The 144,179-nt window shown below is 40.2% G+C and overlaps 3 protein-coding genes across 4 annotated transcripts; all 3 read right to left on the minus strand.

Annotated features, from left to right (window-relative positions):
* Positions 1 to 483: 483 nt before the first annotated feature.
* Positions 484 to 18,485, minus strand: FKTN (fukutin). Of its 2 annotated transcripts, XR_014270177.1 has the most exons (10): positions 18,360 to 18,485; positions 17,024 to 17,083; positions 14,086 to 14,289; positions 12,335 to 12,612; positions 10,759 to 10,891; positions 8,987 to 9,116; positions 7,726 to 7,859; positions 6,741 to 6,868; positions 2,701 to 3,059; positions 1,309 to 1,327 (listed from the first exon to the last, which is right to left on the minus strand). XR_014270177.1 is itself a non-coding variant. In XM_082497160.1 (9 exons), exons 1-9 carry the CDS (start codon positions 18,462 to 18,464, stop codon positions 2,846 to 2,848), a joined length of 1,386 nt encoding a protein of 461 aa, XP_082353286.1. In that variant the 5' UTR covers positions 18,465 to 18,485; the 3' UTR covers positions 484 to 2,845. The 2 variants fall into 2 exon arrangements, 1 of the variants encoding a protein (XP_082353286.1); XM_082497160.1 differs by having other exon boundaries at positions 484 to 3,059.
* A 421-nt stretch (positions 18,486 to 18,906) lies between these two features.
* Positions 18,907 to 50,768, minus strand: FSD1L (fibronectin type III and SPRY domain containing 1 like). Its single transcript, XM_082498076.1, has 15 exons — positions 50,686 to 50,768; positions 45,585 to 45,680; positions 44,506 to 44,637; positions 41,257 to 41,358; positions 38,484 to 38,506; positions 35,958 to 36,079; positions 32,225 to 32,434; positions 31,792 to 31,890; positions 29,977 to 30,103; positions 28,786 to 28,818; positions 24,747 to 24,844; positions 24,032 to 24,283; positions 23,617 to 23,705; positions 22,862 to 22,980; positions 18,907 to 20,453 (listed from the first exon to the last, which is right to left on the minus strand). Exons 1-15 carry the CDS (start codon positions 50,698 to 50,700, stop codon positions 20,345 to 20,347), a joined length of 1,626 nt encoding a protein of 541 aa, XP_082354202.1. The 5' UTR covers positions 50,701 to 50,768; the 3' UTR covers positions 18,907 to 20,344.
* Positions 50,769 to 59,312: 8,544 nt separating this feature from the next.
* On the minus strand, positions 59,313 to 118,573 carry SLC44A1 (solute carrier family 44 member 1; the record flags this gene model as incomplete). The annotated part of the gene is made up of 15 exons (XM_082498101.1): positions 59,313 to 59,444; positions 77,382 to 77,462; positions 79,006 to 79,242; positions 80,553 to 80,690; positions 81,739 to 81,822; positions 82,075 to 82,231; positions 85,377 to 85,542; positions 87,686 to 87,872; positions 88,781 to 88,908; positions 90,962 to 91,051; positions 92,927 to 93,096; positions 97,378 to 97,471; positions 108,734 to 108,870; positions 115,991 to 116,133; positions 118,571 to 118,573. The coding sequence occupies 15 exons, from the start codon at positions 118,571 to 118,573 to the stop codon at positions 59,313 to 59,315; spliced, it is 1,947 nt and encodes a 648-aa protein (XP_082354227.1).
* Positions 118,574 to 144,179: the final 25,606 nt, after the last annotated feature.

The raw sequence follows: 144,179 nt of genomic DNA on the forward strand, positions 1-144,179 counted from the left end.
TTTGCAGCTCATGGGCATTCCTTGAATATTTTCTTCCTTGAACTCCTTGCTACCTTTTAACAGTTACACATATGTAATGTGCTTTGTTTGCTATATGAAAGTCAAGGTATTTTGAATGTTGTCGCTTAAGACCTTAAACGCATGCCATTAAAAGAATTTAGAAGTTGCTCTCCTCTCAAGAGCACTTTCAAATTGAAGGGAGCTAGTAAGTTGGGAAGGTAACACAGAACTAAAATTAAGCATCCATTTCAGATGAGGCAATTCAGGATAATGTAACAGGAAACAAATGCATAAATCTGGGTGTTTCCATGGGGGACAGTCAGGCTTCAGCCGCACAGCATGCCTTCGAAGAGCACCCATTCTACCATGTTTACACTGCTCCTTGGGACACAATCCTACAAGCAGGAAATGTGTGGTCACGACAGCACACAAAACATGACAGGAAACATGCAGAAGTGAAATGCGCTTGTGCAATAGCAGGATCTTTTTTTCTACATGTGGGCACCTGCTTTATTCCAACTATCGTTGCTGTGTTCAAGTACCTTTATTAAACAATAAAAGCTCAAGACAGACAGTCAACAAGCAGCGTCTGAAACAGTTAAAAATTTTTCTCTTTGTAGTTCATCGTGGTAATTGCAATGAAGTATGTTAAATGTTGCCCAAGACGACAAAACAAAGGATGAAACATCTTAAGTTGCAAATTAGTCTCTCCTCCTTTTAATCAGTGTTAAATATACATTTGTATCTTCTGAAGAGAAAGTATTTTAACCTGAAGAATAACTTACAGGTATAATCAACTATTTAAGACATCCTCCCTTTCAGGGACATGCATGTTTTTCTATTAGTCTTTCCATCTACAAATACAAAGTCAAAAATTTGACAGGATTATAGTTTTCTGATAGTAACTTTTCTTTCACTCTTAAACATCTATCACATTTGAAAATTTTACAGGCCTGTTGTACGTTATTAAACAAAGTAGTTCACAACAACAAGAGTTCTGAACATGAAAACCACAAGGACGTTGGCTTTTTTCATTTTAAGGAAAAAATGCAAAAAATTCTACCTGAGAAATTATCCCTTATGATGTAGCGTTTTCTTTATCGAGTAAATGGCATTAGCAGGATTTTACATCTCTCTTGTCTTAATTAAGCAAAGCTAACAAAGTTACCATACCAATTGAAGACCCAGCATGACAAGTTGTTGCCAGAAGCTGAGTAATTTACTCCAGTCCTTCAGTGGCAGGAGACCACGGGAACTGAGAGGATTGGCAGGAAAAACCATGCAGCACACTCCAGGACAGAAACAGCAGGGAAGCCTCAGAGTGCACCTGGAATGATACAGTAGTAAAACCGCCGCATGGCAGTAGCTATTTCATCTCTCCAGAACTGTACACATTTGAATACAAAGCTGAAGACTGCACATCAACAGAACACAAACCACAGAATCAACCTACCTCTACCCAGTGAAAGAAGGAAAAGCCATGACCCGTAGACAGACTTTCTGCTTTAGCAAGGAAAGAATGTATACGGGTTTGTTGCAAGTAAACGCGAGCTCCATTCAGTACCTTGACACTGGTTCACAAGTACTCCTGGGTCTGTACCGTATACTATAGCCGTAACTCACTAGCAGCTCTAGGGTCCTTGTCCTCCCTGCACAGCAGGACTGGAACAAACTTGGGCACACACGCTCACGCGAAAGCTATTATCCCTCTCCAAAATACTGAAGATGAAATCTAACTTCATTGGCCAAAATCACAAGCAGAAGCAAGAGGGCTTCCACTCTCTTCCCATCCAAAGCCTAATGTTACACTAACACTTCACTTGCAATTATGCTACTGCAAATTTGATGGAACAGTTGATATTTGTACACACTTCTGCTAACACTTAGAGAAAAGAGCTGTGATTCTCTGAGATCTTTGTTCTGTGAGCCCATTAAATAGAAAACTATCAATATTCCCATTTCTATCTACTTGTAAGAAAGCAGGGATAGCTATAATCTTCTCAAGTCTGGTCAAAACTCTTACATGCAGAACACACTAATTGGGCCATCAAAACCAGATTATTTATTTTTTTTTCCACGGGAAAGACATCCCTGCAGCATACACCTTCATGTTCTTAAAAAAAAAAAAAAAGGAAAAAAAAAAAAGCAGATAACATTCCCTGTCATAATTGCATGCAGTGGTTAGCTCACAAAAAACCTGAACTGTTATTGGAAAATGTCTGATGTGGATAGTTTCTTCTTCCATTTATTTAGTATTACACCATTACCCAACGCCTCCTACACATAAAGCAGGTGGGTCACATGGGTTTTGAGTAACAAACATTCCACTCCCAAGAGCAACCTGTTGCATATCGTAGGGATATATGACTCTCAAATCAAACACATTTGAGGGACTCATAACTCTGGTGTTTAAAAGTTGAATATTCACAGGATCTCCTCTGAAAAAAGTGGAACTTCTCTGGGATTTTCCTATTCTACCTCTCTCTTAAGCTTGAGAAGCAAACAGTCCCAAGGTTTTGATGATCCCAGGATAGTCTAAGCCAGCTGGCCACTGTTAACATTTAAACAGTCAACTACCTATAAGTTTACTGCAACATTTCTTCTCTATTCCCTTTGTGCAGCTTTTCTTTCAGCTTCCGTTCTCTTCAGTTGCCTCTAATCTTTAACTATCTGGAAAATGCATGAAGGTGAAAACAGTACCTGTTGAGCAAAAAAAAAGTAAATGTCTCCTTAGGAAACAGATGAGAAGTTACAAAAGGAACAGATCTTGATGCCTTTGGGAAACAGGAAATCACAAACTGACAGTTTCAAAGATGGCAGGCATGCTCTATTAGCAGTCAGGTCGTCAGTAGATTTGAATGACATCATCCCATTCATCAACAGGCCAGACACCATTGTACTGCACGTTGGATGGTGAGCTTTTCCAGTCCCACGTCTTCACAGGAACCTTCCAGTCCGGGCCATAGTTGGCTTCAACATACTGAAGGGTTTCACAGGGCACATGTACCTTGAGTTCTACAAATTCAGTCCAACACAGAGTAAACTTTGGAAAGAGATACCTGTGTCATAACAAAAGAACATGGTCACTGGCAGAAGACTGAAATACACCTCTAAGTAAGTTCATGGAGAAAGCAAGCAACCGCAGCGAGTGGCCATGTTACATTTTTAATTATTTTTTTCTTATTTCGGAACTTCTTATCAATGAAATGTTATTTATATACTGGACAGAGGTGTTATTATCAACAGTGACTGGTTAACATTTGTCACATGTTGTTAAGAAAGAGCATTTCTAATTCTTTTGCTGCTTATTACCATATCGTTCTGCCACCTATAGGAAATCACTTAGTCCCTGTCTCTACTTTTCCACTTATAATCCGGATTTAACAGTTACCTTATTTAGAAGGGTGTCAAGAGGATGATACATGTTATTTGTAGGGAACATTTTGATAAAAGCAGCATTAAATATTTTAATTTGAGTCAGGCCTTTTTTAAAAACAAGTTTGTACCTTTCTTCAATCTTACCAAACAAAGCATGCAATTCCCCGTCAGTACCCATGTTTAAACACAGTGCCAGACTTAGAGCAGCTGCCACCCTGTACTTTCTGAAACTGTCTTGGCCCATTCAAATTTTAAAAACAATTTATTCTACCAAACTGACCTTGTTCTGTACCTGCTGTTTTCGGCAGAAGGGCCAACTTAAGCCCCACCTATAAGTGTGCCTACACCAATGAAGTTCCCAGGTAAATTTCACAGTTCAATCAGAATGACGTCCTATAGGAGCACAGTGTCAAATTTAATGCGTTAAACAAGTAAATACTAAAGCCTAGGTACTATTCCTGCAGAAGACCACTCCCACTTCTGAAGCTGTGAAGTCTTCCACAGGAAAAAAGTGATCTTGAAATTCCTTTCACACATTAAAATGAAACCATAAGCATTTAAACTTTTTGAAGAAGGTTAAAAGGTTTGCGCATTTGCATGAATTAGAAACCCCACATGATCCTCTAAGCATAAAGTTAATTTTATTTCTAAGCACTGAGCAAACAGTTTCAGAAAATAAAACAACGTTGCTATTATGCCATACATGAAGGGAGAGAAAAACAGCGATCAAGCAGTTTCTAATATATATCTAGAGACTACTGATTAGCTCTAAAGTAAACCAAACCCAACCAGCTACCAAGGGGAAAAACAAGGTAAACAAACTTTATTAGAGGATCTATAATCATCAAATAGCTATTTAGCTGTTATTAACCCAGGAAATCATTCATCTATCAGAACTGCAGTGGGCTTGCATACACAAAAGCTATCAGCAAACCACTGAAATAATATATCCTCCAGCGAGTGAACTCTGAATAATTCTAAGGAAAACAAATAGGTAATTTAAATAAACTAATCTGCAAATTAAAAAGTCATTTGGAAATTTCACCAAAATAATTATTTAACTATTATTAAAATCAAATGTTTACATTCACTGATGAAAAGTGTAGCTTTCAGTGATGCTTCACACTACTGGAATCCTTGCTCATCATTTGCTCATTCCAAGTAGCTGGGATAAGACTACATACTCTTGTCCTTATACACAGCTCATCGTTTTTTCTTCCAATTTCAGTCTCATCAATCTTTGGACATAAAAGTACGGAAAAGATTTTACGCTTACACAACACCCTCTATGTTAAGAGCCTACAGATTTAACTCATTTTAAGGCTTAAAGCATACAGTATCGATTTCATTTCCAGATTCAGTTTTTGTAAACTTTTATTCTCTGCTGAAGAATGCTACTGTCTAGCATTAATTTTTGAGAGCAACTAGGAGGCCTCAACTGCTGTAACTCCAAGACAAGATAAGGAGGACATACATGCTTGCTTGTGTCTGCCGTATTGAGGAAGTATTTGTGTACAAGAAAATGCAAACCATACAGCCAGACTTTTAAGGTTTAGTAAACAGCTCTCCAACAGAGACTAAACACAACTAATGAAAAATATTTCAGAGACTAAATGGGAAATACTTTCATTCTTCCTACTTTTATTCAGCAAGATGTATAGAAAGTATGCCTATGCAAATATTTAGCTTTCTGAACAAAATATCTTTTACCATTTAATTTTTAAAAACATAAATACCTTGGAATAGAACTCCCACCCTTATCTGTGATAACCTAGTAGCAACCAATATCTCTTCTGATATTGCATAAACAGCTGGTGAGATTCCTTTAAAATTGTTAAAGTGGATTTAGGATTCAATCTGACCAAAGAATTGCTTCTCTTTTCACTGACCTCCTCACTTTACCTTCCCCCGAAATTTTGAAAGGGCTGAAGACTAAGCAAAATTGAGGGTCATTCTAGTGTTGCAGGCTAAATGATCACATCTCACAGCTAAAAAGCTGTGATATTTTTTCTCTTTCTGAGAAGGTATTTGGAATAATACATGTCTGCAATTATTTGGCTAAGCATTCTGAACAGCCATCTTCTGTCAGGGCTTGGGGACTTTATAATGGTAAAAAAACAGTTTTCTTGTTCCTTTTCTGTATGGCTCAAGCACAGTAAGCTATGCCTAAGAAACACCAGTTCAGAATTAGAGGCTTCCTTACACTACTACGTCTAAGCAAACTAGTTCTTTTTGAAACAAAAAGCTGTGTTTGTAAACTTCAAAAAAAGTTACCTCCAAAAGTAAGTACTAGGCTACAAGAAAAGGAAAAGTGTTTTATAAAAGCTGGACTTCAAAAGAGCTGTAATTATCTTAGAATACAGGAGGTAAGCCATACCACAGGTTCACATTCTATTCTCATGCACGGGACCAGTCACATCAACATCATACCCCTTGATCTATTTGTAAGTGTGCCTTTTGACTTTAATCATCAAAGTAATTTCCCCAGTCTTTGTTTATCATTTCAAAACAAAGATAACTAAGAGAAGGACTCAGACATTATCACCATCTGGATGACAGTGTTCACTAAGTTCCCATTAGCTAAATAAAAGCAAATACAGTTCAGGCAAAATATGAAAGATAATGAAATCCTATAGAAGTCAACAAGGTTTTCAACTAGTTTGCAACTGTCTCTTTCTGAGCTAAGGTAGGTGACGGAAAGAAACAAATCTAATTATCAAAACCTATATTCAGTTTGCTGAGTAGATTAGGAAGTTGTTGTACTTATTTGCTCATTTAATACTGAAAGGTATGAAGCAAGGAATGTGGGATCCTATTTAAAATTCCATTTTCAGAACATGAACAACAAGGTCTGCAGCAGTCATCTGCGTAGCTGTCACATTACAGTCAATAAAGTATTCCAAATCATTACCACAAAATCAGAAACTATGGGGGTTACTTTGCAAAGACAGTTGAGGCTTTCTGCCATAACACTCTGTCATCAAGATAGATGCCTAAGGATTCATTTTTTACCACAAAATTAGTTTGTGCAACAAATGTAGTTTTAGAGACTTCTTTCTCAGCTGTTTGTTTAACTCAGAGCTTGTCACAGTTCAGCTTGATGCATGCCACCCCAGCATTGCTTTCAATTTCACAAGAGAAAATTGACATTTGACAAGCCCAGCACCTCTCTAGTAAAGCGCAGTACTGTTCTCTTTCTACTTCCCCAGTCTCAAAGTGCAAAACCTCCACTGACTGTCCTCTGATAACTGCCTTTCCCACAAAGCGCACAGACTTTGCCAGGCCACAACACACAAAATGCCAACCCTATACGCTAACTTGTTCAATTTCTTTCCTATTAGAGGTACAAATCCAGTTCGTACTTAAATTTCTTGCCCGATTTGGCCTGAGTTCCTCCATTCCATATGTGGTCATCCTCTTCATAGAAGAAAAAAATGTCAAGTTTCACATCACCTTCTCCCTGGAAAGAGAGTTCCAAACTGTCTTCTACCTGCAAGACAAAAATACATGCGGTATATACTCATAAAAATACAAAGCTACTTATGTCAGCGGGTTTGGTCAGGTACACAGAGTGATTCCTATCCTAACTGCAATTTTTTTTTTTGATTCTTTGAGAACATTGGAAATTTTCTGCACCTCAGTGGGACTACTTTCTCTGTCCTCCCTTTAGCCCCAAAAGCTTCAGCAGCATCCCCTTGTCCTCAACCACAAAAAAAATAATCTCAGTGAATAAACACGTTACTAGTAGGTGTCTTCATTTAAAACACTTCCTCTATGATAAAACACTTACCAGTAACAATATATACTTGAACTGTGGTTGAACCTTCATATTCCTGTAGTTTTGTTTTTCTCTACCATTCTGCAGCCTACGCTCTTGAAAAAGCTAAACAAAGATCCACATGAGCTAATAATGAACAAGCCCAGTGCCCACCTCAAGCCATCCTTCCCTTTCTGCTAGTTTTACACACAGGGCTACAGATAATCTCAGAGCTATCACCGATCCTCCCATATGATGAGGCCCTCCGATCTCAAAGTCTAAATTCTACCTTGATTCTGAAGTTTCCCTAGCACCCCTTTTAGACACCTTTAAAATGTATTAAAAACTTCTGAGGTGGAATTCAGTCTCCCCAAACAGGGCCGAAGCTATTAAGAAGGGTATGTTCTCACACACTGTCCAAGAGAACACACAAAAATCAACAAGATAATACGTTTAGGTAAAACCCTAATAAGTAAATGTCAGCCAAGGAGACTTTATATACCCACATCTACGTAAGTGATCTGCAGCTGTACTCAAACTTACGAACCTAAAGAAAGACACATGAGGCAAATTGTTCATTATCTATGTACCTTGCCAAATTTGTGCTTCAGTGGTAACCCTGCTTTCTGAAAGGCTGGAATGATATCTGCTTTGTAGTCCCTTATAAAGACTCCCAAATCCACATCTTTGCTGTGAGGAATGACATTGCACTGTCTATACCAGCCTGAGGAAAAAACAAAAAAAAAAGGAAAAAGCAAACTAGTTAATTCAGGAACATGAGAAATATATCAATAGAACAAAAGCAAGATAAAAATGAACTGCTATAAGATCACCAGGCAGAGATCTTTGAATGAGGCCACAAACAAGACTTCTGCTTTTTCTCTAGTATGAAAGGAACCACAAAGAAAACAAATATTACTGCACTTACAGCCAGCCCTTTCCTCCAGAAAGCCAAGAATGAGAAAACACTAACTCTTTCAAAGACAAACTATCCTCAGTTTTCTAACCTAAATGTATTTCAAGAAAAAATATTCTTTATCTGGGCCCAAATCTAATCAGCAATGAACAGTCACAGGGCTACAGTTGTGCTTTTAATTTGAAACTATTATTGTCAGTAGTATCTAAGATGTTAAACATCTTTCAGTTATCACTGCAAAACATAAGACAAGAATTGGGACGTCCTTTTGTCTGTTTCATTAAAGCAGCTTTTAGTAACTGTCCATTCAGAAAATTATATTCCCTAGGACTAAACAAATACAGGTAAAATGCACACACACTTGAGTTTTCACAACCTATTGCAATACTAAAAGAATCTTCACCAGTGATAAGATACTACTTCTGCCTTCAGCAGAACTGAAAACTTGCAGTACCTACTCTAATAGGCTGATATTTTATTAAAAGGATGTGTTTTTAAATAAATAAACAAATGTACACTGTATTCTAAAACTCACTGATAAGCACCAAACTGCATGGGAAGAAAAATCAGGAAAGAGTCTACATGGACACCAGAGGTATGTGCCCATCATGTTTTCCAACTAGCATTTCAGTCAATCCCAAGTCACACAAATTAGAGAACTGCTGACTACTTTCTAAGCAGTGATCAACACAACACAGGTAATTGCTAACAACATTAAATGCTTCGCTGGAAGTTTGCTCGGCATCTCCAAGGCTCAGGTTTCTAACGCAAAAGTTTTTTGTCAGGAGCAAAAAGGCCTATTTCAATATAGCTAATGCCCCATATTACCTTCCAACCTGGTACATTTAACCTCAGCTGACATCACGATCAATAGAGGATGAAATGTTTAAAACTTCAGATGAGTTTAAAAATGCAACGTAACACAGATGTTTTACCAAGGCATGTTCCACTGCTCAGCCAGAACTTTACTCCTAAGTTATTCAGTGTCAGGGCAGCCAGATGGAGCAAGGATTTTGCTTTTTTTCTGAACTCCACTGCATCAAGAGAGGCATCATCAGGATACAGCTGGAAGGCAGAGTAAGCAAGCTATTGTCAGAGAACAAACTTGTCCCTTCGTTTTTCAGTGCCCTAAGAAAAAGTGACCTTTAAACATTTACTTGACTAATATCTGGGCAGTATCTGTTTTCACATAGGCAGCCCGGTTTGAGAACATGCACTAGAATGACAAGTTAAAATTTAAACTCTGAAACATCAATCTTCAGTTTTTCCGAACTAGCAGAATGTAAAGTCACAATAAAACAGAATAAGAATATATGTATTAGACACTAATTCTCAGCACTTGGCAACACCACAGATGAACCCTAGTTCCGCACACGCTGAAGTCACTACCCAGAGTCCAGGGGGAAATCAGAGACAGAATCAGTTACTTCCAGCACATTATTTGGCGCCACCAAGTGTTGCAACTGGATGTTGACAACTTCTGCCACAGAGTAGAAACAATGTGAAGAGAAAATCATGCCTGTCTTCCAGCTTACAACCGTGGCAAGATCTTCTGTTAACGCAAAGCCAAAAACAACACGGCAGTCTGGGAAAACATGACTAAATCAAGCATAGAAACAACGCACCACTCACGCTTCACGACTGATTTCATTAAGCGCTCTTGGGCAACAAACAGCTGAAATGAGTACTTACTTTTCAAAACAGATGCCAGCTGCTTATTTCAATATTAAAGCTCAAAAAAAATTCAATGTACCTTCTGAGGCACATTTTCTCTGCCCGTGGCAATTACTGCCTCGAGGTTTTAGAGCTGCAGTGGAGCACGCTTATCATTTCTGTCCTTTACAGATGAAGTGCCAACACACAGGTACCCTTGAGTATAGTAACCCTCCTGTTATACGTATGGGGAGCTACAGCCTACTAGACTGAACAAGGATGGTCTTCCCTTCCCTGAGAGTCCATTCCCCAAGACCTCAAGTGTCTGAAGAATGGAACCTCTACTGTCATTTTTCCTTCCCATCCACGAAGTCAGAGGTGGCTCACACTCAGTGGCCTGATTCCGACTCCACAGTCTTAACTGTGGTAACTCTTCACCACTTCATATCTCAGTCCTTTTCAAGTTAGGACAAAATGCTCCCCGTACTGCAGAAGAAAGTTTTCTATCTATTAAATCAGGTAGCAATATACTAAAAATAATGCTTTAAATAGTGGCGAAAACATTAGCTTACATGGTCAAAAAGCAATGAAGTAAGTCATTTTGGAATGAAGATACCATTTCAAATGAACTTAACTAGGAAAATGGAACTGCAGCGCACAGTCAAAAGAATATAAAGTGAAGTATCACTCAGAACTTTGAGAATTGCCATGAGGAAAATTTTCAACCACAAAGATACACAAGATCTTAGTCTTATTTACATGAAATCTATTAAACAGTAACAATGTGTGAGAACTAGGGACATATTGGTTACCTCTTCTTCTCAAAGTTTTGGAAAATGAAAAAAAATGCGCTCACAAGTGTAAAAGACAGACCATAATTTTCAGCTAAAGTTTTAGTTTTATTACCACTTACTAAGTATGGATTGAGTCTCGGAGGCTGTGTTTAGCTTTATGTATGCAAACAGTCCCATCTGGGTAAAAAACAGTGAACTGTTCGTAGGTTTGGGTCAATCACTGAAAACATACATAACATCTCAGAGACACTACCACTAACCTGAAAGAAAGCCCGAGCTTCTCTGTACCTACATTCAAGAAATCTAGAGTGTGACATCTCCTCTAGAAAACTGGACGGATTTTTTGGAATTTGAACTTTTAAGTCATCAATGGAAACAAGCAGAAGTTCTGGCCTGCAGGGAAAGAAAGATAATACATTAACCCAATTCCTTTACAAATCACAAGCCACATTTTCCCTAGCTCAGGTTGAAATTTTAATGCATGCTACTGGCAGTGATTCCTCTGTCCAAATATACTCAAAACCAATTACCAAAAAGGAGCAACAAGAGCTCCAACAAATTCCCCATACACTTCAAAATTTTTTTTAAAAGAAACTCCAGGCCTATAAGCCCATAGTTAGTCAGATCACCGACTCCTTTACTGACTCACGAACTGCACTGAATTTGTTCAGAGTTGTTGTTCAGTGCATTTGAAAATTCAGGCTATTTATTTAGTTTTCTACGTGTGGGATATACTTAAGAACCAAATTTTACCCTGTACTCTGAGGCTATATGCATTTAAAATTCAAAAACTGTTCAGTCTTCACTATGAATGAAATGTGATATTTAGCAGCTTACGCAGCGACTTCAAATGTTTAGGCACATAACTGGTACAGATTCCATGTTTTAAAAGGAAGACAGAATGGTGACAGTTTTAAAGAAAAAGTTAAACAGATTTGTTTGGGCCTGTGAAACGTTTGGCTGTTTTCCTCTGACTTATGGCATATACACACATCCTACAGGTATTGGTATGTGCTCGTTTTTGAAAATAGTGACAAGATTTCCATGATCTGAATTTCCTGAAATACTGCTACTGAGGGCATTGTAAGAAAAGTCAGACATTTACAGTAACTTTACTAATGTAATGCAAAGTTTCAGCATAAGGCTACGGACAAATAACACCACCAATTCAAATGTTTATGCAAGAAAGGGATCCCCTCAGGACGTTAAGAGCATGAGTTAGATGCAACAGTTGGCACGTGTCTTTGTGGAACAAGCGTCACCTCTCTTTATTCATGTTCTTTAACACTGATTATTTGGACCGTTACTAAATGGATTTCTGTTGCTTCCCCTTTTCATTTCATGTTCCACACCTGTATTCCACTTTTGGATACATACTGTTATAGAAAGAACACCAAATATCTATCTGCTGGTACTACATCTCTTGCCACTTCTACTTTACCCGTGTTGATAGCACAGATGGCTATCAATATATTTCAGGCTCTTAAATATATTAATAGTAAATCACTGACTCTAGCAGAAGATCCTCTGGTACATTCAACCTCACTCATGACAACTTTGACTTCTCTCATCTTTCTGCCTGGTTCGACCTGGCTACACAGCAACTTCCTCTAAAATGTTGTGTGTTCTTTATAAATGGGGGAAGCCCTTGTTTTCAGGTAAACAGAACTGGATTTACCTTCATACTTAAATTTACCTACACTTTGAGGGCTGAACCACACATAAGCTAAATTTTACAACCTGACTTCAGGAAAGAGAGTCATTTTATACACAGGAGAAAGAAGTTATTTCAGAAGTGCCATTACAGCTTTTTTCCCTCCTCTGTTTTGAACTCACTTTTCATATGCTCCAGGGTAGCGACCAAAGTGGAGTTTCCGAAAAGGCACAAACTTTCTGTCCATATGTTGCTTGAGTCTCAGGGGGCCATGCCAGAGATAATTACCGCTCCTCTCATAGAAGACCACGAGGTGAATGGCATGAGATGCCAATTTAAATATGTAGTGCAAGGGAATTTCAATCCCAGATAGGTCATCCATCCCATCCAAGCGGGGGTCCTTGTTTATGATCTTTAACCACTGGAATCCCATTTTCTCTGCAGTCCTAAAAAGGCCCACCTAAAAAGGGGGGGGAGGGGGGGGAGAGAAGCTAGAGATTAGAAGAACCAAAATTGAATGCTAAATGCTTATTATTAACTGACATTACTCCCCATTTTCATTTCCTAATCAGACTTAAGCACAAACTACTCAAAAATTTCTAAGACCATAAAGATCAGCAACCACAAGCAATTCCCACCAGCACACTTCCTTGCATATAAATTTTGTCCCTCAGACGATTCAATAAAACAATAAATAAATGTTGTAAGCCATGCTTGGACTAGGTTTGCTCCTTGCCATAGCACCCTTCTCTGCATCCTCAAACTGTTTTCTGAAGTTATTCTTGTTCTGAAGTTGGTGTTCATAAGTCCTTGAATAATGACACCACTAATACAAGAAAAATTACTGCAAAATCTTCTTTTCTGACGTACATAAATATTTGCCTAGATCTCACCAAATACTGAACATTGTACTAGGTAATAGGCTTTCGTATTTTCACAGAAAAAGGCAATGAAATTCTGACTGATAAGAAAAGAATCAATCAGCATCTGAAAACTCTTTCAATTACCCCCCTTGAACTGTTTTATACAGGTGTATCAGCTTCTCCTCTGGATGCTACAGATATTATCAATGAGTGACAAAGAATGGGGAGACGGATTTATATTAGTGTGCTGCCACACAACCTTATTCTCCGTTTCTTTAATTCCTTTACAGCTATGGGTAAAACAACTGCCTGATCAGGTCCAGAGTGCCACCACTCTTCACTTGAGTAGGACTCCTTCAGTAAAATAGTCACAGAACATTTCTCATGCTTTTTCTTAAAAAAAAAAAAAAGCTGTTTGCTACTGGTATCTTTAGTCTGTATAAATTAATCTAATAATTATTTGCAGATGACATGTAGTTGATGAAATAATCTTGGATTCCTGTTTGTCCTTCATCACATGCTACCTCTATTTTTAACATTTCCATTTAAAAATCTCAGAACACCAAAGAAAAGCAGAGATACCAATTACACCGACAAAATAAAATGGTGTTAAGTACAAGGATGTACTAAAAGAAATGTAAAACGGGAGACTATGATAATCTTTCCAGCCTTGTGACATCAATACCTGCATTTTTTCCTTGATAGATCCCAAAACTCAAGATTTATTACAGCTGTATCTACATTACATGCTTAAGGGTTTCCTTCTTCCTTTCTCACAGACCACCTTGTTTTTTTCTTTTTGGCATGGCCTCTTATTACAAGTGTTTATGAATATTGCAGATAGCTTCTAAAAACTTTTAGTCATCTGTAAATGACTCTTAATGTATGCAGGCTAGTGCCTGGATACCTTTCCTTTTTTAAAAAAAGTCTCCTCTACCAATACCTTTACAAGATTTCCACACAATGAATTCAGAGGCCTTAATACAAACATGAAAGCATTATGTCATAAAATCATAGAACAGTTGAATGCATTACAATACACAAATGTGAACTGAAGAAAAGACACTTACTTCATGTTTCCATGTTTTGTCCAGTAGTGCAAAAGTAGTGAAGTCTCTCGGAGCACAAAAGTACTTGCATTCTGGACTGGGGCCATCAGGAGAACTTCTGATCTGTTCAATGTCTTTATCAACCAGTCCCAGAATCAAAGGATCAATCAAATACACTGGTATATTGTGACTGGATATTAAGCCTAGGAACTTCCTAACCACGTGCTGTTTGACAGAGGACAAAATTAGAAGTTAGAAACACCATCTTTTAGCGTACAAAGGTTAATGCATTAAAACTCTTTGACAGAAGGAAAAGAAAAAAACAACCTACTGACAGAAGGAAATCTTATCTCCCAATACATTTTCTCAGTGTGCACTTTACTTCCATGAACCATCGTGGAATTGCTTTCCAGGTCTCTTAAGACTAGGGTAAAAACCTTTCTGCTCCAATTAGAAGTTTTTACAAGTTAAAGCACTCTAACTCTAGAGAGCTAGACCTGAGAACAGACAATAGGCTAAACTCTAGATTCTTTCCAGCTCAAGTTGGAAAGCACTTAAATAAACCAAAGATTAATAGGATGAGATGTGGGTGTTGAGGGAGAAGGCTGATGGCCTTCAAGGCTGCTCTGCAACATCTTGAAAGATCATGGTGGTCAGGAGCTGTTCCTCCAGTCTGAGAAAAGGCAAATCTCATGCCATCTTCAAATAGGAAGATGAGGGAATTCTAGTCATCTTAATCTCAGTCCTCAAGAAGCTTCTGGAGCAAAAGCCCCTGGAAAATCACATCCAAGCACAGGAAGGACAATGATGTGCTTGGGAAAGCCAGCCAAAGGCAAACTGCACCTAATGATACCAAATGCCTTTGAAGAAGTCTGCGGGCAAGATGAGAACAATGAACACTCTTCATACGTTGACTTTGGCAAGGCTTTTGATCCACTCCCAAACAGTATCCCCAAACCTCAGGCATGATGCCTGCTGTACATGAAGGGTGATTCAGCGAGAAGGTAGGAAATGAGTGCTATCCAGTCTTTGGATACCAGTGTACCCAGGGCACTCAACCACGGCAACACTGCATAAAGGGTTAGAAGGTGTAGCAAGAGGGATTTATTAGCTTTACTCAGTGGAAAATTCTGATCAAGTACTTTTAAATGTCCATGGCACACAGGAGACTTACAGCAACCACAGTCACCCTGCTATTAAACACGTAGCTGATGTATTTAACCGTAACAATTAAATTTAATGACTTACTGTTCCAATCAGAATAAAATATTTGCTTAGAACAGCACTGTGAGGCTTTATGTCTGTTACATCTCAAGGTTTCTAGAAAAGGTGTAACAAGGGAAAACAATGGCCTGCTACCTAAGCTACCTGCCCAGTAAGCTGACCCTCGCTTTGTAACTGAAGCTCTAACCTTCCTCCTGTCCAGCTGCTGAGTCTGTTCAATCAGAGCCCACAGGCCAACCTCCAATTCTGGCACAGGGTTTTGGCTTCAGAGAGATGTATGACATAAAGACAGAATGTGGATCGGCAAACAGAATTTAGGCAGCAGCACTACATGTTCTGTACAGGCAGAAGCAAGGCTACCCTCTTAGTGATTTCAGCTATACGAAGCTGATAGGTAAGCGATGTGCTGGCATTATTTCTATAACTAAAACTAGCAGATCAGAGAGATGAACAGGAAGCAAATCTGTGCAAAAATATCTACTTTTTCTCCCCCATCACTTCTCCAGAGAAACAGATGCTTTTAGTCGAAACTTAAATAGTTAGTAGAAAGAGATGGCAATGATGTCAAGCAGCTAAGAAGAAGCCCATTCAAATAGAGTGTTTTGGACTCATTGTGCAGGGACTCTGAAGAAAGCCTGGAGTGCAACAGGGCCCTTGCAAGACTGTGGAGCATTCTGCTTTGTTACTAATGATCTTGTAAGATCAAGTTAAAGCTTAATGAGATCTCTGTCCACAGACTGGCAGGTTGGAAGCCCACTGTGACCATGTAACCTAACACCTAGTAGGTAGTTCCAAGGGGTGCCATCTCCAAGAATAGTGAGACATTCCTGGTGCAACCAAGCAGTCCAGAGGGTTGGTTTGGATTAGTCCCAAGAACAGCTCTTAATCAGAGTACCTTTCCTCTTGCTCAGCAGAAACAAGGCAGGTAAATGGCTATTTTGCTAACTAGCAACATCCAAAGCTAAAGGCAGCCACCTCCCAGCGCATCATTCTCTTTAACCATCTGTGCTATCTTTCTGCTGGGAGATCTGTTAAAAAAAAAAAAAAAGACTTCTGTAAAAGTGTTTCCAAACAAATGCTAACTACAAATATCATAACTGAGCTTCTGATTCCTGTGATGTTGTGGTTGCACTCAATCCTGCAAACCTTAACTAAGACACAACAAAAAATATCCTGTTTCAAGTACGTAGTGGCACTCCTAACACTGCTCCTGAACACTGGAATACAGCAACTCATGAATGCTGAAATGTAATGTTTTCCTGCTTGTGAAGAGCTCTATGGGCCAGCATAAGCAAGTAACAGAAAACACTGAGCAGCCGATTAAACAACTGGAGCAAGCTCTCTGTGACCTGAGACCTGCAGCCGATTCTTTTACCACACTACTGACTATCAAACAAGCTGCTTGACAAAATAAGCCAATCTTTTCAATACTCAGTCTGAAAGAACTGAAAGCCTGGAATAAAACTTCTATATCAGGAAAAATGAGTTTTGCTTCTTAAAACATTAGCAACGCTACTATGACTGGACAAGCAAAGGCTGCTAAGCTGTAACTATTTCTCAATTCGATTTTAAACTTATGTTTTGAAATACTTCATAGCTTTACCCATTGAAGAAGTCCTTCACACTACAAAATCCCCAGCGAAGAGGAAAGAGAACCGGATCCCGAGTTTGCAATTCCATGTCAGTTCTCTGAAACTTGCAGAAGCAGCGTATGAACCAGTGACATTGTACATACCCATCTAGTGCTGTCTTGGCCTGACTGGCTTCCTCTGACTTTGGAAAAAACTGCTCCATTCTATCAAAACAAAAGAAAGGGAGGGGGAGGGAGAAAAAAAAAAAAAAAAGAAAAAAAAGTAAGTTTCAGCTGAATCCCTGCATAGGATTTCTTAACAGGACATTCAGGGGCATTTATCCAGTTAGCACTTCATAATTATGGCTGTGGTTATGGCCTTCGGTCACTCAACTACAGTACTGAATGTGAAATCATAACCAACTGCTCCGGCTTAATGTATTTAGAAGGCCAACGCGAGCCTTGGGGACTTCCAGACATGCAAGGATTGCATGATCAGGCCTCAGGTTTCTAAGTTAATATGTCAGCAAATGCAAAATAGGAAGACGACAAACACTGTTAGGTAAATACCTCCGGGGGAAAGACAGCAGGACTACGTTTCAGTCTTTCCAGATGTAATCCTAGAGAATTACATTTGAAAGAGAGTATATTCATATGATAGAACCAAGGCAGTTACTGGCTCAGCTTTTAACTTTTCAAAAGCATGAAGGATTTTTCATTCAGTCTTGTCGTTTACAACCAGAAACTGTAAGAAATAAGTCAAAGGTTGCACTACCACCTAGCACTAAGGCTGCCTGAATTTATTAAGAATGTCCACACCAAAACAAAACAAACTCAGGAAACATGATACCTATGCAGTTCTTCTGTAAAAATAAAATTAGTTCCTTTGTTGAATCTGCATTGCAACTGTAAACTGCTACAGAAAATCACACTGGTGATACATTGCACTGGTGGTATAAAAGCAGGATTTAACATGTAACATCTAGAAAATGAGGAACGCTGAATCACAAAGCGCTAAGACAACTGCAGAAAAAGCCGGGTTTTCTTTTAAAAACATCACTGATGAAAAACCTGCAACCAATAAAGGCCACCTCGTTTGTTTCTTCAGAAAAGCCCTAAGACAGCGCTTGGTTTGACTTCACTTTCAATAAAAGTCACATAACAACACACGTAAGAAGGCTTGTGAAGATTAAAAGTCTTGGTGGTTCAGACCTGCAGCTGAGAACACCGAACAAACAGCAACCCATTTTAAAATTAATGGGATGCCTCTGGCTGACATAATGACTTGAATACCAGGCTGACAACCGAAAGCTGGCTGTACCCCTGCCACCAGAAACTTGCTCGGGCCACCTAGTCGCTTCATGTCGATGCTATAGGAATTGCGAGCCATGTGAGAGAAGTTTGGGGGTGGCATTAATGCTGCTGAAGGACTCTGAAGAGAGCAGGCATTATGCTGGGTTATTCCACAAATGCAAGCCTGCGCGGGAAAGCTCTCTCTTACCTTCTGCGACAGGTAGAATCTGTAATAGTACAACTGGAAGAGGAGGAACACCAGGCTGGTCAGAGAAAGGAGCGCCAGGACCACGTTCTTGTTGATTTTCTGCATTAGTCTTCGGGGCGCTCTCGATCACCGCCCGGAAGCAGCGCGGCGTCGCTCATCTTCTCCCGTTTCCCGGCCCGTCTCCCTGCGCGCCGGCCGAGGAACGCGGGGCGCAGCGGCAGGCCGCGCCGCCAGCACGCATCAGGCCCGAGGCGCCCGCCGGGGCGGCTCACGGCAGCCCTGCGGACCCGCGGCGAGCGCTCAGCTACGGGGCCCCCGGGGACCGTCACCCTCGCCGCCGCGCCTGGCCCGGCCCGGCCCTCCCCCCCCCCCGGCGGGCCACGGCGCCGGGGCCCTGCCGGCCAGCTCCCAGCTGCACAGCGCCGCCCTGCGCGCATGCGCGGGCCGAGCCCGGCCTCGGCAGCAGAGGGTGCCCCGGCCCCGCCCACCCGGAGAGCCGCCCCGCCCCGCCGAACCCCGCCCCGGAGGAACACCAAACTCAGGCACGTCAGGTTTCAGATTTCTGTATTAATACAAAAAGCTCGCACCACGCACACAAGTCAGAGACAACAAAAAAAACATCCCCGCGGGCTCCGAGGCGTCCCCACCGCTGGGCAAGGGCAGCGGCAGGCCTCCCTCCTGATGGAGACGGCAGAGGCAGGGGCAGCCCCGCTGCGGCACGGACGGGCGGTGCGGGACGATGCGCGGCGGCGGTGGGGGACCCGGCCACGGCGGACCACCCCTGCTCGGCTCTGTGCCGCGGTGGTGCGGGGGAACCACATCCCGGCTTCCCCTCGGACTATTCCGGTTCAAGTGAGGATGATGGGGCAGGGGCTGGAAGGATCAATATCCGTATTTGGTATTTGGAGAAGCACCTGGATGCTTTTAAATCATCCGTTTGCAATTAACATCCCTTGCTGCAGTTTGTACAGCTTTCCACATTAACAATGAAAGCTGCAGTTTTCTGATGTATCAACAACAAGGGAAACCTTCAGTTCCTCACAAGTTATTCTGAAGTTAACTCCGAAAGATTACCAGTAATCAGCATTGAAAAAGAAAAATTTAAAAAAAAAAAAAAATCTCATTTTGGTCATACAAAAGAAAACTCCTGTGTAGCCACCAAACAGCAACTCCAGAGCAGAGAAGCTCAGGGAGTACTAAAGTCACCAGGTGTATTATACTTCAGTGTTAACTACAGGGGCAAAACTACAGACCTTCAAAAGGTCTAATCCAACACCGAAGAACAACCCCTCCGATCCCTGAAGCAGATTCCCCTAGGAAAAAGTAACTTCACAGGCTGCAGGCATCCTTCTCTAGCTGCAGGTACAAACAGTGCACCAACTGCAAAAAATTATCACCAATATATTGGTACTGGACAGACACTAGCTCAGAAAGAAAGAGTCTAAAAAAAAAATCTAAAGTGCTTAAGGCAATTCTTCATATCCCCATTTACTAAAAACAATTGGACTAGCTGTTAGCAGCAAAAATTTGACATCTGTGCAAACTATTATATAACAAATTCATCCTTTAAGGGTAAAAAGTCACAAGTTAATCTAGGACATCAGTTAAAATAAAACTTGCAAGTCACAAGTCACAGTATGAAATACTTCAAGCTTTCTTCTAACTAAGTATTAAAGAAAAAAAATACATTTTTACATTGTGCATATCAAATTTATCTTGCAGGTTGCACTATGTCTTGCTAAAAACCTTCATAATTTAAATGCTCTTATGTAGGGCTGGAAATTACTCATGGTTCTTACTACGTATTAACTTACTGTAAACATTCCCTTTTTTTTTTTTTTTTTTCCAAAAAGGGAAATTTAAATAGGAACTGTAGCTGAACACCCAAGATCAAGCTGATGACTGGGTAGTGTGAACAGGTACTAGCCTATTTCGATGTCTGTTTACCTTCAGTGGAACAAGTCTTAAAACAACAAGCATCCATCTTAACCCTCCTCCCTCTGAACACCACCAGGGTGTGAGCGTGCAAGTATTACTCCCTCATGTACTGCATTCACAGCAGCCGAGCCCCTAGGACTCCTGGTCAGGTGTTCACTGCAAATAAAAAGGGAAGACGTGAGGAAGAAATAGTTAAGATTACGACACAGACTATTTGGATAATAACGACATCTGTAGATACTGTGTGAAACAGATTCAGACACTGTTCATTTAAGAACCATGTCACCTTCCGGTATCTTTGCTTCAAGATCCCAAACAGTAAACTGGCAGAGGAAGGTACAGTTAAACAGATGTTTTGGATTTTCCTCTGCAAAAGTGATTCCAGCTAACTTTGTTCACAATGCAAATACTTAGAGATGGTCAAGTTCCGGAAACAAAATGAATATTGAGAGCTCAACCATCCTGCCAACTTCATGATTTCTCAAGAGAAACAGAACTTTCTAGAGCAGGTGTTAAAATTAAGAAAATTTAAGTTTTCCACTGAACATCATGACCAGTTTATTACAAGTTGTTTCAAGGAATTTCTCCTCTTGAGAAATCTTGATGGACAAAAAAGACCCATTGATACTAAAAAGATTTAACATGATTAGATGATCATGTTTTTATGGACTAAAAAAATACACAGAAGAAAAAGTACTTGGGCCCTGTAGGAAAGGAGCCAATTCATTATGGACTCTATCAGCATGGATTTGAAACAGTTTTCAGGTAATACTAGGAAAAAATCTTCAATTAGGAAACAGTTGATTCAAGTGCATATCTGAAAATTATTTCTAGGCTCCTGGACTTGATTAGAAGAAACATTTAAACAGTCTATAATATACAAGTAGCTCTCATTGAAAAGTTGAGATTTTCCATGAAGAATATAACTTGATTATTTATTTTTTTTAGCTCTCCCACTATTATGAATCATTTGACATCACTACTAAACTTCCAACTATGAGTTCAGATGATGGAACATCCAGGCTCAACATTTCACTTGATTTTTGAATGAAAATGTATCACCCCAGATCCAGAAGCAGATCGTATGTTAGGTGGCAAAGCATTTGCTGACTTTCCACGTTTTCCTTGCCCTTAAAAAAGGGGAAGGCATTAAGTTGGAGGTATAAAGAGATCCTCTAGAATATGATCCTCTGAAAGCCAGTCTCATAGCCACATATGGTGGCATACGGTACAAGCCTGCAAGTTAAGAATAGGAAGCTATATATAAAGTAAGCTACATTTCTGCTGGATAAAGAAATCATGCAATATTTGGACTTCTCTGGTTATCCAGAGAGTTCAGGAATCCTCAATCACCCAGTCAAAACAGGTAGCAAAAATTCGTGCCTGGGCTCAGAGGGTACTGCCCTATCAGCAGGAATTTAGTGCTGCTCCGCTCAAAGCCAGCTTTGATATTGATACAGCTGTCAGAGAAGTCTTAGCCAGCCTTGAAGCTGGTTTGGGAAAAAACTGAAAGGTGTTTTAGCAATAGCCCCACATCCCCCATCTTCTGCGAGATACATTTAAGCTGAAGCTCTCACACCCTTGTTCCCAGTCTCGGCTGCATTGCAGCTTTGCTATTGGCAGCAAGATTCAATTTCTCATTCACATCTGATGAACAATGTGAATTGCTGATTATCAGAATCCAATTAGAATAATGCCACAAAACTGGAAAGCCAAAAGATGACCCAAAATGAAGAGCTTCTGAGAGAGAAGTACCATGCTGTAGTTTTTAAAAAGCTCTGGATATTCAGTTCTGAACCTCTTACCTGAAATACTTGCTAGCTCAATGGCCAAGGTATCATAGTGCATCTTCACTGAGGACATAAGAACATTTAATACCTTTAAATTTTTACATTTTCTGTAAAAATCCTTTCTGTGATAAATGAGAGACAAGCTCTAAATATATGATATTTATGAGTTACTCATGGGGAATAGGAGGATTTTGTATCAGAAAAAAAAAAAAAAAAAAAATCACAGACTTCTCTTTCTGTTTCTTCATATCAGGTCTACAACTTCTTATAGTATTCTTTTGAAATCATACTGCTGTGATATTTTGCCAGGCTCGGCTAGCAAATCAATATTCTTTTGAAATGCATGTTTGATATCACAAGTTCTAATGGTAAGCCCAGTAATAATAAAATATATAGTCAAGTAATTCATGTTAGGAGAGCTAAGAAAGTGATATCTGTTATATTCTTCATAGAAAAGTAATATTCATAAGAGAATTAATATTCAAGTCCCTAACAAAATGCTTTGATACAGCGTTAGAAAAGCACAGTTACATCTCTTGATTTCTCCACTTATTTTTCAGATAGGCAACAGTTCAGTTTTCTGTCTGACATTTATGTCTGGATTCACAGTAGGTTCGTAACACTTTAGCCCCAAACCTTTGCACTATCAGTACCCAGGCCTTAAACAGCAGTAGGTAGCAAACCTAGTTTAATCCAATGCTCACAAGCTCCTGTGAGTAGCAGCTGCGCAGAAAAAAAAACTATTCAGCAATAGAAGTGTTTGATAGACATCACTAGGCAATATTGTTTAGGCTGCTGGTTGAACCACTCAATCCATTTTCACTTTTCTGGAGCATTTTCACAGCACTTGGCACCTGCAATCCAGTACTCACTGTAAGCCCACCACACCAGATCTAAGGGACAAAAAAAAAAAAAAAAAAAAAAAAAAAGAAAAAAAAATCAGCATTATGAAGCATGTACGTGCCTCCCATCCCACAATGGAACTAACACAAAACTTATCCTGCAGCTGCGTTTGTCTTCTTTCTTGCTCTCTAATCACAGCACTCTGTAAAACATTCTAATCACACAGAAGCTAATTTTAAAGACCATGAAGTCTAAGATGCTTCACATACTATGCTTTATGATTTTAAATTTATACCCAAGTCTAAGATCTAATACTAAAAGACTGGCTCCTAATAGGAAAACTTCTTTCAATACAGATGTGCTAGCAGCAAGTACTGAGAATGACAATGAAAAGCCATATTCTCTCTATGCTCCAGTGTCTGAAAGCAGTGCTTAGTTTTAGTGTGACATGGCAGAATTGTGTCAATGTAAACATAGTACAAAAATTTAAGTTTTGAGAAGCTTCAGAGGTACAGGTGTCAGTGACCTCTAGTCTACAGCTGAGTTACACGAAAGCAGGTAAGCATTTATAAAAACTAGTAGTTAGCCAAGAACAGTGCTCCCAGATTCCTCCTTTATAAAACAACTAAGTCTTCAATAAACTGAATTCAGTGCTAGAAACTGAACAAAATTTTATAGATACTGACCATGAAGCCTGGTAATAATGGTTGGGTAAACTTTGTTCTGAAGGTGTGTAACAGCTGCTTTGAGTTTGCGTTATAAAATGCAAGCTGACCTACAAGAGGCAGAAAACAAGTTGAAATACATGTTTAAATGCTATTGCTGCGTAACTTTTTGTAAAATTGATTATTTTCGAGGGAAAGGGTTGCAGAATACACTACAGTCCACGTGACTGAAAAATTCTCAGTTAGTAGCTCTGTAACATAGATGAAATCTAGTCATTTGACATTACAAACGCTATTCCATGAACAGCTCTGGGCCTCATTTTCATAAGAGGCTGTATCAATCTGGAAGTAATGTACTACTTTAGCCTTGTACTGCTCAACATAACATGGATAGCTAACCAAGTTTTTAGCTAAATCTCATAAGATTCCAATTTACCTCCATCAAAGTCGCAGTATACTCCTATTCTGTCCGGAACAGGTATATCTAGAGTTTTGGCTTTATTATTATGCTTTGCTGAAATTGTGGTTTGCAGCCAGTTGTTGATATGGATGCACCAACTTGAATTAGTCTTTCCCAGCTGGTCAAATTTCCCCAGGTTTCTATATGTTACTCCCACACTGTAGGATTTGCAGTCCTTCTGGGCTCTCACCTCCCAGTAATGCTGTCCACTTTCAACAGCAGTGTCTCCTACCAAAAAAACATATAGTTGCTATAATTAAGCATATCTTACAATGCTTGCTTCCTTATATGCAGCAGTGATGTCTCCGTTTTATTTTAAGGTCACAACTTAGAAATAAAAAAATCTGAACCATAAGGAACAAAAAAATAATGTACAAGAAAATAGAATGTAAATATAAAATAGAATAAGACAGGTTTTACTTAAACTCATTGAGACAAGATACATTTAACATCAGTTCACATTTAATAGCATTGAAAGTCAGTCACCAAGAGCTTTGTAATAAAGAGCTTCCACAGACTTAAAGCCACTCACCGAGGCATGAAATTCAGGTGTTATATAGGCAAAACTACCTCTGTGCAGGACAGCATCAAGTACACAGCCATGAATAATCACAAGTTTTCCCTCAAATTCTTACCTAATATGCCTTTCCACAGCATTACACCTCTAACAGAAATAAAAAGTTCACCTTACCTAACACTGTGTATGATTCACCAGTAAAATGATCTCTGCTGCCCCTCGCTGAGGATCTTGTGTTACTAGAGGTCCTCTTTGGAGATGGTGCACCACTTCTGAGAAGAGATGAACCATTCAGGATTTGGATACAATTAGAAATGCACACTCAAGCAAGTTTTCCCAAGGCAATTAGGGCATGATAAACATACATAAGCTATTGAAATGACACATTAGTTCAGCCACTTAACACCTAACAGTACACATGCACAAGAACTAAAACAGAAGAAATGACAGCCATAAAAAACCCATAAAAAACACAAGACATATAAAACAAGTTCAGAGGCTGCTGAGAAAGGAAACGGGGGGGGGGGAGAAATGTGTAGCACATGCTCTGAATGAACGCCTGTATAAAAGTGTTCTGTCTGTGCAATGAAGAACCTTAGAGAAGCCATGTTTCTGTCTTTCCACATAAGATTCCTATTAAGTTTTGTAGATCAGCTACAACAATCAGATAAGTATGAATACACTGCTGATATTCAATGCCACAATGCCTAATTTTCACTGGAATTTAAGTATCAGTAATGGGAAAGTAACATTAGTTGTGTTAAAGGTAGTGTTTTCAGCACATGTATGACTTATATAAGCAATGACTGGAATTCCAGGATAAAGTATAACCCAGGGAAGAATGAAAAGAAAGAAAAAAATTGTTAATTTTAATTCAAAATACACACACTAAAAATGCTACAAAACCCAAGAGTGTCAAATCTATACACAATTTATATTAAAAAACAAGAAGTGAGACTTCCGGAGTTTAAGGCATAACAACTCTCCTCAGAAAAGAAAAACAAACACAAAAAGTATATTGAAGGGTGGGGATTTTATTTCATAATATTAACTCTATCAAAGACTAGAGAAAAGAAAATTGTGTGACAACACAATCTGTTGTTCTGAAAAGCACACAGCAACTCCTCAACAGTCATAAAATTTAAGAGTCTAATCCCAATCAAGAAAGGCTTAGATTTTCTAGTCATACTTTTCAAAAGCATTCTCAGGATGTAATCTCAAAACAAATGAAGACACCTTCCTCTGGAGAATATTCTGAGCAATCAGTTGCATAAAAGAATAATTTTAATCTAGTGAGGTTTTCAAACGTTTTATTTTGCCTCGGTTATACCCTCAAAAATAACTCCTAGCAATTTAACCATTAGACAAAATTAAGTCTATTTGCAAGTTGCAGTGAATATTAAACCCCAGTAGCCAGGGAATCACTTCTGATTATCTTTTTAAAAAAAGTCAGTAGCAAAGGATTTTTAACTTCTCAAAAATAGCTATGCAGTTTATAGTTTAATTTCCTTGACGAAAAATTTACAAAGTACAAAATAAGTCTCTGAAATACATGTGAGAAATAATTTTCAAATCCTCATCCTCTGTATTCTGTCATGCATTAGCCTTAGAAGAGTTACCACACACAAAAAAAAGTTCTCTTGAACTTCTCCTTCAGCCACAATTTGGTAATGCTAATTGCTACTTAAATGTCCACTAATACAGTGAAGTTTAGCTTGTTTCCTTTCTGACTGAATCTGCGCTGATCTCAAGTTTTCTAAAATTGTTCTCAAGTACTATTTCATAAAGGGTTAGAAAATGTTATCTTCATTAAAACAAAGTCACATGGGAATCAAAAGCTGAGTGGTATTAAGCTGTCATATGTAAGTACGCTAGAATGTCTGGTTCATCTTCATGACTAGGTTTGTTTTATTCCAGTTACAGAAGTCTACAAGAAATCACTGATGAAAAGGTTGTATACTTTAGCCTTACCGTTTAGCATATAAATTTTCAGTACTGATCAGAAGACAGCCAAGCTTCTTGCAAGAGTTATATGAAGGGGGTAAGTGTATGCTGTGCAGGTGCACCACATCAAATGCTTTTGAATTTTGTTAACATGGAGGAAGCTGTAGTTTACTTACCAAAGAAAAAAGTAACAAGTGACAGCATGAAAAAAAAGGCAAAGCCAAGAATTAAAGCATAATTTCAGGGGGAATCATCACTTTGTAGATTCCATCCTGCTTCAAGTGCATCCAAGATCATTCACTCACACTTCCAACAAAAGCTGCTGAATTATTTTTTTTTTTTATTAGATTCAGTATAAATGAGTTATGCAGAAAGCAACGTGGCCATTTAGAGAATTACCATAAGAAAAAGGCAGGCGCTTTGCTACTATTTTCTCAAAGTTAGGAAGTCATTAAAAGGTCCTCAATATCATTTATTTCTTTCAAGTCTTCTGTAAATGGCCAATGCACGTGCTTTGTTCACTCAAAATCTAACAGCCTTTAACAGTTCAGACAATGACATTAAATATTGGGCATAAAAGTTTGAAAAAGCAGTTGGGTCCCCCACCCTGCCTCCAGTGCTTAAGTCTCCCTTCCAATAGGGAAATGCAGGAAATTTTCTAACAGAAAGTCAGTTTGGTGTCCATTTTCCAATACAGCAGTCTTCATTAGCTAGTGCACAGTCTTCGTTAGCTAGTATAGTAACTGATGTATTTCTTCCACTATTCGGTGACCACATATTCTCATCGTATGGTTAGGATTATTGCTTATAGCACTGCAGTTAGTCTCAGTTCTTACCCATTTTAGCAAACAAAACATATTCCAAGCAACATGTATTCTCTTTTGGAGAAGAAAGGTCAAGGAGGAATATCAGAACTTATCCATGGAGGGATATCAGAAGTTACCCTGAGGCTTTTTTCTAGTCTAAAATGTTAGAGATCATTAAGCATTTTATTGCTATCATGTCTTTCCAACCCTTGAAAGCTGCACGTTTGATGTTTAAAACAATTACACTGCAACTTTTTCCACCAACTATGGAGCTAGCTGCAACTTTTCCCTCTAATGCAGAAAACATCACACAGATACTAGCAGGAGATTTAGATGAGCTTTGATTCTTGTAGGAGGCTTTTTCCCCTGTTAGAGTAAGGGTCAGCCTGAGCTGCAAAGAATGAACGTGCGACCATGTCCTTCTACCCAAGCAAACACCAGAACTATGAAAGTTCTTTACAGATAACTACGAAGAGACTAAGGTGTAAGCCTCCCAGAGTTTGAGCAAGCAGTAGTATTTTAAAACTTAGCTTAGCAGAAATTGATAAGCTTTGTGTAGTAGAACTATCAATGCTCCACAGCTTCAAGAGCTTGTTTCACCTACACAAGCTTTTCTTTACTGCTGAACTCAAGACAAAGATATATCCACCTGATGGATGAATACAGAGGATTAAAACCTACAAGAAATTAGGAACCTTGGCATTTGATTTGGTCCCACAACTTCTAAACCAGTGAAAAAGAGCAAGACAGCAAAAACAGGAGAAGTAATTTCTTAAACAGGAGTTTTATTAGAAAAATAATGAAAAAATATACACTAATAATACAACTGCACAAGGAATAGGAGAATATTTTAGTTGCCTTTACATATCAAAAGAGAGGCACTCTCATTTGAAAAACTGGTTCTGCAAGTAGAATTGCCATGAAGCCTTTTACAGATGCTATCAGGCTAAACTTTATCCTCTTTGAAAGTGTAAAAACACTTATTTCTATTCCTCTGATGTTTAGTAAAAGCTATAGCACAAGTTCAGAGGCAAGAAGGTTTTCAGATTCAAAAACAGGAACTAAAAAAATATTTTAAAGTTCTTAGAAAGGAACGCTTTACTGCATTTGTAAAAAAATTTAGTGTGCTATCATGTGCCAGAAGGTTAAGTAAGCATCAATATATCTGTAAGTAACAGGGATCTTTGTATCAACACTAGAATACATAATTCCCTTCCAACTACTGCAGATCACATCTCCCTCACACTAGGACGCACCGTTCCAGCAATACTGTTTTCCAGCCACTGGAAAACATATACATAATATGAATCCAAATTAAACTTCAAAATAATTTTTTAAAGCATGTGTACTGTTACTGATAAAGGCTATTAGATTTATTTCTCACTACATGAAGCAAACAAAAGTAGCATAGACTCCCAACAAAACTAGGTGCTAGAACCTAGGAATAAGAGGTATATTATCACCTTCTACTGCTCTTCAGCAAAGGATTCTGGCCACTGTCGACAGAAATAAGTAATCATTAAACAACTGTTCCATTAATACAGTAAGTTACCCCATTTCTAAGACACCACTAAAGCTTATTCTCCCATGCTTCTGGCAGTATATGCCTATAGGGAAGGTATTCGTTCATAAATTATCTCAAGCAGTGCTCTTTATACTGAAAAGCACATGCTGAAAGTCAATTAATTGTCTTTGAGGAAGAAGTAGCCAAGTCCTCTGGACAAGGCAAGAGCAAAGGACACTGTTCACACCTTGACTTTAGCAGAGCTTTTGACCCATTCCCACACAGTATCCCCAAACTAAGGTCAGATACAGATTGGGTATTGGGCCATAAGCTGTGTACAGAACCAGTTGAACACCAGGCTCACAACTATGAATAGTGTTCACCAGATAAGAGAACCCCACACAAAAGAACAGGTGGACAACACACAGCACTGTGCCTTTGTGACAGAGGTGGCCAACCACATCCTGGACTGTAGTGGTAAGACAGCAACCAGAAAGTTAAGGCAAGCAAATGCTCCTCTTGATTTGGCACTTGTCAGACTGAGCCTGAAGTCCTGTGTTCAGGTCTGGGCTCCTCAGGACTACTCACTCACATACTAGAGCAAGTCCAGTGGAGGGTCAACAACACAATTAAGGGACTAGAGCACAGTAAGACAATTGGGTTTGCTCAGCCTCAGGAAGACAAAGCTAATTGCTCTCTTTAACGACATAACAGGAAGGTACAGAGAAGATCAGGCCAGGTTTTTCTCACAGGGGTGCACACTGATAGCTAAGAAGCATGTGGTACTCATTGCACCACCAGAAATTCCAGTCAGGTATCAAGATATTCCTCCCCTCCCATGAAGGCAGCCTGGAATAGAAGCCCAGTGAGTAAACACATTCTTCATCCTTGGATATATTCAAGGCTTAGAGTAGACTAATCTAGTGATGTTCTTTCAACTGCATTTATTCAGCGATTATGAATTATAGGTTGGCTACATTTGAAAGGGACTTTAAAGATCATCTAGTTCCAACTCCCCTGCCATGGGCAGGGACACATCCCACTAGACTAGTTTGCTCAAAGCGCCATCCAATCTTCCCCGTGGCCCTCTTCCCTTAATTGCCAGATAAGATATCCCAGACAACGTGAACATTTACAAAACAGTTCTTACCTGCTTTTATTTTCCTTCCCTTTTACTTTTTCTTGGCCTTTGCCTCCAGTAGGATCCCATTCAACATAAGTATCTTCAACTTTCAAGTTCAGATGAGACGAAGTACTGTCCAAACTGAACACAAATGCTGGTCAAGACAAAATGCAAAACAGTGAAATGGTATAATGCTCTCCCAACAGTGGCTATTCATAGCAAATTATAGAAGCAGGAGTAAAATTGTGGCAGAGCACTATTCAACTTAACAGAAACATCAGCTTTTTAGTCTGATGCTTGTAACCATGGTAAGGAGCCCTTTAAATAAAGCCTAGCTATCTACCTTCAGTGCACAGGTTACAGAGTTTTTTCATCTTTATAACACTGCAGTATCAGCAATTAAATTCAGGTAGTGCTTTCTGCTAGTTACAACCCTAGATTCTTAAAATCATGAATGATTTAAAAAGGCATGCTTATTTTTCACGCTCTGAAGCACTGATTCTCCAACAAGTTGTTTATGATTATAAGGATAACAAATTTGGAGAATACTAAATTGACAGGGTAGCACATGAAGGCAGAGTTGAACTGTGAAGTCAACTGCAGATACAAAAACAGTATTGGTGTTTGCTGCAGCAAAGTCCTTCAACCAAGAAAATGAAACTAATACAACATGCCCAGTTACCTAAAGATGTTCATTTACAGACTATTCTGTAAGTGTCCTAACACCATCAGATATTATAGTCTGATACTAAAGGAAGTATACATTAGATTTTAAGAGCTTAGAGCTCAACAGCACACAAGTCTGAAAAACAGTGAGGTAAGCACATGGATGAGGATACTAAGTTTCTATGAGCTGATAATTAAAGAAAGTGAACTAAATGTTCACCCAGAAATAAAGAAAATAATATGGAAGCATGATAACTGCCCAAACAATCAAAATCAGAATTATTTTTCTGGTACTGGAGTAAGGAATGTAAGTGGCTATTAAATGGATACTATACATCTGACAATGACTGTTGCTTAAGAATATTAAAATCATTTTAGAAAAGTTACCAGAATGAAATTGGATACAGCTTTGTTTTTATGAAGTAACATTCACAGGTAACAGAGTTTATCTTTTAATTATCCAGTTCATATCAGTCATTATGCCCTTTACGCTACAGACTTGGCTATAATTAAAGCCTCCAGATCATCGTTTCCAGCATACTAGTTAAGATTTGTGTTCTCACAAAACACCCCTTCCAAGAAGTTTTTTTTCTAGTTTTACATAACGATGTTAGGAAGCCACCATCCTCGGATCAACTGATTTCTAACTGATTCTAACTTAAGCAATTTGGAGCTGCCTTTTTTTAAATATTGATAGTAATTAGAATCGACAACTACAAAGTAAAAAAAAAATCCTTTTTAGCACCTTCTATTTTTACAGAAAGCTATTACCTGTCACATGCTAAGTACCAATAACCAGCCAACTACACCAACTGTTTAGATGCCTCAAGAGTCCTACCAATGCTCAGCCACAACGTTCATCTCATTTCGCCTATATGTTCACATGATGTAACGGCGCATAATACTGTCAATCCACAGTTCAAAACAGCCAATGTCAGGCTCTGTTGGAGAAAGTTACATCACTACCTCATTTTTAGTGTCTGAATGCTAAGAGGCCAGCTTTGCGCCAATAACCTTCTTAATCCTTTACAGAAATGGTTGCTCTTCTTTTCAGTTAAGACACGTTTCAGCAGTGTTCATGCAGAAGACAACTTAACATACAAGTTCATATATGAAGGCAGAACGGGAAGTGCAGCGTTTTCACTACATCTAAGGTTAGAGTCTTTCAAATTTTACCTTTGGTTTCCAGAGTCACGGGATCAGAGTAGTCCCCTGCCACAGCTTTGTTGCAAGCTTGTACTCTAAAGTTCATGTATTTTGTATCAAATTTCAGACCTAAAAAGTGAATGTTTAGAAACTTGAATTGATATTAATTACTGACAATTTTTACAAGACTAAGATCTATTCCATGTAGCTGTCTTCCATTTATCTTAATCTGAAAAAAAAAAAAAAAGGCTTAAATATCAACGTGAACCTAATTTAACACATGATTTTTTACAAAACCTCAAAGTCAAATTAAAAGGCAGAGCCATTATCGTACAAAACACCCAAGACTAATGTGAAACAAGGGAAGCTTCATTACATACAGGAAAATGGGTACTTTGCAAAACTTCCAAGTATAAAGAGTTATATCAATATTCTTGGTTTTGAAGTATAAAAAAATCTTTACCTGATAATGTATATTCAGTAGCTTTAATATAGTCTACCAGTTCCCAATGCTGTTCATCTTTTACTCGAGGAAGCCCATCAAAATTGGTTTTCCTATACTCCAGTACAAAATGATCGATTCTGCTGTCGTCTTCAGGCATTCTCCATGATACTGTTATGCAGTTATCAGCAACCAGACATGCTGCTAGATCTATCTCTGGAGCTTTAGGGACTGCAGAAAGACAAATATACAGATCAGTTTAAAGAAGAGAATGGACTGAATATTAATTTGTTCTCCTTGGATTTACAGAGTTTAGAAACTGCCCTTGGCCCAGTAACACTCACTCCTTTTAAAAGATCTATACCACTAGCAAATAATGACAGAAGACTAGGCATATCACTTTGACTTAACATGCATTTTACAAAACAAGAAATATGCATTAGCTCTCAAATGAACATTTGCATCACGTTTTCCAGATGTTTATTTTGTCAGTAAGGCTGATCCCCTCCTGGAAACAATGAGAAGGACATGCTAGAGTAGAGTGGACTTACAATTATAAACCTGCATTTGGAATAACACTACACAAGAAGAACATTAAACAGCAAACTTTTATTTCTGAGTCTTTGGAAGGTAAGTAGAGGTGCAGCCCTCAAACAGTATCACTTAAGTTTACTTGTACCACTACAGACAACTAACAATGCAACAGTTTCCACTAGCCAGTCAGCAGTGACTTAGTTTTCTTTCCTTTTCATCCTTTGTCTTGAAAGAAGGGGAAAGAATTCCTAAGATTCACTAAAGACTGACATTTTGGTTCTAGACAATAGAAGTCCATTTCTATGAAATCAAAGAGCATTTAAGTCACTGGAAAATGTTTTCCAAAAGAAGGCATTTACATATTCTTCATAGTGTCCAAAGTACATTCAAGGAAGGCTTTTGCTGGAGGAAGTGAAGAAGATGTTTTATTGTTTGCAGGTTTTGGAAGAAGGATCTGCAAAAGCTCTTCCTTTGTTTCAGCATTCACAAAACTTTGAAATAGATATAAAAGTGGCCTGCAAGCCAATGTATCAAGCAGGAACATCAAAAAAGTACCATACTGATCCATCCGTGGAACTGACAGACCTGCAGATTTTTTTTTTTTTTTTTTGTGAAGAATCATCCCTTTTCATAACACTCAAACCCTTAACTGTGTTGTTCTGTAATGGCTCAGTGACCAGTCCTATTTACATGCAGGTTGCCTTTATGCAGTTGAAATAACTATTTCTTCAACAGATTGTTAGCCATGATTCCACTCCACAATGACTGATCACAATCAGTATCATATTAATTATGGCTGAGTCATTTAGAGATGTGTAATTTTACCATCTAGATACAAACACCTCCTAGCTATAGCAGGTCCACTAGAAGCAGAAGGCCTAGTTTGCTTTATGCACACTACTTCACAGCTTCCCACACCTTCTCTTCATGATCTGTTCAAATATTTTAACCTAGCACTACTGAAACATACCCTTTTATCTGAGCTAAGCAGGAGTTACACTGAAACTGGTGATATAGGTTTAAAATGCTTGAGAACAAATAAGCAGCACAGAAGAGGCTGAAAGCAACAGTATTCAAGTCTGTATTATTTTTGGCTCGGACAGAGTTACATTTCTTCACAGAGGCTCGTACAGCACTACACTTTGGACTTGTTATGGAAACAGTTTTGATAACACAGGAGTTTTAGTTATTGCTAGGCAGCACCAAGCCCTTTTATGCTTCTCAAACTGCCCCATCAGTGAGTAGGCTAGGGGCGCACAAGAAGCTGGGAGGGGACACAACTGGGACAGCTGACCCCAACTGACTAAAGGGATGTGCCATACCATATGGCATCATGCTCAATAAAAGGAGGGATAAGAAAGAAGGCAGGGACCTTCAGAGTGATGGCATTTTGTCTTCCCAAGTAACCATTACTCATGACGGAGCCCTGCTTTCCTGGAGGTGGCTAAACATCTGCCTGCCAATGGGAAGTAGAGAATGAATTAACTTACAGTGCACAGCTTTTGTTTTACCTATTAAACTGTTTTTATCTCAACCCACAAGTTTTCTCACTTTTACCCTACTGATTCTCTTCCCCATCCCACCGCAGCAGCAGGGAGTGAGCAAGCAGCCATGTGGCGCTTAGTTGCCTGCCAGGGTTAAACCACAACAAGTTCTCAAATGTTAACCACATGCATTTGCCATCAAATTTTAAAGTCATCCAACAATAATTTGAGAATAATATCAGTAAGATCCCTTCTTAAGCAAAAGAAAAATTATGATGAGGTATTTCAGAACCTACCTGTAAATCCCTTTTTAGACAAAATTAAAAATTAAGACGAGGACATGTTTTTCAGAACATATACCTGTAAGTTTCACTACCTACCCCAATTATTTTTATCATGGTATAAGATACCAGATAAGGAATCTTCCATGTGTTTGGAGTGACCAAGTCTTCAGCATAATTCTGGCAAGCAGTGTTCAAATACCTGCATTAGCACAACACCAAATCTGTTTTCAACTTCCCACACCAACATTAGTGTTTCCTCATGTATGAAGGTCCCTCAATGCTCAGTGCAATTTTGCCTTCAAGTTTGAGCTATCAGTATTTGGTGTCAGAGTAACTTGAGAGCTTGGCACTACAGTAGAAGACAGAAGACAGTAAGACTGATACCCAGGCAGTTAATTTTCCTGTTTACAAATCAAAGCTCCAAACAATTTGAACTCTTATGTATTTGATAAGAAAAACACATGTATAAGAAGGGTCATAATAAACAATATCTTCAACTAGATACAAGACTTTGTTCAGGCTTGCTGTTAGATCTTTACACTCCCATTCCTGTTAAACAGGTGCACTATGATCAGCTTACAAACTTTGTTCCCTCTATGAAATGCAGAGCAATGATTGCCACCTAGAGTCTAAGACTAAAAGGTGACTTTCTACCTAGACACTGCTAGCTGACCACTAACAACAATGTTGGTAATACACTACACCTACTAACACTTACTGTAACTGCAGCATACAAGATAAATGGGCAGAAATGTAAACTGACACTGCCAAGTCCCTTAACAGATTTGGATTAGTGACCTAGAGATGAAACAATTTAGATCCCTGCCAGCAGTATTCTTGTCAATATACCCTTGGTATCAGTCAAGGGCAAAGTGGTTTAAATATGAAAGCAATATGAATAAAAAGACATGAAAGATATATACCATAATAGTGCACCCAAATTTACTTTCAAACAGTAACAAATAGATGCATCAATACACATTTTGTGTTATCGTAACATCACTGCCCTAGCAGACTGCTCTCCTGCATTTCAGATTGTATCACCACTCTTGTAAGCTTACAGTTCCAGGTAAAACACTACTGCAGATGACTAGGGCTTTGGATTGTCACTAAGCATCAAGCTAGCAGGTACAGTCTTGAGAAACTTAAGATAACTTCAAGTACTACAGAGGAACTGACAACTCAAGGAAAAAAACAGAGTCTGGAAGGCCCATTCTCGCTTCCGAGATCAATGTCTTCTGAAATGCTGTATTACGTAGAAATTAATGCAATAAAACTAGAAAACCCTTTTACCCTCAAAGTATTCAGCTTTACATCCAATGAATAAGAATGAGTTTAGGCACTCTGAAAAAGTTGTTCATTAGGGTGCAAGAGGTGTCGTTTTGTTTTGTTTGTTTCAAATATAAGTAATTCATGTAATAACAAATGAAACTCACTGCATATAGTTTTTACCTGGCAAAAAATTTACAGCCTGGAGCATGCGCCTTTCCAGAGCGAAGTCCACCATCAAATGGGTCATACTATCACTGACCGTTGGTTTGAGAGAGATGCGAAATGCTGAAGCCATTGTGACTCTAAAGTCAAGAAAGCAGCATTAGCAAAATGTATTTGGCATTGTTTAAGTCCTATAGCCATTTTCAAAAACTGCAACCAGATAATCTGTCATTAATGTCAAACTGTTAGCCACAATACTGATCAAAGACCAGAACATTTTTCTAATAGGTAACTGTTTACCATTTAGCACAGACTCCAGAATAGAAAGTTTTGCTAATGTAATTGTCTCAAAGAGAATATGGTGCAAGTTCCCAGTTATTCCATATTACAAGGCAAAGAAATACTAGAAGTCACTAGAGAAGAGCTTAAAACTTCTTTTACTAGTGAAAAACTTGGATAAGAGACAAAACAAAACTCACTTAACATAAAATCACGAAGTGTTAAATATCTAAAGCACTGCAGAATCAGGATCACATTTTATATAGTTAGACATTTGAAATGTAAACCTTTAGTTTAAAAAGGTCCAAAGAGTTTTCTACTTGACAAGACCAACTCATTACCTCAAAAGTGCATTTTCACATGTTAAGTATTGCTCCAAAGGCATTTATAAATAGCAGTGAACAAGCTGAATATCCTGATTTCATATCTACCTCTGCTCTTATCAGAGGATGAAGAAGCCTTTAAGTTGCAGACACCATATTGCTTTGGAACATGCAAGTATCAGATCAGTCTTACAAGATACACTAAAGCACAGCTCCCATTTCAGAAATCTTAGCTCAGTCCTTATGCTGAATAGTTCTAAGACACTCCTGTACTCCAACTACACCACCAAAAAAAGGAGGACAAGTCTCTTGTAGAGTTCTGTAACTCTGAAGACCATTACGCCATGCAGCAGAATTTGAATAACAGATACAGACAGAACAGAGGTCCTAACTCCTGCTTAAAAAAAAAAAAAAAAGACATTCTTAACTGGAAAGTAAAACACACTACAAAAAAGTCAACTGCGAATACCTGTATCCAATTTACACCCACACATCTGTGGCAGCTTTAGAACACCTAATAGCTTACAGGAAGTGATACACATTAAGTACTTCACTAGTATGCAAAAGAGATTCTGTGCTAACTACAGGTGCATTAAAGAAAGGTGAAAACCAAAAAGTTCAGGTAGTGAAGAAAGGGAAGGAAATATGAAGTTGTGTATTAAAGATATAAGCATGTCGAGAGTGACATATATAAGCAATAAGACAATTATTTCACTGAATGTCGTAAAAGAGACAGGTCCATTTGTTTCCCAAAACAGCTGATGTCTTGAAATTCAGTATGGGCTGCCTAGCAGGTTCCACTGCTCAGGCAGACAGATAAATCTCTCCTTAAGGAAGAATAATCCTCTGATTAACAGTTAGAGAACACTCAGTAGTCAGCTTCAGACACCTTTTTAACTTCTGTTTAGGCACCAATTTTAGTCAGGTCTCATAGAGAGAGAACCATCCACAATTGGTTCAAAAGGATTAGAATACAGAGCATTCCAAGAAACCAGAAGATTAAGAGGATGTTTATGACAGATAAAAAGCATTAAGATTCCTATCACTGCCACTGTTCCTCTGATTTGTTAAGGACACTAGAACTTCACCCTTGGAAAAGCAAAAATTAATTTCTTTAGCAATTACTCATTTTACACAAAACTTCAGAGAATTTAGACAATCAGACCCTTCCTTGGAAATCTGTAAATTGAAAGCCAACCTATTTGGTCCATAAGAGCAACGTATGCTAGAAACACCCTGTGAGCTGTCTTTCAAAATATTATGCACATCATTCAGTTTTCTGAATTAGAAGGTCAGACTCTCAGAACATTGTTATCCTTCTTCCAAGTGCAGAAAAATGGCCTTAGCATTTATTTTGAAACAGTAGAGTTTTGCTTTCTAAACAATAGCTTAAAGACACAGTTCAAAGAAAAGCTACAAGAAATAGCAATATCACTGGTATTAGTCAGAGTGATGTCACCAGAAACATTTTAACGGCTACAAGACTTTTTCCATTCAAAAGGAAAATCAGCTAGCAAGTCTAAGTACTTAAAAAAACCCAAATAACAACAAGATTTTCTCATAGTTTAAAGGGACAGAGTCAGCTTGAAACATTATTAAATTTCAGCCATTAGGCATTAATAATAAATCAGCAGTTTATTATTAATAATAATTAATGTTATACTTATACACACTTAAAGAAGTAATAACAGCAGCTGCTGCAGGAACCTCTATTTCCTTGCATTAAAAACATCTCTCTCTTTATTAAAGGCATGAAATCCCAACAGTCAGCAAGGAAGCATAGAAATTTTTAGTTCTCTCTCAAAAGCTGCAATGTCACAAGAAACACTTAGGAAAGAGTTAATGAATTTGATTGAAGCTGACTGTGACCCATTCAAAATAAATGCATTTTCAAGGTTAAAATTAATTCAAAGACACAAAAGCAATAGACTTTGTACTGTACCTATCTTTGATCTGTCTGGCAGCCTTGATGCATGTGAGGGAGAAGAGAGAGAAAGTAGGTTAATAGTATTGGTTAGAACTACAACCAGGTATCACCTGGGAAAAACTGATCAAGAACCACACCAAGCCAATTCCAAATCACTCAATTTCCTGGGCTTGACTTTGTCTCTTCAGATTTCTCATAATCAACCAAGTTACTCTCCATCATCTTTTAAAAGAGCTACATGACCAAGTCAGTAAAATTTAACTACCATGCTATTTTCTGTGAAACTATAAAGTGCTTATTAGTGGCATGTAACCATACCTGTCTTGTTTGGTTATACATCATAAGATGTATACTTGGACAAACAAGAAAAAATAGGACTTGCTTTAACTTTTCCTCTGAAAGTTATTGTACTATTCCAACAACACTCCCTAAATTGCTCTCTCCATATGTCACTATTCAAAAGCACAGAACAGTTTTTCCTAGCATTTAAATGATACCACTGAAACACATGCAGAAGTGGTGATGGCATATTTCAAAGATAAACATTAACCAGCATTTGGGAAGAAATTCCCTGTCCTTCCCTAAGAGGAACTGCAAACCTAAGACAAAATGTTATTGTTGAAGTAGCAATGGCTTAGTTAGGTCTGTTGAATCCATGCTTGGAGTGAACATTGCTACTTGATCTAGTTGTCATTCAGCTGAACTACTTTCCCTTTCCTAAGAGGGGACAAGAAACATCAGGTAGCTTCTCAGTTTAAAGTCAAACAAAAGCAGAGGACTTCCAAATTTTTCATTAAATACAAAGCACACTCAAAAAAAAAGTCACAGCTGTCCCTGCTATAAAATCAGTTTTATATTCCCGAAGTGGGAAGCAAAAGTATACCAAGTGTTTAGAAATAATTCATCTTAAGAGGTAGCTTTGTTTTACCTCAAACCAAAATTATAGGAACAGCCGTAGACAGAACAGAGCTACTTAAAACCAAAAGCTTTCTTCATAATCTCTACACTTTGTGGAGTATGTGGTAGCCAGGACACAATGAACACTCTTCTGCAACATAGCCCTGGCTTAACTCCTATGAATTTAGTTTGTTTCCAGGTTACTGGCAAAGAAGGGTATCAACCCACCTCAGATGAGCTGCCCAGCAGTGTCAAATCACTTCCTATCTAACCACTGAACACTCCTGTGTGTTGGCATTCATATTCTTTTGACTACAAGGTAAGCCAATTCAGTGAATAAAGCCACCAAAAATCTACCATAGAAGAAAATTTTTAAAAGTAATCAGTTTACTCTTACACTAGTTTCTCCTGAACTGATTTACTAGAGGATCCAAACAAAATTTGTGACAACAGAAGAGTCAGGGCTGGAGCTGCAGTTTCAGGAACACTTGGTATTCCTATTAGCAGAGCAATAGATTTAGCTAGCTAATAGCCAAGGCATTATTACCTGAAATGCCATATCTGAAGGCACATTTACAAGCACAAGCCAGTATAATACAAGTTTCAAACCCTAGATATTAGAGTTGACTAAACTGGATTTCTGTATCTTAAGCCTCAGAATCCAAATTTAAAGAGATTTTTTCCCCTAAACACTCAAATAACTTTCCTTAGTGTATTTGATTGAAAAAAGCATTAGAGACATCTGAAAAGAAAAAAACTTCCAATAATTCAAAGTTACATTCTGCACAGTGCTCAAGAGCTAACAACTTTTTTTAACACATCGCTATGACAAGACAGAACAACTCCAACTGAAGTGCTAAGAAAAACACTCAGTTTAGGAATTGTCACTCTTCAAGGCAAATACATCAAAACTGACACTCAGGAAGCATTACAGCACACAAACATGTTGCCAAAAGGTACAACTGACACAGTAAGACAGCTTTCCTGCCCTCTCTTTTAGAATAATTTGTTCCTGTTAAAATGCAGAAAGGCAAAAGTAATTGCGCCTTGTATTTGGTTGGCATGGTTAACCCCACTACTAACATGAGGATTATTACAGCAAGCCTAGTATACCAAGTTATGTGTGTATATATAGAACTGTGTTATTAATTTGTAAGTAGATTCTTTCCGTTAGATACATGTAGCCTTATTTACAAGTCTGCTGTTGTAAAGTACACATCATTGGTATTGGAATCGCAATGTGAGGCCCAAATCAGGCTCTTCCCTGCACTGTGCACAAATGCATTAGAAGGTTTTGGAGAACAGAGGAAGCATTGCCCTAAATTCAGTTTTATAAGATCTTTCATGACAGCTATAGAGTGCAAGGTTGCAAATTAAAGATCCACAGCTTGCATGAAGTTCTGCAAAACAAAGATCTTGTCAAATATGGATGGCTGCAGCTAGAATACAGGGACTGCAAGTATCATGTAACAGCACTGGGCAACTGACAGGTCACTTGCCATGGCTTTGAGTGCTGGGCATCACACGTTGTGTAAGTCTTAGTTCAGTTTAATAGAGATTTATTTCACCCTCACTTTCTGGGTGCGTTTACCTAGCATCAGTGCAAGTTTGGTTTACACTGACAGTTGTCCAGGAGAAGACATTCCTTTCCCTCCCCCCCTCACTCTAAATAAGAAAAAAGCTTGCATAAAAATTAGAAAAAAATTCAAGACTATAGAGCTTGACTTGGCCTCCTCAACAGACCACTAACTGTATTTTTAATATGCCTCCCTATCCTTATGCTCAGTATTCCTGGTAAGTTTGCAGGGTCCAGTACAGTAATGCAGAAGATATTTCAAATTGAGACAAATACCAAGATTTGCCTTATGCATATCCATTCTGTATTTTCTACCTTGAAAAATTCTGCGGGATCCTTTATGTCCAGTGACTGCGCAGCAAGTTCCAGCAGCTCTTCAGAACTCTCTAGGGCATTACTGCACTGGCTAAGCTGATCCTGAAGCAAAAACAGAAAGTAAAGGCAGAAGAGAAACTTCTTTCAGGATTATCTAAAACTCTGTCATTAGTAAACTACCATTCCCAGTATATAAAACAGTCTACAGAGAACTTCCAATATTACATAGTGTGGGTATATTCCTAAAAAGATTAGTTTTAAATACACTGCAGGATCCTAAACATATCATAGGTTAAACAAGATGCACATTTTAAGCCTGCCAGCAGCTTTTGCGTTGCCATTCAACCTATGCCTGTTTTTCTAGTTATGTGATACTTACTGTAATATCTCAGAACAAGCCAGCAGCAAGTAATTATTTTTCTTTAAAACACTTCAGGAAAGACAGCTTGGTCTAAAGTAGTCACTGTCTCAAAAGCAACCAACGGTTGCATCAACTTCAAGAATAGACCAGTCTCAAGCACTTCAGAAGTGTAACTACTTTTGGCAAGCATGGTGAGTTGACCTGGGCCAGCTGCCCCCCAGATAAACTGTTCAAGGACAAAATAGAAGCAAGGAAAGAGGCCAACAGCTATAAGTTTGTACACAGTTACCAGATAACTTCTGAAGCACACGATTAGTGCAAGCTGTCATTCATTTAATACAGCTGCTCTCCTATTTGGACGATATCCAATGCTGACAAACTCAGATATAGCATGACAGTGTCAAAGTGTCCCAGGCAAACACCTCAAAAGAGAGAAGCAAATGCCAGAGACATTTTCAAACAGCTTTGCAGAAATGACGCAGTAACTGGATGCTTCCACGAGCATCTTACTGAGATGCATCTGCATTTGGGAGTTAAAAATAAATACTTTAGTATCATTAAAATACACTGCCCCAAAATGAAGCAATGTATTTTCAAAGCAAGGTTTTAAGGAGAACTTCTAATTTTCAGCCTTAACTTCCAATCAAATTATTTGGAGGGATCAGACTAAATATTAAAACCTCACCCTTTCCCAGCATTATGTAGCCCCAGTATTTTAAGTTACAGCCTATTCTCAACGAGAACATCTAGTCAACTACAGAAGACTAAATACAGCACAAGCACTTTAAGAGGACAATAAATTAAGCAAGTCCATTCCTTTAAACAGCATGGTTAGACCTCACTGAAGTTCCTTGGTTTCCTCATACAAAGTTTCAGTTCCAGTCAAATACAATAGCTTAGATTAATACATTCAATGCAACAGTTTTCATCTGGTAGTTTGGTTTGGTAGATTGACTGTTGGGAAAAAGTACCCTTGGAGTGCCCCAGTTACAGAGGAAGCTTGGTCTGTCTTCAAGTAAAGAGAATGTCCTTTGGGCCTGTAGTTAGAGAAGACCCTCTGCTGAAAGACTAATAGGGCACTTAACAACTATGTCATTGATCTGTAACATTCCACTTGTCTTTGCCCTCTTTGAACTAAATAGCAGTTCAGCTGTTCAACACAGATACCAGGCAGCAATTCTTGATACAGCTGTACCACACCTACAAGCTTTAAGAACTTGGTTCAACCACACCTGAGCTTGATCAAATTAGCTTAACTATGAGAAAATTAACAGCTATTAACAGAATTAACAGAAAATTTCAATAGTCAATGCCAGATGAGTAACTATCAAACAGTTTTTAGTCCCAGAATAATTTCTTGCAAGATTAACCTTAGTTTTTCTTCACTAGAAGGCAGAATGATTGATACATGCCACAGCTGAATTTCTCCGGTTTATGGACAAGCACTAATTCTTTAAGCATTTAAGTCCTAAGTATCCCTGGATCTGGGTAGACCTCTGTCTGTAAAGACACTTCAGAAGAACTTGAAACAGACATGGGGAGAAATTAAATCAGAGGTGGAAAAGTGCACTTAAGCACTTAAACTGTGCACTCAGAAGTTCTGGAACATTTTACATCCAGTCTTTAAGTATGAACATAAAACAGACCTTACAAGAAAGCCTGTGGAATTTGTTTCAGGAAACCACTCCTAGAACTTCTTTAAACTGACTAGACACAAGAAGGTGAAGTTTTTCAGAAACAAACATCTTCCTTACTGCTTTGCACAAGCAAAAAGAACTAGACAGAATAATGCTGCAACTAGGATAATTTAAAAAAAAAAAGCTGGAGAAATAGCTTCTGCTTAAAAGATTTAACTGTTCTTTAGTCCCCAGCAACCAGACTTTCTGAAAGGTAGAGCCAACTTGCTACACACTACTGGGAAAAAAAAAAAAAACAGACTTTATACATGCTTCAGAAAGTTACATTTTTGTTTCTGTTCTCTGAAACTCACTGGAAAGATTCTCCTGCACAAAATTATGCAACTACAAGCTGGTGAAGTTCACATAGCTACTAGGTTTAGTAGCAGGCACCAGTGTAACCTGTTCCCAAGCAATTCCCTTATGTCCTCCAGTCTGCATATATACTTTGCTTGATGTTAACAAGTGGAGGATGGCCAGTTCTGTCAACAGGAGACCAGCCTTTGCGCTTAGGATACCTGGCATGATTCTTGACCAAGTTCAAGCCTGAACAAATCACTTAGGCATGTCTACAAGGTTCAGACGCTCATAGTCCAAATTGGAGAAAGAAACCAACTTCAATCCAAAAGCTTTTCATTAGTTTGAAGGAAGTAAACATAGAATAGAATCATAGAATCGTCTAGGTTGGAAGAGACCCTTGGGATCATCAAGTCCAACCATCTACCCTACTCTACAAAGTTCTCCCCTACACCATATTCCCCAACACCACATCTAAACATCTCTTAAACACATCCAGGGATGGTGACTCAACCACCTCCCTGGGCAGTCTATTCCAATGCCCGACCACTCTGTGAAAAATTCTTTCCTAATGTTCAGTCTAAATCTACCCTGTTGGAGCTTGAAGCCATTCCCTCTTGTTCGGTCATTAATTACCTGTGAGAAGAGACCAGCACAATGCAGCCACTCCCCACCTGTAAGCTCTACAGGTAGCACCGCTTCCTTTCAACATAACAATATTGAGAACATAAGTATACTAAACACCATGAAGTATCCTAGAAGAAGGGACAAGAGAAGTACTTACAACAAAGAAAACATTTACCTTACACTTCTTGCAACACTACCAAAATCTCATTTTCAGTGGAGATTTAAAATAGCAGTTTAAAACTGCTTCTACTTGGCTGCAAAGATTTACAGATGCAGTTATGTAGTTACCTGCAGAGCTTGAATTTTACGTGCCTCTTCTTGCTGAATAGTGTTGGCCATAGTCCCCTTCATCTCATCCAATATAGAGTACAGACCATCAAATTCTTCATCCAACTCGCTGATTGCATTAGAAGAGTTTACCTAAGAAGAGAATGGAAACTGCTGCAATTTGTATTGGAAACAACACAGACTAGTCTTTTAGACTGAAAGCCACATTGTTTGCCCAAACATGCTTTTGCCATGATCACTAGATACCTGTCATTGCTCCTCACCTTATCAAACAGGAAAAAACATTAGGAGTGATGGACACCTCCTAAGCAGACTTTACATCAGAACACTGAAGACTGAAATCCATGAAAATTCCATGATATTCTGACTTGCACAGAACACACTTGTCAGCTTTGTTCCATGCCAACAGGCCTTGATATTTCTCTCATAATTACATATTGATTGCCAGATGTTTTTAAGTAGGCAGTTATCCAGTTCCGTATAAAATGGTTTCATTTGATACTAAAAACTGCACTCAAGAAACCAGCTTAAAGATCTGCTAGATGACTTATTTCTGCAGTTAAATTGTCTCAGCTTTAACACAAAACAACCAACTTCGGGCTTTTGGACAGGCTAAAGGAACCTAAACCTCATCCTAGTGTAGTGCTCTAAAATTAGGTCCAACTTTTAAGTTAAGACCAACAAATTGCAACAATTGAAAAGAGAGAGTGCAAATAATTTTCTTTCAAGTATCAGGATGGTCTCAATTTTCAGTCTACCAAGCAGACTAGAAGTCTAAAAAAGATATACTACTTCCAATTCACAGGAGTTTGAGATCTTACATCAAAATTCAGATTCTCTCTTCCACACAAATCAAATCCCACAACAGCTTTTTGCATGAAAAACAAAACCACCATACCTTTCAACTAGAGACAGACGTAAAAAGTAAAACGTTTTTCTATCTGGTTCCAACATGAAGATATATTTAAAACTTGATTCTTATAGCCCATCCCTTACACACTACCCAAACAGTTTAAGATTGACAAAACTGTAAAGTTGCTCCCCCCTAAGATACAATCCATGAGCCTTAATATATATACCTGAACATTTTTTATTCGATGGTTCAGCATGTCAATGAAGTTGTGAATTTCACCATTTTTGTTCGCTAGATTAGAGACAATCCTTTGCAGAGTCTCCTAGAATTGTAAAAAGAAGTGAGATAAATTACAAAGTTCTTCTACAATTTTTTTTTTAACCATCACCATTTCAACATACATGGACATTCATCATACACATTTCAATTGTGGTAAATTCAACTCTTCTTCTGACATGACTGGGAAATACATTTTGTTAGGAAAGAGAAAGGGTATCAAAGGACTAAGAAGCATTCCACTAAAGATCTCCAGTTGTTAGTTTAAGAGAAATCAAGAATCTGTTTTATGATACACCAGTTTCACATGTTTTGCTACCCGTGTTACTGCAAATCCCAAATCATCTAAGACAGACTACCTACGGGCACCACACTCCACCATATACAGCTTCTCCAGATGAGAAGATAGTGCTTGCATAACCAAACAGAGAATCAATAAAGAAAAAAAAAAAAAGAGCTGGTAAAAGTTAACTCAGAGGAAAAATCAGCATTTTCTATTGCCACGAGAAACTAATGTTAAATAACTAAGCTGACATCTATATACAGATTAAATCTATAACAGTGATTTGTAAACTTATTCTACAAGTGGTAAAATATTTTGGCATTAATTTATATATTGCAATTAAAAGTGACCTCAAAGAGGAAAGTTTACTAGTAGCTCCCCAAGAAAATCAAGGTTATTTCTGTGGTGTACTACTCCAGCTATTAAAAAGCAGTAGATTTAGCTTACAAAACACATACTAACTGTTAAGCGCATCAAAATGCATTTTTAAATTAAATAAGACTACCAAGTCTAATTTTGTTGAGTAGTCAGTCACATATTCTAAGAATTTGACAAAAACACATCTACACTCAGTACTTAAAACTTATATAATTAAAGCTCAGAGCACATCAGCATATTTAAGTAAAAATAAAGGACAAGGTGAAGAGGTAACTAAGAATTTTCTGTTATGTGATTCAGGCTGGTTGATAATAAGTTCTAGAAACAAATCTGACTAAAATGCTAGTTTGGGCTTTTTAGAAAAAACTAGAACCTGTCTTAATTATAATTAAGACCTTATGAATCAGTTGGACTCAGACTTTCCAGGTGCTCAGCTTAACATTGTTAGTTGACAACATTAAGAAAAATTGAGGCACGGGGATCTAATAAGCACACCTTAAAAACAGCCAGACCACCAAAAAGATGTTGCAGAGGTCTGTCCCATAAGCAATTTCTTAATAACCATTTACTACTTAGATCACATTTGTTTGCAAAAAAGCAAGAAAAATATTTTATCTTTTCACAACATCCACAGCAAACCTCTACACTACGTTCCAAACAAGAAATCTCTCCACTAGTCCTAAAATGATATTGTAGAATGGTCTGAGTTGGAAAGGACCTTAAAGATCATCTACTTCTAATCCCCTGCCATGGGCAGGGACACCTTCCACTAGGCCAGGTTGGTCAAAGACCCATCCAACCTGGCCTTGAACACCTCCAAGGATGGGGCATCCACAACTTCTTTGGGCAACCTGTTCCAGTGTCTGACCACCGTCACGGTAAAAAATTTCTTCCTAATATCTAATCTAAATCCACCCTCTTTCAGTTTGAAGTCATTACCCCTTGTCCTATCACTACATGCCCTTGTAAAAAGTCTCTCTTCATCTTTCCTGTAGGCCCCCTTTAAGTACCAAAACACTGCTATAAGGTCTCCTCAGAGCCTTCTCTTCTCCAGGCTGAACAACCCCAGCTCTCTCAGCCTGTCTTCATAGGAGAGATGCTCCTGCCCTCTGATCATCTTTGTGGCCCACCTCCAGACCAACTCCAAGAGGTCCATGTCCTTCATATGTTGGGGGCCTCAGAGCTGGACGCAGTAACTGCTTCTTCTGACCCCTTCCTCAGCAGTTTTCAATGAGTCTGCAATGATGTATTTATTGGTACTCTAGCCCATTGCCTGTTTGCATAGCATCATGTTCACAAAGTTAAATCACTAGCAGAGGAAAGTGAAATTTTACTGGTTTTACCACAGGCATTGTGATGGTGTTATATAAAGATACAATGAATGAAACGAAATTTTACTGTTTTTACCACAAGTGTTGTGATGGTAAAGATACAATGAATGAGCTAGCAATGACTGAAATTAGGACTCTGAGGAAGAAAAACAAGACCAGATTGGCCAAGAGTATAGCAAGTCTTGATTGTTTTATTATAGAATCTTCTCATTGTCTGGTTAAAACTGAACATATTTAAAGACAATTTTGTTCACATCACAGTGTCAGATGAAACGCCATTGTCCAACCAGCTACTTCTGCATTCACTACTGACCACAGGCAATTGTTTTCACATGTCAGATATCTAAGGCTTAACTGCAGGCTCCTATAAACATAAATGTCAATTTGGATGAACAAGAAAACTCCCAATCCTCTTTCAGCTAGGATTTTAGGGCTTACTCCATTGCACCACATGGAAAAAAAAAATAGTCTTCTTGTACATAGTACTGAACAATGTTTTGGGGTTTTATAGCTAGATACGATTAAAGGAAAAGATCTACATGTGAAGAAAGCTTAGAAAACCTTTACACAGCCGAATACATGGCAGCATCTGGAAGATAGCTGTCAAACAAGGTTTTCCATTACATCTAAAGTTAAAGTCAACTGACCAAACAGGGATCAGTATGGATCTTTAAGTTACCAGTTTCTCCCCACAGAAACTCCAGCAGGTTTGATCAAACTCAAAGAAGGTTAGACACCTTCTACAAATGCAGATGTAAGAGACCTAAAAATATTCCTGAGCAGTAGATAGAACAGCCACCAGAACAGAAAGTCAGCTTTCAGGAATCACTAACATATAGTATTTTCTATTGTAATTTTCTAATGTCCCATATGTAATAAATAGATTTTCTTCCAAATATACCAAGACACATGACAAACTCAAAACACTGCACTGTTGACACTTCTACCTTTAACAGGAATTTCTGAAAAGTCATTACAATTACATGTTAAAAAAAAAAAGTGCTACAAAAAATTACCAAGGTGAGCAGCAGTCAAAGCCTACATTTTAAGTTACTTCATAAAAGAATTACAATAGCACCAAGCTCAGTAAAGCTTCTTGATATTTCTACACTGAAGGAAATTTAAATCTATTGCCCACTGATGGATGTAGCATTTGATAGAATCCTATTACAAATAGTTTTCTTTCAGTTCTCTCTCTGGCTTGCCTGTGTTAAGTGACATCAGTTTCAAATTAATTTTCAAAACATTATGACATGTTTATTTCAGAATTCATTTTTGCTGCTATCAGTGAGCTTCGTATTGCTCTTCACTTTTATGTCCTAGTCTTATTCTCTGAAACTAATACACTCTTTGCAGGAAAAAAAAAAAATGCATGGCATTCCTAAAGCAACAGTGTGGATGCATAAGGGATGAAGAACACAAAAGGATACGAAAGAGGATAGGAGGCCCTGCAACATGTGGTGGCTTGTAGTCTTGCCAGGAGCATAAAAGTAGACAATATACCCTTCTTTGAATAGCTAATAACTAACATCACACAGCACCTGTCAAAGCAGATGGGCACCTCATCAAGTAAACTTCGATAAATTAAACAATTACATCAGTTCTGTTTAAGCAGCAAGTTATCAACTTGCTCAAGATCATACTGCAGTCTTATGACATGACTGGATGCAGAACAGACTTTCTGAAGCAGACTTGGGCCAAGGACAAAATCCTGTATAACACTAACCTTCATGTACAGATCAAATTTCAAACAAGAGGACATACTTACTTAGCCTCCATTAATTTAGTCTTCTGGACTTTGAAGTCCACATATTGAAGTTGCCAGAGTTTGAAGGAGTACTTAAGACAATACAGGTGACAACATCAAATTAACAGACAAAGTATTGTAAAATACAAGATCAATTGCAGTTTTACTACTGTATTCTAAGCAGCACCGAAATTCAAATACGATCAATGATGCCACTCGGGAACATCCACCTAAAGCACCCACAACAGCTGCAGCCCTCGTTTACTCCTTCTCAGAGAGACTAATCTCACTCAAAGCAGGCAAATGCAGACAGACTCAAATTCACATACTATCCACCAGAAGCACATTTTGGCATTTCACATCTCACCTGCCAAAGCATAAACGAGTATGAAGTGGCAGTGCACGAACACTTAATTAACATAGCAAACATCTGTGATCTGTAAGTTTCAAGCCATTAGCAGCCCTAGTTATCCAGGCCCTACCCACAAACCAGTTCCCAAGCTAAAGAAAGCACAGCCTTCACACAGACAGTAACAGAAGCCCTTTTGGACTGCTAGACTGAAAGCCAAAAGGCTGAGTCAGAACTTTTTGCAGAGAGTATCACTTACAGAAAGGCCAGCGCTTGGCCAGGCACATCTTTGCTCCTCAGTGATTTCCCTGAGGGGCAGATGGCAAGTGAGGGAAGGAGGGAATTGTAGAGCAGCAGCCACAAGAAAAAAAAAAAAACAAAAACAAAAAAACTACAAAATGCTTTTATTAATCAGTTCCCTTCGACACAGGATTACATCAATGGGAAACAGAAGGGCCTATGTACGCACCATAATTACTTATGACAGGAATACACGATATGAAAGAGCTCTACTTCATTAAGATGCAGCAACTGCGGCGGTAACGCCAGCACCCGAAGCCAGCAGCCCTCGGAGAAGAGCCCCGCCACCCCGCTCCCGTGCCTCTCCGCAGGAGGAGGAGGCTCCCCTGAACTCTTACAGCAGCCCAGGGGGGCAGCGCAGCGGGTAACGGTTAACTTCCTCAGCCGCCGCCCCTCTCCCCAGGCAGCCGGGCCGAGCACCGGGATAACGTCGACACCCTGGGGAAACGCCCCGCCCCCCCTCCGCGGCGGCTTCCAGCGGCAGCCGCCCCGGCGCTCGTCGCAGCCCCGGCGCCTAAGCCCGGCGGCACAGCCAGCTGCGGCTGGGCAGGCCCGCCTTCCCCCCCCTACCCCGACGCGACGCGACCCGACCCACCCGGCCCGTCGCGGCCGCTCGCCAGCGACCCGCGGGGAGGCAGGCAGGCTCCGGTCCCCAGCACTCACTCTGTGCTGGTCCATGACGAGGGAGGGAGGGACCAGAGCCGGGACCGGCGGCAGCGCCCGGCCGCGGGGAAAAACGTCTCCGAGCTCCGCCGCCCTGCGGGGAGACCGCCCCCGGCCCCGCCCCGCCCCCGCGCCTCGGCGCATGCGCGTCGGGACGGCGGCCGCGCACTCTGCGCAAGCGCGTTTCACTTCGCCCCCTCTGCCCCCGTCCCCCCTCCGCGCACGCCGGCGGCACGTGCGCCTCGTCCCGCCTCCCCTCCCGGGAGGGGCCGCTGGGCATGCGCAGTCGTAGCTGACAGCCGAAGGTGGGACAGGCGGCGGATGGGGTGGTCCTGCTGCCGCAGGTTCGAATCCGGCACGGGGCGGCGGTGCCGGTCTGGGCCGGCGGGTGTCTGTGGCGGTCCCTTCGCCCGTGGGCCGGGAGACGAGGGCTGGAGCTCACACGCCGCGAGTGTCAGGCGTGCCACCACGCCCCGGGGCGGCAGGAGAGAGCAGGGTCTCACCTCCCCGAGGCCGGTGCCGAGCTTCGTGGGGGGGCAGGCACCCCAAAACCTTGGGTGGCCTCCAGGGAGGTCGCCGGGCCTCCCGCCACAGGCGATGGTGGGCAGCCGGGAGGCTGAGCGCTTACCCCGGGCATCGTTACGTGTGATCGCAACAACACAACAACTGTGAGAACATACGGTTTATGTTACCACGCTATATTGTGTAAATATACTCTAGGTTAGACGTCCTGTAAGGCAGCTTTGCTTTATCTCAGAGCTCACTAATGCGATTTTAACAATGAAAATTAATTGTTCCAATGCAATGTTGGAAAGAAACGGTAATTTCATAAGAATGACGTTTTACAGAGATTCGGACATAAACAGCCACTGGGCTGAAGTGTAGCCATATGGTTTTATAGCAGATTTGAGCGCTATGCTGATATTAAAAAGCAACGCTTTTCACACCAGGCACAGAGCAGTTTGAACTGCTTGAGTTTTGGCTGTGGTTTAAACGTTTATGGTGTCTTCCAGGTACCTGATGTCATATTTGTTCCAATTAACACCCACAGCCTGTGCTAGTAGTTTCCATTTGAAACCTTTGTTTGAAAGAAGAGGAACTAAAATCACATCTGGTCATTGCCACAGGTCAGGCTGACAAGAGGAAAGGAGTCTTACACCTGCAGGAAAGACACTTGCTGCTGGGACCAGGACATACCCGCTGGCTACCCATGGCAGAGGGTCTGGCACTACCTTGCACACCTGCTGATTTTGCTGGTCCTGAATAGAAAAACCCAAGAGACTTTGGCTTGAGGAGACCCCATAAATCTCTTGGAACAGTTTTGGACTGCTTGCAGCACAGGCTGTGGCTGCTGCTACAGAATTTGGCAGCCTGCAGCTGCTGGGGAACGTGGCTGGTGGTGGCAAACAGGAAAGTTGTAGGACTGAACGATAACTGGGACCGTGCCGTTGCAACCCATCTGGCCATCCTCCCTCCATATACATCCTTTCTGTTTCACACAAGACTGGCAGCAAGGGGTTTCAAAGTTGGGGAGTGGTTCCATCCTCTAAGTGATGATATCCTTTCAGAACAGGACTTACCTATCATATCTTCCTGAGGGTAAAAAATATGCTAAAGATTTTCAAGAAGACAGTTATGGCTCTTAAAATTAACTTTGTGCCTACATTTCTAAACACAACTTCTTAGGAAGACTGCAGACTTACCACATCCATAACTCCATGAATCAAAGCTAAGAGGCATAGATGCTGTTTTCCCCAAACAGTTTAGCAACAAAATACTAAAAGACAAAGGGAAATTTAATGTCTTGGCCTGGGAGAGAAGTTGGCAGCTAGTTCAGAAGTAGTGCCTGTGGTCAGACACCCAGTGTGCCAGTAATGCTGGCCTCAGGAAGGGGCACATTTGGCTCTGAAACCCTTTGCAGTGTGTTGGGGTGGGTGGTTAAATTGATGTCTAAAGTTGTTGGCCCACTTCTTAATTCCAGGTCTGGATTATGTGGAAAGATTCAACTACACATCTTCCTATATGCTTTCTCGTTTCAAAACCGCAAATGCAAGGGAAGGGTCACTATCAGGAAATAATTCCACAGGTTTATGGGTTTCTTCAGCACTCAACATAAATTGAGCAACAAAGTACCTACTAAGAAGATTTTCTCTAGAGTAGTTCATGTTCTTTTTTTCCGTGATGGGAGGTTTTTAAAAGAGGATGGACTTATGAGAAGAAATATTTCAGGTTATTAGAATTGGCCCTAAAGGAACGTGTAATGACATATTACTGCTATATGCACCAGGAAATCAGGGAACATGTCAGGAACATATGTGGATTCTTGGTAGCCCTTGGGAACACGGGTCCTGGACAAAAACCCTGGTAGGTAAGGGTGCCTGACAAGCAGATGGTTACTAAGATAACAAATGACCAGAAATGCTGCTGGCAGGATGCTAGAGAGGATAGAGAATATCTTCTAGGTTAAGGCTCTTAGCCTATTTTAGGCCAAAAAGAGATACCACAGGAAGAAGACTCAAAGGAAACAATGGCAAGAAGTTGGAGGAAGAAATACTTCAGCTCCTTAAAACAAGAGTGGACCAACTTGGGTAATCAATACAGAATTGATACAAGAATAATACAAATAGAGGTTGGATTTAATCTGTCTCCACATGAGATGGTAAATTAGACACATCTATTTATCAAATTTGTCTTTAAAACAGAGGTTAGAAATTTGAGAAAGGACTTTGCCCCAGAGCAACTTTCTTTTGGCACCAAACATACTGCCTCCTTACAGTTTAACACCTGAAGCATAAAGCAAGATTTAGCCTTACCTGGCCACCTCCTAGGAGCGCTTATTATCTTGAAACTCATGAGAATTACAATATTAATATTCGTTTCTTCCAGCTCCAAGTATAAGATTATGCCATTTTTGTATTTACTTCAAACAATAGCTGGACCGCAGTACTTATATTTATTTGCAGTGCCAGATATGTATCGTGTGAGGAAGCGGCAGCAGGTTGCATTTCTGTATGGAAGAAGGCTTGGAAGTACTTAAAACTGATACTAAAACTCTGAGAAACCAAACTTGCAAAATAATAAGGTAGGAAGACTGCCATGGGCGGCCTTTTAAACACAGTGTATTTGCTTTGTGCTGGCTTTGAGAAGGGCCGGACTCTGTGGTGACTGCTACAGTTGCTTATGTCCAATTTGGTGTGGCTCTGGTATCAGCTAACCCCTCTCCTTGTGCAGCTCAAAGACACCATGACCAGTTGTCTTGAAAAGGCCGCCTTTTTGTGTCTTAAAAAAACAAGGCAGCTCACTCCCACCATCGGTCTGGACCCCTTTGGTGCTTTTGAGGGTATGTGCATGGGCATGTAGCAAAGCAAGGGGCGAGTGCCAGAGGCTCCTCATCGATGCAGGCTTTTCTTGCTATGTCATTTTTTTTCTTTTTTTTTTTGCCTTTTTGAGCAGAAGGTCAGAAAACACCAGCACAACCAGTCAGTCAGAGGAAGATTGGTGGAGCGGCAGAGAAGCCTGAATTCCTTGGTGTATGGCACCTGGTCTGCCTGAACAATCTAAGAACAATAAAGACTTCCATGGCTTTCCTCCCAGCAAGCTACCTGGAAAACAGCAGGGCTGGATAGGAGAGTTTTTGTGGGCCACGCCCAGGTCTTTCTGGGAGTCACTGTGGATAGATAGGCTAAGAGATCATGACAATCTCCCCACTAACAATTTCGGAACTTTCTTTTTTTTTTTTTTTTTTTTGAAACAAAGAAAATACTAGCTGCAGTTAAAGACCTAAGAAATTTTCATTAAAATGCCCCTTTCTGTTCCCAAACTGGTAGAGGTGCACCTTTCTCAGAGTGTTTTGCTTCTTATCAAGAATGGAGGACAGTGGGCAGAGGAAAACAGGCTTTCCCACTGTTCTGTGAATCAGTTAGTCACTGCACTGAAAGAAACACAGTGAGGTTTTATTTGTGCGCATGCAGAGAAGGCTGTGGCTATGAAATGTGCTTTATTGTTTTGTATTGTATCAAATGTGTTTGTTGTGGCTCTGCAACCAAAGCATTAAAATGTACACACAAGCATTCCTTTGAGAGAAGAGCTGTGTGTTATATGTGTGTACTTAGTATAGCAGGGCTTTGATTTTTGATGGATTTTCTTAGTAGTTGCGGGAAAGTAGCGGAAGATCGGTGAGGAGAGTTGTAAATATGCTCAAGTGACTTTCAGCTGAGGTATTGGAAAACACATATATCACACTAATCATTGTTTAGTCTTGTGTGCTCAACAAGTAGAACGTCTGCACTTAGGTAACACAGGCCTGTGATGGATTCAGAGGCACCTTATCGAACACGCCTGAGATTCCTGCCCTGCTGTCAGAGAAGATCAAAACACAATGGAAAACCACGCCTGATTGAATCCCTGATATACAGGCAAGAACAGCAGGTTCAAACTCTCTGTCTTGCTAACAAGGACCCTCTTGTTATCAAGGACTCTCTCTCTCCATGGTGCCTGCGTCCCCCACTTCCATGCCTCTGCTCGGGTGCTGCTTCGGAGATCCCCCAGTCCACAGGGTATCGAGATTAAACTTGGGTTTTGCCTTTCATCTGTGGTTTTGTTGTTCCTGTGTCCTGCCTGTGTCAGCTCACTCAGCAGTCTTCCAATTAGAAACGGAGGAGAGTAAAATGTGTTCTGAGACTTGGACAGCTGATTTTCCTCCCCTGGAATACACATAAAAATCTACTGCATTGCTGGTTTTATACACACTAACGTATTCTTAAAAAAAAAAAATCCTAGAATTGAAAACAAACAAAAAAGAACTGAGACTTGAATTGCTCTTCACTTAATGATACTTTCATGCCAGTGTAAATGAGGTGTCGAATGAAGCTTTTAAAATAATATTTTCCTCATTTAAAGCACTATAAGTCAGTGGTGAATCTGCCTTTAGAGGCATTGAATTGCAAGGAGGGAGGAAAGAAGTTTGGTGTGATTGGTATAAAAAACATCATCATCACTTGGTACACAATGAATCAGGATAGGCAGGATGGAATCTTTTTCACCCCAGCTCCAACTTGACATCATAACTGTTACAGAAAAGCTTAGAGTCTGAATCTATTAAGGACACGTCCTACACCAGGTAGCAGGTGCCTTCCTCTTACTTGCTCCATGCAGCCTGGAGTTCAAGCCTTGGATATTTCTGAGGGATAGGGAAAATAATTAAAAAAAAAAAAGAAATGTGGCACGGACTATCTCCTTCATCAGCCACAGCACTTGGATTCAGAGGTTTTGCTGTTTGCCTGTGTAGAAACCTGACTTCTGTGAGCACAGTTAGCTGGGAAGGTGATGGATGCACAACAGGCTCCCCAGCAGGCGGTCCTGTAGCTCAAGGAGGGGAGTATTGCAGGCCTGCCATTGGACCACAACCTCTTCCAGAAGACCTAAACATCCTGCTCTATGCAGATTAATTTTGTGGTTTTGGTGAAAGGGCCAGTACGAGCTCCACATGTTCTTACAAAGGTTATCTGCACATGCCCCAAAACCTGCCCCAAAAAATGTCTGAAGACACAACAGAAAATCATACCTAAGCTAATCACTTAGACACCTTGTGTTCTTCTCCACACTACCTTTTACTGTTAAATTCCACATTCATTTTATGTCCCACTTCTTATTCTCATATCCGTAAGTTTGATACTCTTGGTATTGCTACTGTGGGTGACCTTCCCACCTATACCACATACCATTGTGCACCCGTATTCTCGGAATCACGGAATCACGGAGTTTCAGAGTTGGAAGGGACCTCTAGAGATCATCTAGCCCAACTCCCCTGCTAAAGCAGGATTGCCTAGAGCACATTACTCAGGACTGCATCCAGGCGGGTCTTGAAAATCTCCAGGGAAGGGGACTCCACAACCTCCCTGGGCAGCCTGTGCCAGTGCTCTGTCACCCTCACCGTAAAGAAGTGTTTCCATGTATTTGAACGGAACTTCCTGTGTTCTAACTTGTGCCCGTTGCCCCTCATCCTGTCACTGGGAACCATTGAAAAGAGCCTGGCTCCATCCTTCTTCAACCCACCCTTTAGATAGTTGTATGCATTAATAAGGTCTCCCCTCAGCCTTCTCTTCTCCAGGCTAAAGAGTCCCAGCTCTCTCAGCCTTTCCTCACAAGGGAGATGAGGAAATCCAATCCCTTAATCATCTTAGTTGCCCTTTGCTGGACTCGCTCCAGCAGTTCCCTGTCCCTCTTGAACTGGGGAGCCCAAAACTGGACACTGTTCCAGTTATGGTCCCACCAGTGCAGAGTAGAGGGGGAGAATGACCTCCCTCGACCTACTGGCCACACTCTTCCCTATGCAGCCCAGGATTCCATTGGCCATTCCATTGATATTTTAAGTCAGCTCCTCCATCCATCGCTGTTAGAGCATATTTCCCTTGGGGCAGGCTCCTAAACCCCCTGGATCCCAGCCCACGTCATGGTGCCAGAAGTATCACAGAGGCACTCACAGTCTCATTCAGATCAGTAGTGAGATAATAAAAACTGATTGTGGCTGAAGAGAAAACTGAACAGAGATGAGTTGTGCGCACTCATGTATCATGGGATACATTTAAGCCTACAGAAAATACCCCTTGAGTGCCACAAATTGTCACAGAGCTCACGATAACTAGGATGGAAAGAAAATAGCCATCCTCCATCCCAGAAAACTGGCCTCACATTAAAATACATGAGCTGTGGGAGTAATAAAAACGAGCATCCAAGCCGAGTAAAACCAGACTATTGCCCTGTGCTGGTACCAGCTTGCTGGTAGCATGTCAGTGCCTTAGCATGGCACCAAGCTTGTGCCTTCTGTGGGACCCTGCCCTGCTGTGAATTTTGTTCTCCTACCACTGATTTTTTCTGGTGGGTGAGGTAAGTTTCAAAAGCACCCAGCTCATTGGAGTTTGGCCTTCAATTTTGCTTAACTACTGTGAATTTATGTCTCCCCCAGGCCCCGAGAGAGAGAGGAACTCTTCAGGACACAGGATGTATCTGTATAGGTAGGATATACCCATATACACCACCTAAATAAAGCACAGCCAAGGCAGTTCATGAAAGCTGCTGGAAAGAAATGAAAGACCAGTTATGTGAAAACGAAGTTAAGTATATTGCTCAGGAGTCACCCATCCATGAAGATGAACGCTCAGTTTGTCAAATCACATCGTTTCATCAGTTTTTGAAGTTGCTCCTCGCATGCCGAAACACCTATTGGAATAAGCTTTGACCCATGTCGAAAAGCAGCGAATAAGTACATTTTCGTAGCCACCGCCTATGAAGGCTTGGCCCAGAGCCACACAGTCTAGAAGTCACTTCACATTTTAAAACCAGATTTTGAGAAGGCCTGCAGCCAGCCAGGAGCAAAAAGAAGACAGGCAGAGTGAGGAGATAAACTGGGGAAGAGCAGAGGCAGCAGCAGGAGAAAAAGCAGAGAAAGGGAACTTTTCCGCATGGCATAAAAGCAAACACACCTGGGGAAAAGAGTCTGCTGCTGCCTATTTTTCTAGTAAAGTGTGAGGGAGCAGGAGGTAAGAGGAGATGAGGAAATACGAGCTCTAACCTCTGGGGAGAGATGTGCTGGTATACTCCAGTGGAGAGGCAAGTTGCCGTTTGGAGGAGGGGGAGCATAATTAACAAGGTTTTCAAGGCTGGCTGCGCTTTGCTGGGCTGTACGGTTGGTTGCACTCCTCTGGCCGTTAAAAGTTAAGGAATACTACTTCTCCAACACGCCACCTGGACCTTCCCTTTCCTTATAAGAAGTTCCCAAAGCTTTCGCCCCCATGGCAGACGGCTGCTAGTGCCAGGGGCACCGCCACTGCCATGCCTGCCTGCAGGCAGCGAGTAAGAGCTGGGGGATGGCAGGGCACGCCACAGAGGACACAAGGCTCCCTAAAGCTGCTTCACAGCAAGGATTAGCTGCTGTCCTCTTAATGGGCTCAAGACCTCCTAATCCTGTTTTTGTGCTGCAGACTGGTTTGCCCTCCTCACCTAGGGCCAGCACACACACTGTTGTCCACCGCAAAGAGCTTGTCAAGCACAAAAGGTGTGGGTTATATGGTAGGAAAGTTGCCTGGGCTGGGTGACAGGCAGGTGGCTGCAAATGCCCAGCTGATGGCACTGTTAGTCTGCCTGGCCTCAGGAGAGCTGGGGGTGGGGGTGGTGGGGGTGGTGTTACCTGCCTGTGATCAGTGTCTAGCAGGAATGCTGTAGCTCCAAATGTGGTGCATGACCTGTCGTTTGTATGTGCAAGTTGCCGCTAGTTTGCTGAACAGGGTGGTGGGGTCTGAAGGCTTTGCACAGGAGGAAGCTCTTGCATGCACAGAGCCTGGGTGCAGTGGAGCTGGAGGCTGTGGCATGGACGGCAGTTGTGGCTCTTCTCTTGGGGGCTGCAGGTGGTTCGAAAACCAGAGGACTGACTTTTGTGGGGCTGGTGACAGCCCCACACCTTCCTCCCAGGTACAGCCAGCTCCAACTCCACCCCAACGCCACCAGTGCTCTCCTGCAAAGGAAGGGATGCACCCAGTCCTCAGTTCACAACCTGTGCCCAAGCAGATCTGTCTCCCTTCCCCACGGTGCCTGCCTGCCCTCTGGGGCAGGATGAGCCATGCTGCAATCAGTCAGAGACATCCCATGCCCATCGTGGCCTGCCAGCTCCGTCCACAGGGTGGCATGGCCACCCAGATCAGTGAAGCTCCACAGTGAAGCTCCAAAACATGCTCCTCTAGAAGGGTGTAGCTCTTGCCAGGAACCTGCAACGGAAAGCAGGCTGTTGTGGTCCTCGAGAAAACATCTGTGTGTTGTGCATGGCTTTCTTCACAGAAACAGCTGCTTGCTGCTAATGCAATTTGGATGTGCCTGGCTTGAAGACCCTGCCATTTGCTGGCCAGCTGGCCAAATGGGTAGCTTGCTGATCACTGACAGGCATTTATAATTAATACTGTTTTTTACTGGATCCTCCTGGGGGATGTCCTCTTCTGAAGTGGCTGCAGTTTTGCTCAGGCAAATAGAGTTTACCAAAGTTGTTGGGGACATTTCAAGAGCTTTGTAAAAGACTTGAAGATCAAAGACAAGGCAGAGCAGTGGGGGATGTGAATTTGTGAGCACTTTTGCTGGCAACCTGCATTAATCCAGGGCTTGTGCCGCACCTCCACAAGCACCCCCAGACCTGGGTATCAGCAGCACCCATTGCTGCGCACCCTGTTCCTCCCCCTCCATATCCCAGGCTCCCTCAGTCCCTGCTTTTGCAGGCACCTGTCTGTCCCTGTGCTCCACAGCCCTCACCCACCAGGGGATGCTTAGGGTCCATGCAGATGAGGACACCACAAGACTGCTGAAGGGACACCTGCCATTAGAAGAGCTTGTATGTACATTGGTCTGTGTGCCCAGGATCATGGGGGTCTGCTACCCACCAGCTGTGGTCTCTTGGGGGAGAGGTGGGTGACTATGCTCTGCTAATGTCACTAATTTAAGACAGTTTTAATTAAAAAATGGCAGGTACTGACAACACTAGTCAGGTGCTCTTGGGTTTCAGTTGAAAAGTGCAGTGAAATCCTGGAGAAATCAACATGAGTGTCTCCTTGTTACCTGAACTGGAGCCAGTGTGGAGCGTGTAACTTCCTCCTGTCTTCTCACAGGGAACACTTCAAATAACAGTATTTAAATTGTAACTGTACCCAAGGCAAAACACACTTTAAAACAAAGCTTTAGGGTTGTTTAGATCTGAGCCCAGGCTCCATTTCTGAATGAAATGTAAACAGATTGCTGCTTGTCGTTATGGGTGTGCTGCCATGCGTCGAGTGCTGTGCCAACGAGGGACCCTGCGTCTAGCACCTCCACTTAAATGCCACTTGAAGAGTGAAGATGAAAACCACCACACATAAGGCCTTTGGGTCCTTATTCAAATCATTTTAGGGTGAGATGTTGAAAAGCACTTGAACATGCATTTCTGTTCTCCACTCTGCTTGTCGTGCAATTAAGGGGAATAGAGCCAAGTGCCACTGAAATTCCATCAGTAACATTTTGTATTGGAGGGGGACTCCTGGTTTGCCAAGCCCTACACAATGACCCACCTGCACAGAGACAGGAACCATAGCATGGACGTGCAAGGATGTTGCAACACACCCCTGTTCTGTGTTGCCAGCATTTAGCTACAAAGCAATGAGATTAAAGCTTAAAATAGCAGCAGACCTGCATGGTCATCAAAGGCAGGGCAGAGATTTGAAACTGTTGTCCATCTGCTTACCTTCACTGAAGTTATCCAGGCAAGCCAGAGTTACAGAATGATGACAGCTTCCATTTTCTTTCCCTAAGGGATGTTTAAACTCTGAGACAGACAAATTTGATATCTAGCTTGACAAAGGACAGAGATAGTGGGTGAAAGAGGAGGAACATCGTCCCAGATTGCAGGAGCAAGAGTCGGGGTGAGCAGTTGATGGCAGTGTGACACCTCATGTCTGAGCTGGAAGAGCAGAGAGGTGGTGCGGAGGGAAGGTGCGGATGGGGGAGAGGTGGGTATCACACATGGTGTTGAAGGCTGGGACCAAGGGCTTGATCTGGGAAAAATCACAGAGAACAGCAGAGGATCAGAGGGAGCCACAACTGGGACGATGCCTGGGTGAGAGTGTGGGGGAAGAGAAGGGGTGTAAGGTGGACAGGGAGAAGGAGCGTGGCTGAGCATATGGACTGCAGAAGCACAGACTGAGTTTTACCTGTGGCATGAAGATCTCCTGTCCGTCCAAAGAAAAGAAAAAAAAAGGGACTGCGGTGATTGAGGAGAGTTAAAAAAAATGTGATTCAGGGTATGTGAGCCTCAAGGACAAGAAGAGAATTATAAATGGGTTGAAAGTTACAATTTCTGCACCTTTGTGAAGGCAGTGTTGCATATGTTTGTGTGCCCCCTTAGGAGTGCAGCAACGGATGATGGATCTGACCCTTTAACTTCCCATATCTTGCAGGGAAATCTGGCTGCACAGCAAAAGAAGACTGGCAGAAGGAAAAAAAAAACACAGTACGGTTGGGCATGATGAGCCATAACTCTCCTTCAGCACGGGAAACTGGGGAGCGTGAAACAGGTGTTCTGCTGCTGTCCTTCATTTACCGTAACTGAAACATAAAGGGAGCAGATCACCTTTGCCCCGAAAGGCTAATTTCCTGCTACCTCTTGGAGAGCAATAACCTCTGGTGCATCGCCTTGGGTCGCACTCTGATAAGCTAGCTGGAGGAGGCAAGGACAGGAGCCGGGGGGAGGTCAGGTATCGGCAATGCCAGTGCCTTGCGCACCATCTCCTGACTGCGGGCTGGGCCAGTCGAGAGGCGAGCGTCTTATCTGTCCAGGCACCTCGCCGCGCTCATAGGCTGGCTGCATCCGGCGCGCAAGTCACGCCAGGTGCTTGGACCACAGGCTGTGGGACACAGCCCTCCCCTTGGAGAAGGAGGGAGGTGGGGGACACACACTGTTAACATCTGTCAGAAGGTCATCGAGCTGACAATAGTCCATTAGCCGGGAGGGTAGCAAACCCCACAGCCACCCTGGACCAGGCGGCAGCCCACCCTCGGGGCAGGCTCAGGAGGCAGAAGGGGCACCGAGGTAACGGGTGGCAGGAAGGGTCGTTTGAAGGCACACCACCCGGCTGCAGCACCACAGCTCGGCTCACAACAGGGCTGCCCTGAACTGGAGCTGGTCCAGGAGGTGCCTTTGAAGATTGGAGACTTCATCACACCGGGATTATTTTTGTGGTGAAAGATTTCATGCCATGGGCTGTCAGGAGGCGAACTGCCCTTTGCTGGTTTGTTAGAGGCCTAGAATAGATATAAAAGGGAGCAGTTTGCTAGAAGCTAGAGGAGAAAAAAAAAATGGAATTTTCTTTCGGAGAGCTGCATTCAGTCTCCATTTGGGACAGTGGCAGCACTGTTGCCGGGGGGCTTCCAAACCCAGGGAATGCCGTGCATCCGTGCACGCTGTGGGAAGCAGTTGCACGTTGCTGGGCAGTAAATTAGGTTCCCTAATGAGCTCTGAGCAGCTAGCGAGATCCGGCAACCCCAGCAAACTCCATTTTCTAGGAGCTCGCTGAAATAGTCTGCAGCGAAATGAGCATGGCCGGTTCGGTTTCCCAATCTTCACGCACAGGGGACAGAGCGGGCCTGTTACAGAGGAACAAATACAGCCCCAGAGGAATAAATGCGGCTCAGCGCACGCCACGTTGAACCAAATGGAGTTATTTATGGAGGCCATTGCGGAGCCGGGAGCGCAGTGGGGCGGCCGAGGCCTGTGAGGGGGAGCAGGCTGAAACCCACGCAGCACCCACCTCTAACCACCCACGGACCCCTGGCTGTGCTGGGGGATGGGGGATGGGGGTAAGGGGCACGGCGGGGGAAATTTGCTGGTCAGCACAGGCCTGAGCACAGTGTTCCGCAGAAAAATTCCTCCCGGTGACAGCCCGCGATGAACATCTTGCTTGCTGGCTCCTTTGTAACACTGCTTAATTGAACACACAATGAGTTTCAGGGAATATGCATTTCCTGCGATGCTATTTTGGTGTCAAAATTACCCTATCAGCAGCCTGCTTAAAATGGGGTTCTGATGAAGCACCGATCTTATTAGCTAATTGTGCTTGCTAGTCTATGGTTGTTTTTTTCGTGGTCAAATTATAATGGTTGGCTGATGGGCTCTGGAGCCAGAATACTTTTAATTCCCCCTGGATTTCATTATTGTGACTGCACAGGAAGGAACTGAATAGCAGATGAAGCTGTTACTGTTTGGGCTCATGTGCCCTTAGGCTCAGCAAGTTGGCAGGGCTCATCTGGAAGAGTGAAAACACAATTTTTGTATTTGTCTAGCCTTTTTTAATACAAAAAAAAAAAAAAACAAACCAACCCTTTGGCTCAGGAGTAGCTGCTCTTTTTTCTAAAGAGTAGCCTACTTCAGTGTGAAGTGCTTATCATTTATAATAGTTTCTACTTGGTAAACCGCACTAGCACACCATAGCTGTATCTGCATATATGTGACATTGCTCAGTACCACTTGCCTGCTGTGTTGCCACTATCACAGCAAGATGCTGCGTGTTCTGGCCTGCAGTGCTGCATCGTTTCTTGCCAGACCTTCTTAACAGTTTTTCTATCGGAGCAGGCCGCAGGGACAGCTTTTCTCCCTTGCAAAAGTAAGACACTCAAGGGAGGGTCTCTCCAGAAGCCCTTCTGCTGCAAATCCAATGATCCTCAGACTGCAGGGGCTCATCTGTCTTCATGCAGTTTGCCCAGACACCTACCTCTGTGCAAATACTTAATTCCAACCAAAGACGACCTAATTCTTTTTAATTGTCAGGAGCAGCAGTTGTATTCACCCAGGGTAGCTGTAATTGGTACAGGCAAGCACAAATACCCACCCTGCAAAGTAACACACTGCTGCCACCCTTCCAGCAAGTGAGGCAGGGCTAATGCTCTTGGATCCCATCTGAGCTTTCCTGCAGCCCACTTCTGAGGAGGCCCTCTGTATTCTGGCATCTCATTTACTGTTTACTGCCTTTTCCGTATTTATTGCCTTTTCCATTCCCTTTCCCCTACTTACTGCCTTTCTACTGCCTGATCCCCCCAGAACGTGTTAGCCAGAAATGATCTGCAAGAGCTCAGCAGGGGAGGGCATAGCTACAAGGTGCAAATACAAGGTACTCTGCAGCATGGACACTGAGAAAGACTGCCACCGCTGGGACTTACCCCTGTTGACTTCCTGCATCTGGCTTGGCAGGTCATCAGTCCATTCCTTCCTTCCCACTTTTTTCACCGTGTCATGGCTGGGGCCCTTGTGGAGCCCAAGCACAGTTTGTGGCCACATATCAAAGGTTCAGCTTGCTTTGAACAACAGTTCCCTCGTCCCCATGGCTCAGAAACTTGATGGGCACTTTTTACTTTTCTTGTTATGTGCTATACTTAAAGTAAATCCAAGTTATGATTACGGGAAGGTTGGGGACCCTGGACTACGAACACAATGATGTGAACATAAATGTCAGGTTTGTGTATAGGTCTCCTAAACCCTTCATTCAAGCTTTGCTTCCTTATTATTTCTTTCTGAAGCTTAAAAGCTTTTCAAGCTGTGGATCTTGTAGGAAATTCAGACCTGCACACTCTTGTGCTAGGTTTTTTTGAGGAGCAAATTCTACTTTGGTAAAGCTCTCAAGCTTCCTGTTCATCATAGACAGCATGAACCTCAGATGCTCTTCTGGCAGGCTGGTCTCCTGCTGTGATGGAACACACGCCCTTCTGAGGTTTCTTGTCCTCATGTTGTCTCATGATGAATGGATGCAACACCAAAGAGTTTTCAAAAGCAAGTTGTGGTGCTTCCTGCCTGGAGGCAGCAGGACTTCCGTGTTCATAAGAATAAGGCTGTCCTTCGCAGTCCTCCTACCAGGCTTTATGAAACAGGCAGCAAAGTCATGCTTTGAAATCCCTTTACTTCCTCTAGCAATGTTCCAGTGTTTGGTATTCAAGCCAAGTGTTGCTGTTGTCATCAGGGGCAGTGCAATTCAGAGAGGTTTGGAAAGGACCCAGCAGTGCCTTCCAACACATGAATTTTTCTTCTTGCAGGTTCTTGCAGTGGAGCTCCTGGCCTGGGATTTGAGACATCTTGATTCAGTCCAGTTCTGTCACAGAGTGCTTGGTGTGTGGTTCACTTTCAGTTATCAGAGGCTTAAAAAACAAAATAAAACCCTGGGTTCTCTCAGATCTTCTTCTGAGTCGTCCCCCTCTCCCTCCCTGGTATTGACATCATTACCATTCTTGCCACTCTGTCCTTCTGTTGATGAAGTCAGGGCAATGAATCCCAACACGGAAAAACAGGGGATATTGAATCACATCCTGTACAAGGGAAGCATTCACTGAAACCAGAGGTGTCAGAAACAAATCAGTAGATGACTTGCGGTGAAAGGAAGTCAGGATGACTTCATGTATCTAATGAGCTACCGAGGCCCATTAGAGGACTGGAGTGGGTTTGCTAGTGGAGGATGGAGTGTTTATATATTTAAGCATCAGAAGAGGGATGAGTCTCAGGTGTCCACGTCTGTATCATTTTCCTCATTTGTCATAACCTGCTGGTCGCCCTCTGGCAGAGCTGCAGATCCCCAAATTTCCCTCTTCAGGAGCATGTTCAAGCTTTGCAGCTCCCACCTAATTCGCTGCCCCTTGCAGCTGCAGAGAGGCGTTTCCATATCCCAACTTCCCCCACAGCCTTACCTGCCCCTGTTTCACTCACTTGCTGCTCCCTCTGCAGTGCCTGAGTGCCAACTGATGCTTAATGTGCTCACTGTCACCGCATCCCCATCTGCGGGGAAAGGAAGGCACAAAGACAGCAAACGATGAGCCAGCCCCAGGCTACAGAGGAGGTCCTCGATGGAGCAGCAGCGTGTTGGCTCCAGGCAGGTGTCCACATGTTTGAGCTGCCCCTCTCTTACTGGGAAGCCCCTGGAGCAATGACAGGGGGATGCCGCAGGTCCGCAATCAGGAGAGGTGGCCAGACCACCCTGCTCTGCCTGCCATTGCAAATACCTACTGAATGATTTCTGCCCAAGGTTTGTATTTTTGTAGTCCTCCAGGACTTAATATTTAAAACTAGAATACAGCTAAGAGCTGTCAGAAAAGTAATTAAAATCAAGGGACATCTTATCAATGTTTCTGGGACTCTGGCAGTCTCGCACTCTTTTTTTTTTTTTTTTCTTCTATTTTTTGGCAGGGCACAGGGTTCAGGCCTGTGATTTCTTCTTCAAAGCAATGCAGTGTGAAATACCTGCTCACCCATTTATTTGTCTCCCACTCCATTACTGTTAGCTGAGGCGGCTAGATAAAACAATTCAGTAGCTGCTGTCATAGGCTTTATTTCTAGCTTTGACTGCTCTAGCAAGGGTCTCAGAAAATCTGCCCTAGTGCTGGATTTTCTTCCACTTTATTTTTAGTGTATCCACGGTAAACAAGGACTGAGCATTAGCTGTAGAGTATGGCAGTAGATGTCAGAAAAACAGCTTTTTTAGGTGCTCTGTGCGCAGGAGTGCAAGCTCCATCCATTTCACACATTCATAATTTAAATAGTAATTAGAAATTCTAAATAATCTCTCCCTGGGCACTACCTAATCTTCATTAAACATCTAAATACCAGCGACTAAAACTGGGTCAGCTCCTCAGTGGTCTCCGGTGGGAGGACGGGGCCGTGCCAGACTTCAGCTGCGCAGGATGTGGCCTCGCTGGCTCGGAGCAGGTTTGCTGGGCGCTGAGGGTTCCGCGCAGAGGGCTCCATCCTCTGCATGAGGCAGGTGAGCTCCGTCAGCAGGCAGGGAGTGGTGCTGTCCTGCAAGCATGGAAGCTGGTCCTTCAGCTGTGGTGGGGCAGCAGGGTGCAAGGCTAGCATTCAGGGGCACTGCTCGCCGCCTGCAGTGTCTGGGCAGTGGCAACCGCTGTGTGGCCGCAGCTTTTGCAGCTCCAGGCGCCTCTGTCTCTAGGTCCCTGCTCTCCTGCCCGCTAATAGCTTCCTGGGTTTCCTTGCCCACTCCACAGTACCCTCAGCTTTTCTTTCTACTTCAAGTACCATGTTGCATTCTATTCTCCCTGCACATGCTTCTCTCACTAGCCCTCCCCTGCTCACCTTTAGCCCCTTCCTTTTTATATTTTTTTTTCCCCTGGAAGCCACAGAACTCCTTTGTTTTAGAGCCAGAGGCATCATCATCATTCTCCCCAAAACAGTGCTTCAGTCCCTCACCGCTGGTGACATTCAGGAGAGCCAAAGAGCTCCCGTTATGCAGTTCTGACACAGGCAAACCCCAGTGGAAACCAGACTGGATCTTCATAACCTGTATGCGACAGGCCTCCTGCCCCTTACACCTCTACTGATGAAGAAAGGCATCGCTGCAGTCTCTTTTGCTCCATGCAACTAAACCCATCTAGCCAAGTAGCTTCAACCTTAACAAAGCATGAAAAAGATGGCTTCAGCTTCAGGTTCAGAAGAGGCAGTGGTTCCCAGATAAAGTAAACCATCTTATACAACTGCTGTGCTGAAGCAAGCAAAAAAACACTGTTCAGCTTGGCTTATTAGTATCTTAAAAAACTGGCAGTAAAGCAAGCAGGTATTTGCTGTGCCCATGGGCGGGAGAGAAGGGAAGGAATCTGTGCAATTACACATGCCTCTGCTAGTAAGATTATACAGGTGCTGTTAGCAATTGCTTCTATTCACCATTCATCTTCAGCTATCCAAGCTTGTTAAAACACCTCTGCAGAACAGGGATCCTGCTTTGGAAGCAAGGAGCATGCACAATACCTTGCAGAGCAAGGAGGTGGCCCCGCAAGAGGTGCTGCACTGGGATGTGCAGTTTGCATAGCTCTCATAATACATAATGAGATTTCCTTCATCCCTCCCTACTCTGCATTCCCTCTAAACTGTCCATATAAGGGACCGCCTTTGCTCTACAACACCCCATGCTCTCCACCCTGCTCAATAAAGCATTAGCATCACACCACTTTTCTTAGCACCAGCACAGTGAGAGAGCCAAGAAGGCATGCCCAGCACTGCAGCTGCTACTCAGCTGAAGTGCAGGCACAGAGCTAAGCAAAGCTGGAGCAAGGATCTGGAAGAACTCTGCTTGCTTTCAGGGCTGTGAGATAATATTCCTAAGAGGAAGAGCAGGGCTTAGGATGCGCTAGGGAAGACACAGAACCATCCTTCTTACTTAAAAAGAAAAACTTTATTTTGATACATTAAAAAATCTATACATTTCTTAGACTAAAATACAGTTTTGCATCAGTATTCTGGCACAATGTCAGTTTACACAGAAAATCTAACATTAGATCAGCACTGTTAATGTCCCTTCTCTTCCTGCATTCACAGCTCGCAGCATAAAACATTTCAAGTTCGCAGACAACAATAAACAGTGTCACATTTACTTTTCCCATTCCCAAAGGAGGTGGCATTCCACTGGAAAAAGGAGCACTTGTTAGTTGATCTTCATTCAATGTAAATCACTAAACCAGTTCAGGGGTTTGACTGCCCTTTTAGAAGTATGAGTGAAAGGGGATGAAAAATTTGTTTCCAGATGAAGCTTTGATGGACTATGACAATGCAAGTACTGTCAAGCCTTTAAAATCTGTTCAGAAGATTTTCCTTTTTCCTTAGGGTAGTTGCTATAATCAGCAACACAATCCACCACACATAGAAATAATTCCTTTCTATAGGTATAGGATTCCACCTTCTTTCTTGCTCTGAAGAGCTCCAGAGCAAAATAAAAGCAGGGCACAGGGGATGTTGCTGTGAGATGTCTGTGAATTGGAATGTTAATTTTCTTAACTACTGTGAAGATCCTGCAGAATATTTTCTACCTGTGAAATCCTGCTCTCCATGGCTCCACCTAACCTCTGGCAGCTGCTTTCTAGCCCACATTAGAAACAAAACCACCTTTCTGTTTTCTCCTGCCCCACTCTCCTAGGAGACACTACCTCATTGACTGCAACACTGTTTTTCTAACGAGATATATTTTCCCTTTTCAGTTTGAGCAGGGACAGACTCAACCAATACTAACACTGGAGCACATGCAGTATTTATTTGAGAGTTTAAAAATCATGACTTTTTGTGGGAACTCCAGTCAGTGCCCAACTTCTGATGGGTTTCAAGAGTATCAGCTTCCTTATCTTCCAAAAGCTTTCTGACATACTCCCGAGCTGCCCCTATTTCACTCAAGCCAGAGGGGAGCAGTGGTGCACCTGAAGAATGGTAGCCAGCTATGCTGCCAGCGTCTTCCATCACATATTTAGAAAGGCCAGAGCTGTCTTTAAAGTTACTGAAATTAGGCTAGTTCTGCTAAAGTCAGCTGGTACTTTTGCCCTGAAGTCTTGCAACTTTGGTTCTAAGGGGGGGTCCCATGTTTCTACAGAAAAGTACCAAATGCTTAAAACACCAATTTCTGCTCATCATATTCACACATCACTTCACCACTTCAGTGAGCAGGGGAGTAGAATGTGATGTTTGCTGGTTTTCTGCTAGTTGTTTTGACCAATCTCTTTCAAATGAATGCCAGGTACTTTAGCCTCCAAATGGGTATTTTAAGATGAATTCATGCTACCTATTGTCCCTAGAAATATTTTCATAATCCTAATGTCTCTGAAGAGCTTTGGCTTGATTGCATTAGCTTGCAAACACTGCAAGACACATCACAGCTCCATCCCAGACCAGAAATTCTGCCTTTTATACATGACCCACATCGCAAGAGACAAGTTTCATCTCTTCCCTCATCTCTCTAACTATAAAAAGAAAAAAAATACCTTGAGAACAGTATTTGCTACAGAACACAAGAAATACAAATTTACTAGTCTCCATAATCTTGTTATGTGATGAAATAACAGCAGAGATGAAATAGTTGAAAGAGCATTTAAAAATGACGTACAATTTAGAGTAAACTTCCATCATCCCAACAAACAAGCTGAATGCAAGAAATGCTTCAGATAAGTCTGTTGGGTTTTGTTTTGGGAAACACGAGGGGTTTTTTCCACAAAGATGAAATAGGATTTCTGTGGTGATAATATGACACACAAACTGTTCAAGAAACAATGGGCTTGTGATGTTTAGATTTAGTAAAAAGTATCTGCACAGGCAAAGCCATGATTTAAAAAACAGGGATGCTCTTAGGTATCTACTTTTAAATCTTAAGAGTGTTCCTTAAAATGACAGTGCCATGTTCAATACAGCGTGTAATATGCACTCATAACCAAATGATCACTGGATGGTGATGATGAGTATATGTCTGCTACATGCATTTTATTCTGACTCTATAACATACATTCATAGAATACATCATAACCACTCAGAGCAAACCACTAAAGTGCATGCCCTGAGGGCACATTAAGTATGTTGTCTCCAACACTGGCTGCTCAATTGCCAGAACACTGATACAGAAAGGGCTCATTTCTGCTTTATATCCCCATTTTGTGCTGAAAGAGTAAGAGCTAGCATCCCCTGCTCCCTCCATGAAAGGGAGCACTGTGGAGCAGGCTAATTGCCTGCTGCTGAAAAAGCCCTTTCAGAAAGAAGTAACCACCCTGAGAAGGTGCTGTACAGAAACGCAGGAAGCGAGTCTTGGATTAACTCTGGGGTAAGTGGACCTTGTGTACTGGGTTAGGCTGGGATGGAGTTAATTTTCTTCACAGCAGCCTGTATAGTGCTGTTTTTACCATTTGCGACCAAAACGGTATTGATAACACAACAGTGTTTTACCTGTTGCTGAGCAGTGCTTGCACAGGGTCAAGGCCTTCTCTGCTTCTCACTCTGCCACCCCAGCAGAGTAGCATGGGGTTGGGCAAGAGGGTGGGAGGGCACACAGCCAGGACACCTGACCTGAACAGACTGAAGAAATATTCCATACCATATAATGTCATGCTTAGCAATAAAATTGGAAGGGCGGAGGGAGGAGGGTGAAGTTTTCCAAAGTAGCCATTGCTCGGAGACTGGCTGGGCATTGGCCTGCTGGTGGGAGGTGGTGAGTGATTGCCTTTGCATCACTTGGGTTTCTTTTTTTTTTTTTTTTTTCTCCCTTTACTTAATGAACTAATGCGTCTTTATCTTGACACGTGAGTTTTCTTGCTTTTGCCTTTCCATTGCTTTTTCCCATCCTGCTGGAGGAATTGAGCAAGCAACAGAGTAGGGGCTTACCTGTTAGCCCAGGTCAACACACCACAACCTGTAACTAGGGCTTCCACTAAGTTCTCCCTTCTAGGGCATGCTTTCATAATGCAGAAAGTCCTTGGGTTACCATGCCAAGCTAAGGCCACATGTAAAACCCAGGTCTGGTTTTGGCACCTGGGAGTACGAAGCACAAGCTACTGGAAGGCTGAAGATGCAATTCTAAGCTGGCCATACCATGTATTTACTCTACCTGTGGAGCAGCACTGAAACTGTAGAAGTGATGGGCTGCACTCCTAACCACAGCAAGGACAGTAACGGAATGGTATCATACAAAAAAAAGTGATCTCAGAACTTCAGCTCAGCACCTACTCACCCTCCCATTCAGTCCAGGTGATCTCCTGAATCATTGCCTCAGGAGAGTGAGAAGGCATGTGCTAAGATTGGTGGGACAAAGGGGAGCTGACACTCTGCCACTTGGCACTCCTTTGCTGAAAGAGCAATATAGAAATGAGAGCTAAAAGAACCAAAAAAATTCTCTAGGGCTGGAAAAAAGCAAAAAAGGTGACACACTGCTGCTCAGCTTCCAAATAGAACAGATAGTAAAATGATGTGCAAAAAATTTAAACAATTTAATGTATGGCTTGCTTTTTTCCCTTTGAAACCTAGCTGATCAGAGGCTATGATGCAGACTGCCTGCAAAAACCAAATGCTGGGAACCAGTAAACTCATTGGCTTAGTTTTTAAAACCCAACTGTCCAGCCTGAATCTCCACTCCTCAAGCACTGCTTGGTTCAGCGGACTTTCCACGAGGATGATTTCTCTATGTCAGCTGTCTCACCTTCTCCTCCTGCAGTGTTATTCCCAGTGCAGCATCAGTCTCTAGTTAGTCTAGACTGCTTCCCACAAAGCAGTCCATACACTGGCTTTAATAGCCAACTGGCAAAAAAAAGTATTTAATCCATCACAACTGGCAGACCCCAGCACCTCTACTGCCAACCAGGGATTTACATGTCAAGTGTTCCACTGTACTATCCCCACTGGAGAAAAAAAGCAGAGTCTAAATTTGTCCTGAAAAGTTGTCTCTTCAGACACCAGTCTTCTGCTTATCTCCTTGCACAAGACAGAGCTGGAAGAGGGCAGCTTGTAGTTTGGTTGCAAATGAACTTCAAAGGACATTAAAAATGGCCACTGGAAAGCCTGCATGTGGATGGAATGCCTCTTTGGCATGACTGAAAAGCTCTGCATGCTGGATATACACTCAAGAATGGTGCACAGAATTTTATTAAGAACTTTATCATGATATAGATTTGTCACTTCAACATTACAACTACCCATAGAAAAGTGTTGCCTATATCTTTTAAACACCATGTAAGTAAAACAAACTTCTTTTTAAAACAGGATAAACTGCTATAAAAATGGTGCACAGTCAAGTCATACAAAAATACAAAATTTGTTTCCAACCACAGTCCTAGTTGCAATTGCAGAGAAAAGCCTCCACCCAGGACTTCCAGTGAGCAGAGAACACAGACTTGCAGAACTGGTCATGGCAGAAATTTGTTGTCAAAATGTGCAGAATCCAAGGCCTCAAACAAAGCACCTCCAATAACTTCCAGACAAGCTGGAAATTTATCTGGAAGCAACTGCATATGTGGTAAATCTCTTGGCCTTGGAATCCAGTTTCTAGCATTCATCTGAGCCAGTTTTTAAATTTCTGTTGCTAAACCCTACTGATCTACACAAATATTGGTGTTCAGTGCTACTGCTGTGTCTTAGCCACTTGTACAGCAGGAATGCCTCCTCTCCATAAACTTAAGGCTGCTCCAGTACTTCGTCTAGATAGTCTGACCTCGAGCTTGCGCTAGGAGGCCTCACCAGCACTCCAGTTTGAATCCCTATGTTGAAGCTCTAGTGCGGTTAGCACTTACATAGATGTGTAACTTACAACTTCCATACTTAGAGAGCCCTCCTGATGTCAGGAGCTACCGATATGGTTCACTTAAACAAGCAACTAAGTGCTTGCAGGATTGGATAGTTCTGTCTCCCTGTCTCCCCAGCAGCTATTATTTCTAAATGTATTTTTATTTTCATACATTTCATACCATTTTGGGTCTGTGGTATGAAAAGAGTAAATCCTTTGAATTGGCTTACCAAAAGAAAACCAAACAAATGTAATTTATCAAATGACTTCTAGAAGCAAAGTGAAATATTTCACTATTGCCAAAAGGTAAGAGCACTGGTTAGCTACATGATACTACTATTATTTTTTTTTTTAAAACTTTCAACAATGATTTAAAAGCCTGATCCTCTGAAAGGAAGCACAGAGAACTGCTTACTTACTAAGCCTTGAAACACGAGTTGTGCATGTCTTTACCTAGACATACCTCTCCACTCCATCGCAAAGCTTCTTTAGAAGGACTTTTCTCTTTCAAAAGATTTTCTTGAATGGAGTGATCAAACAATTGAGGCATTATTTATTTGTACAGAGCTTGTATTTAGTGCAATAAGTTTAAAAATTCTGCTCTGAAATATTAACTTTACATTAACAAAAATAGTTTTCTTAAAAAAAGTGTAACAAAAGCAGTATATAGCATAGACAGTTAAGCATTTACCATTACAATATGCTGAAGAATTGAATATTAGCGTTCGAATCTGGTGAACTTCCAGACTGAAAAGAAATGTAAATATCTAAGAATAATAATAAAAAAGCATGTTCTCTTGTTGTTATTTGATAACTATCCTGGCAGTTACACTTCCAAAGAAATGTTTCTCTGCCCTTTCCTGTTTTAGCCACCTGCTACAGTACATACAAATATGGATGAAACAACAAGTGAGGAATGGTTCTTTCTACTTCCCAAAGCTTTCTGGCATTAAATGAAATGAAGCATACAGTACTTTTTTTGTACACTAGTACAGTTCATTTCTCTTCCCATCCCCAGCATTGTTATATCTAGTCATGAATTAATCATGAGTATGGCTAAGACTGAGCTTTAACAATCTGTTATTTCAATTGCTCATAATGAGAATCCATACCCTTCAAAGGAGCACTGCTGAAGTGTGAAGGAAGCTACTGAACTCAAGGGGAGGATAGCAGGGCAATGGGTAAGGGAGGTAAGTGGGGTAAAACAGGAAGTTAATTGCATATAAAAATTATCTGTCCCCATTTTCTAGTTTCTGTTTAATAGGAGATGCAAGGGCTCCCACACACCTGAATACCTGAGGAGTTGGTTATTGTGATATCTGATACTTGATAAACAAAACTGTGCCCCACCAGGGCTGTAAAGTAAAATGACTGCTTATAAACTCGCTCAAACTGAATGAACACTCACTGAAACCACCTTTTGAAAAACTAAATTTAAGACTTTTCTTGATTTGAAGGTTTTCCTCACATGTAACTGTCCTGAATTTCATGCAAATATAAACAAACTAAACAAGTAAAACTCTCAGCAGTTTAGCAGTGTCATGGGAAATCTGTCTCTAAACCCAGTCATCAGATTATCTTTATAATGATACCTCCTCCAGATTGTAAAATATCAAGCAGATAAGAATCAACTTTTTCATGACCACAATGAATAATTTAAAAAATGGAACAATGATAAAGCTGCTTGTAAAAGCCACCCGTATGAAAAGAGTACATGTTTCACAAAAATAATTGTTAAAAAAAGTATTAAATCCCTGTTCCTTTTCTCTGATTTTGGCTGTTTATTTATATATATATATATATGTATGTATATATGTATATATATACTGTTTTGGAATGTCAATGGGTTCCAATATGGCTGGCTAGTTTCAAGATGAACTTGCTCCAGAGGCCTAGAAAACAAAGTCATACAGCACAGTCTTAGACAAATGCCAAAAGACAAGGATAAACTGAGTCAAAGGGGTCACTGGAAACCATAAAGAAAGAAGTGTGGAAAAGGTGTTGGTTTTTTTCTTGTCCCTTGATACAAGACCAGAAGGTTCTAAATGTTTCCTCATTTCTGCTATGAATACCTATTTAAAATACAACTGCACTTAGGGGATTTCACTTTTAGAACTAATTGTCATGTGTAAGAATTATCTGTATTTCAAGTAAACAGTAGAGAGTCTATTTTTTAAAGAAGAAAAAAAAGGAAAAATTACTCTAATTTTCAAATACCCAATTTTGGGACTACAGGCGCTACTAGTATAGAACAGACTTATGAATGATCCTATTCCAGATGTAATTGAGGCCTTTATGAATGCTTTGGGGAAAGGTATCATAAAGTTCACAGAGGTAACTGCTGTGTCCCATCCTTGTCAGGAAGCGAGATCCTAATGTTTCAGAACCTATTCAAATGGAGTTGAATGTGCCAAAATGAAAGACCACTTGAGAAAACAAGGCCCAGTCAGTTCCAAACAAGACTATCACATGAGCAGCAGAACTGGGAGTAATTCAGCAGGTGACATTCAGGCTGAGCACCATGTGCTCAGCATCTTCTCCAGCAGTCCTAGGAGGACTTTCAGCCAGTGCCAGGCTCTAGTGCCTGGAGTAAAGTTCCTAAAAGAACAAGACCACCCTTGACTTGCAAGTACTTGGTTTGCCCTTTTACAAGGGGGGGATGAATAAATGTTTTAACATTCAAGCTGCACGCAGCAAGTATGACAGTCTGAGTAACAGTCTGCTAGCACTGATGGGAGCATAAGTGGAAAACCACCTAAGGTAAACCAGTTGTTTGAATTAGTGATTAACATAACACATTTTTGGACTGAGATTTTTTGTGTGACTAGAGCGTTTGCAAACCCAATTCTCAATCATTTTAATGGCAGCTTTACATTTACAGTGTTCAGACCACTCTGAAAATCCCAACATTAGTGTCTGTTTGAACAGCTAGAATTACTCCCAGAAGAAAACAGTAAATGAGCATAGAATTAGTTTTTTAGATGTATAAACACAGCAGCATTTAGGCATAAGCAAATCTAGAAACTGGTATGCTATAATGAAATAGCAAAACACGCAAAGCTACATGTCTATCCATTCTACAGCAGGAACCCATTCCAGCTAGGTCAAAAAGTGCTCATGCAACATGGCTTCACACACATCATTAAAAAAAAAAAAAAAACAAAACATTCTACTGTTAGCATACACTTATTTACATTATTTAGGTTCCATTAGGTTAAAAAAAATCCCCATGGTAAGGAACTGCATCAGGCCCCAAATACTCTGAGAAAGTAATGATGGAAAAATATTTATTTCACAAAGTCATATTGCACGATGACAAGTCATACCTTGCCCAGCCTGGGTCTCCATCATACGCTCTCAGTTCTCCACCTTCCAAACTCATCCTCCTATCTGTTATCTGTATCCTTATTCCAGGCTACTCAGACATGCAATGCCTTCCTAACAGGCACACCATAAGTAAAAACAGGCTGCAGAAGCATAAATGATGCATTGTTCACTGTCTGTGTATCTGACAGTGTGAGATGGAAAGAGCACACAAGAGACAAGCAACATAAGTAGTTGGCAATAAAAACAAACAACTGGGAAAAATGTCATTTGAGCAGGTTGAAAGGAATCACTGTATCCAATTCCTTGGCACTGTGTAAAATAATTTGGTGAGAGCTTTAAATGCCTGGTCCTACTTTGCAACAGTGGATGCGCTCAGTAGTGTTCTTCAGGCTTTTACGGTGAATGTAAGATGAACAAAAATTGTTCAGTTCAGGACTGAAAAAAGGATTAAATTCAGAATGGCCCAATGAATTCCAGAATCATCTTATTTGGGGAGTATTCAGCAGTTGGGGCTCTCTGTGTGTACCAAATAGCATGCATACTAATCCTAATGAAATGATATTGCATTTGTTTCATATGACACAGTTCCTTTCATCTTACTTTTACAGGAGATGGTCTCAGCTGTGACAAAAACTCTGCCATCCAGGTGATAGGCAAGCTCACAAACAGAAAAAGCAGAACATCTTGAGTGATACAGAGAACAAAAACTTCTCCTGAAGAAGTGCAGTCAGTAAAGACAAAGAGGGAGAAGAAGTAAAAGTGAAACTCTTGGAGGATCGCCACCTCCTCATCTGCACCTACCATTGGTTTTAGCTCTCTGCCCTCAGCTCCACCTCCCCGGCCAGCTTCTTTCATAGATTTCCTACTATTCTCCACAAACTCCTGAAAAATAGTAATAAAATGAAAAGTGCTTTTTTAGAGCAGACTCCAAACATCGACTCTCAATATAAAACTTGAAGATGTAACTGCTCAAAATGTCAACACAACTTGCTCCTTGCACTGCTCTTGGTCAGACTCGTCCACAAAGTACCAAAAGAGCCTGTGAAATAGCCACAAGGGTCTCCCTGATTTAATTCTGGAAGACAGATAGGTATTTGCCTTGTGTACTGTTACAACTTTCACATTTACCACACAATGTTCTCCTTTATGGGGAAGGAAGGTAGGAGGATGATTCTCAAAAAAACCGCAGAGATCCTACTTAATACATCCTATCCTGTGTACTGTGTGTAATGTTAGAATTCCACCAAAACAGAGGCACTTGGAGATAATAATTTGCAAGATTATGTTGATTTCCCTACCTTCCCTCAATTCAAACTCTTAAATTTTTCACTGGATCAGAATCAGGTACTCACAAAGATTAGCAAAGGTGCTAATTCAATTTTATGTATTATCTTCTCTTAAAGGCAAGCATGCTGCAGCAAATTTCCATAAACTTCAGCTGCTAGTGTTTTCTGATGTTGATTTTTCACTGAAGGAACCCACAATGCTGTTATGATTCATCTGTGCTGTCTTCTGAGACAGCACGCTGCATTTTAACTCTTATTCTGTGACAAAAAGCAACACATCAGCTACTGTTTTATTTATTATATACTCCAGATTCTGTAGTGTTTTACGAAAATTTTAATGTTAAAATCTTGACATATTTTTCCAACAAGTAATCAGAAAAAAAATTATGCTAAGAAAGAAGTCAAAAGAGTCCCCCTCTAGCCTACACATGGGGGTACATTTTACAGGGACATATTCTACAGTTGCCACTTAAAAACATTATCAAGAAAATTACCTACTCAACAACAAACTGAATGGCTTGAGGAGCAGAAGTTTTACATCTTGGTCTCCAGCTAGAGTGAAGAGGGAATAAGATAGGACAAACAAATAAGAACTGAATTATGCAAAGGGCCTTGATCTAGGCTCCAGGACAGCACGTAGCTTCTGTTGTTTCTGTGCATGACAGCCTAAGAAGCAAATTCTGGTTCCTGCCTGAAGGCAGAAAAATTCCAGTGTGGTCACTATCTGTGCGTGGGGTAGAATACTCTGATTTCTCTTCCATGTACCAAGAGAGGGCATTCTTAGGAAACCACAAAATCCAAGCCTTTACCCCTTGTTTTGTTTCTTTCCATTCTGTAGCGTATCATTTACAAGAAATGATACCCAAGTGTATGATTCTGCAAGACAGCTGCTCATTTCACAGCCAGTGTATAGAAGGTGATACCAGTGATGTCAAGCGTGGGAAGCATCATTACTCATCTGATGCTCATCAGACTACACTGTTTGCTGATCAAGCCATGAACAGAACAGTAAGGTAACCCAGGTAAAAAAAAAAAAAAAACAAACAGTATTTAAAATCAGCTAGTGATTTCACTCCACTCTCAAAATGCCCGTCTTATGAAACCATATCCTTAGCGTTAGAGAGCAAGGGAAAACTTACCATGAGAACTTTATCCATGTAGAATTCCCTCCCAGGGCTCCCATCATTGTATTTTGTATCGATGGCAAAACATAAGAAAAGGACATCAACAACCATTTCATAAATGGAAAGGAAGCAGTGAGCAACCAGGAATGCAAAGAGGCAGACAATGATGAGTGGCAGCACCCAGATGGTGTAATCTCGTTGGTAATTCAGCAACATAATGCCGGCCAAACCTGTACTGCAGACAATCAGGACCTGAGGAAGAAAACAGAATGCAACCCGAATGGCAGAAGCCTTTTGATTTTTTTGTTTTGCTTTGTTTTTTAACCTATGTGCTTCTTGCTCTGCCGGGGCTAGAACTAGGAGCTACAGATGCTAGTGATAACAACATCTTTACCTCCTGGATTCCCCACATCCCTGAGTGTAAATGACATGGGGAGAGGGAGGGGAAAGGCAGGTCTTGACGGGATGGTATGTTTTTCATTTCACTGTTGGAAACAACTTTGAAGCTCATCTTATCTCAGTCTCATCTCCATACAGGGAAAGTAGATCAGAATTCATGTGAGGCATTTCATATAACAGTCTCCACAGAACTACACTATGTGTGAGGCCCTAACAGATATTTCACTGGGTACCAGTTTGGTCTTTGGGAATAATAAAAAGACTAAAACAATTGTTGTGGCCACTCAACATTTTTAACATTTCTGAATCTATTATTACGAACTGCAGCTAAACACGAAGTTGTAAAATAGATCAGCTTTACTGTATTATGAAAAAAAACAGGTTGCACTGATAGAGGAGACAGGCTGGCAGCCTAACACTGTTTCAGCTGATACTACTTTATCATATGCTGCACTGTTCATTTCAACATTTCTGTCACCTGTGCATTTCTCTAATAATTCAGAAGACATCTTTTCAAGGACATGTTTCCTAACACCTTTCAGACACCTCCATAAAGTGACATTATGTAATGTCATGGTCTCCCAAGCACCTGTATCTTCACTATTTATTTATTCTTACATCTTATTGACTTAATTACTGGATTAAAAGTTCAGCCCACTGTACAATAGAAGTAGAGGAATGAAAGGAAGACAGTTCAGTCCAAGTCGGCAGTTCCTCATAGCAGGCTCCTATGCCACTTTTCAGTCCAATTTTGTCATAAATGGTGATCAATAACATGCCAATTTTCAACATAAACCCACAGAGCCCTTACTAAACCGAATTTAGAGGAAATGCTTCCTTTCCTTAGAATTCTAGGTTCTAAACACAAAACCAGTCAAAACCTCAAAACTACTAATAATCACCTTTCTGTTGACTCCTCGAAAATAAATTCATGCAATAGGTGTCATCATCGTCAGCTATTCCTTTCTGATAACTTTTACTTAAGTGGGTCATCTGTTTATCCTCCCTATCCTGGACAGTCCCTTCCTGATATCATGCAACTAGCTGTAATAAAGTGCATTCTAAGAAACAGGAATTTGAGGGCATTTTGTATCTGGGGTGCAAGCCATTGCTAAGGAACACTTGTTACTATGTACGTCAGTAACTGTATACAGCAGACATACCTTTCCTAGAAACAGCATAAAATCCCCAACTGTATTTATGGCAGCCACTCGCAAAGCATTTTCCACTAGAATAACAAAGGCGTCCTTTGCTGAGGTGCAGAAGTTGGTGCTGTTGATAGCTGTGGCTGTATACGCGTTCTGGGAAAAGCAAATTGAAGATTTACTCATAGAATGATCAGATATTTCAGATGGAGGAGGGGGAAGAAGAGGAAGAAGATACAGCTTCTGAATAAGTCACATAAGTCATATGATGTTAATGAACAAACATTCCCTTGAGAGTTGTTGAATCAAGCAGTATGCACCAGCTGACAGAAGACTATATGAGGTAGAGAATTACTATTCTTCTCCTCCCTTGCTCATCATTTATGCACTAACAAGTTTATTCCAAAAAAATTAAACAGAATTTGCAATTTCTCTGCAGGAGGAGGTAAGCAGTGGTATAACTACAGCAATTAAGTAGTTAGAAAAAATATTCTGGAAATATAATATAGTTTGAGAGTCATACAAGTCCACCAAGATAATTTCTAGATACTTCACTAGACTGCATTCAAAGTTATCCAGGACAATTTTCAAGGATTATACAGGGAGTGTTTTAAATGCTTTCTTCTGCTTTTATGTCTGTATTTCCACAAGCAAAAAAGTGAACAACAGGAAAGGGATATTAGAGAGATATTTAGAGATGTACTTAACAGAGGTGGAACCACAAGCCAATAAAATCTTTTACAAAGGCATCTGACCAGCCAGCGTGTTGCAACTTGCAACTCTTTTTTCACTTTGTAGATGATGATGACAATTTGATGTTATGTACAGCTTTTCAATTCTGTGAACCTTAAATATTACACCTAGAAAAGCTTCATTTTTTTTTCCACAACAAACATTTTGAAATTCAGATGTAGTTTGATAGAGTGGACATAAGGAGGAACACCTACAACCACTAAACAAATTGTTAGAAAGTTGAGATACCGTGTTCAGAAAGATGGATACCAGCTATTTTTCATCTTTACAAGGTAAACAAAGACTAAGGGAGTGATATTCAGTGTAATTTCAGTAATGAAGACAAGACTGAAGTACTTTCATTGAAGTTCAGTCCCAAAGTATGATACCTCATTTGTCAGCCTCAGACTGCATTCTGGGAATCCCATGTATTATCAGCCCTTACATAAAACTTGAATATTGAAAATCTTACCTGGTTTAAGTAGGTCAGGCACTTTTCTAGACACCAAAGGCAGCAGATGCAGGCTTTGAGCATGCAGCGAGCACACGCATTTTCCTAGGAAATCACAGAATGTAGTAAAACAAAGATAGAGATTAAAACAAAAAGATCTCAAGAAAACAATATTCCTTTGTGTTTCAGTAACTGATACTCAGTTAAGTAACTTAAGCAGTCCCTCTCAGTCCCATGGTCCTTTAAAGACCAAATATTTCAAAACAAGACTTCCAGCCCCCCCCAGATTAAATTTAATTAGCTGTAAACACATCAGGCATTAAGTTTCAGTAAGAGAATGGAATCTATTTCTCTTACTTTTCCTTTGAGTTGTGTATGAATATACATAAGTATCATTCGTGGTATCTTCACTAGTGTGATAATGAAAGACCCCTTTGCCACCGTTCCTAGGTGGTAACAAACAAGGCGATTAACAGATGCCAGAATAGGTGTAAATGGCAGATTCCTTTTCTCCCTGTTGAAAAGAGAAAAAGAATAAAGTAGAACAATCAATAGGTACTCAGTATCCTCTAGAAGTATGACAAATTCTCAATAAACTAATGTGCAAAAAGAATGTATTATCTTTATACTAGCTTTGACTATATACTGTTCACACTGACAGTCTGTGCAAGTCATAATTTTGGCTCTAATGCTTTAATAGGAATAGGATGAGGAATCAGTATGTCTTAAGGGTAGTCTTACAAAAGTTGGCTGCATTACTGCTACCGCCAACCGGCAGCTTCTATAAAACTACATTTGATGGTGTGTAATTCAAAACCTCCCAAAAAAAGTGAGAAACAAAGCTAACATTTTTTCAGTTTACTGATGAACTTGCCTTCCCTGTCTCTCCTGGAGGTCTCTGTGGAGACTTTGGAGAGGGTATTAATATTGCTACTTATTAAGTAAATTCTTTTCTCAGATGTTTTGCATTTCTGATTTAGCTATTACATTCTCAAGGAACCAAACACTAATCTTTAAAACAAGCTACTTTATTGCAACATGGCTAGAATATTTTAAACTATGAGATCAATACTCACTGTCACAGTTATGAAGCAATTCTCTCAAAGTTTTTATTTACATTTCCTACTAAGGAAGCCATTTCTACTTCTCTCTCAAAGAAGAGCTTTATTCAACATTTAAAGAATGGCTCTTCTTCTTTATTGGAAATATGAACGTAATACTAAGCATATTAACGGAACAAGTGCTAACATTCCAAACATAAAATATCTCCTCAGCTTTGGAGAAAGTTATTTTCACGTGAGTTTCATTCAAAAAGATAAAAAGTAGAGTCTTTATTCCACGTAACTATCATCTGTGTAACTTAATCCTGAGATGTGAATGACTAAAATAGGTTTACCCTGTATCTTCTTCCAATTAACTTTTAGAGCTTAGGTAAGGGAAGCCAAATTCTATTCTGTTTTGGGCACAATCACATAAAGGGTCTGAGCCTTATACCCATGCAGCCGAATCACTTTCTCCTTTTGAGGTAAATGTAACTGAGGGGAGAGTCTGTAATGCAGAAAACCTTGAGGTCTGTTATTGCCTGAGTTGAAAGGAATCCATCCAGCAAAGGTGAATGAACAGTGAACATACATAGAACATTTCTCTATAGATAAGTTCACCTCATTTGCTGTGGAAAGCTACTAATATGCGAAATAATGGGTAAGTCCACGTTAATGCCCTTTCCTTTCTTAAGTCACTATTCAGATTAGAATTGTAACTTAAAATGCAGAAAGGATTAACAGTAGGGAGAAATGGGTCTTTACTAACTTAAAATATAATTCCTGTTATGGAATGATAGGGTACAGCTAAAAGAAAAATCATTCACTCTCAGGTGATAGAAAATACATAAACTTAGCAATGTGTATGCTTCATCAGTAAGTGATCTATTTCACCACAAAGTTATCCTCTCTGCTCTGTATTTTCATAGTTCCGCTTCTCAATCTAGTTGAATTATTCACATGATTACATCCTTGTAACATCTTGCAATAACTTCACAGATGTATTTCACTGGTATACTGGAGGACTTAATAATTAATAAAATAACAGAATTTCTGTCAGCACAGTAAATTAGTTCCTTGCCTTTGATATTGTTTTAAAGACTAGGGCAGATAAGGAGTCCAATGTAATTCAGATAACAGTCTCAATTAAAAAGACAAAGCAATTAAACATTTGTGATCTGAATTATGCACTCAAAAAATTTCCACATGCATTATTTAAAAACGCATTTGAAAAAAAAAAACCAGACTCTTAAAAGCACATAGCAAGAATAGAGTGTGGCTGCGGGATATCATTCAAAATTTTTATATATAATAGTCTTCATGTGAAATGCTAAAAACACATACTAAAACCCACCAGCTGAACTACATACGTATTTAGGATACTTCTTGGGGATAGTGTCACTGCAATGCCTTCATTTTCCTTTCTTAAGTAAACCATCATTGCTAAGTATCTTGTCAACATCCTCTACTCATGCTGTTCTTTATCCAGAGGAGTTGTATTTATGTTGTTTGGAAAATGACTTTGAGAACATCTGAAATAAAATTACTCATCTAGTTCCTGAACAATGATGCAGTGGGTTTTTGGCAGGGGGGAGGCTGAAGAAATTTATCATGAACTACTAGGTCTAGGATGACAGGTGGAAAAGCTTCATTAAACTATACTTTTATAAAACAGATTAGTGTACTTGCTTCTTTTCCTTTTCAAAAGTATTGCCATAGTTCTGCTCTACATACCAAAATGTTACAATTCAGATCACTGAAGCACCATTTATTCTCATGAATTACTAACAAAGCACCTGATACCATATTTTAATGAAGAAGCTGGGTCCTAAATGGCTAAAACCAGAACTTTATTTTCACTTATTTAAAGTAAATTTTAACCAACTGCAATTTCAGAAAAGTTCTCAAATACTAGAGACTAAAACCCCAAAGCTAAGTTTGTGATTCTGAAATCAGTTTCTTGTCTTTGTGAAGCAAAATTCTTGCGCCTGAAGGTTGGTAAAACCACTGCTTAGTAATTAGTATTGCCTTCTTTAATAGCTAGCAGAGACACACAGAATAGCCAGTATAAAGTATGCCCTGATACACAAGTTAGTACACAAATACAGTAATGAAATCTGGAGCTTTAACACACACATATTTTGTATCACTTTTTATCTGAACACGATCTGGTCAAAATATGTATGTAAACGATGACTCTAATAACACCTTAAGTAATCTTGTGTCAGAAAGATTAATGAAGCACTGTAAGTAATTGAAAGGGCACTGATTTGCAATTAAAATAATAATCACTTTCAATATTTTTATCTTTACCCAGCTTATCAGCATTAATTATTAGCATTACAGATGATCTTCCAGGTGCATTCTGCTTTATAAACAGTCATTCACGTCTGTACACAGGTTACAAGGCAAACAAGACTTCCAAGTCCTAAATATCAAGAATACCATCTATAATAAGCAAACCAGATTATTTTAGGACTTGACATGATTTAAAGAGTCAATTCAACTGCTCTCCAGCTTTCAGGACAGAAGCAAGCATTCTCTACAAAAGCTGTGTCCCTCATTATTTCTGCTAATTCCACTTCTAGGCTGCTAACAGCAGAGCTAAGTTCTCCATACCTTGTAAAATAGTATGTCACAACAGCCCCTGCTACTGTCATCTGCTGACAGGCTAGGATAAACTCGCTGATCCAGATCAGTCCCACTACATGGTACCACCACATGTATTTCAAAGGGCCTACCATCCGAAATTCAACAAATCCTTCTTCATTTGGGACAGGACTACCTAGAAATAAACGAAGGTAATGGTGCTTAAATCAAGTCAGAAAGAAAGAAGCATACCATCTACAGCAGAACCCCTCTATCTTCTACCAACAGTACTAAACGTCACGTTTAGGAAGATTGTTCATAAGAAAGATACAGTACAATAGCATTTGAAAAAAGCACTAAAGAAAAATATTCTGAATGCACTCAAAATCCCGCAAGACTTCTTTTAATTTATAGCCACATGGTGAAAATTTCCAAAACTACCCACCACCAAATAGCAAAAATTCTTATAATTAACAGAAGCCTGCCTCAGTCATTATTAATTTCAGTCTGCTGCTCTGTTGATATTATTCATACAGTCAGAATTGATATTAAACTTCCTACCTCCTTACATCTGGATGTCAACATTAACAATCACTTTTGTTTTCCGTATGGTAAGTGTTTGTACATGTATTTCAACAGAATTTATGTCTTTAAAGGTATTTACAGACATAAGGAGCAGCTTTATCTAAATCTGTGATTTCATACATTCAGGAATCCATTGACCCTGTCTCATCTGAATAGCAGTATCACATGTTGAGACTGACACTACATGTCAGAACCCTCCTACAATACCCTATTTTGATGTGTTAATCCACACTGAGACGTTTCATCATACACAACGGTTACGTGAACAGCTGATGAGGTTCAGAAAAATACTGAAAGTAACATCGTGTATAAAATGCTTACCTTGAAAACCATTGTTTAGACTTAGCATTGATAGCACCTCCTCCACCTTCTTAGCTATGCTTTTATGCTTATATAAGAAATTAGTCTTTTCTTGTGAATAAATTGAACTATCGTAATAATTTTGGTTCTAGTGAACAAGCTCTTCATAAGTGTAGGCTTCTTCTCATACACGGATAAGGTAGACTTCTTCAGTTCTCCTGGTTTGGATTGAAAAGATCTGGCCCTATTTGCACAAAGACTTTGTTTAACTGATATCAGTGAAGATACTGAGTGCATATAAAGCTAAGAGTACAAACTAGTCTTTGCAGAACCAAGGCCAATCAAAGAGTCTGTCAGAAAAATATAGTATCAGCCTAAACTCTGCTACAAATTGAGTCACAGTGCAGTGGGCTTTAACTTACAGAGCAAAGCATGGGACTGAGACTTAACTCACTTTTAGAGGTGAACATTTTCTGCACATAGCACAGCATGTAATGAAAACTAAAAATTTCAACAGTAATGAGAACAAGAACATGTGAATTCTATTACCTCCCTCCTTTGCTAAGAATTCAGGCTATGAAATAAAAAATATTTATCTTGTATTATCCTGAAATAGCTCTGTGACCTGAAACACTGTTACTTTTCAATCAGCAGTAAAACAATAAATTTCAAGGTTTTAATAATGAATGATGGTCTCAATTGTCTACAACTTACTGCAAAATAACACAGACATCTCCCATTTTAAAAAGCAGTTGCTAGGTTTCTCTAACTTTCTTCTAACTAAGATTTGAACCTATAGGATCGACTAATTCTATAAGCCCTTGTCAGACCCTGAACACAAAGGTATCCTTCCATGCTCTTCACAGCAGGCAGAAATTGAGAGTACAGTGACTGCTCTCAGAATATGGTGTACAAACAGCAGAAAAATCCCCCTAATAATCCTGGGAAGTGCTGAAATAATACTAGACACCTAAGTTATGATCAGCTGAACACTACTTTGAATATATTTCATTTTGGGAGACAGAAAATGTGGGCAATGGCCCTTTCATTACTATGTCTTCATCTGTGTCAGTACTGGCTACAATACAATACAATACTTTATGAGATCAGCTGTAAGTTCAGCTGGTTTTGACCTGTTTATGTAAAATTAGAGGCAAATATTGGAAAAATTTTTATAGCAGTATTATTAATGGAGTCTTGTGGTTTGCACCATGCCAACTTGCATCAAATCAAAAAGCCAGCCTAAGGCACAAAATACCATACTGGCAGTGCAGACTCAAATGCACAATAACTTTCTTGAAACAAGCGTTTTGAAGTCACTGAAGCACACAACAACAGAAGCATAGTATGTGAGGTTTTTTCCCAAGGTTCCCACACGCTTTTTAACCAACTCTGCCTGAAATCAAACAAAAATGAAGTGGAATTTATTTAAAATAAACCTGGTAGCTGCTTACCTGTAGTACCAAGGAAAAGCAGGACTGTGATCCAGTATGTCCAGAAGAGGATAAGCACAAAGAACGTCCAAAACGGCTGGAAGACTAGCAGAGGCAGGTGAATGAAGACCTTGCCGGCCACGTGGAACAAGGCAATGGTGAGAGCTACTCGTTTGCGCATAATTAACATTATCAAGAACAAGATAACCTAGAGGGAGAAGTTTCCAAATCATATTTTAAAGAAACATAAAATAAGCAAGTTATAATTTTGCACTGGTAGGATACTCAAACACAGCAAATTAACACATGCTTTATCTAGAAGATCACATGTAAAACCACTATCAGTTTCTTCTGGTGATAAATTATTTTACAAATTATACTTCTGGGGAATTCCAATCTCATAATTATGTATTTGGAATCATCATCAGCCTCAGGCTTATGATATTACACTGATTCTATCCTCAATTATGCTTTACAAACCAGTTAAATCAATAAGATTTCACAAAGAATACAATTTAACATGTACATTTGGGCATGGTGTGGTGGATTTGTCATATAAGTTAATCAAACATAGTCAATTTTTGGTATTAAAATCAGTAACTCTGGAACAAGCAGCAAGGCCTGAAGAACATAAATTGGTTCAGTAATAATTTTTAGTATTTTAGTTCACAACAATCCTTCTATAAATGGAAAAATTTGGGAACAACAGATTTTGGAAGTAGGAATTGTCTAAGTACTTTCAAATAAACTGAAATTATGAAGTACCTCTGAAATGGGAACCTAAGAAAAAAAATCTCATAAGGGAAACTGGATTGGGAGTCCAGTATTGTACCAATTCATGAAAGTCCCTGTGGATATTTTGCAGTAGAGGAGAGTAGCTGCAGGGTCAGGAACTCTCTCCTGACTCAAAAACTGATTTACAGAACAATGCCTAGAAGCCAAAAAAAAAACAAACAAAAAAATCACTGCAACAGAGCTTGCAGTAGAAAAGTAGAAATAAACTCTTCAAAAATGTGTGCAATGTAAACCTTTCACCTGAATTAAAAAAAAAAAAAAAAAAAAAAAGAGACAACCAGAAAGACAGAAAAAGAAAATAATATAGACATTAACGCATACCGTGAAGACTGTAGCTGAAATGGCATAGATCAGAAGAGCCTGAAGATTGTCTTTGGCTATTTGAGTCTCAACAGCACTGGCAGATATTCGTTGCTTAGCGTAGAGCCACCACAGGACTCCTGTACCACCTATGTTTTAGGGAGAAAAAAAAAAGGGTAACAAAGATGTTCCCTCCATATGATGCAGTTATACTAACAAGTAGCAAAGAAACTAAACAGTTTCTTATTTTAAGTCGTCTGGTACAGAAGGCTCAAGAGTACTGACAGCTAACCCAACAGAAACTTCTGAGGATGGAGAAGCGCCCTCCTCTCAAGTGGATTTTCACAGTTTCACCCCACTATGACCGCTTAAGGGACTTGCAGCTTTCCAACTCTGTGTTTCAGGGTGAAATGCATGAGAGGACTAGTTCACAGGAATCCCTAACAACAAAGATCACAGCTCCCATTAGACAGGCAACAGAGTAACAAAAAGAATAATAAAGAGTTATATGGTAGGACATATGTATATATGTACATAATATGGTTATGATAGGGAGGAAGAATTTAGGAGGAGGAACAGAGAGGGACCTTTGGATTAGGATGCAAAATAACAAAAGGAACAAAAGAAGTCTACAACTCCTAGAAAGACTAATTGAGACGAGAAGGAAGAGCCCTGATACTGAAAACAGCACCTCAAGTTAATGACATATGGATACACCTGCATCAGACAACATCTTTTGGGCATTGGAAAAAACATCAGTGAAAGGCTCAGGAGGCCAATATAGTGTGAGGTACTTTCTTCTAACCCCGGTTATGAAATTCTAGCCTTATGGCCAGAATTTCGTTCTCATATTCTAGCTACCTTTCCAAGGCAGAACTTTTCTTAAATATAGAACTCCAGCTCCTCAGGGAGTGTTTTGAGTATCTTTCTCTATTTTGTTGTAATTTCTGAATCAGCTGCATAACCTTATCTAGAGCTCACAAGTCTTTGCTGAAGGTACTCTGTTCAGGTCTAAAATAGAGGATGCTCTTTTGGTGTACCCTGAACACTGAATACCAAATAAGCAGTATGTTTCACAATTGTCATGTTCTTGTTCAGTCTGTGTAATGGATGCGAGTTTTTAGAACATTATAACAGATGGCAATAAGTCATTCAACTCTTTTACTCAACATAGTTGCTCAGCTTCTTAAGAGAACATGAATGAAAAAAAAATTATTTTTTCCCTTTCCTGTGGCCAGAGATCCCGTGAACAGTAAGAAGAAAAAACAAGAGATCCTGACAAGACATAGATGGTCTCTATTTTTTTCCATCCCTTGCAGTCATGCATTGCAAGAATTAAATTGCTAGTACTTCCTAATTTAATTATTCTATTTTTGTTCCTTCCCTACAGTCATCTGTCCATACATTTTGGCTTTGCTACTAAGTATCAACAATAAAAAAACTTTAGTTTTACAAATGTGAAAGTTAATGTGATAAAGCAAGACTATCGTCATGCAAGTGAAATAATTTTGGATGAAACAATCTTTGGCCATTCTCGAGATGGCATGGCTGGTTGCATTTCATACATGACCTAGGTCATGCAGGACTTTGAGTCATATGGAAATACAAGGATATGATCAGAAATGCTAAAAAAGCACCTTTGCTTCTTCTCATCAAGAGCAGATCTTAGATACACCTACAGAACTACTTGGAGGACTGAAGGGGCTGATGAACCAACCTGTCAGGGTTGTATGGACACATCTACATCCTAAGGGTTCCCTGAGGCTGCAGAAATAATAGTTGCCCTTTAATTCCTGCACACTTGAATACATCCAGCAGGTAGGTCTGCCATCAGACACACCCAGACTAGCTGTCTTGCTTACGTGTTAGGAAGGCAGGTTAAGAAGTAGGAAACTTTTAGGGCTGTGCTACAAGTGCTGTGAGGAATATCCTGTATTGCCTATGTGGGCGCTAGTGAGATAGGCTGACAGGAAGCTGGTCAGCCAAGCAGGGAGTGCATCAAATCTCTAAGGAGCAATACTCTCTGGGAGAGGACTGCAACTACAAAGGCGGCATTTTTGGCATTTGTCTTGCAAGGAACATAAAGGAAAGCTGAGGGGAAATGCATGGTCCAAGATCTGTGCAGGATGCAGCTGGCCTGAGGACATGGAGCACAAAGATTAGAACTGGGCACTCGGAAACTGGGAGACAAATAAGACTTACCGAGTGATCCCAGAATGACAAGAATTGTTAAAATCCAGACAAGTACTCTTGAAATGTACCTGATTATAACCATCAAAATCATGGACAACACTGCAAAAGAAGACAAATAAAATAAGTAGAGCAATTATTTCAAGTAGAAATAGCCTTCCTAATTCTCCCACTGCACTAAGATAACTGCCTTCTAACAGAATTTTTAGACAGAGATTTATTTTCTGAGGCTTACAAACTGCCTGCACAGATAGCTAAGGAAACTGGGCACCTCTACACCTTCTGCTTTGATACTGTTGATTAAAACAAAGACAGCATAAATACGTTTACATGGTACATTAAATACAAGACATAATGCGTACATACGGGCAGAGATGTATTTAGACAATGACAAAACAGACAGCAAGACATGATAGTACTCCGAGTCTGGTAACATAAGCACACCTCCTGAAGACCAGAGCAGAATTTGCACTCAAATACACTTGTCAAACAAGTGCAGATACACCTGTGCATTCCAAAATGTCGTGCCAGTAAAAAGTAAAAAAAAAAAATTACTACCTTATTTTCAATATTCAAAATTAGTACTTTAACAAGCTTTGTTCATATAGTTCCACTGCCATTCAGGAACTGTATGTTAAAAAGCCCTCTACAATCGCAGCCGACTAAGACTTAGTGAGTGGTGTGTGTAAGTGCATGCACATATTTTTGCATATACTTATTTGTGTACAGCAGTTACGTGAAAACCACTGCAATTGGCTTTCTGAATCACACAATCTTACACATTATTTAAAAACTAATACATTCTGTTTAACTATGAAGGTATAAAAAACTTTTTTTTTAATTAAATGTATGTAAAACTGTACTAACTTCTGACTAATCCAACAGTAGCACTGCTAATCAGCCACTAGCTTTCAGATTCGGAATGGTCTTTCTACCTTTATTATCAAATATTGCAGCTGTCAGGATAGAAGAATAATCAGATTTCCAGTCATAGTTCAAAAGATACTCAATGGTATTTAGCATTTTGCAATTTCTTTTTTTTTAATGGTACCTAGCATCCTCTTTTTTTTTTTTTAACCACAACGGCAGACAAAGGAATTCTTTATCTTGTACATCTTCTCAGTGTTTCTTTATAAACCACATGAGGCTTACATACATGGATAGTATCTGGAGCTTCCCATTTTAGGATTTCAGATTTTATACTTGGTAGGAGTAAAATAAATTAATTATGAAAGTAATATATATGGGTGAGTAGCATTCCACCTTAATTCACACGAATTCATTAAAACAGCACTTCAGCCTAGTGCGATGTGTCACTTTATAGGCCACAGCCATCTCGGAACCACAGAAACAATTCAGCACCTCTATACTGCAGTGAATTTCCAGCTATTCAGACAAGGCTGAGATTTTCAAAGGTCTAAAGTTTTTACCTTTGGGGTAAGGGGAAGAAGGGCGTAACATCCAATACAACAAATGGGCACCTAACTTTCTTGTTTTCTCTCTGAAAGTTTTCATATCCCTGGACAAGTATGTTAAATGAAACAAGCTAACCCCCTTACATTTTACAAGAGTGTGGTATTGTGTACTTCTCACTCAGCACTTTTTTTTGGAAAGGGTTTATTTGGACTTGGCTTAGCAGAAGATGAATATTAGAAAAGGGAAAGGTGAATATTATAATAAAAGTGAGGATAATGGGATGTTCTGTTAACTATACCAAAACTAATGTTGGCTAATCAGCTGCAACACATCCTCTGTATCTCATAATCAGTGAAAGAGGAGGAAAAAAACAGGAATATGTATGTATATTGTTTCTGAATAAATTATTCACTGTCAAATAACATTTTAAAAAAGCATTCTGAACCATTTTCTAAAGGCTCGTTGCTATCATACATTTTTTTGCTCATATTGTTGTTAGAGGGTGTTAACAATCTCCTAATGCAATACTAAGAAATAGCTAGTAATGAGAAAAACAATTACCTAGTGATAACAAGCAAAGTCCCATTATAATCTCTTTGCTGGTCATAACTCCACTAATCAGCCTGTGTAAGACACTACTGTCACTGACAAAGGTGATCAGGGCCTCTGCAAACTTGGCATAGCAGGAAATGTTCACAGGAGCACAGCGATGGAAGAATGGAATAGGTGCACTGGTGACACAAGAAAAAAAAAATCAGAAAAAAAAATTACTCCTACTTAATATAAATGCCACATCAACACACAAATGAAAGGTGAATAGATGCAACCACTCCACCCTCATAACATCATAACCAGAAACCATGCGTTGAATGCACAAGTGCTGCTGCTGGAATGAGGATGATCATAATGGGAAGTGACGCAGTTCTTACAAGTAACTCTGTGAGGCTGGAGTGCACAGTCCAGTAGGAAATTATCACCCTCCCCCCTTAAACGGCAAGGCTTAGAAAATACATATTCCTATTTCCACTTAAAAGTCTGTCATTCAAGTGTCAGGTGGTGAACCAGCAGCTGAAACAATGCCTTTCACTCGTGTTAGAATGGAATACTGGCCCATATTTGCAGCAAAAGAAATCCCAGACTGACAATACTCTTCTTGCAAGCATACATGTTATGCTAAAAGACATCAGCACTTACAACTGCTGCCAAGCAAATCCAATGTATTTACTCAGTCTTTTCCCATACTAAGCTTGCTCTCTCATTGAAGATTACAATCACAGTGTTTACTTTCATTAATTTTGTTAAAGTTATGCACTATATTCTTTGCAAAACATGCAAAAATGCCTGTATTGTTTCATTATTCCTGAACTGTTTTGGAAGCACCCTCCTCCAAAATACTGACGCCATGCATTAAACTTTTCTGAATGCTCAGCAGAACCTGTTATCAAGTCCATCAGAGGAAGATACAAGAGAGCAAAAACTTCACTTTAAAAGTGGGTAATTTTGTTTTCCAAATGTTTCCCATTAAGTAGCTGCCTTTTTTGCTCATAAATTATGGCAGATCTCAAAGTGGCCTATTACATCTTTTGATCAATCTTTCCAATTATACCTCAGACACATGTTCCATGAATTACATGTTCTTTCCTGTAATTGTATGCAAAGAAGGGTCTTTCATATTAAGTCCGTCTTTTCTTCTAGCCTCTAAATTTGTTCCACCCTCCTCAGTCGTCCTTACTTAAAAGATTTCAGTGGACTGTAGCAGCAATGCACATAATCTTTTGCAGTTTCCCCATTTCAGCAATCACCTATAAAGCAGCAATTTTCTGTTCTCGGTAACTATTTGTTAAGCCCAAGCATTTCCGAAATTCTGTCATTTTAAATACACAGTGAGTAAACCAGCTGCCTTAGGCACATCCTTTCTATGCATTGTTTTTTGGGAAAAAAAGATGAGACGCTGAAAGCCACAAGTGTGTAATTATTCTGTACCGAATTCAGGAGAAATTATGTTCACCTGCCATACCTAGGTAATTAATAGATCCTAGGTTTTTGTTTGAAGTGACTGACAATTGTGAATTACATGGTTTTAAACTTACTGTGCTGAGTAGGTAATTGGATTTGGAGATGCTCTTGATGGTCTACTTTTCGGTAGTGATGAAGACAGCAGTTAAGTATAGCAAAGTAATTGTGAATTAGTCCCAATTGTTAAAAAACAAGCTAAAACCATAATGATGGCTGCCCTACTTAAAAGGCAGCCCATGTGTTCTCTCAGCCTCTTACAAACAGCCTATTTTGGAACATGCAGCACACTGTCGTTCATTATATGCAGTAATACTGGGAGATACTGAAATCTGAGAGGTTTATTTAATTGTTAACTGCTCCAACTTTGCAGAAAGCCTAGAGTATTTAGAAGTTGTCAATATCAATATCAAAGTACAAATTCTAAGCTGGGAATAGGCTGAAGACTGCCATTCCTGCATCTAAATAAAATGGCCGTTTTGAATAGGGAGGCTAATGGGATTAAAATACTCTTTCAAAATACATTCCACCAGGAAAAAATGCTTTTTGCTTACCAGACTTTATATTACCCATCTAACACCCCTTAAGCTATAGCAATTTCACTACACATTTTAAGTTACCTATTTTTGTGTGCAATAATTAATTTCTAACTTTGTTGTAATTAATTTAAAAAAATGAGGTTAGTGGTTCCTACAAGCTTTCTTGAGTAAATAGAACTCCTGAGAATCCACCTTTTGAGATCTGCTGCTATTTCAGTGGTTCTGACTGAATGAGTCAGTGAGGTAAGGTGTTTTGTTTAATAAAAAAATGCAATAGTAGATCTATTCTCAGTGACCTGTACTATTTCATATGGCCTCTTGATTATAACTTGGTATATTGCATAGCAAAAAGGAATTACACGTTTCAGAGAATAACAACATGATACTTAATCACAAACACGAGCAGATGATGTTAAAAATTGTATTTTTAAAGCAATATTCAAAAGAAGTTAAGAGACCCATCTGATGAACATGTTCAAGTACTAGATTTCAGAGGAGACCTTTTTCCTCTCACTACTACACCTGGGTACACATAGCAACCTGTGTGTGGAGAACCTGGTTGGAGTGCCACTGCTACCTGCTCCTAATAACCTCTACAGAGCAGCCCCTTAGCACAGCTTGACGCAACTGTTTGATAAACGCTGCAGGGAAAAGCTGCATAAGTTTTCCTCTAGGGTCCTCTATTTCAAAACTAAACAGCAAAGTCATGCTTTACTGAGGCTGAGATGTGCTAGACACTGTTTCTGGAAGACAAATGTATTGCTAGCTGCATTGCTAGATTGCACTGCTGTGTCAAAGTTGGACATAGTGCCTTGAAACCAGAGGATCTGAGTCCATTGAGAAGTGGAGAGTCAACCAGAGGGCATGAAGAAGCCTGGTCATCAAACAGGGACAATCCTCACAGCGTATGCCCTCTCCATCCCATGGACCTAATGGGAGGCAGATGATGGTTCATACATCTGACAGATGAAATCTGAAAACAGAAGTGTTGGGTAAGTTCTTCCCGAATGCCTCAGCCTACAGCGTGTTGGGTTTTCATTTGTTTGTCTCCACAGGATTCCATTTCCTATCCAAATTACACTAATTTACTCAAATAATTTAACTACAAAAATCTGAAAAACAGAGTGGTTTACAGATACAATATTGGCCTTTTTTGCTTTAGGGCATTAAGTTCAGACTTTTCTCTGAACTTATCTCAGAAAATATTCAAATGTATTGAGCATTTTATTCATATCAAATAAAATAGGGGAAATACTCCACCTACACAATAGCTTTTAAAAAATAACTTGAGGTAGTTTTTGCAAGGAATTTACATAGTGTCATTAGAGCTCTGACATTGTTCTATCCTCCTGTTTTCTTACTGAGCTATATTCATTCAGACTGAATGACATGGGAACACACAGCGAGAAAAGTCAATATAATTCTGGCAAAAATTAAGACTGACAAGCCTTTTCAGTATGCAAGCTGGCACTGAAGTTTTCATTTGTTTTTGTATTACAGCTATAACAGCTGGTTAGCTGCAAGGAATATTAATCTGCTGTGGGGAAAAGCAAAAAAAGTTAATATTCCAGCTGCTACTTATTGTCACTACAATATAAAAAAATTATTCACTGGAGAGGCTACCATGCAGACAAAAGAGAATTGAAGTTTTTAGAACTGACACAATTATAACATTTAATAAAATCATAACAGAAAACTATGCGTAGGGCAAGACTGCAGTTACAACCCACTACTGAATATGTTTGAGAAGCTAAATTTTGAGAAAACACAAACGATTCTTCTTGAGTGAGTGGAATTACTGACAGAAGGGTGTGCACGCAGCAATGCTTGTCTCCACACTTCCTGCCAGCATAGCTAACAGAGTTTCTGGAGCTACAAACTTTCCTCTCCTACTTCACAAAAAGCAGTCTACTAAAATATTTTAAACAATAAAACTCAAATCGATCTCTTTATAAAATATAGCCCTCTTTTTGGTACTTGACCATCCTCATATTGGTCATTTGAGGACTGAAAGAATAAAAAATGAAGCCACTTGCTAAACCTGACTGGCTGAGGTAAGGTGTAAGAAGTGAACACTGAAGAAAGCTGTGTGTGAATATATCTTTTTTCCTCCCAAAGATCCAAAGTGCTCCATAATTGTCTCTGATCTGCATTGCTGACAGCTAGCTGGTTATAGGGTGAAAGGCAGTAAAACAGCTGATACTCAGCACAGCGTCAGTTACACGAGATGAGAACTTGAAGATACCAGTTCAATATTGTCAGTAACACGTGCCTGAATAGTTTGGGTTTTTCTTTAAGAGTTGCTTTCAAAACGTCTTTTAAAAACATGTGGCAATAATACACTAAAACATCCACCTATAAGACAGAATAAATTTGTGCTGCATATTTTCTAAAGAGCTATCATGAACAAAACAAATGTCTGCTCCCTCCACCCCCAATCAGACAAGATGTTAGTATTACCTCTCTGGAACAGGATATTTAGGACATAACTTGGCGGCCCTTGGGTCTGTAGTATATTCTGATGGCTGTAGTTCATAGCTACACAGCGTGGATCCTGTTGAAAAAAAAAGACTGATGTGGTAAAAAAAATAAAAACCAAATATTCCTATTCTTTGCTAATGGTACTAAAACTGATATAGGTCCTGATTCTGCAGCTCCTCATGTTATTACCACAAAGTTATGCTACAGTTCCTCCTGTAATGGAACAGTGAATGAAGCCCAACACAGGCTTCAGTGTAACAGAATGACACTCTGAATCTAGCTTTGGGTCTTCCAACGTTGGAGTATTCGATTTGAAAAGGCTAATTCACAATGCAGTGTAAGAGAGAAGGACACAAAGCACTTCGATGTCACCCTCCCCTGCGACTCCACCACACTTGTTCTTGATCATTTTTAGTGCATGAATATTACATAAGACAACATTTGTTATAGAAATAAACCATTCAAGTGGGTTTTTCAGGAATTGTTTTGATGTTTTCAAAATACAACACAAGCTTTGACCGCATTAGATGTCCAAAGCTTTTAACAAAGCTGAACTCTCTCTATAAACAAATTAGTAGAGCACAAAAAAGATCAAGTTGCCTACAACCAAATTCAAACATAATTTAAGCTTTCCTTCGTACATGACACTTGCCTAATGGAAGTACATTACCCAGACAGATCTCTTCCCATTTATCTATAATCAAGATACTGCACATCTGAGCCAATGCTTCTAGGAATATAGTAACTGGCAAACCAGATTGGAGCAGTGATCTCTCAGAAACTGGAAGAGGTAAGAAAGCCTCCAACCGTATAAGCTGCCTAAGCAAAGATGAGTTTCTTCCCAAGCTTGTTTATGAACAGATTGCTTACTCCCTAGTCCAAGTGATCTGGATACATAGCCTTTAGTGTTTTTTCCTACACAATAACCTAAGGACATCTTGGTCATCCCTATAAATATTCAATTATTTCCCTTATGAAAGTCTCCTCTCCAGAAATACTTTCTAGCAGAGTTCTACAAATTGGATCTGGACAATACACACACACATTCACCCAAATTAAACCAAGACTTTTAACAAACAACCTCATCTTGGTCTGCATGACACCAAACAGAAGTATTATAGAATTTATAGCAATTATAGAATATTATTTGCATAAATCTTGTTTACCATTGTCACATTGCTACCTCTATGAAGGGACATCTTCTATTTATAGACTGGAAGAGAAGACAGAGAGCAGCTGAGTGGACTATCCAATGCAGCCTCTGGAACACTACTTAAATACCACTTCTACAAATTAGTTTTTTGGGGGCAGGTCCAAAAAACTATAAATACACCACTGAAGAAAGTTAGATTTCCTACAAAGACAAGGTATCGGGTAAAACATCTGAACTCCATTTTCAATTATACTGTTTATATGAATCCTTATACCTCTACTGGCTTACATGGTACACATGGCATCAGACAAACAGACATCAGACTAAACTACCTAATATCTAAAAGTAATTATTACTCTTTTTGGACGAAAAGACTCTATACTGCTGCAAAATTTTTTAACCTATTCTTGTAGATATGAAAACCTCTGGAGCAAGTGCATTTACAAACAACTCCAGAATTTCATGGAGGGGCAGCAGTAAAGAGTCACAAGTTTATCTTAAAGAGACAAGGAAAAGGAAGGTTGCAGGCATTTACATTTATCTTATTTTGAATATAGGCCAAAAGCTAAATTATAAAGACTACTAGAATAGGACATCCTATAGGAAGAAGGGTGTGGGGTGTGGGCTGTGCTGTATATGAACAACTGTATACAGATTCATGATATAAAATGTTCAGTACCAGCTTGGTAATTTTGCCATTCAACATTACCAGTGTTGAACTACAGTTAAAGTATTTATGCAGAGCCCCCCCCCCCCCCCCCCCCCCAAATAAGTCTAAGGGACACAGCTGATCAGTGGATGCCCATGCCTCCTTGTGACTTCTAGCAGTTCATGCAGAATGGAAAAAGGCCATGATTTGCTACTGCCAGGGAAGAGGGATCTAGGTTCTTTGCACCAAATGTGTATCTGAAGACCTTCTCTTTATATCACAAATGTAAGCCAAGCAAAACACAATACCAGATCCTAATCTGCAACACAGGTCACAAGCCATTCAAGCAGGACTTGTAGACTAGGGTAACCCAACAAACCCTTGGCTGTGGAGTAAACCGGGGGGCACCTTGCGAGGCCCCTGTTGAACCTAATTGCATGTTCCCTCCTGTCATGCAACGGAGCAGTGGGCAACTCTGGCTGCTACCATCACGTTTTGCCTAGGAACTGCTCTTTGTATTTCTTCCCTTCAGCTCTCTACCTCATGTAGCGCGCTTCTTTAGACTCACAGCCAAGCAGAAAAATATTTTCATGGAGCTTGTCAGACAAGGGCCATAAACCACCCTGCATATAAAAAAAACTACTAGTCCAATAGCCAAAATAATGCCCATGAGATTTATTTGTTCTTTTGTCCTATATAATTAGGCAGAATAAGTTTTTACTATTCCCATAAATATTTATTTCTTTATATTTTGAAAACGTTCCAACTTCTCTAATACTGTGTGGGAGAGCTCTACAACCCAAATGTGTGCTTGAGTACTGTATCACTTTATCTTAAACTGATTTCTTAACAAAAGAGTCCCAGTGCCTCAATAAATAAAAGTTTGAATTTTGTGTGAAAGCGGGAGGAATGGACTTCTTTACCAAACCTTCCACCCCACACTAGCTATTCTGAATTAGTAGAGACTGTCTTAGCACAGCCAGTCTTATTATTGCTGTTTGAGTTTGCAAGGCCTGCAAAAGCTTAAGGAAGAACTTGAATCACCTACCTTGCTGAGATAATTAGTTTACCAAAGACACCACTATTACTCCTAAATTATTATCACTCATAAATGTTTCAAAAACATTACAGGTAGAATTTGGAGAACCAACTAAAAAAAAAAATCATTAAAGTAATACATCCTTTGCTTCCTATGGCAGTGCACACATTTCTTCTGGAGGAATCATTAGGCAAACAACATCAAACTGTCCTACAGGGATTGGATTTGAAATCCCAGCGTGTTGTAACCTTAAAGAAAAATACTTCTAAACTATGCATAGAAACAGCTGCAGGGCCACTCGTAAGCACACAGTTTACTAGTCCAACAGTGCTGTATTTGGTGCTTTCACCTACAAAGTGATATTCTGGAGACATAACACAGCTTCTGTTCCATGGTTTCTTTTCCATGAATATTGCTGCTCCAGCGATGAGAATATTTTGGGGCCATGACTGGAGCAAAGTATCTTAAAACACAAACTTTCCTTTCAACCTTAACCTAGCCATAGGAGAGAAAGCCACCACCACTTTTAAAACCCTTCTTTCTGTTTTGGCTAGGCTTGGATTAGTAAGGAGCTGTACAGTCATTATCTCTGGCATTCTTAAGAACAACTACAATTAGCACAAATTATGTAAAGATGCTATAGAAAACCACAACAAAGGTGGGGGACCAAACTCTTATTTCAAAGATTCTTCCCAACTGAGAAGGCAAATTAATAAAGGTCTTCCTTTAATACATATTAATGATCTTCCATCTGTGGTCTCACTGCTATGAATCTCACTGACAGAACAAGAGGGAATGGCTTCAAGCTCCAACAGGGTAGATTTAGACTGAACATTAGGAAAGAATTTTTCACAGAAAGAGTGGTCAGGCATTGGAATAGACTGCCCAGGGAGGTGGTTGAGTCACCATCCCTGGATGTGTTTAAGAGACGTTTAGATGTGGTGTTGGGGGATACAGTATAGGGGAGAACTTTGTAGAGTAGGGTAGATGGTTGGACTCGATGATCCCAAGGGTCTCTTCCAACCTAGACAATTCTATGATTCTATGATTCTATGACAGTATGCATGTATCAGGCACCTATGTGTTGACATAACTGACATCTAAAAGATCGTATCATGAAGCAGAGATTATAGTTAAAAAACTCAACATCGTATTCCATTTCAAGCATTCTCTCTCCTTCTCAAGCATAATCCTATTAGTCCATCAGTAACATCAGTCCTTCTAACACAGGAATCAAATTCCAGGTAATCACAGATACAGAAACATGCAGAAATGTTAGCAGGAGTGAGACTGTTAAATCACAACTATTGGCGTCTGTACTTTCAGCCCAGTGCTAATTCCTCTTGGGTTCCGGGTGTTTTACGAGCAAGTGTCACCAATTAAAACATAACTAACATTATGAATACATGACTCACAGATGATTATGCTTGACCAACCCCTGCAATACAGCCTATGAGGTACTGACAGCTGGATACTGACAGGGGTGGAGTTCACTGGTATTCAGGAAGGACAAGGCTCCCAGACATTCACAATGATTCAATTCTTAACACTTCTCTACTTTCCTCACTCAAGAGCTTGACTTAACCTGTTGAACTCTTTCAGCTCTAAGCTGTTACTCTGAACCACATTACCAGCCTAATGCTTCACACAATGAGACAACTTGGTACACTACCAATAATTGCATATTATCTTACAACATTATGGATTAGCAACAGGGCATAGAAAAGTGGAAGTTTAAGACACTGGCTCACGTATCTGTAGGGAACTCTGCTGCAAATTCCACAGCCAAAACCCACAGAAGAGGTAGGATGCCAAGCACTACTTCCAGAGAAGGTGGTAAGTTACTATCCATTGCTGACTTCTGCCAGTAAAAGACAATCATGTTGCATGACCTCAGAAAAAGCATGCCTATGGGGAGTAATAACAAGACCCTTTCTTCACAAACTCCTGCCAAGTGGGAAAAGGCTTAGGCTGTCATGAAAGGAAATACACAGATGCTGACCAGACTTTTTTCATTCTTTGTCCACTAGGTCTGACAACAGTAATCATACCCTGTCTACAACTACAGGAAATAATTGTACTCAGAACACAAGCACTAAGAATACATAAAGTTTAGGCTCATATAAGTTTCCTATTTGCCTATAGGTTTTTAGAAGAAAAACACTCCAGAAGCAGACAAATTCACATTTGATGCTTCATTTAGGAATGAAGTGCACAGATTAGCATCAGAGCTGGAAATGAGTGAAAAAACACGCAAACTCCACTTCTTGGCCATTCATTTCAATACGGTCTGAAGCAGCACTTAATGTGGAAGCATCAGAGGACTGCACAGACATACCTAAACACTGCAGCTACCCCTTTTGCAAATGGTGCGGGAATAGAGGCAGAATGCCAAACAAGGATGGAACTGAACCTTAACACCTAAACCTAATCTCTGGGACCCAGTAGAGTCTAGAAAAATAGTGATACTTAGAGATAAGCAAGAAGGCGTAGAACAGATCACCTTGCAGTCAGGACTTCTCAGATTAACATGGCAGATTTGTTCTCAGTGAGGAAAACAAACTTCATTCTCTAGATCTAGCCACTGGTACCTTCCAGAAGCACAGAGTGTTTTAGAGGAAGGAAAGTAAGGGTTGTATATATCTAAACTCCAAGTTGTTGCAGAGGGACATACCATCACATCTTTAAAAGAATGAGAATTAGAGGGCAGGACAAATTGCAGCCTACTTTTACAGATAAATGTGAAATTAAGTATCCTCCAGGGCATGCAAGAATGTTCTGAGAAAAATCCAACACATAAAACCTACTACTTAGATCTTTAAATGTCTCCAGAATTTAAGATCACAAAGAGAACTACTAAGATAACTAAGTGCAGTTACTCTTCTAACTGTACATAAAAATATAAAAATTAAAAAAAATCTTAAGAATCAGAACTCATATTCAGTTGTAATTAAAAAGCTCAGACTATTCTCTTCTCTATTCCCCCACTCCTATCAACAGTACAGAAAGTTGAAAACAAATATTAATTTACTCATTCCTTCATTCATATTTCTTCCAGTGCTAAACAAAATCAGCTATTCTGGAATTAAATTAAAAATCCATCTAGTCCAGTAGCAGATGTTTCCCCTACTGCATCTTTAGCTCTCCTTCACTTATAGCTTAAGGATATCCTTGAGTACTAGCCTATTAAATATCCAAACACTATTATTCTAACAGTTTATCCTTTGGTATCTAAAATACTCTCATGCCAATAAGTTTCATAAATCAACTATAATTTGTCTGCAAAAAGTCTGGCCCTTTGATGTCTAGTAATTTCTTTTTTGACCTCCAGTTTCATATTACTTAAGTTATGTGATCAAGTAACACAATTGTTTTAACCATCTATAAGCTTTTGCTGCTTTTAAAGACCTTAGTCTTCTTGATAGCTTTTTCTTTTCCAGGCAAAAGAATCATTGGTCTTTTCTTGTGATCAACCTTGTTTGCTTTCTCAGGATATGTACACATACTATAAAAAACAATTAATAAACATTACACTGTTGCAGAATGTTGTGCCTCCACCTAATAATCCTCTCACTATCCTCAGCAGTTTTATGATCTCCTTCCCAACTAGCAATAACCATTTTAATGTAAAATGCTAAAATGCCTAAAAGGGGGTGTGGGGGGTCCCCACCCCTTTGTTCTGCAGGCATTCCTTTGCATTTGACATTTTATTCCAGTGTAATTGATTCAGATTTTTTTCATGTAATTCTAAATAATTCAGTAGCTGCAGCAAGCTTTATTACCTTACTGTTCCTCCCCCCCCCCCCCCCCCCCTTCCTAAATGGCTTATTAATGTAATCAATAACACAGTATTACTGGAGGACTCCACACGCAGCCACTTTCTGTTGTGAAAATGACTTTGTTCTGACTAGAGGGTTCATTTCTAACACAAGACAAACCTGACAGGCAGTTCTGGTAACAAGGCACAGTAGCAGTGGATGACTCTGTATCTCAGAAAGAGTCACACCGCAGTTTTATTCCAGCCATTCAAAAAATGACACTTAGAATTAACATGTCCAGGTTCCCAGAGACCTAGGGGTGCAGAATCTTTTTAATCATAATATGCCTAAAACTAAGATGGTACACCAGAGTTCAGGAAAATTATGAGCAAAGGATTAAGGTTTAGTCAGCACACTTCCATTAAAAACACAGTCCAGGGGCAGGGGGGCGGGACGATATGACACAGGAGCAGAAGAAAAACATCAGAAGCCCGCAGCAACTGATGTAACAACTATTTCTAAGGCAACTACCAATGGTACCCTGCAAAGATTTACTTTGATTACTACACATGAAGATGTCATTATCTTCAGACAAAAGAAAAACCTTTTTGTTTCCCCTATGGTTTCCTCCTGTAGCTCAGAGAGATGACCTGCTCTGACTTAGCCAGCATGATTTCCTTTATTGATTTCATTCAGGTCAGTCTTCGTAGCAGACTTAATGTAGCTTTACCTCTGGCTCTAAGTCCACCCGGACCTCAACTAGTCTGGCCTAGCTACAGAATTCTGACAACTGAGATGCCTGCCAAAGCATTGTAAAACAGAAATTTCATTTTTGGTTCCTAAATCTGCATTCAGTGATTTATACAACAGATAGGAGTATTACTTTCCACAATGACCAGTCAGTACAGTTATCACTGAATTAAACATGACAAACTATGGCCACCTGTTTAGTGTTTCTTTTTAATAATGACATTTCATTATTTATTTGGCACAGCTATATATGAATTATATCTCCCAGGATATTTCAAAATGCTTTGGCAAGACCTTGAAAAGACCATTGCAGTATTTCCTGAACATTATGTTTTGAAGCAATAATCAGCTTTCTGAAAAAAAACCCAAACAACAAAAACAAACAAACACACACAACAAAAACAAACAAACACACACAACAAAAACAAACAAACACACACAACAAAAACAAACAAACACACACAACAAAAACAAACAAACACACACAACAAAAACAAACAAACACACACAACAAAAACAAACAAACACCAGCTTTCAGCAACATTACTCAAAATACATAACTTTTTAAGTGCCAAGACCAACAAAAAGATTGAATCACAAGTACTCCCTGCCTGAGGTGTTCTGCTGGGTGAGAAAATCCTGGGGAGACTAGCAGCAGCCAGTTCACAATACACAATGTTCTCAGTTATGTCCAATCCATAGCTCTGCAAACTCAAGTATCAGCACGGCTGTGTGAGAACAGCATTAGAAAGTGTTCTCAGCCAACAGTGCACGTTTCTGCATCAGCTCCAGGAGTTGCTCCAGAACATTCCTGTGCTTTACAACTTGCACCTTTGTACAGGCTGAAGATCTGAGTGGTCAATTGCCCCACTTTTTCCTTCCCCTGGGTGTCAATCATTCTGTCAGTCATTCTGAACAGATTAATGGCACAGATTTTCTTGTTTCGTAAAATCAGACAGGCTTTGTGAGGGGCTTATCTCTCCTTTTCTTAGATGGGAAGGTACTGCAAATGCAGGACCTGACTGGGGGGGAGCATGTGGGGTGGGGCTGGGAGTGAAGTTACTGTCCTGAAATTGTGCAGCATTATTCATGAAATCAGCTCCTTTTCCCAAATTATATCAGAACAGCAAGTGCATCATTACTGATTCAGGAAGCCAAAAGGCTGCTTTGTCATGAAGTGATCTTCAAGCCTCAAGCAAGCATTTTCTCTGCCCCAAATGCTTATTTATAATCTTGCTTACAGAAAAATACAAGCTGTACTGCACAATAAGTAAGAGCTCTGCCCTAATTGCTCTGAACCTTACAGGTTGGCAGTTTTGTCATGTCATGTACAGGCAATCAAGTGCGTGTCCCACTTTGGGGAAGATACCATAAACACTAAGCTAGCTGGAAGATCATACCTGGTATTGATAAAATCATTCATTAATATAAGGATGTTATAGTTTGTTTTACTATGTTACATCTTTTGATAAAGATGATAAGATAAAAAGCTTTATTTGAATTTACCATACCACCTCTTGACAGGCTGGGGCACAACAGAAGACTTCTTTGGGATGGCAGGGTGCTTAAACAGTAATTCATGAAAGAATTCCAAGGTGCATGTACAAGTAAGGCAATTTCAAGGATGGCATGTGAGCCAGGTGAAAATGGCTAACTCTTCAAACGTACATACAACAACCTACACAGAGCCTATCTCCAGCACAATTGCTACTATCAGGTTGCAGGACGGGTTAAAGCTTTAACAAAGGCTTGGCAGAACAAAATTAAGAGTTGACTGCATTCTCTACCCATATATTTAAAATATTGAGGCGGTTTTCTTGTTAAGTGTTAAAAGTTACAAGCCTGGAAAATTCAGCATTGAAACCAAACCCATGTGTCTGCCCTCCTTCTTCAGAACTTGACAGCTGAACTCTAAATTCTAACTAGGTATCATCACAAACATAGAAATTGCAATTAAGCTCTGTGCAGTCATGTTCAAAGTCCTCAGATTTCCTTATTATCCTTATTACAGCGGAGTCTATGATCACTTGAAACAGACTGCTAAACATAATCCTTGTATTAATTAATTTAAACCCACTATCATAGTCAGAAAGTGGCTCTCAGAAAAATGATCCTGTTTAGTGAGTACTATAGTTTTGGTATTAATTCACTGTTATTGCTCTATTGTAAGACAGAACCATGCTTTAACTTTTACTATACATATGCAACATTTAAGGTGATCAACACTTAAGCTGTTCATTTGCTGCAAATGATTGCTTTTTGGAACCGGCACAGGTTGGTGAACATTTAAACAGAAACATAACCACGATGATGACAGTATTCCTCAGAACTGTGTGATTTCAGTCTTGCACAGTTTTCATCTACAAAAGGAAAGCTCAGTTTAGTACCTGTTTTTGACAAGCCCAACATCATATAATGAAAGTTAGGGCTGGAACCCATTAATGATTCTGTTCTGCTGCAATACCAGGTTTCATACTTTTGAACAAGCTTCCTGTAAATGGAAACAATTCACTCTGATTTTAATTTTAAAAAAACATCTGAAAGATGTATTTTAAAATCTAAAACAGTAAGGGAGATAAAGACAGAATGGAGAATCATGAGGACAAGGCGTAGCATTTTTAGGAAGAGTGGGGTTTGGTGTACTATAAAAAGATGGTTATGCTGAACATACTTCAGGCACAGTTAATAAGAGAACTTACAAACATAGAAACAATGTTTGTGGTAAAACAAGGCACGGCTGCATTTCATTATTTCAAGAGGTACTTAAGAAACTCCACTACTGATGACCTTGACTTCACATCAACAAGTAACTGGCCTGCACTAATTAAGAAAGCATCAGCATGCTCGGTTAAGGGATAAAGAGTAAAACTTATTATGATACTGGCTAGCTTCACTGTGGGCTTGTACTTGACAGCAGTGCACAGATCACATGAGAAAGCTCCCCTTCTCAGACTACCCAGCGCACTGTGCTGGCACAGCCCTTTGTGCAGCTCCACGCGTGGTGTAATGCCACATGATAGTTAAGCTCCCTGATTCAGACACCCAGGTGTGCAGGCACAATGCAGTGGAAGAACCAAGGGTACTAACAGTGTCCTAGGGCCACATCAATTCGCTCTGCTTTTAGACAAGAAGTACTCACATAACCTGTACCACAACAGAAATTAACATTTCATTTCCTTCTAGGAAAAGTAATCTGCTTTGAACTTAGTCACCCAGGCTGACTCATCATTAGCCAAGTACCTTGGCAAAGAAATCTTACCGCAGCATTTTAAAAGATTAAGTGGGAAAGTTCAGGGCAAAACATTCACACTTGAATAGCTCAAAACCCCTCAAATTTCCTCAAATGGTTTTAAATTTTTATCTTTACTCTCTTTTGGAAGGTCCAAAAGTTGGTTACCTCTCACACATTTCATTCCATATAGTGTTAAAATATGGACTGAGCAAATAATATCAGTACTATTACAACATAGAAAAGGTACTGCTCTTGGGGGGGTGGGGTACAATATTTCATTTGTTAATACAGCTGGTTTCCTTCACGTTTCTTTAAAAAAAATAAGAGTGTAAGAGAACAAAAAAACCTGGGAATTGCACTGTAGCGCTGAATGAAAGCAGAAATATTTTCACATCTACAGCCATACTCCATGCTGCAAGTACAGTTCAATAGCAGCATTGGTCTCACTAGCCATGAAGACATTTCAATAGGCATTACTGTTTAGCAGAAACATCAGAACATTTCCATAGGAGATGAGAACGTACTCTACAGTTAGACAGCCCCTCAAATTCTCATTACGCTTTGTAATCCTGTTTTATCAATGAGCTTTCAAAACCCAAGACATGACAGAACAGAAGCATATTAATACTGTAAGATTTAGTAAAGTTTTAGCTTAATAAAAATATTTCTATTTATATTTCTTAATAGATATTTCATTTTTAATCCTATGAAAATATCTACTACGTAAACAAAAACAGACATGCTTTTTGCATACCATTAGTTTCTGCAAATTTCTGAATATCAGCTAGAGTCTTTAGTTCTTTCCTGGGGCAAGCTTCTACACACAAAGCAAGGGACTTGATCTTCTGATGTACTAGATCAATGTTGCATGGATCCAAGAAGAACACATACCTAGGAAAGAAAAAATGTAAATTAATTCTATTCTAGGTAAAAGTTATACTGAACAAAATTATGTTGGGAGTTGGACTTGATGATCCTTATGGGTCCCTTCCAACTTGAGATATTCTATGAATTTCATTTCAAACTAAAGGATTCAACCAAAACTAACCTTCAGTCTACCCAGAAACACAGGAAATTTGATATTATCATTAACTGTGTGGGTCAAAAGAATCCAAGTACTCACATGCATGACAAATATATAGATATTAATATACTTCTGGATCACACAGAAAGCATGTTTAACACTACCAGATTCTAGTCAATTCAAATAGTGCTATTCATAAAAACAGCAGCACTTCTACCATGCCTCTTCACAGATACAGGTCTAAATATGCACAAACAAAGCTGCACTCTGACCTTAAACTCAACTTCAAGATTTCCAACTTTTTCCAAAAAGACCCAACAAACCCTGTAAGGTTATACTTATGCTGCAAAAAGGACAAAGTCCATGGCTATTTTTATGAATACACATAATACCAGTAATTAAGAACAGTGTTTTGGTTTAGATTGATTTTCCACACCACAGGTCCGTATGACTGAGCAGATTACTGTAGCATTTATTTTGAAATAAAAATTTGTTCAGATATTTCAAGCAGAACTACCTAGTGTTCAAGTGCAGTATTTTAAAGAGATTCTATGCACTAACTTTCCATGATGAGTCACTGTCATTTAAAAAACCCAGTTTGTGAAGTATTACAGCTTCCTAGCCAACATCTTCTCCTGGCTATACACACTTCATCACAAACACTAACCATACAGTATTTTCCATTCATCATATAACAGAGATACAGAATGTTCTTCTATTCTGAAGTTAAACAAGTCTTTCAAATTCCTACAATTCTGGTGATATACTATGCATTGAAATACTCTCTTCATGTTATCTACCATCATCACAGGAAAACATTACCAAACCACGATATAAAATGCCATTTCCATTTTTGCAGTCCTCATGATAGGAATTCACTCTGTAATCAATAAAAATCCCTCCTGCTCCCATAAAGCATTTAGGTGCTGCCTGAATGCTGTCAGTCTACATGCCAATTGTTGACTTTCCCCCACACAAAGATTGTTCTATTATCCAGTCTCAGTACACAAGAATTATTACTACTTAGTAGAGTTTTTCAGTCCTTCAAGGCCTTCTGCCTTACGCCCTGAAAGTCCATCAAAACTCACATCATCTCTATCAACTGTAATGTGATAATAGACTCCTTGCATTCTTAAAATATTCCTTTTCTTTGTCCACACCTCTATGAAAAGTAGCCAGTATTATTTATGTATTTTTACTTAAGACATACTACACACCTCAGGACTATGTAGATCATGAAAGTCTAAGAAGAAATGCAAACATAACTTCTGTCCTGCACACACAGCGAGCCTGTGCAGGCTGTGCATGTGTAACTTGCCAGCAAACTGCAAGCTGTATCGCCTGGCACGTAGGAGGCTCCGGGACCAGGCACGGGTGTCAGGTGGGTGGTCTGTGCTGGTAGATGGGAGGCCCTGTGAGTGTGGGGGGCCTGTGGGAAAACTGTGTGCACGCTTGCTAGCGAGCACCACGATGAAGCAGCTGCTGAGTAGAGGGGACCCACAGGGCGGGTAAGGGGGTCTGCGATTGGGGCAGGGGTGCTGGCTGGGCAGAGGGGCTGTGCTGGTACTTGGGGCATCCCTAAACGCGCGTATGCTTGTGAACCTGGAGAGTGTCACGTGTGCCTGCACCAGTGACCTTCTGTCTCTGCCAGCCCACCAGGAGGAGGGGACATGGATGTCTGTGCTTATCTTTTATGTGCATCCTGTATGTCAGCACTCTTGAAGGCCAGCCCATGTAACCAGCCATGTCAGTGTCCCATGTGTGTCTGTCCATCCACATCCCTCAGCCCAGGCAGAGACCCTGGGTCCCAGGGCGTACTGGGCTTGGCTCCAGTGGCTGGGCAGGAGGTTCCTCCAAACATCCATTAACACATATTACTGAGGGAAGCCGAAGGAAATCAAGTCAGGAATGTCGGCATTAACAAGCTAGAATCCAGCCCACTCCTATAGTCATTTAAACTCAAGGACCAAGCTATAATTTTAATGGACAGAAGAAATTAGAATATTTTGTAAAATAAATACTACGGTTTTAACTCAAGCCTGGAAATTTAGAGACACAATGCAACTATATTGCCATATGCAGTTTTGACAGAAGTGTGCTATGTTGGTATAACCTTCAGCAGACACATGTAACTCAAACACCGCATTGCACAGTTCAGAGACAGTTTTGACAGCAATGAAGCAGCTGGAAAGCAAACTCCAAGCTATCAAATCTGCAGATTCAATCCATGGTCTAGGAAAACAGAAGTAAGATTATTTTTTTTTTTTTAAATTTCTAGGAGCTAAAACAAGAATCAAAATGCTAGGCACCAGTATTACAGAGGAAAAGGTATTTTGTTTTTTGTTTTCAAAGCTATGATTTACTAAAAGTGATTTTACTTTAGAAAATTCCATATGGTGTCACCACAACAGGTTTTGTTCCTTACTAGAAGAATGTACTTACATGCTTTCTGCTTCAATTTCAGTTATTCAGAATCAACAATAGACTAATTTGTTGATAGGAAAGTAACTTCGATCAGCAATACAAAGACTGAAGTAAACAAAGTAATCATATTGTTAGAGATGCTTCAACACTGCAAATGAAAATTTGTTTGCTACTGGAAATTCAGTATATCAGATTTACAACCTAGGAAGCATCTTTATGAAGTATCAGTTCTGCCAAGAAGGATGTGGGGGTACTGGTGGATGAAAAGCTGGACATGAGCTGGCAATGTGCGCTCGCAGCCCAGAAGGCCAACTGTATCCTGGGCTGCATCAAAAGAAGCACGGCCAGCAGGTTGAGGGAGGTGATTTTGCCCCTTTACTCTGCTCCGGTGAGACCTCACCTAGAGTACTGCGTCCAGCTCTGGAGCCCTCAGCACATGGACCTGTTGGAGTGCGTCCAGAGGCAGGCCACAAAAATTATCAGAGGGCTGGAGCACCTCTCCTATGAGGACAGGCTGAGAGAGTTGGGGTTGTTCAGCCTGGAGAAGAGAAGGTTCTGGGGACACTTTATTGTGGCCTTTCAATATTGAAAGGGGGCTTAAAAAAAAGATGTAGAGATGCTTTATATAAGGGCCTGTAGTGATATGACAAGGGCTAATGGTTTTAAACTAAAAGAGGGTAGATTCAGACTAGAGATAAGGAAGAAATTCTTTACTGTGAGGGTAGTGAGAGACTGGAACAGGTTGCCCAAAGTTGTGGATGCCTTGGAGGTGTTCAAGGCCAGGTTGGATGGGTCTTTGAACAACATGGTCTAGTGAAAAATGTCCCTGCTCCCAGCAGGGCTATTGGACTAGATCACCTTCAATGATCCCTTCAAACCCAAGCCCATTCTATGCTTCTGCAATTCTTTGACCTTAACAATCCACTTTTCTAAAAAATCAAATTTTGTTAAAAGAAACTCTGAAAATTGGCATGACAAAAGAGTTACTTGAGTAAAAATAACTGCATGTAATTTTTAATATGTCTACCTTCTGTAGCCATAATGAAAACTGGAAATTTTAAGCTCCTCTTTAATTTTAAGCTGATTCCTTTGCATAAAGGAAAATAAGGAAACAGTCTATTTAACTTTTCAAAAGCCACCATGTCTGAAAATAAGGTCAACAGCAAGTTGTCCATCCTGAGGCATGTAATTCAATATGAACTTCAGTACAGCTTTTCATAAGGCATTATAGATATTTTTTTTTATGAATCTATAGGATAATCTTCCTTATGCTTTACTACCATTTTGGGCTTATATTTCAATGTGTTGTTTTTTTTTTTTTTCATTTCTGAAAGAAAAATCCAGATTTCCAAGCAAGTAATTCAAAATATAATTTCAAAATGACAGGAGGGTAAAAATATAAAAATAAATGCATCAACAATTTTGGCTTCTGACTGGTAGCTTACGAGACAAGTGTCTATTACCTATTCATGCCCATGAGAAACACAGCAGTCTCCTCTTCCCTTGCAAAACCCGCAAGACCAAGCATCATCATTTCATACACTACACCTTGATTTTGGAAGCATGGTGGCAAAGTATTCGAACAAGCCTATCTTACCTCCAAGTATTTTGTACAGTCTTACATGTGCCATTGGCATTGATTTTCTGTCAGTCCTCAATGTACCTCTTTATAGGCAAATGGGTACTTCACAGAACAACCATTTGCTGTGATCTACAAGAATCTTATCACAATAATGGAGAAATGAATTAAGTGATCACATGCATTCTAAACTAGTTATGCGTCGGCATATACAGTTTCACTCAACCAAATTCTTTGCAATCATGCTGCGAACTCTCCCTGGGTTTTCCCCCAACCTAAACCCCCAGCTTTTTCCTCAAAGGCATTTATTAAGGCGGAATGCCACCCTAACTCTTCCCTATAGCAGCACATACGCACCTTCTTATACTTGAGTAAATAGCATGAAATGAAGTCTGTCCAAGCAGCAATGTATTGGTGATTAAAAAAAAAAAAGACAACCAAAAAAACAACACACAGAACAAAAAAAAGCCCAGACTGAACTAGCATTTCAGGGACTTGTACTGGCTGCCATGGTCATCATTTATTTGCAAATAAAAGGATATTTTTTAACCTACTTACAACTCCCAAAACTTGAAAAGCAAGGACTTTATTTGAAGCAGATATTTAGCAAGAGTTCACTGCCAAGACTAGGCTATAATCTCATGTCTGACCATAAAGCACAGCCTATTAAAGCTGTACTGTGTTTTATTTGCAGAAATAAAAAGACGCTTGATTCACTCTTTGTTGATGAGACCAGGCTGTAAAATCCTCCTTCCCAACATCACACCTCACTGGTTTCAGCATAACTGATGCACACGGATCAAATCATACCTCTGCTCCTCACCTTTACCACTCACAATTTCCATACCCACACAGAACACATCCATTTCACTTCCTCATTACAGTGCCTATGGGTTGCTGTCATTTAAGAGGAAGAAAATATTATTTTTACAGATGATTTAGCTTTTCTGCCTTGGACTGGGAAATGAAGACAGAATTACCCCGCAAGCAGAATGAAATGAGAATAACTTCATGTTTCCAGAACCACATTTGTAGAGCTTAAAGCCCTTTCTTTTGCTACACAAACTGAAATGTATAGGCAGTAAGAAGAGTTTATTTTTTACAGTCTGTCGGAAAAGTACTCCTATAAAATAGCACAAAATACTCCTATGAACTGCACCTCAGACACTGCAGGAACTCCATCTGCAAGAGGCATATGCAAAGCAGATAGTTTCTTCTTAAAAACTTCCAAACAAGTTTAAAAAGCCATAAGGTGTGAGAGTGGGAAGGATCACTCAGTTATACAAGAACTGGCCTATTCCAAAGCTGGGTACTCTCAACTGTACTTCACTGTGAACAGTTATAGGATGATCTGCCTTGGTAGAAGTTTCTCCCTCTGTCTCAACCAAACAGAGACGATGATATCCCATATAAGTTCATCCATTCATTTGCTTAGGTCATGCCTCAAGCCACAACACCTTTATTTGAAAAACATAATCCTTTTGAACCTTATTAAGACTCTGATGTGCAATGGGCTCTGTCTATCCACTGTGTTAAGAACAGTCTCTATTTTTATTTGCTGTCTTTCTATCTTGCCTTTATGAAAGGAAATCACTTAGCAGTGGTAGATGTTTCTCCTCATGATGGCCCAATTTCTGTCACACATAGGAGACTATTACACTGTTAATTGTAACATTTCAATAAGGTGTCTGGGTTTCTCTGTTTTCACACAAACAGAGACATCATTTCTTTCTAGAGGTGAGCAACTATAAAACCATGATTTCAGATAGTGTATTTTCTCTCATAACACTAGAATGACAATTTTATATTGAAAACACATGATTTTAGGAAGCGCTAAAATATTTATATAAAAAACTAGGAAAATTATCCTGCATAAGTTTGAAGTCCTTCAACTCTCCAGGAAGCTGTGATTAGATTAAGAAAAGATTCTTTTGACAGAAGAGACAGGCTATTTCATTTAAGTCAAATTCTTCTGATAACAGACCAATTACCTAGCTACATTAAAAACTTAAGTCAGATATTTAGAAATCTTTCCTACAGCAACTCAAAATAAGCAGATCTTAGGAAAACATCCTTCTGAAACAATTCATGCAAATTATTGATTTTCTGTTAGTCTGAAAGTAACCTGTGAGGTAAAAGGTTATCGTACTCAGAAATTAAAGAATTTTCAGTCCTTTGAAGTAACCAACAGTGAAAGGAACATCTTTTTTGTAAATTAATATCACTGTTCTAAGGTTAGACTAAGTAATTTACTCTGTAAAGTGATCCAAGTTGTACAGATGCACTTTGAGCACTGACTGGCAGACAGATCTCAACAGATGCTCACAGGTTTTCGATCCTTCAGTCCAGAATTATCATTGAGCTCCAGTACTACTACTGCAGTATGATTGTTTTCTCTGCATGATAGGAAATACCTGGGCTGGTTCTGAACTGTAAGTATGTGTTTTCACACGACACTGCTTAGTAAGAGCAGTGTGCTGCTTAAAAGTTTTGTGCATTTTCTCCACAAGCTACTTATATATATTCTGCTTACGGTTTACATTTTAAAGTCCTATTTAATTGTGTCAGGTATATCCTACCTCCACCTAAACTCAGTGGCAGAAACTGAGCATACAACATCAAAAGCAAATCATTTCTACATAGGCCTGCTCCCAAATCTGAGAATGCTTGTCACACCTAAAACTCTAACAAACAAGATTCTTCAGTGGCATGATACAATCTCCTACATGAAGTGGATGCTAAGAAAGGGAAATTCCTCAATGCCTTAGCTGTACTCATATTGCACATCCATCAACATGCACTCTTCAAGTACTGTTACTGGTTGTTACAAAAGACTGTTGTTCTATAGGTGAGAAGAGTGGAGAAGGACAAGTAGGAACGAGTTAGCATATCCCTTTTCCCATTTTATTGAAAACCACTCTCAGAGGACAAAAGGTTATGCCTTTCCTGGTTTACAGAATGAAGCATTTGAATCACATACTCACTTCTTGTGTGTGAGGTCCAGACCACTGTTGATTATTCCCTCCACCTTGACATTTTTCTGTCCACAAATATTTCCATAACTGTCATATCCTGAAAGCAGTCTTGCAGCTGCTCCTGTAGCTATTGAAAAGCCACAGATAAAACCCTAGAGGAGAAAAACACCCCGCAGTTTAGTAATACTCTGTTTGATAACATGGAAAAGTCAGTTTAATTCATTTGTTTCTAAGCAGAGTTTTTAAAAAATTCTTTCAGACTGAAGAAGAAAAGACAAGGACCCTTCACAGAGAACCACTGTGCAATTATAAAATTAAATGCATGACAAAAAGAGGTTTCAGATGTCTAACACTGCATATTACACAAGCAATGTTAAGAATCTTGTAGGTAACTTTTTTGAGAGTCTTATTGTCAGCAAGTCAAGCGTGAAGCCAAAGGGAGGCCAAGGACAGGCAGTGAAGGAGAGCTACAAGCAGAGCTGGAGTTGTCAGTGGTTAGTATGCATCTTAGAAGATTCCAGACAGTCCAGGTTTTCTTGCTTTAAGATTTATTTTCTTCCTTCAAATTATGTGCTTTCAAAGATGAGCTAGAATGAAAAGACCTATCTCTCCTAAGTTCCTTCTAAGGAAATCCTCTAAAGCAAGAGACCAGATCAAGGCCGCTATGGTTCCAGATGCTAGGTTCAAATGCAAGAAAGAAACAGATACAGAGCAAGAGAACATAAAATGGCTCAGAGTAATATCCAACGTCAGGCAGGTCTTGTTGAGAACTTTCAGAGATATTTCAGTAGCAAAGCCAAGATCAAGGCAGTGATGATATGAACGGGAGACTGGCGCAAAGGAATCATTAGCTTTCTAGCAAGACCACTGACAGGGAGAAGTGAACCATGGGCTTGCTCTGCTACCATCAATGAACCGTTGTTGCAGATGAGACAAGCTAAGATTTGAGAAGGGGAAGCAGAGTAAAGAGCTGAGACAAATGCGTGGAGTAACAGATGGCAGCAACAGGAGCAGATGAGATGATAACAGGTAATGAAGTCAGCATGGAACAGTTAAAATGTGTGTGGTTTCAAAGGTCTGAAGATACAGGAGAATGACCTTCTCTGACGGACAGGCTATCGCTATACAGAAATTCCAGACTGGAAGTTGGTCATTATCTTCTTCTGCCTGATGCACTAATGCACTTATAGGTTTAATGCTCAAAGTGAAAAACAAGGGCAAAGTGAGCAAAAGGCAATCACAACTAATAATTAAAGCCGATTTCCAGTACTCCAAATTTCTCAGATCCCTTACTATTCTGTAAAGGACACACTAGCATGCATTTGACATACAATAGTACTCAGGGTCTTGACTGGTTCAATAATTTTTCCCCTGCACACTGGGTTAAGGAAATCATGCAATTCCTCCCCCATCTAATCTAATTTACAACAGTGCGGGAATACCCTCCTGACCCATCATAGTACTTCCAAGAGAAGCCCCCTAGAACAGTAACTAACAGAGTATTTGACCCCAAAGGATAATTGGTCTGTATATTACATTGCTTAGATAGAAAAATCTGGGACACTAGCCCACAGCAGACTAATTTATAACTGAGGGAATAGGTAGGTATAGACTGAGGGAACATCAACAAAGGCAGGAAAAAATAACCACATAAAAGACCTGCTTGATTCAGGAAGTACTGTGCTTTTTAAGATAATCACATGTTTCAGTGAGAATATAATTGATATGATTTAAAGAAAAAAAAAATCATCTCTGCATTTAAAGTGCAGCCAGTGACAAACACTTTGGGGAAAGAAAAACAAATTTTTCAATGGAATAATTCCAAAGATCAGAGACCAAGGGACAGTAGAAAAGAAAGGTGACAGCACAGAACTCCCAAACTCCTAAGGGCTACTGCTTGCAACACAGCAGTACAAGACAGTGACAGACATTCTCTGTTTAGGAAGAACATCATACATAAGTCCGCAAAACAACACAGGATGAAAAGAAGTGTATTTCTAGTTTTCACTAATCTGCAGCTCTTGGAGGTTTGTTTGTTTTCTAATATAAAGTGCACAGGGTTGTGAGGTTGCCTTGAGCAAAGCAACGGTTTCATCACACAGGACAAAGCTGGTGTAACTTGGAAAGAAAGATCTTACCATTATTGTTAATAGTAGGTGCTTCTACTAAGCATCCAAGAAGAAAACAGTCAACTGTTTGATATTCAGAATCTTTGTTTCTCAGCAAAAAGTTTGCTGAGATGCACAGAACTGTTTACCAGACTCAAAGCTATAATTTCTGGGACATCCACAGTCCCATAAGGAACATGATCCTAGTGATACCTCACCATGATGAAAACCACAGGCAAATGAAACTGGAGTTTCAGGGGGAGAGAAGCTGGAGCAAGAACTGGCACAAACAATAAATTATGGATCCCTACCAAAGACCTTTGATGTGTACTTACTACCCATTTCTGTTCCACAGCTGACAGACCCATGCCAGTATACCCTGGGTAGTCAGTGACTAAGTGAATTAAGAGTTGTAAAACTTCTAACAAATGAAAACTCTTCAACAATATAACATTCACAGAATCCTTTGAGTTTTACTCACCATTCCTACACAGAAGAGGATGAATAAGAGCAGCCATGGTACATCTGTGCAGCTGTGGTCCTCCAGAGGCTTCCACTCTCGCTTGGAGCTCTTGTGTGAGAAGAGAGAGATGAAGTTAACAAAAATTATTTAATTGCCTTCTGCTCATAACAGAAAAAGGGAGAAAATCATTCTCCAGGGCACTAACATACAGCAAGAATGATCTTTAAACTCTGATACAGCTGAAGGAACTTGGCCAAAAAACTTAAAGAGCTCATGAAAGACATTTCAAAAGATGTGCCTCCACTGGAAGCTAGATCAACTTTTTGTCTAGGAATTTACATTTATCCACAAAATGGGATATTATTTTTCTAATAACAGAAAAGACAAGATAATGGCGCGGAATCAACAGCATCTGCTATTGCCATCTTCCACAGCTACTTTCCCGTAATCGGCTTTCCAAGAAAGATAAAAGATTAAACTTTTCAAAAGCTGCTAAGTTTTAAAATACTACTGGAAAGTTTAAAAATACAGGGGAGGTAGAAAGGAGGTGATAAGTTGCTGTTAAAGGAACAGTTCTCTACCCGCCAAGAGGCACCTGAGCTAAACCTTTCAGCAGACATCCCTATTCAGTATTGTCCAGGTGCCACAAAGGAAAATCTTGCACTTAAAGCTTGAAACACTCAATGATGGAGGCTTTATTGCAAAGTATAAAGAGGGAGTTGTAAGCAATTCAAATAGTTTGCTGCTCATGAGGTAAAATTGCTCAACTGTGTATACACTACTAAGATTATTAAAGTCTGTTAAAAACAGTAATTTTGTCATCTAGGCAAAATGCTTTGAAGAAAACAATGATTTTAAGAAAAGAATGAACATTGGCTGTAGCACAAAACTAACCACCCTATCAGAATTTGCTTATTATAATAAAAATGTTGATTATAGCTGCTTTCAAAAATATACAGTTGCAGAGACAAGCTTTTTCATTTAGTTTCCAAGTACTAACTGTTCACATATGTCTACTAAGACCCAAAAACCACACACGCTGTTTTCATACTAGAGGAAGAAAAGGAGATTGATTATAGGGAGCTCTCTTCAGAGGCAGAGCAGAAGGGGTAACCTACTCCAATTTTGAATTACTTTTTCCTCTCAAGACTTTGAAGCATCTTCAAGACTTTGTTGACAAGGTAGCAAATGTCAGTACTGAATTAAAACAGAATGGTTGGGAAAATGTTAGCAGCTTTTATCTCCAGCATGTATTTTTGCAGATTTTTATAAAAAAAAAAAGCTCTACAGCATGTAATTCATGATACTAGCAACATGTTTTTTTTGGTATTCATGATATTGTTTTTTCGCTAATTCACAAGCTCAAAGCAATGTTTAAAAATAACAGCATTAGAAAACTACAAACTGGAAATAAAGTAACTTAAATCCTACACACACCATGCTTCACAAAGCACAGTTTTCTAAGTAGTCTGGCTTTGCATTAGAGAATCCTGTGCTATTTTTGCAATCTTGTATTAAGGAAGTTCCACTTGAAGATGTTGTATTTATATTGTTAATTCAAACTGTGCAAATTCACTCTGAGTTCTGAAGAGTCAAACTTCTTTTTAGTTTACTCAATAATCAGTAGTAAGAGGTGCTAAAAGATCACATTATGCACTCTACTACACTTTCAACAAAACTGTTTTCTGATTCTGGCGGTTCACACTTAAAATTAACATACTATTGAAACTTAACATTTACAACAAGACTGTGAGATTTACATTGTTATAATTAGCATAATCATAATTCATAAAATATGTAAAGCTTCATGTTTCCTATTCCTAAATTCACTCCAAGAACTCTTGACTCATTAGAGACTTAGTTTTATTGACAAACAGCAGAGAGAAATTCCAAATGTAGATCACCTGAAGAGTAATTTGCCCTTGACAAAAGAGGAAGCAGTAAGATACACAGTGTGGTATGGTTTGTTTGTTTTGTTGTTTTGTTTTTGTTTTTTTTATCCTCTCTGTACCATCTGCAAATAAAATCTTTTAATAGGATTTTTAAAAGCCACTGGACATCCTCTGGAATAGCTCTGGCAAAGATTTAGGTTGTCTGACTAGTCACATTTACCATTAGTAATCCATTTTATTCACTAAGTGGACTGCAATTTATATGTCAAAAAGGAACTTGAAATGCCATGGTGTAATGGTTAGAGGAATTCATTCTGTGTCCACAGTTTTTACTCTTCTCCAAAACGTAATTAAAAAAAGAATTAAAAGGAAGGTATTTTAAACAAAAGGTACCCTAGAAGGCAATTCAAAAGGCACTTACCAACCCTAAATTTAACCACTAAGCATAATGATATGGTATGAAACTCTACACCTTTAGAATAACACCCTTCTCTAGAAGGCTGTCCAATCTTCTCTCCAGATCGTGCTACAACCCAAGATAGTTGCCAGTATCTACCTGCTGTTTTCTTCTCAGTTGTTTCCTTGTACTCACAATTCCCACTGAATCTTCTTCCACAGCTTCACAGCCCGTCATCCTCATCTTTGATGCTGGTGTCCATATGTCTCTAGTGACTATTCCTTGCCCACTCTACAGCCTTAGATGTTTACTGAGACCTTGATATTCATGCTTGGGCAACACAAATTGTTAATCTACGGTCAACATAAGGTGTAACAAACGCTGTTTGTTCTGCAGTCTGGAAACTATGCCTTTTCTCCGTTGTAACTCAAATACCATAAAATTTTAGCAGACATGCTTTGCCTGCAATCCTAAATCAGCACTTCTACTGATTTCAGCTTTTTCTCCAGACAGATTAAGAGCCTTCAATATTTGCTGATGCAAGAAAGCTAGAGGAAAAATAAAATTTTTGGAAACAACTTGATTTATTTTAAGTTCCCTGTTACAACAGAGCTTTTCTAATTTATGCTATGCTCCCTATGGATATTCTTGCCATTAACAAAGCATAGGATTACCTGTACACCGTTATGACAGCCTAGAGAATCAGGAGCCCTATCAGAGTGGAAAGCAGGCAAATGAGCCTGCATCTCCAAGACAAACCTGCAGGTTGGGAACACGTCTCCTGCCCATAACAGCTCTTCTGTGCTAGTCCTAAGAGTTATTTACTCAAGAATCCAAATGGGTATGTTCACAAGTTTACATCTGTCCATTTTCCAAAAAGTCTGACAAACTCAATGCTTCTCAAAAACATATCAGAACAGCTGGGTGCAGCACAATTTTACAATTGGGTCTTAATTCCACACCTAGAAAGCTGGATGTCTAAAGTCAGGCTTTCATGTACAGACGAGATATGTGAGGAATGCCAGCACAAAAGCTGTTGTTTTTTTCAGCTGAATTCAGAGCTAGGCAGTCTTGTATGCAAACACAAAATAAAAAGGGACTATTTTCTTGGTATTCATTGCATCCAGTCACTTGAAAAACAAACATAGAACCCCACTGTCCAGACAGCTTTCTCCCTGCCACTTCCAAAATATAACTTTGCAGCACCACATAGCAGGTCTGAATGTACATCTCTCCGGCATACTGTAATATACTTTACAGGTACCAGCATAGCACAGAACCAATGGTTACCACTTTCACTGTTAACTGTAATAGCTGTACTGCATGCTACCATACAAGCACTCGCCATCCCCAACCAGAACCAGAGTGCAACAAACACATAAACACACCAAAAAGTGTAAAAATATGGCATGTCAGCAGAAGACTACAGATGCAAGGAATTACAGAGAATTTTTTTTAAACACAGTATGTCTTATGCAACATACAATTCATGAGTGATGTGACTGAAACAAGAAGCCAAGCAAAGAACATCTGCAGTATTATATATACGGATAATCAAGCTGTGGGTAAGTAGCAAAGATGTGAATAAGATCAGGATAAAGATGGAATTTGCCATCAACAGAGGATGTTACAACACCATGAAAAAGGCAGCAGAAAGAAATCCTAAAGTCTTCTGGAGATCAGATCTCATATTTCAGGAAGAAGACAATTAAGCCACTGCTGAGACAGATGGGCTGAATTAAGGACAACCCAGTGAATGACTGGTCTGAATAACATCCACTGGATGAAACGGAAAAGAGGGAGAAGTTAGACTCCAGGCTTTACTTTGGTTAGTGACTTTAAGCTAGCAACCGAAGAGTATAGGACTATTCCGGTTTGCATAGGAACACACAGGTTCTAAGAATACAGACATAGCTTCATGCAGGTATTTAAGGACAAAAAGTAAAACCAGCACAGAACAACAAATACAAGCCTCACATTTTTCAGGCCAAAACAAGTCTCAGAAGAGATCCAGAATGAAGGATGTCCCATCAAAATCCCATAGGAAGATTTACTAGTCATGAGGAAGAACAGTCTTCCAAGCTACTAATCTAACTCCAGGACTACCATACACACTGTTAAGAAAGCCAAGGGGAGTCAAAATTTTAAGGTAATGTCCACAGCCAGCAAAGCCAAAGTGAGCTAAACTTCATGAGATACCAGTTACATGAGCTATGCTGTTCTAGCTCAAGAGAAGGCTTCCAAGTGCAGGTGCTCCAAATTCCTGGAAGGTCCACAGCCAGGGCAAATTGTTCATCAGCCTTACTTGTAAGTAACACTAGATGAAACCTTACATGCAGATGAAACATAGCAATCCAATGTTCCTCTACTTCAGCATTTGGTCCAAATCAGTTTGATTTCAACTCAAAAATATGACAAAATAAGACAGAAAAGTTGAAATAGACTTTATACAGAGATACACACAAATAATTTAGACAATACCTCGTAAAATAGCCATCCTTTTTTTTTGTTTTAGTTTCCTTTTTCTTTCAGTCTGGTTCTAACACAAGCTGCTGCTGCAAAACATCCAGTTTCCCATTTGCAGGCATTAAGAAAAAGCTTTCATATTTTCTACGGCTAGAACTGTCTACGTTTTTTATATTGACTACTGAATACAAGACATGGCATTTTGACTCATTGATCTAAACAATCAGGCCTAGAGTTAAAGTTTTTTCAGACCCTAGCATTCTCAGGCGCTTCAGCATTTGGTCCATTCCCCCCTTAACAGCTAATACCATGCTTTACGGATGCGACTTCTTAGAACACTTCAAACTTCTGTAATTTCTGTTGGTTCAGCTGGTAGGTTACAGTACTGTCAGACACAGACTTAGTGTACAGAAACTTCACTACTGCTTTCATTTACATTCACTGTTTGACCTTTCCACAATACAAATCCATCCACTACTCTCCCCTTACCAACACACATTGAATTTTTTCACCTCTTCTGACCCTTAGTCTCCCTTTTATATTAGGCCCACCTTTGAAGTTTTTAATATCTCAATCACCACAGCAACTGCATGCCCTTTACAAAGATTTCCTCCCTACGAGCAGTCACACAATGTAAGAAAATTTAAGATACATCTTCCTTCCACAGAACTGTTGCATTAGGCTGTCAATTAAGAACACTTGTATGTATGAACATGTGAGCTTCAGCTTGTTCCTCAAAATGGTGTCTATGACTATTCTTTTCCGTGGGACATGTTTATTTTGTTTTTTAAGCACAAAACCCAGCTAAAAAAAAACAAATCAATAGTTCTAGAAGCCATGGAACTAGTTAACATTGATTTCCTTTGGACTTTCTGCACAGTAGAATCCAATCCTCTGATACTTAACAAAGGGAAAGTTCTGATCATAGTTCTTCATGCAGTGGAAACAATTCCTGATTATTTTTTTTTTCCTTCTCATTTAGGTTCTCTGATATTTAAGAATAATTCAACTTTTGTTACAGCCCCCTTCTCTGTGGCAACAGTTTGACCTCAACCTTTCATTAAGCTCACAGGAATGCAATAGGTTTGAATCAACTATAAATGCTGAATATCACTGCCAAGTTAGCTACAGTCAGATCAATTATTTTTACAGAATTATTTGAGGGAGAACATTCCTGAAGGAATGAAATGTGTGTAATCTGTGCAAAAGATTTGTTTATCTTTTAAAACATAACTTACAAGCAGTTTAAATTACTACAAAAGGATTACATAAATGAACTTTTCAAAAAGCTTCAATTTACTATATCAATCACTATAGAAAAACTTGGAGTATCCATTGCTATAATTTCTAATCAGTTTCAATAATGAAGGTATGGAGAAATTTGGTTTGCAAGTATTCCAGGTTTTTTTCTTTTTAAATGAAAGGATAGCTTTTATTGTACTTTTTAAATTCCTCAAGGATATTATTACTGATGTGGCAGTTTAAGATCATTTGTTTCAAAACCTCATCATAAGAACTACATTTATCTAACTACAAGTCCTTTACATTCTCTGTTGTTTTATCACCTTGATGTAACACCTGGATTCAGAATATGTGACTGCAGCTCATTGTAGGAGAGTAAATAGAAATGACTGCTGTTTGTACACGTAAATCAAGGAATTAGAAATTACTCTGTAGCTATCTATCTACATAGGAAACAAACAGCCACAGTGTAAATATAGCATTAATAAATAGCACTCAGAGGCAAAAAAGGATACTCATCCTGACCAGGATCTTTAGTGGGAAGTTGTCATTGTGTCCTGCAGAATGTAGCTTTCCAAGAAGGAAGGCTGGTTCTGATAAAGCAGCAGAGATTCAACTGACTGTATGAATAGCATTTAGTCTATTCCAACAGCACAATGAGTACACAATACAGTCACTTTACACTTACAATGCAAGTTCAATGCTTCAGAATTGGTGTGTCCATTGCAATACTATGCACACCACAAAATGCCACGTAAGGAAGGCATGGTCTGTTCCTGAATTCGCCTTGGGAAATGGGCAATCCAAGTTAAAGAGGTTGCTACCAAGAAGTCATCCAGTCCAGAAGCTGTCCTGTCAAGTTTAAAACTACAGCTTCACATGCTATTGATACATCCCCAGTCAAATCATTTGTCAGCAGTTCCTAATAACCATTTAAGGAGCTGATTCTTTATTCATTTCACGTATCTTCACATGCTAAAGAACAGCCCCAGTGACATGCTGGCCTTCACTAAGAAGCATAGTGGAGGAACCATGATTTACAAGTTTACCAAAATGTTTCCCCTGCAAGAATGTAATTATCCAGTTTACCAAAGAACATGGCATTTTTCTTTCCAAGACATGGCACACCTTTCTACACTATTCAGCTGCTTAAGAGAAGAACTAGCAGCAATTGTATATTGCCCTAATGAAATTTCTTCCACCTCTAACAGGTCCTAATCCAAGGAAAAGGAGACAAGTCCTGACCCTGAGATTAATATGTTACTAGATCACTCTAACCTGGAGCCTAAAACCAAGACCCAAACCCCCCATTCTATAAAAAGCTGCAGCCATTTTGACATAAAATGAAGTAACTAGCCATTTCTCTCCTTTCATTATGAATGTTAAATTGCAGTAAGATGACCAATATGGTGCACCTGAACTACATTTTGATCACACAGTGGTTAAAACATAAGTGATACCAATTACAGGTGTAGACTAAGTGTGTCTCACTATAAACATGAGTCAGTAATTATTTCATGAAAAACAGAGCATTTCTTTGCATACACAGCCAACTGGATAATCACTGATCTGAACAAGTGTGTAAAACATCAGAATATAAAATTAAAATCTAGCAAATTATTTCACATTTTCAAACAAAAGCATTAGGCAACTTTTAACCTGTTAAAGATAATGCATAAAGGAATTCATACTGAGTGGGAGGGAAAAGCCATAGATATTTTCTAACACCTTCACAAATAACAAACAGAGCCTAGAGTCCCTGACAATGCCACACAATGCCTGTGTGTTTTACCTCTAGAGAAAATGAAGTCTACGATTATTCTAGGATTTTCTAATACTCTGAAGAGTGGACAACAGTGTTCCTAAAAAAGCCCCCCAAAACAATGCCCCCCCCCAAAAAAACACACTCACTTCTCCACACACATTCACTTCAGAGGAAGAAAAAAATTAGCAAATCAAGTAAACTAGCTCTCTATATAAAATCTTCAAGTGATGAATGCACGCTGTTTACGTATCCAAACCAAAGTCTTTAAGTGTTAAAGCTTCATCAACTACCTCACAATTTTTTATAAAAAACCCTTAGTTTACTGCACCATGAAGCCTAGGAACACTGTGAAGATGCCCTAGTTAAAATGCTCACCATTACCCACAGAATTCTTGAGCATGACCTACAGGTGTTCCAATAAAGCACCAAGCAATAGCTTACTGCAGTTTATCACAAATTCAGACAATTCTCTTCAAGTTCACAATAAAACTAATTTATTATACAGCAAATTATTGGTATGCTTCCATTACTAGAGGAGGAACATGCACCAGCAAACCCAGACTTTTATTTTAGTTTCCTGGAAGAATGAACCATGATGTATCAATAAAAATATCTCCATAAATACACCAAAAAATTCTTAGCATAAACTTAGTGTAGACCTCTGGGGAAGAGCAGCATTGCTCCTACTCCTAAGAGTCTGCTGATTATAGCATTCTCCTGGGAGGCAGGAGCTTGAATTCCCCCAGACTTACAGAACTGAAGCTAGGTCTCCCACTTCAGGGGCAAGTGAGCTGGCACTAGTACTACAACAGCTACAAGTGGCAGTTGTCTCTAAACCATACACACTGTTCCCTGTAAGTGCGCTCCAGGATGACACCATCCTCTGGATAATAAGCCAGATGCCTCTGGACCATTCCAAAAAGGACTGCATTACACAACATGTAAATCACAGTGGTGTCTAATGCCCTTTTTTGTGGAATTTCTGCTTGAATTTAATTACAAAATGCTTTATTTTCAATTCACTGAAAAGCAGATGTTAGTCACGCTTTTGGATTTTACTCAGAGCCACATGACAGTACTTTACATATAAGCACCTGTGTCCTTATTTGCCTAATAACTCCACATCACCACTTGTTCTCTGAGGCTTTGTCCACTGAAAAGATGCATCTGCTCTTTATTAGTACAAAATTCAAGAGTTACTGTGAGGAAAAGTTTTATGGAGGTGTAATACTGTTTTAAAGTTATCCACCAAAGGGTAATGAATTTATACTTTGCTTCTTTCCAGAGACTAAGCATAACACCAATTCAATGTGTCCACACTTGCTACTTCACTAATGTTCTCATACTCTGCACACAGTATTTATAAGTTTTAAACATAATGTAAACAAAATTGAAAGCACCTAAGACAGCACTTATAACATTATTGATAGTGTAATATAAAGATGCTTAACCTGAAAACTCATACTGGAAGACTTCACTTATGAATCTGACATATGCTGTGTTGTATAGAGTATTCCACCCATCTTTTCAGTCAACCCATATTAAACATTGCTTCTGAAACTCCTTTATTACATGTTTCCATCTCAGTCTGCAACTTAAATATTTATCTCAAAACATAACACAGCTGATTAAATGAAGAGAGCTGACATGATCAGCATACCTGCTGAGATTAAGTTTATAAAGAAGGCCATCTGCAACAAAAGCCCAGTTAACACCCAAAGTATTTAGTTTCTTTTCTTCATTGCATGTTGTTCAGTACTTATCTGAAAGCCGCAATAAATAAGGGTACTTCACAAATACCACAGTAATATTTTTCAGGGGATTAAAATACCCATTTCAAAGCTTGTTTGGCACTCTCATGGTTCTTAATCATTAATAAAATGCAGTCATAAAAAAAAAAAAAACCACAAACAAAAAAAAACCTCAACCAAACAAAAAACACAAAACCAAAAACCAAACAGTTCATTTTTGAAGATATTTTGCACCTACCAAGTTACTTTATCACATTGAATTTTCTATTTATACATCAACCTATTTAACAGATTCTCAGATTTTATTCTTGCTATGAGACTGCAAGTCCCAAATTACAAAATATTTTCAAACTTTGGACTAGTAAAACATTGTCCAACTACAATACACATTTTGCTTCCAGATGTGTTAGCTTTATCACAACATGACATTAGCAGAAGAAAAAAAAAAAAGAAACCCACAGAACTCCCCAATTAATGTTCTACACAGAAGATGAAGGACATACCATGGAAAACACTGCCCCTGTTCTCTGCACTCTCTTCGTGTGCGATGAGTAATTTCCCCTAAAAGAATTTCTTCACCCTTTTAAAGTGTCTAAAGACAGAATTCAAGACAAAAAACATCACAGCTCTTTAAGAGCTCACGGCCTGCACAGTACTGCTGTGAAAAACAACGATGTTGCCACTTAGTAGAGACATTCTTAGCAGTTTGCTAAGTATTCTCAAAAAACGCATCCTACATTCAAGCGGGTGTGCCAACTGAAAATCATAAAAGCACTTGGTTTTGTACTGCATTTACAATCCTTGCAGAAGAGCTTCCTACCTTTCAAAGGCAAAGGCCTACTTGGTGGAGGGTTAGAAGCTACAAGTTTACAGGCTCGTTTTTGCATGTGTCAACACACAGTCCTTGTGACACTACACTGAACACTATGTACTAACTGTTTAATACACTGGCATTGTGCATTCTTCCACATCACTGGGTACAAAACCCAAAAGACAGAGCTATGTTGGAAACTGAGAAGCCAACAGCCATCTCAGTTACATTTAAAGGATGTCATCAGCACAGTTAAGAGCCTCTCAGAACCATTTTTTCCCCATTTCCTCAAATGAAGATCAGAAAAACTTTAAGCTTACTTTTTTTGGGGAAAAAAAAATGCTTACATAGCTTCTTAAATATAAAATCCTGACTTACAGGTCCAAAATTCTGGCATAACAAGAAAAACCACTCAGGATTACAATAAGAGGGCAGTGCTTGAGGACATTGAAAACGTATTAGATTAATAGGAACCAACGCTAAGAAGGCTCTACCTGATTTATAGAAGAAAGGGTGGGAGGAGAATGGAAAGGGAAATGTGTCAAGCCCTTAGCTTATTGCATAAGCATACTTCCTTATAAGTAGACAATTATTATTCTGTTTTTCATAGCAAACTAGGGGGAGTTTGACAAAGCAGTCCCAGGACATGGCTATCATGACCTTGAACAATGTACTTTAATGGGTTTCCTGTTTTGATTCTAAAGATCTGAACACAACATTCAGAGGTCTCTTCCTCAGTCAAATAATGTATCTGGAGAGCAGCAAGAGTGGTTTCAATTTAGAGAGCAAAAAAAAAAAAAAAAAACCACACAAAGAAACACAAACCAAAACAGGCCAGAGTTCATTTCTACTGTAAACAGCTGATTAACTACAACACATTTATTAAGAGAGGATATCAGGTACAACTCACCATATTCTGCTTGCCGTGACTCTCCACCATATTTTAGCAGTGTTACTGGTTGAAATAGCAACAACTAGAAACTAGCATGTAAACTGCAGTATGGAATCTCAACTTTCCTATACACTGCAATCATCTCCTATTCTTGCAGTACACTGCACACTGGGTGGTGAAATTATTAAAGCAGAGAAAATTAATCTTAGGACTGTAAAGCATAACTTCAAAATGAAGTTGACTCTTGTCTCTTCTTAAGTACGTATACAGATGTTCTTGAGGCTGTTGTCATACAATTGTACACTTCTAATCCACATTAGAAATTTGCTTACCTAGAAGATAAAAAAAAAAGGGGGGGGCCTACAGACAGGAGACCAATCAACAAAATTAAATTTATTTACTTCATAAATCCGTGAAACCTTATAGTGGGTGGCAAGACCTACAAGAACCCTATTATGTGTTCACCAACACAGACTTGGTCTCTAAACTTTATATACAAAAAAAGCAAAAAAAGCTCTCAGTATAGTTTTATCAAATAGAAGTAAAAATTAGCAATCAGTTTAGTCAGCAGGTAGAAATCATGTGGCAACACTCTGCATGACTGTTTTTTAGAAGCAAAGCATAAGACTTACACAGTTTTCCAACAGCTCCTTCAAGTGAGAAAGAGTCAAAAGCAAAATGACAAAGACACAGTTTCTCTCAAGTTGGTTTGCAAGTTTTGATTTTCAGAAAAGAAACCGTTGAGGTAAGTTCAAAGGAATAAAAATTACAGTCACCCCATGGAGAAAAAGGCATGTACAGTTAGTGCCTTTAGAGTAAACAGCATAAGAACAGTTGACTTCTTCACTACATAACAAACATTGCCATTTCTTCATAATGAAAAATAAAAGTGGTCAGTTGAATAATACTGAATATACCCTTACTAACCTAAAAGGTCTGATGGCTGATGGCATTCTAGATGCCAATTAGATTACAATAATATAAGCTCTGGATTTAGCATTCACTATTAACAATGCAAGTCAAACAATCTTCTCCAAAACTGTTCTTACTTTACAAAAAAAAAAAAGTCTCGCAAGGATACAATGACCCATGCTTGTTCTTAATCCAAACTATCATTTCTTGAAGTGCTAAAAAAAAAAAAGTCAGTCTTTGAGTTACTTGACAAAGTAAAGGAAATAATGTGCTATTTGAAATTTTTAAGATGTGACACAACTGAAAGTTAGTCTGAACTTCAGAAGGAGCTAGTCCTCAGTGGGAAAAACTCAATGAAATTTGAGAAAGTACTTACAAGTAGCTATGTAGTTGAAATATTTCTTTCTAGGTTTAGATAAAAAAGAATTATTTGTGCAAGTTGTGCAGTTGCTTGGGACAGCATTTGTAAAAGGAACCTGTAATGCTTCACAGGAACCAAACAGAGCTCACAGACCAGGAATACAGAAAAGTAGTCAACTTCACGAGAAGTCTGACTCATTAGCACTGTTCTTGGATCCTGCTTGTACGCTTCATCCTTCATACTATATCCACTTGCCAGAGGCTAGAACAGAAGCATCAACTACTGTGAATGCGTTGAAAGGGAAATCTAGCTTTCTATTCGCAACTCATCCTGTTTCTTATCAGCACTATTATTCAGCAGGTCTTCTTCCATAATAGTACCCATGCCCACAAAGAAATTGTTTTGGTTTGATGTCCACTATAGTCAGACATTTGATTGCAAGAACCTCTGACAACTGAAGATATGGCTGAGGCACAGTTAACGATCTGTGCTGTCCATACCTGCTCAGAAGGGACATTTCACCAGAACTACAACATTTTTTTAAAGTTAGGAACTCCGAGTTTGTCCTGAGTTGTTTTGACAGCAGGTGCTCAAGGGAAAGTTAATGGATGATCTGTCTTCATCTAGTCTTATAATAGCAAGTTCTTTTAGTCTTGTAAAAACCATGGCCACCACTAAAACCACTAAGAATAACATGTGCTTTGTTTATCCCAGTCAAGTTTATCCCATCCTCCCAACAAGTTCAAGCTTCAAGATAGTGAGAGTCAAGAGACATCAAGCACAAAAAAATACAGCAAAGTCCACCTAAATAAGTAGAGAGCAGCATGATCACCTAAAGAAACAAAGTTGACACAGTTCTAACATTGAAAAGGAACAACAGGTAAACAAGAACTGTAGTTGTCATGGCACAGAACAAGTGCAGATCACAGAAGACACTACACCAGAGGAAGTGAAAGAACTTAATGTGACCATGGAATAAGAGTGAAACAGGGAAAAAAAGAAAAGAAAAAAAGAAAAGCTGGAAAGAAGTATTCCAGATTGAAGCACCTCAACAGGCAAAACAGCAGTGGAACAACAGGAAAGAATGAGCACACCTGGAAGAAAGCCTGGTGTGGCTGTATTAAATTTACATTAACATTACTTATAGCAGTTCAAGTTGAAAAATTTAGTAGAATAGGAGGTAAGTTAACAAAAAGGGGAGAAAAACATCAAAGCAGAAGCACAGACAGCAGCAAAGGAGAAGAAATATTAATTGGAGAGTAGAAGGCAGTGAGGAATAACAAGAGGACAGCAGTACAGAAGCCGAGAATACGACATCAAGGTGTAGAGGATTACAGACAGTATCGAAAGCAACAGAGGTCAAGGAGGGTAACAAAGGAGGGGAATCCTTGCAACTTGGCCAGAAGGAGCCTGTAGAGACCTTAATGAAAGCAATTTCAGCAGAGCACAGAAACTGGATTGGAAGGAATTTAGTATCAAGGAATAGGAGAGAATGCATGACAACAAACAATTTTTTCTGTTCCAGGAGTTTGTAAAAGAAGGGAAGCCGATTAGATTTGACTGTCAGTCTTAAGGATGGAGGACTAACTCAAAATAAAATTGGAAAAGGATTAGGATGGCAGCACGAGGTAAAAGACAGAAATTTGGAGTTGAAACAGAAAAATTGAATGAATAGGGCTTCGGGGGTCAGGCTACACAGTTAAAGGCAGAAAAAGCAGAGAGCAACCACAAGAATCCATCGTTGTAAGTAGCAGGCAGGAGTGCTGAGGAAAGGTAAATATGCCAATTCTAATCAGTTTTTCTCTGGAAACCTTTAGATTCTGCAGGGGAAGAGATACAGGAAAAAGACTAAGGCAGAGCTCCAGACAGCCAGCAAAGCAAAGGAACTGGGAAATGCAACTGGGGGGGTGGGGGGGGGAGGATAATTGAGTATGAAATAAGAGTTAGAAAGAAAACGTCAAAGAAATCTGCCTGGTTCAACAACCAGTCGCAAATAGGTGCATTATCATAAATGAGATGAGGAGGTGGCAGTCATGAGAAAGGGACTTGGAGATGCGGTAATCAGATAAGATGGCTGGCAAAATCAAAACAGAAGTAATCACTTCTCTGACGATTGGCAGATGAAGATCAAATAGGCTAGAAAGCTGAAGAATAAACTTAATGAGAAACCAACTTGAACAACAAAGTCATAAGGAATGAGGGCGAGGAGTCATGATAAGAGGACAGACTGTATGTCAAAGACTAAGATGAAGCTTCACAGGGAGAAACAAGTGAGGCAACATGAAGGAATGTCTGAGGGACTCCTGCTCAAGGAAAGCTTAAGAGTAAATAACAGAGGGGGAAGTATAAAGACAATAGTAGATGAGGAATGCAACATTTATTGTTAATGATAAAAGAGAGGATAAGACAGACATTAGGCATTAATGTAATGCTGTATGGTTGGCAGCAAGGTTTCTGCAATGGATATACCAGACAAAACTGTTGCTGATAAAATATTCAGCAAGTACCCTTTGATTTGGATTTCCTGAGGAGACACACAATTGCTCATGGCTAAGAAGTTAAATAAACAACCATTTTTTATACTTCAGCTATATATATGGGATACAAAGCTCAATTATCGTACCACATCTTGGCACACGGAAAGCAAATGAAAGGTTCAGTAGCGTACTATTAACATCATGAGCCCTGACAGTGGAACACAAAATTTCACTGAAAAACAAAATCAGTTAATTGAAACCTACGAACAAGCCAGACATTTAAACCTTCTGATCCTCTATTTCTTCTGCTTTTGGTCTCATGTTACCCACAAATAAGCATGCATTTTCATTTAAGAAAAGAACGTAACAGCGAACAGCAATTCAAATTCATGAAGAAGAGCTAGAAAGGGCCTATTGAATACTTAAGAAAAGCAATTTGGATAGGAATCACAGAAAATAAGGTTGGAAAAGACTTCAAAACATTGCTTCAAAACATCAACTTCCCTCTCAGTGCTCCAAGTCCATATCAGCTTTCCTTAAGCCACTCCTGACAGATCTTTATCTAACATGTTTTTTAGCAAGCCTCAAAAAACACAGGCTCCACAATCTCCCCTGGCTGTCTACTGCAGTGACTGAACAATTTTAAAATCTTCCCCTAACATTTGGCATATATCTCTCTGAAATTCAAACCATTTCTTCATGCACCATAAAGCTGATTGCCTTCCTCTTTGCAGCAAAATTTGCTGTATGGAAAGGATGTTCCCTATTGCAACTGGACAGCTCTCTGCAGTGTTTTGCATTGGAAGGACAGAGCCCTTATTTAAAAAAAAAAAAAAAAAAAAGTCTGCCTGAACAGATAAGCTACAAAAACTCATCTCTGTGATGAGTCATCTGGGACAGCAGAGACGGACTTTCCCACATAAGCAGTCTGCTGGAAGCTGGATTCAGCCACCGCAAGTGACAGAGCCAAAGGAAACTAACATTTACAAGCAGGCAAAGCACAGCCACAGCATTAGTCACGATCGCTCGTCCTACAGCCTTCAGAAAGGAGCGAAGTGAAAAACAGTACAGCTCTGATCGTGTTGTTCAAAGGGAAAGTTAAAATGGGAAGCAGAGCTGCAAACTGGAGCGCTGGGTGGAGCTCCCGATTGTGCCTTGCTTGGCAGCACCACTCTAGGGGGAAAAAAAGGAGTCAGTAAGGGCAAAGCAGAGCAAGGAGGGAGGGGGAAGAAAGAAAAACCGAGCTGGGAAATAAAAGACGTGCATGGGGCCAGTCACACACAGAGAAAAGGATGCAGGGAGGCACCTGAACCCTTGACCATGGAATGGGGAAGGGGGCTGGGATTAGGATCGTCTCTCTCTCCAGAGGCAGTGGACCTGGGGGAGGCTCTGGAATCGGCAAGTTTCCTCCCACGAGACGGCTCCTCTCCCTGGGGTGGGGCAGTAGGGACCCCAAGGGAAAAGCTGCAGGGAAGGGGAGGGAATGCAGAGCTATGTAGGGGGTGTGCATCGAGGCATGGCAGAGGGGAGGAGGGAGTGCAGAGCCACAGGACAGGAGCATAAGGTAGTATGGGGATGGCAGGGAAGAGCTAGAGGCATGCAGTTGACGCTGTGGCAAGGGACTGGAGCAGGGTAAAGCAAAGATTGCAAAGTGATAGCAGGGTTGGGGGAAGAAGGGACAAGATTATGCTGATCCACAGGGGAAGCTGCACACAGAACAGCTTGCAGAGCAATGCGGAGGTATAAGTGCATAGCATGGTGGGAGCAGGGCTTTTGGGGGTGAATAAGGGGGTGCACTGCCATATGAGGGAAGAGCAGAGCTATAGCGGGGAGCAAAATGATGCACAGTTATGTGCATCAGGGCTGTGGGTGCAGTGGGTGTAAAGGGTTCCACAGCCGTGACAGAACAGGACTGTGGGAGGGGAGAGCAATGCGTTGACAGCCACGGGAACGCAGAACTGTTGGCGGAGGGGGGGAAGGGAAAGCAAGGTGTTCACAGCCATGGGAGTCTGGTTACGGGGGATGCAAGTGGGTGCTCAGCCACGGGAGAGCGGAGCTACAGGTGTAGCCACTGCCACTGGAGAACAGGGCTATGGTGGTGGGAGGGAGCAAAGTGCCGCACAGCCATGGGAGAGCAGGGCTATAAGGGGTAAAAGGGGATGCACGACCACCGGACAGCACGGCCATGGGGGGAATAAGCGGATGCACAGCCATGGGACAGCGTAGGGAGCAGAACTGGGGAGGGGTCTCTCAGCCGCGGGGGTCAGTGGGCCTTCAGGTGGGTGTAATAGGGCCCGGCAGGGGCAGCAGCAGAGCGAGAAGAGAGGGCAGGAGAGAGGAAGGGAGCAGAGGGGAGGGGAGGGAAAGGGAGGGGAGGAAAGGGACAGCAGGGCCCGGCGGCGGGCGCGGGCCGCTCACCTGGGCGGCGGAGCTGCAGCAGCCCATGGCGTCCGCGGGTCTCTGCCCTGACGGTGCCCGCTAGGCGCCAGGCAGCGGTGGACAGACGCTGAGCATGCACCCGCCGCGACGGCCCGCCCCGGGGCGGCGGCGAGGTACGAGGCGGCGCGGAAGACCGCCGGGGAACCGCCGGGCCCGATCAGGCGAACGTGGCTGCAGCACCAACCCCGCCACGGAACCCCCTCATCCTCCCCCCGCGGCGGCGGCGGCCGCAGCTGAGGGGAAGGGGCGGGGCCTGCGGCGGGCGGGGCTGCGAGGCGGGGCGAGGGTACTGCAGCGCGGGGGGTACCTGCGCGGCCGGGTGGCTCCGCCCTCGCTTCCGCCCCGCGCGCGGCGGGTCGCTTCCGGTGGCGCAGTCGCTTTTGCCTGGTCGCCAAGGCGACGGCAGGGCTGGTGGTGGGCGGCGGGTGGTAGGCCCGGCCCGGCCCGGTCTAGCCCAGCCCAGCCCAGCCCAGCCCAGGGGTCCTGGCTGTCGTCTTTTCGGGATTGGGCATAGTCAGACGTTCCTCCCTCTTTTTCCCCTTGAGCCCCCGGAAGAAGGGGCGCTGCCCAGTGGCGGGCAGCGTGGGGTGCAGATGCGTTGGGAAGCTATGCTCGGGGGCAGGGTGGTTTCCGAGTTGTAGGTACTCCCTGAAAGGGGTAAGAGAACTGCTTGTGTAGCTCTGTAGTACGTGTACTTGCAGGTGCAAGAGGAGACTTGACTTCCCTCTGCTTGCTGGTGTGAGACCGTGAGAAATCCAGTCTGGCAGGCCTGTGTCTTACACTGCCTTTAGTGTGGTTTATCTTATTCTCCAGACCAGCCCTTCATCATTGGCACTACGTGGGGAGTACCCAATCATCTGAAATGGTAGCCTTGAGTGATTGCAAGAGATGTGAGTGTATCCCCTAGATTCACAGTTGATTGCCATGTTTTCGCAGCCTGTTTTGGCACGCTTTGTAGCCTTCCCAGAGACGCAAATACAGGTGTCATTCTTTCAAGGTGTAGCCTTAGTAACTGCAAAAAGCTGATTTTGTGAACTACATCAGGGTGATGTTTGCTGTGTAGTTGACTGATAGAAGCTCAGGTCTCTGAACAGTAGGCTGGACCGCATTCCTAAGCCATGCAGGCAGCAACAAATGCCTCAGAGCTTCTGAACCAGTGAAGTAACTACATGGCTGCATTTTGTAGTTGTTAATGGCAACAAAGGTGACAGCTCTTCTCAGAACGAAAGAGAGTTCTCTTTGGAAACTGACAGTCCCTGTAAGTTTACTGGCCCAGCAGTTTTGTTTGAACATGGCCTAAACATATTAAGTCAAAATATTTTTTTGCCATATTTTAACTCTGAAGCAGGTTTAATTCAATCCATATAGTAGCATATCCATTATTAGAAATAAGACTCCAATGACTTAAGTTTAAAATGATCCTTTGACAGGCAGAATGCGGCAAAGGAGGCCTTGTGACTAAAGTCTCGTTAGGCTTCCAAAATAGAACAAAAACTGGCATGTGGGTGAATTGTGAATCATACTTTTTTTTTTTTTTCTCTTCTCATTTTAATGGCAAGCAACATCACTTCTCACAATTTTCATATTTTCTAACACCTGGTCAAAATACCTTTTTTACCACTTATATGTACATTGTTGTTATTTCTCATTGTTCCACTTCATACTATTCAAATACTTCTGTCTTAGTCAAAGGTGGGACCATCAAAGAACTGTTTTGCAGGAACACTCTCTAGGAGGCATGCTTCTTATGAGATTGACACAGGAATAGATAACAAGAAATCTGTAGTCAATTCTTGTGTGGCTTTGGACATGCCCCTTTAGTTTCTCTGTTCCTGTTTTGGCTTTTATAAAACTGTCTTTTGTCCCAGTGTTTGTCTTTTTCATTTCCTTGAATAACAACAGCATGATATCTGTGCTATAGATGTGATTTAGTCAGTCTGTTAAATAGAGCAAATTATTATTTTTTTTTAAAATAGTTCTTGTGTTTCATTTAGGACCTCAAAGTGTTGTCATGGTAATTAAATACTGCCTCCTACTTTTTGCATGTAGACTAAACACGTTCAGTGCTGTTATCAGAAGATAGTCATGGATTAAAAGGCAGTCTCTGCCCCCCAGATTTGTGGACTCTTCAAAATAAAAAAGGGCATTCTAGGCAATAATGAAAAGCTTTGTGCAGCTGTGTAGGGGGAATGGTAGCTTTACAATGATTAAAAAATGCCAGTCCTTCGTTGGCTGGGGGAGCCTTAATGGAAAAGCTTGTAAAGACATGCCAGCTGTAGCGTAGGTAACTGGGGTTTAGTGTAAGTATGTGACAACTGTCAAAAGAATTTGGACAAATCTTGAGTGTTAGAAATAACGTCTTTATTTCTGCTCTTGGCCCGAGGAAGCTGGTTGCGTTTTTGACAGGGATGTGTTGATAGCAGCAGCAGTAGATGTCTGGCTTTCATTAGTTTAGCTGTGCTTTGTTTGGCCAGTCACACAAAGGAGACGAAAAGTTAATAGGTTCTTGCTTATTCATGATTGCACTTGCTTTTATATTTATTCAGATTAGTATTTGGGGAGGAAACTGGAAGGGATGGAAATGGGAATTGCTGAATCTTAATTCAGTAATACAGATGTTGAACTTTAAACATATGCCTAAGTGCATTTTTGGAATTGTGCTTTATGGATTCCTTTCTGAAGCTGATAGTAATCTGCTATAAGGCATGGTTACATCACAAGCTGCTAAAGTACAAATCAGACTGCCCAGATTTAGCATTTATAAGAATCTAGATTTTTTTTAATAACAGATTTGAATTTGACTTTCTCCTCTCAACCAAGAAGGATGAGCTTTATCTATATTTTCATTTCATTGATAAACTCAAAATGACAGGTTAGAGTTTTTGAAGTACCATCTGATACTGAGAAAGGGAGACAGCAACAGAGAGAAGGCCCTAAAATGACTAAAATGCCTTTGGTACTTGTCTTGAGTAAATTGTAAGTTGTATCCAGACTGCTTCCAGTTTAGGAAGCGGGGGGAGGGGGAGAGGGGAAGATAAGGAAACATTCCAGAAAGCATGAATTGTGAGATAATATTTACTTTTTCTCACCAGGTGTAGGATCCTAACCTTAGCAGCCATATTTAAAGACCTAAGGATTTTCCAAGGTAGAAAATGATGTATAGCTTCTGGTCCATATTAATGAGAGAAATACCTTTAAAATATCAGTAGATAAAATTCAGACCATTTGGATATGTTCTGAAGTATAAGTTTTAGGATGGAGTTTTCAAACAAGCTTAGTACTAGGCTAACTGCTCAATCAGACGCAGTCCAAACCTGGCCTTGCTGTTAATGAAAGGGAAAAGTTGCATCATGCAGGCTGAAAATTGAGTATTTCACCAGCAAGGCATTGTTACAGTCTGTGTTTGCCTTCCTCTTCTAATAGACAAACTCTGCTTATTATCATTCAGCTGACTTCTTCCACCTACCAGTAAATCTGCAACTATGAATGCTTGGCAACCACTCAGAATTTTTTAAAAATCCTATCCTGTGCACTTAGCCTCAATATTCCTGCTTTGTTGGTTTGTTGTTGTTTTTTTTTTTTTAAATCTATTTAAATACAGAATTACACATATTCCATCCATAATGTGCCCAGTGAACATACAAACTGTTAGCTTTCATACATGTGTATTAGTGCAGGTTTAGGAGTGATTCTGCTGATTTCAGCAGAATGCAAATGAAAGTACAATGCGAGAAGGCATTCCAGCAAACACACGGCAAATAGGATGTCAGCCTGTCTCTATGAGCAAAGTAGGGATAAAGCCCACTGACCCACTCAGAGCCCGGTGGCCCCACTATTTTGTATATCTCAGTATCCACCTTCCTAAAATTTTAACCATGCCATTGCACTTGTTTATTGCTGAGGAACTACAGTATGTATCAAGTCATACAGGACACCAGTTAGAAAGCAGAGAATTGAACTTGTATCTTACAAACTCCAGCTTGTACCCCAAAGATCTTGTCAGTTATGAATTTTACTCAGTTGTGGCAAAAGCATTCTCACGATCCCCCTTTGCAATTAGAATGGCAGGATTCTTACAGACTTTTTAGTCTCATAAGAAAAGTCACATATTGCTTGGTAAGTCTGAGCTCTCACAAGTTAAAGCTAAGATTTTCTTCTTGCTTCCTGGCTGACCACAGAGGAGCAGGTCAATTCAGTGAACTTCCTGGGAAAGTCAGAAAACCTGCTGTGATTCTGCTTTGTGCTGCAGCCCCATAAATTGGTCACATTAGGTCTGTTTCAATTTGAGAAATGGAGACTCCACGGAAAAAGAAAGCAGGAGAGAGCTTTCTGAATGAATCAGGAGGGTGAAATCTTCTTTCCCTAATTCTGAATCAAGATATGAGTTCATTGTACTTTGAGATGTAACTTTTTGGTGAGAGGACAGAGGTGTACAGTGGAGGTCCAGTCCACTGGTGGCTATCAATAATGTTCAAGACCCATTAGAAGAATAATACCTCAGTGTGTTGACAAAATGGCTTTCTAAGCATATGCTTTCTGCCTACAGTAGTCCATTCATGCCACAATGAAAGTAAGATAGGTATCCTTTCTATATTAAAACATGTTGCTTTGCATTATCTGATACCTGTTGGACTTCATTCTGATCTTGGACATCTGTGCATGAAGAACTGTTTGAGTAAATCATTTCACACAAATGAAATGCCTGTCATGCATTTACATTGTTATCAGCCTGAGCCGTAATCATGCTAGCAATTTGCAGCTCTAATGTTCCATATCCAGTATCCAAGCCCCTGAGAAATGCACTCTTCAGAAAATGTGCTTTAAAATAGCTGGGACAGTGCTGTTGCATACGGGAGGGTGGGGTGCCCAACTGATGTCACAGTAGCAACCAGAAAAATGTAATTTGTTTCAGCTTTGTAAGAAAGTTTTGTGTTGCCCAAAGGCATAGAAAGCCAAGTGCAATCCTTTCTGTAGAGACAGTATCATCATAATACATGATTAGCCATTATGATCTCCTGTCATTTCACTCTAGGAGAATTACGGCTCTCACACGGAGGATGTAAGACTACAGATGGAGCACTGCCTGCTACAAATCTCTTGTAAGGCTGCTGCAGTAAATCTCTTGGAAAAAAGTCATTGCCTAAAAAAACTATGCTAAAGGGACCTGCCATTTGTTTTCTTAGGGAAGAGGGCCTGTGGAGGGAGGCATTGTTCCATTCTACACTCCTTAATGTCATGCAAGGAAGCATTCATCAAGGAAGATTCAGCTTTTTCTCAGAATAAGAAAGGAGACATAGCAATATGCAATGTGTTGTGTGGCTCTGGCTTTCTGTATAGTGTTTTGTATGAGAGAGAAGGAGTAGAGACATCACTCTCCAGAAGCTGACTTAGGCTTTGATGGATTTTATAGCTTAGTTATAGTAATGGCCAACTATAGGTTGCTAGATTGGCACAGATCTGGACTATTGGTTGTGGAGAACATCTACAGTAGGCTTAGAATTGGTATTCAACTCAGGTGCAGGCTTAAGATGAAACAGTGCTTTACAATTGACACAAACCCTCATTCATATGCTGAATGTAGGTGAATAGACACTGATGGAGCTCAAAATATTGATGGGCTTCATGTGCATGAGTCCTTGAAAGTACTCTTTTGAAACCTGGAGGCTGAGTTATACCAACAAGGCGGGTAGAGAGGTGGGACTGTCACAGGGCTCAGCATAATGGAGCTCCATACTGCAATTGGCAGTATACATACAGCCAATGCAGCTGACAGGGAAAGATAACAGGAAAAGATACAAGGCGCTTCACACTGAGTTTCACTGGACATTTTCATGCTAGGGTGGGTTTTAGAGGTCCCAGCTTGTCCCAGTTTCAACTGGGAAAGAGTAAGTTTTCTTTCTAGTGATTACTGTGACAGGAATGTCAACAATGCATATTGTTTTAGTTGTTGCTAAACGATGCTTACACTTTTCAAGGACACTTTTCAGCTTCCCATAGAAACTGAGAAGGACCCTAGACAGAACAACAGAATGGCCAATGGGATATTCCATACTATATACGTCATGCTTAGTATATAAATGGGGGATGGCTGGGGAGTGGGAATCCGTAGTCACAGCTCGGGAAGGTACCAGTTCACAAGGTGACTTGTGTCATTGTTGTTGTTGTTATTATTATTTTCTCTTATTGTTTCTATTAAACTGTCTTTATCTCAACCCACACTTTTTTTTCTTTCCCTTTCCCCTCCTTTTTCTCCCTTTTCTCCCTGCCCTTCTTGGGGAAAAGGGGAAAACTACGAATGACTGTGCGGTCCTAGCCACTGGCAGGGGTTAAACTATGACACAGCCTCACTGCTTTATTGTTCTTTGTGTCACTCATGTTCACCGTAAAAATGATGGTATTAAAAATTTGAAAAACAACTTTTTTTTATACAATGTCCACCACTCCAATTGCAAAAAGAAGTACATACATATATATAGACAGGCAGATTTATTTGAAATTGAGGATCTCAATTTGCATGTTTCCTACTGTTATGGTTTGACAAACCCATAACAATTTGTTGTCGTTTAGACAATCATCCTATCCCCTGATGACCCCTCCCCACCCAGGAAGGGGAACCAAGAAAAAACAAGGAAACTTGGGCATTGAAATATAAAATATAGAAATATAAAATATTGAAATATAGAATAAGATTAGATAATTAACATTAAGAGTACTAAAGAGCCAATATTGATCCCAATCCCAATACAGAATATGCAAAGATTATACTCAGCCAATGCTATCAGTAGGAAGCTGTGCACTCTCAGCAGTGGACAGTAAATGTCGTCACTGCGAGCGTGACAGCTTCAGAAGGAAGGGAAGGCCTTGAGGGTCCGGCACGGGGCAAGAAGTTCTTGGGATGGTAGCCATCAAGGGAGAGCGAGAACTTTGCAGCAAACTTTCTAATTTATACTGAATGTGACCTTGATGGTATGAAATAACCCAGTTGGCCAGCTTGGGTCAAGTGCTCAGGTCTTGCTTTTCCTCATCCCTGCACCTGGCGAGCTCAAAAACATGTTAGCGTTATGTAACAGTTACCACCACACGTTTTAAAATTCAGGATTCTCACCCCAAATCAGGTGTCCTAAAGGTATACATAGAACTTCTCCATCCTCCTGCATCACCCACCGGGTATGCCCCGGTCCTTCAGCAAAAGCAACCCCACGAGTGGGTCTGCCTTTACCTGAGGCCAGGGCAACCCAGACGGTTTTCCCCAACATATTCCTTGCGTGCACCACAGGGACCTTATCCCCTTCTACAGTAGGTAAAAGCTCTGACTGAGTGGGACCAGCTCAGCTGACAGTTCCCCTGGTGTTGACTTAACCAGGTGGCTTTCCTAAATGCTCATCCCACTTTTTAAATGTTCCAGCACTCATTGCTTTCAAGGTAGTCTTCAGTAGTCCGTTGCATCTTTCGACCTTCCCAGCAGCTGGTGCATGACAGGGGATGCGATATATCCGCTCGATACCATGCTCTTTAGCCCAGGCGTCTATAAGATTATTTTGGAATGAGTCCCATTGTCTGGCTCTATTCTCTCTGGAGTACCGTGCCACCACACCACTTGTCTTTCAAGGCCTAGAACAGTCTTACGGGCAGTGGCATGAGACACAGCACATGTTTCCAGCCATCTGGTGGCTGCTTCCGCCACTGTGAGCAAATAGCATTTGCCCTGGCGGGTTTGTGGAAGGGAGAGACAATCAATTTGCCAGGCCTCGCCATACTTCTGTTTCAGCCACCGTTCTCCATGCCATCAAGGTCTTGACCATTTAGCTTGCTTAATTTCAGCGCATACTTCACACTCACGGATAACCTGTGAAATAGTGTCCATAGTCAAATCCACCCCTCGGTCACGAGCCCGTCTATATCTTGCATCTCTTCCTGCTGCATTCGAGGATCCGTATCACCCATCGTCAGTGCCTCATCCTCTTTCCAGCAAAATAATGCCAATACATTAGCGTACGCCACTGATGTGCTCAGTACCCACTTGCGCCAAACAGGTCCGGTGGTTTTGAGTGCATCTGGATCTCATGGTGTCTGCAGGTTGTCCAAGTTGGTAAAAATCATCTCCCACACAGCTTTGTCCCTCAGATTCTTAGCACCTCTCTTAATAGTTGTCCACTTGGATGGATGGTATGGAATATCGTTCCTACAGGGATGTCTGGTCCTCATGCTTAACAGGAGTGGCC

Source organism: Vanellus vanellus (genome assembly GCF_965231255.1).
Source record: "Vanellus vanellus genome assembly, chromosome: Z".
NCBI classification, from domain to species: domain Eukaryota; kingdom Metazoa; phylum Chordata; class Aves; order Charadriiformes; family Charadriidae; genus Vanellus; species Vanellus vanellus.

Coding starts and splice junctions, on each gene's coding strand:
- FKTN (XM_082497160.1), bottom strand. CDS start 18,464: ATGCAGAAAATCAACAAGAACGTGGTCCTGGCGCTCCTTTCTCTGACC. Junction 14,290..17,023: donor GCCAAGACAGCACTAGATGG/GTATGTACAATG, acceptor TCTGTCAAACAG/CACGTGGTTAGGAAGTTCCT. Junction 7,860..8,986: donor GAGCAGTGGAACATGCCTTG/GTAAAACATCTG, acceptor TTTTTTCCTCAG/GCTGGTATAGACAGTGCAAT.
- FSD1L (XM_082498076.1), bottom strand. Junction 44,638..45,584: donor ATCGAATAAAAAATGTTCAG/GTATATATATTA, acceptor TTCTCTTCTTAG/GTAAACTCTTCTAATGCAAT. Junction 22,981..23,616: donor CATTATTACCAGGCTTCATG/GTCAGTATCTAT, acceptor TTTGTCCCTTAG/ATCTGGTGTGGTGGGCTTAC.